The sequence below is a fragment of the Dromiciops gliroides genome, chromosome 5 (assembly GCF_019393635.1).
Source record: "Dromiciops gliroides isolate mDroGli1 chromosome 5, mDroGli1.pri, whole genome shotgun sequence".
NCBI classification, from domain to species: Eukaryota; Metazoa; Chordata; class Mammalia; order Microbiotheria; family Microbiotheriidae; genus Dromiciops; species Dromiciops gliroides.
Genome location: NC_057865.1, coordinates 15670246 through 15805000, shown reverse-complemented (window position 1 = coordinate 15805000; position 134755 = coordinate 15670246). Strand labels below are relative to the sequence as shown.

General features: G+C 44.2%; 3 protein-coding genes across 3 annotated transcripts; all 3 read left to right on the top strand.

Annotated features, from left to right (window-relative positions):
• The first annotated feature begins 41058 nt into the window (after positions 1–41058).
• NPVF (neuropeptide VF precursor) lies at positions 41059–44623 on the top strand. The gene is made up of 3 exons (XM_043965189.1): positions 41059–41219; positions 42972–43375; positions 44175–44623. The coding sequence occupies exons 1-3, from the start codon at positions 41082–41084 to the stop codon at positions 44278–44280; spliced, it is 648 nt and encodes a 215-aa protein (XP_043821124.1). The 5' UTR covers positions 41059–41081; the 3' UTR covers positions 44281–44623.
• A 16391-nt stretch (positions 44624–61014) lies between these two features.
• On the top strand, positions 61015–100724 carry C5H7orf31 (chromosome 5 C7orf31 homolog). The gene is made up of 9 exons (XM_043969205.1): positions 61015–61148; positions 66486–66662; positions 70463–70534; positions 75551–75580; positions 78413–78597; positions 85236–85324; positions 95672–95846; positions 96613–96704; positions 99852–100724. Exons 1-9 carry the CDS (start codon positions 61015–61017, stop codon positions 100692–100694), a joined length of 1797 nt encoding a protein of 598 aa, XP_043825140.1. The 3' UTR covers positions 100695–100724.
• A 9542-nt stretch (positions 100725–110266) lies between these two features.
• LOC122728446 (cytochrome c) lies at positions 110267–112492 on the top strand. The gene is made up of 3 exons (XM_043967087.1): positions 110267–110423; positions 111236–111412; positions 111499–112492. Exons 2-3 carry the CDS (start codon positions 111244–111246, stop codon positions 111645–111647), a joined length of 318 nt encoding a protein of 105 aa, XP_043823022.1. The 5' UTR covers positions 110267–110423; positions 111236–111243; the 3' UTR covers positions 111648–112492.
• The last annotated feature ends 22263 nt before the right edge of the window (positions 112493–134755 follow it).

Here is a 134755-nt window from a genome sequence, read left to right as displayed (position 1 = left end):
GGGGGGGGCAGCTGGGTGGTACAGTGAATAAAGCGCCTGCCCTGGCTTCAGGAGAACCTGAGTTCAAATCGAGCCTCTGACACTTGATACTTACTAGCTGTGTGACCCTGGGTAAGTCACTTAACCCTCATTGCCCTAGAGAGAGAGAGAGAGAAAGAGAGAGAGAGAGATTGATTAAGGGTTCAAATTTGGATTTTTCTGTCTCTAAGCTCAAGGCTTTATCTACCCTACCACCTCAAAAGAAGCACCCCCAAGAGACAATACTCTGGTAGAATAGAAACAAGAGATACTGTCTCTCTAGCTCCTTTTACGATGACTGGTGCAGAGTAGTTACTAAGTAAGCATGGATTGACTTGAATTTAGTTCAGTAATGTACAGTATTACATGATAATAGTGCTATATAAGGTTGGAGGGCAGGGGACATTCAACTGAGGGGATCCAAGAAGGCTTCCTGAAGAAGTTTGCATTTAAGTTGGGCTGTTATCCATCAACTGACCAACAATAATCAAGTATCTGCTCTATAAGAGTCACTAGGTGAAGAGTCCAAGAGTTTGGGTTCTGATATGTTAGGACGTAAGCTTTTTGTCAGTGAGGATTATTTCACTCTTTGGACTTGCATCCCCAGTGCTTGGTATAATGTCTGGCACATAGTAGGCACTTTATAAATAGCTGTTGATTGAGTCTCTTGCTTCTCTTGCTCTGTGCCTAAGCTTCTGAACCTGAAATATAGGACCTATGACCTTCCCTGTTCCTGTCAAAAAGAGATGGTGAGGATCCGGGGCACCATCATCACTGAGTGCATGTTCTGAGACTGTCAGATACAATCCATATCAAAAGCATTCTAATCTGTAAAATGAAGGGGACATATTCTGTGATTTCCTGGGTTCCTTCCATCGTCTGATTCCCTGGTGTCCACTGACTTATCCCAGGCTATAGTTTAATCATCTGGCAGACAGAGCATCCTCAGTATGTAATTCTCTGCAGAAATACTAATAAGGGCATATCTGCAACAGGGTCAATCCAGCTCAGGCATGAATTATGGGACGTGGTCTCAGTGGCAGTCATTGGACCTTCTGTCCTGATACTGTGAAGGGGCAGGGGTGGGGAAGAAGAGCTGCTCACCCAGGCATGGGTGTGCCAACAGCCAGAGGTATTACATACATCTTTATCAGTATCAACCAACTAATAAGTGTTGATTAAGAAGACTATTTTCACTTCAGGCAAAAACAGTTGGTGTCAGGGGTGATGGGTCTCAGAAGAAGAATGCTCCAATAGCAGGACCCTGGGAGGGGCTCCCTGTAGATGGCTATGCTAAAGGAGTGAGAGATACAGGGGCTGTGTTCCTAAGGAGGAAGCCCACCTTGTCAGGAAGAAAGATGCCAGGGCCTTTATTGCTTCGTGCTAGTTCTGCCTCTGAGGATGAGTACCTACTATATGCCCAGTGCTGGGCTAGGTACTGTGTGATATCTCTTAGGAGAATATATGGTGGATACAGTCATGGACTTAGAGGCAAGAAGACCTGAGTTGGAATCCTTCCTCGGATACTTGCTAGGTGTTGGACCTTGACCTACTTGCTTAGTCTCTCAGCCCCAGTTTCCCCATCTGTTAAATGGGAGTAACAGTTGCACCTACCTCACAGGGCTGTTGTGGGGATCAAATGAGATAACTTGTATTATATAGTGCTTTGCAAATTCTGCTCATCATCATTATTATATAAAAGAAATATGAAATATGATCTGTGTGCTCAGAGAGCATACAATTAAGTAGCAGAGAAAAGACTAGCAAATGAGACACTATTGGAGAACAAGCCATTGAAAAACACAGCCAACTCATCAGCCATTGGGCGCCCATCCTGGCTGTAGGCATTTGTGTGAGAGAGGGATCACTGTCATCCAGAGAACTGGGGAGAGGAGAAACTTAACTCAAGATCAAGGGATGACCTTCCTTCTCACCTCTGCCTTTTGGAAATTGAACCACTTAAAAGTGATGCCAACCAGCTAGCAGAGGCTTTTCCTAATTTTTCCAGTTGTTGTGTATGTCCCTGAGTTACTTTTCATTTATTTTGTTGACATCATGCTCTTTCTCCCAGCAAAATGTAAATTCCTTGAGGAGAGGGATTATTTGGTTTTAGTCTCTCTGTCCCTAGTGCCTGGCTCATACATAATCTGTCAATCAATCAATCAATTGATAAATATTTATTAAACACTTACCATATGTCAGACACTGTGCTAAGCACTGGGAATCCAAAAAGAGAAAAGAATAGTCCCTGCCCTCAAGGAGCTTATAATCTAAAGGAAGTTGGGGAAGTAGGGGGACACAACATGCAAACAAATATACACAAAGCAAATCATATACAGGAAAAAGAGGAAATAATTAACAGAAAGAAGATACTGGAATTAAAAGGGTCAAGGAAAGTTTCCTGAAAAAGGTAAGACTTTAGCTAGGACTTAACAGAAGCTGGGAGTTCGGTAGTTAAAGTGAAGTAAGGAGAGCATTCCAGGCATCAGAGAAAACTCCCAGAGCTGAGAGATGGAGGACTTGATTCATGGAACAGCCAGGAGGCCGGTGTCACTGGATCAAAGAGTATGTGTTGGGGAGTAAGGGGTGAGAAGGCAGGAAAGGTAGGAGGGGGTTGGGGGATGAAGGGCTTCGAATGCCAAACAGGAGGTTGTGGACTTGATCCTGAAGGCAATTAAAAGCTACTGGGGGAGGTGCTTGGTAACTTGGTGACTCACTGATGGTCAAGTGTTTATGGAATAGAATAAAATGGAATGTGGAGAGTTGGGAGAACAGTTTAGGCAGAAGAACTAATGCGAGCCAAAAAACCAGGAATATCATATTTCCAATCACCAGCAACTTCCAGGGAATGGATGATGGGATGCTCCTCTTTGTAGGGAAGTTGACCACAAAAGACTGGGAGCTCTATGTGCCCCATAATGTTACGTTGACCTCCAATTCAAAAGTCAGCTCTTGACCTGAAATTAGCAAAAGTGGTGAGACAAGAACTTGTGACAAATCCTCTCTCTGTTGGTGGGTTCCTTTTTGATTCAGTGAAGCCACCTCTGATGTCCCGCTCATGTCCTGCTCCCCACTTGACAGTTTTGGTCTGTATAACTTGGCACAAGGAGATAGACTAGTCTAGGTGACCTTAGGTCTTCTTTGGGCCTCACTTTGCTCAAATGTAGAATGATGGGATTGGATCAGATGATTCATAAGATTCCTTCCAGTTTGAGATCTGGGTTTCACATAGTTGATGTTTGATAAAGAGTTTTGAATGAATGAATTTCAGGAGTAGTTGATGTCAACATGATCATAGTCAGATGACACTAAGAAGGGAGAGATAGTATGACACAATCAAGATCCAGAAAGATATTGATGAGCTAGAGCACTGGGCTGAATTGAATAAGACAAAATTTGATAGGGAGAAATGTTTACATTTGTTACACTTGGGTTCAAAAAGTCAACTTTACATCTTTCCCACACTGAAGTAGGAAAGATATGTCTAGACAACACTTTGGAAATTATCTGGACCAGGTGTGATGAGTATACCTTGCTGCTGAAGTTGGTAGGTTCAGGAGCTCTGAGCTGCAGTCAAGCTAAAGACAATTCTATGTCCATACTAAATCCAGTATCAGTATGGTGAGCACCTGGGAGCACATGACTTCCAGATGATCTAAGAAGGGGAGAACTGGCCCGGGTAGAACAAACCAAGCAGGTTAAATTTTCTGTGCTGACCATTGCTGAAACTAGCCCATGAGTGACCACTGCACTTCTAGGCTAGATAAGGTAGAGAGACCTAGTCTTAGAAGGAAGGGAGAAGGGAAGGTAAGGGAACAGAAGGGTATCTGAAGGTTTAAGTGGACTGCAAGCTCAATGTGACTCAGAAGTGTGCTGTGGCTACCAAAAAAAAAAAAAAACACCAAAAAACAAAACAAAGGCTAAAGCAATGAAAAGAAACCTGACTTATAGTGATAAAGAGATTACCCCTCTGTGATTTGCACTCATCAGGGTACATCTGAAATATTGTGTTCAGATCTAAGCACCTTAGTTTTAAAAGGACATTGATAAACTGACCAGTGTCCAAAGAAAGTCAACCAAGATGGCACAGAGCCTTGAGTCCATGTCATCAAAAAGATGAGTTGAAGAAACTCGGGGTTATTAGCCTGGAGAAAAGAAGATTGATTGGGGAAGGAGGTCATGAGTGTTATATTCAAACAGAAGGATTGTCATATGGAAGATGGATTATACTTGTTTTGTTTGACCCTTGGTGTTAAAGAACCAGGAGCAATGAGTAGAAGTTACAAAGAGACAAATTCACATTTAACATGAGGAAAAAGATCCTATTATGACCTGCCTACAAGGGGCATGGACTGCCTTGGGAGGTAATGGGCTGCCCCTCAATGGAAGTCTTTAAGGAGCAGCTGCAAGGAGCTTGTGGGTGTTGTGGAGAATGATTTTAAGTCTATCACGAGTGAACAATGCGGGAAAGGGACTGAAGAGAAGCCAGGCTCTCAGGGGAGAAAATCAAAGAGGGAACTGATGGCTCAGAGCTAAGCTGAGCAGCCGCAGATAGTCCTCAATGGAGTCAGGCATCTCGGAGGTGGGGGTCAGTCTGTCAGATAGTCCTGCATGACACCAATTAGCTGAGACACAGAGGAGAGATCCCAGCATTGGGACGAAGGCCCTCCTCGGCCAGATGAAGGAGCCTGTCAGCTTTCAGAGATAACTCCAACTTTCCTATTTCCCTATTCACTGAGCTATTTGCCTTTTCCCCTTTTCAGCAACCAGTTGTGAATCGCTAGCCCGCAAGATACAGAATGACCCCCAGATCAGAGAATGTTTCTCTGAAACCTAATATTCAGCTGGGAGAGAGGCTGCTGACCAAACTGGACAGGGGCCAACATTAAATCATCCTTTGTCACCCGGTCTCCCATTTCCCAGCACAAGAATCATCTCAGAAGGCATTTCATCTTTTCCATTTGAGGGCTCCTGAGCATCAGCCGAGTTGTGAAAGAGAACAAGGGAGGGAAGTCACATCCGGAAATAATCACCTCCCTGTTGCTCAAATGGATTAGAAATAAGATGACTGCCACAAGCACGCAATGAGTCTGTGGGGGTTTTGTAACAGTTGCGTCCATTCCAAGGGAAGGAAACGGGGCAGCTGGGTGGCGCAGTGGATAAAGCACCAGCCCTGGATTCAGGAGGACCTGAGTTCAAACCCGGCCTCAGACACTTGACACTTACTAGCTGTGTGACTCTGGGCAAGTCACTTAGCCCCCATAGCTCTGCAAAAAGCAAAAAACAAACAAACAAAAAAATACAAACCAAGGGAAGGAAACACTTTCCTCCCTGCGGGTGGGGCGACTTCCCGGTGCTCAGGCACTAGCTAGGGGACACTGTCTGGGCATAGGAGCCCTAGCTCCAAGGGATTTCAAAGGTCATCTAGTCCAACCCCTGAATTTTACAGAGGCCCAGAAAAGTCATGACTCAACCAAAGTCTCAGGGATTGTAATAATAATCCTAGATCTCAGGCTGGAAGGAATCTTAGGAATCATCTGATCCAACCCCCTCATTTTACATCTGAGCAAAGTGAAGCCCAGAGAAGTTCAATGACTTACCTAAGGTCACCCAGATTGGTCTTCCTCCTTGTGCCAAGTTATACAGGTGATTAGAATAAAACTGTCAACTTGGGTGCCACCTCCCATCAGCAAGACATCAGAGGTGGCTTCACTGCAACCCACTGACGGAGACAGAATTTGTCACAAGTTATTGTTCACCCCCTCTGCTAATTTCATTTTTTCTAAAGAGTTTCACTGTGACTTACACAGCCCCAACCTAATCAGTGCCCAAGAGGAGTTCTCCACCCTCCCCATCACCTACTTAGATTTGGCAATGGGTTTCTTTATCTCAGAGGTCCAATCATCATTTCGAGGGAAGATGAGTGCTGTTAAAAGATGTTCATTTTAATTGGGTACTTAGAAAAGACTATTTTCAGAAATAGACAGCCTCACCAGAGCCAAATGGTTAGGGTTCACTTACGGGTGAATTCTGCCTGGAAGGCCACTGGCATGGGCATCTGAGTCAGTTACTCAGCTGACTCAGTTCAACAAGCATTTATTAAGTACCTGTGTGAACCATCCTGTGCTAGATGCTAGAGATACAAAGCCAAAAAGAAAAAGCATTTCCCATAGGAAAGCAAGGGCTCATTGAAAGATGCTAAATTTGGAGTCAGAAGGGCTGAATTTAAATACCTGTTCTGCTATCCAGTGCCTTGTGACCTTGGACAATGTCCCTTAACTTCCTTCAGGGACTTAGTCACTTGTGAAAAGGGGGTTGGACTAGAATCTCTTCCAAAGCCTTTCCCTGCTCCAGGCTTCTAGATTTAGGTCTGGAAGGGCTCTTAGAAGCCCTCTAGTCTAATTCTCTCATTTTAGAGATGGGAAAACAAAGGTCCAGAAAAGTTAAGTAATTCCTCCAAAGTCACAGGGATCATGAAAAGATTCAGAGCTCCAGAGCTAAAAGGCAGCTCTGAGGTCATTTAGCCCAACCTCCTCATTCTACAGGTATGAAGATCCACGCAGAGAGAGAGGAAAGGACTTGCCCAAGGTCACATATTCGAAACAGTGGAGAAAGGAGGGTTGTATGTGGGACCGGGAATGTCTCTTTCATCAGCTCTCTGTGCTCCAAGATGGCGTCCTGCACAGATGTTCCAAGCAGAGGCTGAGTTTCTTCTGAGCAAAGCCTGCCACCCTGTGGTGAACGTGAGGCACTGCCTTCATCCTCAAGCATCTCTAAACTGTGTCATATTCCAGGCAGTCCGGACCAGGCAATTTAGGGCTCTGGCACCACCGTGTGGAAGCTGGGGGAAGAACGGGTATTGATCAGCTATGGCCTCTGCCGTAGAGATAACCTCTTCTTGTGTTTCTGAACTCTTTGACTCCCCTCCCTCCGGCTTTTCCCTCACTAGGCTTACTCCTTCACTCTTCCTCTTCTCCTAGTCTCCTTTTTTCTGTCTTTGTCTGTCTCTGATTCTGTCTCTGTCCCTCGGTCTCTCTTTGTCTCTGTCTAAATAGACCTGGAAAACTAAGCTTAGTCTAGGCTAAGGTGTGCGGATGGGGTACATATAATGAGAACCCTAAATATAATGAGTTCTATTTTTGACATGATACATTTAAGAGGCCTATGGAATATGCTGGAGAACCAATATAGTGTAATACATAAGAAAGAAGGTCTCAGAGTCGGCAAAGCCTGGGTTCAAGTTCAGGCCTCTGAGGTATGCTGTCATTACCTATCATCCTTGGCAACCTCAGTGCCCCCAAGCAACTCTAAAACCGTACATTACAGAGAAAGAACCAATCTGCCTAATTCCCTAAACCAAAGAAATCACAAGTCCAGTCACTATCCCTGTTCCTATGACTTAGAGAAGTAAAATATTATGCTTTATACTTGTTTAATAAAAAAAAAACAAAACAAAACATGTGGGAGCAGCTAGGTGGCGCAGTGGATAAAGCATTGGCCTTGGATTCAGGAGGACCTGAGTTCAAATCCAGCCTCAGACACTTGACACTTAACTAGCTGTTTGACCCTGGGGGCAAGTCACTTAACCCTCATTGCCCTGCAAAAAAAAGAAAGAAAGAAAGAAAGAAAGAAAGAGGGGCGGCTAGGTGGCGCAGTGGATAAAGCACCGGCCCTGGATTCAGGAGTTCCTGAGTTCAAATCCGGCCTCAGACACTTGACACTTACTAGCTGTGTGACCCTGGGCAAGTCACTTAACCCCATTGCCCCGAAAAAAAAAAAAAAAAGAAAGAAAGGAAGGAAGGAAGGAAGGAAGGAAGGAAGGAAGGAAGGAAGGAAGAAAGGTGAGCTGAAATAGTTTTGCTCTAAATGTTGTCTCAAAGTAGGCAAAGAACCCAACTAACCCAGGTCCCCCTGGCCCTGATCCCAGGATGGGGGTTTCCAAGATGGGTGCAAATCACTTGTAGACAAGGTCAGTAACCTAGTATAAAGGATCAGAGAAGCAGAGGGAATCTATTTTCTCCCCACTACATATAGAAGTGGCCATGAGATACAGTGAATAGAGTGCTGGACCTGGAGTTAGGGAGACCCAAAATAAAATATTACCTCACACATTTACTAGTTGCATGACCCTAGGCAAGCTAATTATCTACTTCAGCCTCAATTTCCTCATTTGTTTATTTATTCATTTGTTTTGTGGGGTGATGAGGGTTAAGTGACTTGCCCAAGGCCACACAGCTAGAGGTCGAATTTGAACTCAGGTCCTCCTGAATCCAGGGCTGGGTGCATTATCCACTGTGCCACCTAGCTGCCCCCTCAATTTCCTCATTTGTAAAGTAGGAATAATAACAACACCTACCTCACAGAAGGGTGAGGATCAAATGAGATAATACCTGCAAAGTATTAAAGTATTAACCATAAAACTGTAAGGAATAATTACTAATAATTGATACCTCGGGGGACCCGGAGATCTCCCCTTCTTTCTTTGTCCTCTCTTCCCTCCACTCAAAGGCAAAGTCTCCTTGAGAGGCTTCATCCAATCTCTCCATCTGGGTCAGGGCCAACCCAACCTCACAAGGTGGAGACAGATCTGTTTATCTAGATAGCAGAAGGCTTCTCTGTCCAGGGTGGATGGGTCACCTGGGACCCTCCATTGAAGAGGAGGACATTCCTTGAATTGATAGCCCAAGGCTGGAGATAATCTCTCTGTACAGGGGTCAATTCTTGGCCCCATTGACCATCTACTGTTTCAAGGATATATAAGGCGGCAGCTAGGTGGCAGCTAGGTGGCGCAGTGGATAGAGCACCGGCCCAGGATTCAGGAGGACCTGAGTTCAAATCCAGCCTCAGACACGTAACAATTACTAGCTGTGTGACCTGGGCACGTCACTTAACCCCAATTGCCTCACCAAAAAAAAAAAAAAAGGATATATAAGCTCTGGGCCCCAACACCATGAGGTCTTTGGTCTGAGAGAGGCGGCCATAGACCTCATTTTATGAATAACCTACCATGCATATTAATACAATGATTGTGACTCATTCCTACGTCTCTCATATTTTTAATTGTCACAAAGTGATATCTAAATACCAGCTATCTTCATCATCATCATCTTGAATTCAAATGTCATGCTAGCCTTCTTAAAGGGTCACTTGTATTTTACCGCTGCCCTACTCAGAATGGACGACGGCTTCTCGTGGTCTACACACCGTAGCCTAAGGTTCCTCAGAGCAGCCCCATTAAGTACATAGTCTATTAGTATCCCTGTTTTACAGATGACAAAACTGAGGCACAGAGGCATAAAGTGACTTGCAAAAAAATCCCACAACTAGTAATTGTCAGAGCAGGAATTCAAACCCAGATAACTCCAAAGCAACCCTCTCTCTCTCTCTCTCTCTCTCTCTCTCTCTCTCTCTCTCTCTCTCTCTCTCTCTCTCTCTCTCTCTCTCTCTCTCTCTCCCCCTCTCTCTCTCTCTCTCTCTTGTGAGGCAATGGGGGTTAAGTGACTTGCCCAAGGTCACACAGCTGGTGACTGTCAAGTGTCTGAGGCCAGATTTGAACTCAGGTCCTCCTGAATCCAGGGCTGGTGCTTTATCCACTGCTCCACCTAACTGCCCTGCAACTCTCTTTTTATTTTGCCTTCCCACCTGCCTGACCCACTCTGGCAATAGGAGTCCAATGGCAGCAGTCTATTAGATGAGCAATGGGCCCAGGCCAGTTCAGCAGTAGCCAAGGCTAGTGAAGAACCAGTGTGGTAGCCAAGCAGTCTGACTGAGCTGTCCAAGCGAAGACACTGTGCCTATGAGATGTAAGCCTAGCTGAGCCCAGAGCAGTTTGTCTCTCAGCAGCACCATTCCCCATGGCTAACTTCATGAGGACCATCTGAGGACAAAAAAGGGCAGTAAGTTACAGAGTTAGAAGTTATCTTGGACGTGTGTTTCCTGTCTGCGCCTCACTCCCATTGTTTTCTCTGTGTATTTGGGTTTGGCTTTTTTTGCAGGGCAATGGGGGTTAAGTGACTTGCCCAGGGTCACACAGCTAGTAAGTGTCAAGTGTCTGAGGCCAGATTTGAACTCAGGTGCTCCTGAATCCAGGGCCAGTGCTTTATCCACTGTGCCACCTAGCCGCCCCTTCTCTGTGTATTTGTGGTGAAAAATGGTACCCACCTCCAAAGAGAACTGATGGAGTCTGAACGCATATTGAAGCATGATTTTTTCACTTGTTTTGTCTTGCTTTTGTTTGCAACATGGCTAATAAGGAAATATATTTTGCATGATGTCACATCTATAATTGATATCACATTTCTTGCCTGTTCAGTGGGTGGGAGAGGAACAAGAGAGAGGGAGAGAATTCAGGGCTGAAAAAAAATTAATGAATAAATAATAAATTTATTTTTTAAAAGACGTACAAGAGCCAAGAACAGGCTGCCTCAGTCAATCTGATCATCTTTGTGGGAATTATCCACTCTCCATCCAATTTTGAAAATTTAGGCTGGTGTCCCTAGGAGCATGTACAAACTCCAATCTCTCACTTAAAACCCTTCACGACTTGCCCTGGCCAGCCTTTGCCCACCTGTGATACATGACTCCCCTATGTGACACTATGCAGTGCAGCCAGATTTGGCCTTCTTGCTGTTCCTAACACACAGACTCTTAATATACAGACTATGTATTTTTGCATTGACTATCTATCCCTTATGCTTGTAATTCAGTCCCTCCTCACCTAGATTGTCAGCAGAATATTGATATTAAATGACCTTGTTTCAGGAAAAAGGCTATATACACTCTTTAATTGAATTGGGCAGCATCTATTGGGGAAATGTTGAAGAATTTGTGTGACCCAAATGTAATGGACTTTCCCAGTGCTCTAAGAAACTGTAGCTATGAAGAAGACAAGAAGGATGGGAAGATTTTTAGGAACAGATGCTGAGTGAAGCAAGCAGCACCAGGGAGCAAAGAAAGAGGGGAATTATAACAATCCAAATGGAAGTAAGCACCACACAAAACCTTCACTTGAAGGCTATGGAGTTGTGACCAAATTTTAACTGTGAAATCTGGGATGGAGCAAGGGTCCAAAGAAGAATTATAAGAAGGCTCCTGCCCCCACGGCTTGGCAGAGGTGGAAGACCATGGGGCAGGGATACTACATAGACTGTCAGACTTTTGTCATATGTTACATCATTTTTTCTTCCCCCTTGTTACTTCTTTATTATAAGGGGTGGTTCTCTGGGTCGGGATGGGAGAAGTGGGAAATGTAAATAATGGGTTTTTTTAAAGGTAACAAAAAATATTTTTTAAAACAAAAGAATTGGGCAATTTCCCAAGATCCGGCCTATTCTCTTCCTCCGTTTCAGTTCTGGTCCCAGACTACCATCCTTTTGGAATAATTCCATCATTCACAGTCTAGCTGGACTAATTTTTATCTCCCTTTATCTTCCTGGACAATTGGAGGCATACAAAGATGACACCCAACCCGCCTATCCAGGATCTGAATGGATTCCTAAATCAAAAGAAAACACCTTGGGCGGCTAGGTGGCACAGTGGATAAAGCACCGGCCCTAGATTCAGGAGTACCTGAGTTCAAATCTGGCCTCAGACACTTGACACTTACTAGCTGTGTGACCCTGGGCAAGTCACTTAACCCCCATTGCCCTGCAAAAACAAAAAACAAAAACAAAAAAACCCCACCTTATAGAGTCACCCAGGGCTTAACCCCAAGCCCATTCGCATTCACCAAACCTAAGTGTCCCAGAGTGCCCAGTTCAGGCCTTCTCCATGAGTGGAAGATCTGTTTAAAGGATTTCAGTTCTTGGTTCTTTGTTTGACACACAACGAACATTTTATTTTAAATACAACTATAATTTACAGAGCTGTTAATCTCCCTGGAGATGGGGGCAGGGTGGAAGGGAGGGGTTCATCAACTAGAAGAGCAGACTACAAGTGGCGTATGCTCCTGACAGGGTCCCTGAGATGGAATTACGGCCCCATAAGTCAAAGCCTGTCTGGGCTTTGTGCTCCCCAGTGCATGTAGCAGAGGCACGGATTCCGGACCTGCATGGGGTCACCATTTTCCCTAGTTCTGCCCTTTCCTCCCTCTGTCTGCTCCCCCAAAAGTCTGTGCTCCAGTTCAGCCTCAGACACTACGGAGATGTTTGGGTCCCAGTTGAATTTTCTCTTTTGTTTTTTAAATTGTGGGGAGGGGAGAGTCAAGCCTCCCGCCTTGGGCTTTCTCCTGCCCCCTGCAGTCTGGCTTAGCTGTTTATCAAACCGGTCTAGGCTACGAATCACGCAGCTGCCGTTCCCATAGCCAAATAGGTCAGTTTTGCTGGTCCCAGGGGGATGAACCACTTGGCTCCCTAATCCTCCTGGGCATCAAACAGTCTTTGCAAAGTGCTCGGTAAATCATCTGTGCTCGAGAGGCTGGGCTCCTTGTAACATTTCAGCAATATCATCTATGACTAGTGCAGTGCTCTCCTATTTGGTATCCCTGCCTCTGCTCCCTCCTCTCTCAAACGTCCTCCCCATAGCTACCAAAGTGATATTCCTAAACCAACCATCTGACCATTTTCCCTTCCTACAAAAAACAACCAAAAAATCAAAAATCTTCAGTGCTTCCCTATGACCTCTGAGCTAAAATACACATTTCCCGTCCTGCTGTCTGGACCCTTCCAGAACCCCCCCCCCCAGACTTTTATGATCTTATTTCCAAATATTTCCCCTCCAGTCAAAATACAAGCTGGTCCCCAAACAGCACAGTTCTCTTATTTTGCGCCTTTGATGGGGTCCTCCTCCATTTCGGGTAAAAGACAAAATTCCTATTAGAATGTAAGCCAAAAAAAAAAAGAAAAAGAAAAAAAAGAATGTAAGCCCCTTGGAGCAGTGGATAGAGCACTGGCCCTGGATTCAAGAGGACCTGAGTTCACATCTGACCTCCGACACTTGGCAGTTACTAGCTGTGTGAACCTGGGCACTTAACCCTCATTGCCCTGCAAAAATAAAAATAAAAAATAAGCCCCTTGAGGACAGGCACTAGGTTTATTTTTCTTTTTGCATTTGTATCTCTTGCATTTCAAAAAGTGCTTGGCACGGTGATAAAGATTTAATAATACTTTTTCACACATTTATTCAAGCCTCACAAAAAAAACAAAAACAAAACAAAGTACAGGGCTCTGGTGTCACTTCCTACCTGGTATCGCTTAGGGATGGTCAGTGTTGCTGCAGGGTGAGGGGAGCAATGTGTAATAATGCAAAGAAAGTAGCTAACATGTCCATCCCCTGAAAAAAAGTGATTTCTAAGAAAGATCCTATTTACACTGAAATATTTATAGCAGCCCATTCTGTGGTAGTAGAAAGTGGAAACTTGATGAAGTCTGACTTGGTTCAAAACTCTGGTTCAAATCTCTCTTCAGACACTTACTAACCAGGTGACACTCAGCAAGCAATTTAATGTCTCTGTGCCTCAGTTTCCTTATCTGTAAATTGAGAGAACTCGACTTGATCGTCTCCAAGGTCCCTTCCAGCCCTAAATCTAGGACACTCATGATCCTATCTATGACCTTATGGTATGGCGAGTGTATGTGTAGATGCCCATTGATTGGGGAATGGCTAAATAAATTGTGTGCCAAGCACGTCAAGTCCCAACCACCAACTTGTTCCCATCTCCTTCAGACCCTGATGGGGACAACTCAGGAATTTGGTAATAGTTAAATAACTATTAAACATTAAAGAATGATCATTAAAGAATGGCATTAATGAAGGAGGAGTGATCATCTACTTATCTGAGCCCCAGGGGGTCTGCCCAGCAGCTGAGATCCTCCAAGAGTGTCTTCTTCCTATTAGAATGTAAGCTCCTGGAGGGCAGGAACTAGCTGACTTCTCTAGCATTCATTTTCATTCATTCATTCATTCATTCAATCAATTGAAGTATATAAGTGTGAGCCAATAGCACTGAGCTGTAAAAAGCAACGAGTATGTTGTAGTGAAGACTTTATAAATACTGAAACAAAATAAAATAAGCTGAGCCAGGAAACATTATATAGAATGACTAAGACAATGTAAGTGCTGAAAACAGCAGATGATAATGGCCCTGCTTGACCGCACCAGAGAGCTAGGAGAAAAAACAAAAAAATAGCCCCCTGTTCCTTTGCAGGAGTGGGGCTCCTTGGGTGTAGAAAGCTGCAGACCACATCAGACTTTTTGGATACATTATTTAGTTTTGCTGAACTTTATTTTCTTCCTCTTTTAAAAAAAATTATTTGGGGCAGCTAGGTGGCACAGTGGATAAAGCGCTGTCCCTGGATTCAGGAGGACCTGAGTTCAAATCTGGCCTCAGACACTTGACACTTACTAGCTGTGTGACCCTGGGCAAGTCACTTAACCCCCATTGCCCCGCAAAAAAAAAAAATTATTTGTTGTAAAGGGTGGCACTTAACAGGAGGAGAGGGAGATGATGGGAAATATAGGTGATATAAAGGCAAAAAATATCAATAAAACTTGATTTTTAAAAAGCAACATCCATATTATACTCCTCTCACCAGTAGAATGTGAGTTCCCTAAAACAGGAACTGCTTCTTTTTTGTGTTTGTAATCCTAGTATCTAACACAGTCCCTACCTGACACATAGTAGGTCCTTAATAAATGCTTATCAGATTGAAAGTGACCTGGAGGAAGAACATCTAGGAGATGGGGCATCTTCTGATATTTCCCCTTAAGTATAGTATTCTAGCTGACATGTCAGGGGATGCTGCAACATTCTCCAAGTGTGGTCCAGGGTTCCAGGGGTCCCTAAGACCCTTTCAGGTATCCTTAAGGTCAAAATCTTTTCATTTATAATATGGTAAATGTCAATAGATATAACCCACATCAACAAAAGCTCATGCAGGAGAGGGGTCTTCCATTTTTAAAAAGTAAAGGGGGGCAGCTAGGTGGTACAGTGGATAAAGCACCAGCCTTGGATTCAGGAGGACCTGAATTCAAAGCCGGCCTCAGACACTTGACACTTACTAGCTGTGTGACCTTGGGCAAGTCACTTAACTCTCACTGCCCCGAAAAAAAATAAATAAATAAACAAAAGTAAAGGGGTCCTGAGATCAAGAAGCTTGAGAACATCTGAGTGGTGGAAAGAACATTGGACAAAGAGGCCAAAGACTTGGGGTGAGTCTGAAATCTGTGGCTGCACTGAAGGCTTCTGGGCTCTCAGAGCCTCTGTTAATAGGTCACAAGCCCCAGCAGGTCCTCTTGAGCCAGAGGGACTTGAGCATGACTGTCATGAAGGGACCTGCCAAGCCAGTTGGGAGGGTCATCTCTCTATTGGCTGCAGAGTGATAATTGGGGGTCACAGCAAGTCACAAAGACTGTCTACCAAGTGTTAGGAGACTCATGACCTGCAACAGTCCCCAAGAGAAATCTTAGATCTTCAAAATCTTTAAAACTGACTGGCCTTAGGGATTTTCCCAATCCTGCTGCTGATCTCTATCAACAACAGCAGTTTACATACAGCATCTCATTTGATCCTTAATGCGATCCTGGGAGGGAGGTGCTCTGTGTGGCCATTCTACAGATGAGAAAAAGAAGGCAGAGAGAGGTTAAGTCCCTTGCCCAGGGTAACCAGTGGGTCTCCAAGGCAGGATTTGAATTCAGGTCTCAACTCTTAGCACTTTTTGTCCTTTGATGAATGAATTTAGCCACTGCCTCCAGAGGCCATTCCTGCCCATGCCTCTGCCTCATTGCCTCCCCCTTTGTCTTGGCATGGTGAGACCTCCCCTCTCTCCTAGTCTGGATAGTTGCATATCAGGATGCTCTCCGGGTCCAATGTTCTCCTTCTCCAGATGAGGAAACAGGCTGAGAGGTAAAATGACTTAAGTCACGCTTGACCATATTTAGCTGGTGGCAAGAATTAGACCCGGATCCCCTGACTCCCAAGTCAGGGTTTTGGTGTGGAGGAGGGCAGGCTGCAGTGGGTTGCCACTGCCCCACACTGTGCTACTGTTGATGACAGTACACTACGTTGTAGGAGTGAGCCATTTTTCCTGACCCTCCTAGAATGATCATTCACACATCACCCAGCTCAGTCACACGAGGCTCATTGGTCTCTGTACAGAACCATCCATGCCTCTCAATGTCAAGCAAAGCCCAAGTGTGTGCTTGTGTGAGAAAACGCCAAAATTCTGTGTGAGACAAGAGTATTTTAGGTGCAGAGCTCACTGCCATGGGCTCGTGGGGCTACAGAGACTGATGCCATCCACATGGGCATTGGCTTATCTCCTCTTTTGCCAAAAGACAAACATTGAAGATGTCACTTATACATGTCACCACAGAGACCCATCCATGGAACAAGGGTGGATTCAACCTTTTCTACTTCATTCCTATAAGTCAATGGACCTAGATCACCATTATCTTCAAGGACTCCAGAGATTCCTTCTGCCAAGCCAGGTCTCCTTCCATGGATGATGCTAATGGACCACCAGCAGCTAATAAGATCCCTCCACTGCTTGTTCAGATGACTGAAGAAGAGCATCTGGGTGTGGTGGGAAGGGTAAAAGTCCTAGATCCTGGATTCAGAGGACATGGGTTCAATTCTCCACTGTGCCACTTGCTGGTTGGGTGACTGGGCAAATCAAGGCATCTTCTCTGTGCCTCAGTTTCCTTACCTACTACACTCCAGATGCCTTCTAAACCCTATAATTCTTGTAAGAAGAGCGCTGAATTTAAAGTTGGAAGGTATGTGTGGACAGTTCAGGTCTGCTGTCCTCTATTTGGGTGACACTAAGCAAATGACTTCACCTTGTCCTTATCTAGAACATGAATCGCTGGCTTCAGTGACACTTGGGGTCCCTTCTGGATCTCCACCCTTTCAGTCCACTCCTGCAGTCCTCGGAGGAAAGGCTAGGACATTATTAAGGAGATTTTCAAGGACCCCAATTCAAAAGAACAACATGAGTTCAGTCCTTTGCTAGTTGGGTTAGAATGTGGAAGGGGCCCCATGGAGAATCTTCTTCTTTCAGCCACATTAATCTGCATTTATTTTCCTCTTTGGGTTCAAATCAGTGATTTCACTGATAGAGGAACCTCTCCCAGTGAGGAAATTTATCCCACCAGTACAGACTGCAACCTGCCCTGCCACTTACAGACTTCAAGTCATTTGGAGTGTTAAGAGTTTACACCATTGGGGCAGCTAGGTGGCACACTGGAAAGAGCACCGGCCATGGGATTCAGGAGGACCTGAGTTCAAATACGGCCTCAGACACTTGACACTTACTAGCTGTGTGACCCTGGGAAGTCACTTAACTTCTACATATCCCAAGGAACTCCCTAAGGCCATAGGCTCAGACAAGGTGCTCTCAGAGTAGATCTCAAGTGTTCCAGTAGCTCTTGGTCTCATCAGCTGGGTGCTCCACCTGGGCACATGGACAGAAGCCCATCCACGTGTACCCAACCTGTGGGCCTCGGGTCCATGTCCTCCCACACGCTCAGGGCAGGAGGCCCACTCAAAACACTCAGACTTGCTCAACTTCTCTTGACATCAGAAGGATTCCAGTCAAGTCCATGAACTCTCTTGACTCATTAAACACAGCATTTTCCACACTGAAGAAATCACAGGACTGAGTCAATAACAACAGAAATAATAACGCCCACCATAGAGAACCCCTGTTTCAACATTGCTTGAAGGTTCATTAGGCATTACCCTGTCAGCTACTGTGTGACATTGTTCATGGGAGACACTCCAAACGTCATTTAGACCTCACACCCCTGTGACTTCGGGACGCTGCTAATTGGAATACAACACACATGCCCTTTAGCCAAGACCAGCCAGAGAAATATTCAGCCCAGACAATTCTCCCAACTTCCTTCATAGCAAGCATGACAGCCGGCTCTGGGCAGCCAACCGAGTGAATTTGAAAACCAAATCTGAAAGCATGTGCACCCCTGCTTGATTAATCTGCTCGGCCCATCGTCCATCTGCTGTTGTCACCAGGAGACCAAGGAAGGGAACACGTCTTGGGCCCTGTTCACTTAGGCAGGCCAGCTGGAAACTCTTCTCCCAGGCCCTGGGGGAGCACAGTTGGGAATCTAAAAGGAGGAGAACAAAGGCTCCTGGGCCCTCCTGCTCTGAGCCCCCTTGGGCCAATGGGGATCTCTTTGGGAGGTTCAAATTCTTCTCAGCAAAATTCTATTTCAGCTCCCAGCCCTCTGCAAAAGTTGGGGCAATTCCCCAGTTCATTCATTTTCATTTACCTCTCACTAATAGCACCTAAGAAAAATGTGGTCCCTTGTGACAACTGGGTCATTGCTTATTTTGAGCTTGATGCCAAACACTGCCGTATATAAGAAACCGAGGTTAGATCGATGGTCAATGTCCCTCAGGTAGTGATCATCAGAGGTGGGATTTGAAAGTAGGGCTTCTCCCTCCAGAGCCAATCTCCTTTCCCCTGTACCAAGCTCTTGCTTAATACTTCATAAAATTCAAAAATATTTCTAAGCAATTGTTTCCTCATTGACGTAGAGGTGGGGCAGCAAAGGCTCCCTGTGTCTGAGTGGGGCCTGGACCTTCAAGGAAAATGAAAATTCAGAGGCAGAAATGAGGAGGGAGGGCATGCCCGGCAGGGTGGGGCGTGTCATAGCTTATGTCAGGGTGTGGAGGCAAGAGATGGAATTCTGAGTTCTGGGAACTGCCTAGCAGCCCAGTCTAGCTGAAATCGAGGACTGGGGGAAGAGAATCACATGTGAAAAGGCTGGAGTGACAGCTGTGAGCTAGGAAAATGAAGGGGCAGGGTTGAATGACCGTAGCAAAAGGATCTCTGAAGATGCATAACTTTATCACTGTGGGAAATCCCTAGATAAGGAAACTCTTCACTGATGCAGATCATCCTCTGACCCATAACTTAGAAAAACGTCTGGGGTACCAAGATGGAAAGTGACCCTCAAAGGGTCACAAGGACAACATGGGTCAGAGGCAGGGCTTCGTGAACCTGAGTCCAACCTTCGCTACCCCCAAAGTACAATCCTGAGGGCTGAGCATACCCAATGTATGGTTGAGGAAACTGAGGGTAAGAGATTGACACTCATAGCCACAGAGCTCTGCACGTCAGAGAAGAGATTGGAATTTGGATTCCAAGCTTAGCTTTCTATCATCATGGTGGCTGTTATATCCAGGTGATCCATTTTCTTTTCTCTCCAGTGGAATGCGTCTCTGATTTTTATAATAGAATTAAAGAGGAAAGTGCCATTAATTTGACAAAAATCAACTTCATAACAAACTGGGGTTGGGAGGGGGGGTGTCTACATCTATTCCACTGTTAGTTTCTTCTTTGGTCCAAATCTATTATTTCATTGTTTCAAGGAGCTCCCTGAGGAGGAAATTCTTCTTCCAAGGCAGGCTGGCCCCTACTCCGATTCTTATAGTCTTAGAGAATTGTCCGGGTCCTTGGGAGGTTAAAGGTCTTTCTGAGGATCATTCAACCAGTGGGTGTCAGAGGTAACATTTGAACCGAGGCTGCCCTTGGCCAGTGAATGAACGCAAACTCCCTCAATGTTGCTGATTCCTGATCATGCTTTGCACCTCACCCCCTCTTCTCACCTCTGAGAACAGTAAGCAAGTCAATACCCCCATTGCCTCTGGAAAAAGAGGTCAATAGACTGGCCAAACATTTCATTCTCTTCTCTGGCCACAGTTCTTCTGTATATATATGTTGTCTCCCCTGTTAGAATATAAACTTTCAGAGGGCAGGGGCATCTCCTTTTTGTCTTTATGTACCCAGTGTCTGTCACATAGTAGGCACTTTTTTCTTATTCATTCATTCATTCTTTTTTTTTTTTTTTGCAGGGCAATGAGGGTTAAGTGATTTGCCCAGGGTCACACAGCTAGTAAGTGTCAAGTGTCTGAAACCAGATTTGAACTCAGGTCCTCCTGAATCCAGGGCTGGTGCTTTATCCACTGTGCCACCTAGCTGCCCTCATTCATTCATTCTTAGCTCCAAGGCAAGTGTTAAACCACTATACTATTCTACCTCCCTTCATGAAGCATTTGTCATTGTTCAGTCATTTCAGTCATGTCTGACTCTTCTTGACCCTATCTGTGGTTTTCTTGGCAAGATACTGAAGTGGTTGGCCATTTTCTCCTCCAGTTCATTTATAAATGAGGAAACTGAGGCCAACAGGGTTAAGAGGCTTGCCCAGGGTCATGCAGCTAATAAGTGTCTGAGGATGGATTTGAACTCAGATTAAACTGAGGTCTCCCTGACCAGCCACTCTATCCACTGTACCACGTAGCTGCCCAAATGAAGCATACCTGCAGTAACCACATTCTAATTTTGCTGCCAGGGTGGGGAGAGCTGAATGGCCCTCTTAATAAAGAGGTGGACAATGGTAAGATACAGTTGAAGGTCCTTGACTAATATCCAACTGAGCAGAAATGCTGCTGTTGGATTTTCAGTCCTGAATGAGATCTCAAATGTAGTGGAGCCACTTTCTCTATTGCTCGGCACATGCAGAATCACCATAGCTGCCCCTGGGCATGCAGGCTGGCTCTTGATGCCATGGATTTCATGGGGCAGAAGCCCTTGCTTGTCAGCATGGTGGTTTATGATGCCTCTGCTGATCCAAAGCCAACTGAGCACTTTTAATAATTTACAATAAAGGCATTTAATTTTTAATGGCTTAGAGGGAAGTCCTGTATTGGTGCGTAGCACAGGGCACACCAGCCAGTGAGAAAAAGGCAGCAGTGAGTGTGCCTCTGCGTGTATGCCCCTGCATGAATGTACGCGTCAATCTATGTATTGCAAGTTTTATTTTATTACCCAAATTGAATGCATAATTGAAGAACTTGTCAAATCTGGAATGATTGTTCATGTCTTATTCACCAAGGAGATAATCTTACTTGGAATTCATTAGCAGCACAGGTTTTTAAGCCCCCTCCCCTTGTGTTTCGATCTCCCCTATGATTTTCCAATATTCCAGCCCAATATAAGGCTGCCTGCCAACCTATGGGGTCATGGATCCTTTTTGATAATCAAGAGAATTATGATGTTTATTCCTGGGATCATGAATACAGATTCAGAGCGGGGGAGAGCTTGGAAATTTACAAGATTGTAGACTTAAAACAACATCAAAAAACAAAGGTCATCTACTCTAAGCCCTCTTATTTTACAGATGAAGGAACTGAGGCCAAGAGAGATAAAGTGACTGGGTTACAGGCGTGGGGCAGCCCAGGCCAGGTTTTCTGGCTCTGAACCCAGCTCTTTGCATTATATGCCTTGGGCCTTCAAAGTGGTTCTAAATAGCTAAAATCCTGAAACCCACACACAGCCCTAGGGTGGGTTGCACAACTGGGCCTAGAAATATCAGAGAGCATCCATGTGGAAAAAAAAAAATGGGAAGGAGCCAGGATAAATATTTTTCAAGCCTTGGTGGAGAACAAAGCGTATCTGGCCTTCAGAGGCACATAAAACCAAAAATGTTTGCAATCTCAAACTAATCCCTTTTTCAGATAAACCATATGTAAAAATACAAATACCTCAGAGAGGTACTTTCTGGGGAATCCGCTAACAACTTCCACCCCCACAAATTTGCTCCACTCGACCCAAAGAATTAGTGGGAAGACTGCCTCCTTTAAGGTTGTGAGTGAGGCCACGAATTCTCTCTCCACAGAACTCCCACTGAGTTCAGATGAGAGGAGCTTGGGAGAGGGCCTGGGCCTTTGCTTGGTCAGCAAAGGGTCTTCAACAACACTTGGATGACCGGTTTATCTGAATACTCTAGAGGGGGTTCCCGGTTACCCAAATTGGACCCAATAGCCTTTGAGGTCCCTGCTGACGCTCTGATCTGTGACTCTGGCTGGAGGCCAATTAATGCCCATAGGATGGACTCCAGAGAAGCCTGGAGTTTAAGGAAATCAATCAGTCATTCAACAAGCATTTATCAAGCGATTAATTTCTCTCCCTCCCCCTCTCTTTCTATCTCCTTTTCCTTCCTCTCTCTTTCTCTTTCATTGTCTCTTTATTTCTGCCTCTCTCTCTTTCTCTCTCTCTCTCTCCCTGTCTTTCTGTCTCTGTCTTTCCTCTTTCTGTCACTCTCTCATGTCTCTGTGTCTGTCTCTCTGTCCCTCTTTGTCTCTCTATCTCTGTCTTTCTGTCTCTCCACTCTGTCTCTCTTTTCTCTGTCATTCATCTCTCTGTCTTTGTGTGTGTCTCTCTCTGTCCCTCTGTCTCGGTCTCTCTATCTGTGTCTATCTCTGTCTCCCCTCTCCAAATGATACCCATGGAAAATGAAGAGCAGACAACCTTGGACCCAGTGAGTAGAGGATGAAACATCTCTCTCTCCTCTCAGCAGAGAAGTGAGGGGAGGGGCTGCAGAAACAAAACACAGGCTTTGGAGAACACAATTTGCATTTTGGTTGTGTTTGCTTAACTCTTCTCTGTTCTCAGAGGGGACTGACTTCTGGGCATTGGAAGAGGATTGTATCTAGAAGTGTCTGTGATAGATAAACCAAAGGCATCCGTGAGTCTTATTTTCAGGAGAAGCTGAGACTGAGAGTGGCCGCCTGTCATCTGGGCTAATGGGGAGGCTGAGTTCTGCCTCCAACGAGAGAACTGATGGATTCAGTACAGACCGAAGCATGTTTTTTAACTTTCTTTATTTTTCTTGCTTTTTTCCTTTGCAACATAGCTAATGTGGAAATGTTTTCCATGACTTCATATATGTAATGGGTATCATATTTCTTGCCTTCTCAATGGGTGGAGGGTTTGGAGGGAGGGAGAGAATTTGGAACTTTAAACAAACGAATGAATGACTGGATGGATAAATAAATAAACGCATATGTATTTCTATTTAGCGCGCGCGCACGTGTGTGTGTGTGTGTGTGTGTGTGTGTGTGTGTGTGTGTGTGTGTGTACAAAGACGGAGACAAAGGAAAGTTCTGAGCTGCAATTGGGCTAAAACCCATCAAGTGGCCTCACCGTTTGGCACCAATATGGTAAGCCCCCCAGAGCAGGGCACCAGACTCCCAAAGGAGGGGCAAAGAAGCCCAGCTTAGAAATGGAACAGACTTAAGCTTCAATGTGAGTCAGTGGTAGATCCAGCAGGTGGGGGCAGGGGAGGGGGAAGAAAGGAAGATGCAGGGCTGAGCATCTAATCCTTCACTCAGTGTTCTTCACTGAGAGTCACACATGCACAGTTGCGAGAAAACCATGGTTGCTTAGCAAAGATGGCATTGTGGACATGTCTGTCCTGCCTCGGTTTCTTCCCTAGAGCTCTTTCAGGGAAGTCCAAATGACCACTTGTGAACAGTATGGCAGAAGACCTCCTGGCCAAGCATCGGTCCCTTCCAGCCCTGAGATGCTGCAGCTGGCTTCCCCTTACACCACCAGACATGGCTCATAAGAGTGGACTCGAACTCTTCTGACAGAGCCCATTTTCTCCTGGCCTCTTCCATCAGATACGATCTCCTCCTCCACATTCTAACAACTCTTGACAGACTCTTAGATTAATGAGCTCAGGCCCTTCCACAAGTTATAACTTAATCAAATATTATTTTGAGTTGCCTCAAATGGATACCTGGCTCCTTATACCAGCAGCCTGGCCTGGAAGGGAGGAGGCCCTGAGTTCAAATCTTGTCTCTGACACATTCATTAGCTGTTGGATGCTAAGCAATTAGTGTCCCACTGAGATGATAAATTATAGACAAGCTGCTGATCAGGGAATCATAGATTTAAATCTGGAAGTGACCAGAGGAACATCCAGTCAAACCTCCTCATTTTCCAGTTGAGGAACTTGGGCCTAAAGAGATGAAGTGATGCCTAATGTCACGTGGGTGCCAAATAGCAAAACTGGCATTTGAACCCAGGGCTTCTGACTCCAGATCTTGCCCTCTTTCCACTGACCCACACTGCCTTTTATAGTTAAGTGGACAAGAGTTGCAAAAGGGTGAGCAGGGATGGGTGGGCTGCAATCTATACTGTTGGAAGGAATGGTTATTTGGAGTTGTTAGAGGTGGGATGGGAGCCCAGGACCTCCGTCTTTAAGGCCAACTCCATATCTGCTATGCCCTGATGCCTCTCTTAGCAAAAATTCATTAAAGTGGGAAGTTATTTGATGGCACAGTTATTCCCCCTCCTGGCTGAACCCCATCTGGCCCTGCTCTACTATATCACTAAAAAATTAATAAAAGGAAAGATTTGACAAAATTTGAAGAAAAGTTTTGGAATCGGTGGGAAATGACTGACTTGGTCATTGCGGGCTCCTGAGTGAAGAGCTGAGAGGAAAACCCTGATTATCTCTCTAGCATTGGTTAAGTAAGGCGTGCCTGTGCATAATAGGTGTGGCAAGTGTGTTTGGTCCAAGGAGAATATCTCAGTGCTGATGGGACCTTCAGATCTTACATTACCCATTAATTTCTCCATTCACTTTCAAGTCCATCTTGTGGGAAAGCTTCTCCCAAAAGACACTTTCCCACAAAACATACAGGAACAGTCTGTGTCATCCCAGCCACCTTGTTTGTTGCTGAAGTTGTCTTAAAGATACAAAGAATAAGTTCACATTTCAACACTTTTATTCAATTTCAAAACAAAACACACACACAAAAATCATATCCATTGTATCTTCCTAGGCAATAGTGTTTGGGGTCAAATTTGAATTCAGGTCTTCCTGACTCCAGGCCCTGTATTCTATGCATTGATCCTCCTAAGCTGCTTCCTAGGCAAATAGAGATTAAATGACTTGCCCAGGGTCACCCAGCTGGTAAATGTCTGAGGTCCAATTTGAATTCAGGTCTTCCTGACTCTAGGCCCTGTGCTATATCCACTGCACCACCTAGCTGCCTTTTCCTTTAATTGCGTCCCAAAATCACAGAATCTTCACTTTAGGAGGTCATCCAGTCTTCCATGCGAAACTTTTTCTGATCTCCCCAATTACTAGTGTCCTCCCTCCCAAGTCACTTTGCCTTTATTTGCGGTATACACTTATATGTATCTGTTATCACCCCCTTTGGAAGTTCATTCCTGTAGGTAGGGATTGTGCCATTCATTGCATGTGTAACCCCAGTGTCTGAATAGGGGAGGATTTCCATCAATGCTTGTTGATTGATTGATTGAACAGTAGATAATTATAACAGTCAAAACGCCTTGGAAAAGAGATGAGAGGGGCAGCTAGGTGTCGCAGTGGATAGAGCACCAGCCTGGAGTCAGGAGGACCTGAGTTCAAATCCGGCCTCAGACACTTAACACTTACTAGCTGTATGACCCTGGGCCAGTCACTTAACCCCAATTGCCTCACTAAAAAAAAAAAGAAAAAAAGAAAAGAGATGAGAAAACCCACTTCCTTCTTTGCCAAGTTGGGGGATGTGGGACACTGAATATATTATCAAGCTCCATTCATGAATTCATTCATTTTGCTAACCTGTTTTTCTTCCCCTTTGTTATTTGTTAACATTAATTAAATTAAAATGAATAAATAATTATTCTACATTCCTAGGGATGGTTTAGTGGGGGAAAGGAGAGGGGGTAGATCTGGAAATTAACATGAAATAAAAACAAAAGATATAAGATTAAACATTTAAAAAAGAAATTCTCCTCTACGATATCCCCAACAAGTGGCCATTAATCCTTACTTGAAGATTTCTAGTGAGGCAAAAGTCACTCCCTCAGCGAGGCAGCCAGTTCTATTTTGGACAGTTGTCTGTGTGAGGAAGTTTTTCCTTATACTGAGCCAAAAATCTGCCTCCCTGCAGCCACCATTGGTGCTCCTGATTCTCCCCTCTGGTGTCAGTACCAACCCCTCTTACCCCATGACATCTCTCCAAATATTTGAGGATAGCTCCTTTCAAGTCTTCTCTCCTCCAGGTTAAATTCACTTTTCTTCAACCAGTCCCCATGGGGCCTGATCCTGAGGCCCTTTACCAACCTGAACACTTTCCACTAGTTGTTCTTGAGTTTAATGTCCCTCCTAAAATCTGGCACCCAGAACCAGCCACCATCTTTCATTTGTGGTCTGACCAGATCAGAATCCATCATTAATATCGCTGCTCTGGTCCTCGATGTGCTGCCTCTTTAATGCTAAGATCCCATTATCTGGGACACTACATACTATTGACTTGCATCAATGATAACTACCTACCAAAAATTCAAGAGCTTCAGACACATGAACTATTGTTGTCTCACCATGTCTCCATCATCTTGTACCTGTGAAGATGATATTTTAAAATCCTAAATGTAAGACATTACATTAATTCCAATCACATTTCTTCTTCTTGGATTGGACCTCATGTTCTCCCTGCTGGGTCTTGTTACTGTATACCCTGGGTCTCTAGCTTCCTTGGTCTCCAAACCATCAGGCAACTTGAGTTCACTCCCTATGCCCACCAGCCCTGCTGACTGTTTACTTCTTATTTACTGACCATATTCAATAAGAAATAGCCTCCGTCAGACTCAGGGGGGACTCTGCAAAAGCTTTCAGTGCCTGTAATAAATGCCAGAAAGCTTCTATTTTGCAACCTATAAAATGTTGGAAGCCAACACTCAGATTCTTTGGTGAGTGACCATGGTCCACAAATGTCACATTTCATCAGAATCCTATCAACAACTGATATTCCTGGGCATTTCTGAATAAAGGCAGAAAGTGAGGTGAGGGGCTGATGGGATGGAGGGGTCGTCATCCCACATTGCTGACTAGTCAACCTTGTAGCAACAAATTTGTTTTGAGGTTTACAAGGGTGGCAATTAGCCTTGCCCTTCAGTTCTGGAAGCTCCGACGTCTTTCCAAGTTGGGCTATTTTTAGTATTTGAGTAGAAATGAAAAACAGACCAGGAGTTGTTTTTGGACTTTCAAATGTCTTCATTATGGCCAGGATAGCAGAAATTTTTGACTGAGACCCTTCTTCCATGAAAGGAAGTAAAATATAAGTTTTTTGAGAGCAATCAAGCAAGGCAGCTTTTATTACCCTTCTCCCATATGACAGACAAACAATGTGCAAGGAGGGCAGTGAAACTACAAAGGCAAAAAGCAAGAGGCATTATCCTCAGAAGATTTGCATTCTATCAAGAGAGAAAACATGTGCAAAGATAATAATAATGATAGCTAGCATTTAAGTAGCATTTTTAAATCTACCAAACTCTTTATAATATTTTCTCATTTTATCTTCATAATAGCTCTTGGAAATGAGTGCTACTATCATCTCCATTTTACAGATGAGGAAACAGAGACAGGCAGAGGTTGTGACTTACCCAGGGTCACACAGCTAGGAAGTATCTAAGCCTGGATTTAAACCCAGGACTTCCTGACTGTAAAGCCTATGCTTTAGCCACTATACCACCTCAAGTACTTGAAAAATATATCTGAAGGGGGCAACTAGGTGGCGCAGTGGATAGAGCACCAGCCCTGGAGTCAGGAGGACCTGAGTTCAAATCCAGCCTCAGACACTTGACACTTACTGGCTGTGTGACCTTGGGCAAGTCACTTAACCCCCATTGCCCCGCAAAAAAAAACAAAAAACAATAAAATGGCGGCTGGAGGCATTTGTACTTGATTTCAAAAGCCACAGGGAGCCACAGAGGTTTGCTTGAGCAGGGCAATGACGGGGTCAGACTTGTATTTTGGGATTAGCCCTTTGGCAACTGTGTGGAGGATGGATTGGAGAGAGGAGAAACGAGGGGAGAAAACCCATCAGAAAGCTATTGCAACTGATTGTGCTGGAAGCCATGAGGGCCTGGCCGGTGATGCCATCCACAGGAAGGCAGAGAAGGGAACAGATTCAGGATAAAGGGAAGAGGTTGCAGGCAGAAGACTTGGCAATGGACTGGATCCCATGGGGTAAAAGAGAACAAGGATCTGATGATAACTTTAGGGTTAAAAATCTGCATGATCCAACGGATGTTGGCGCCTGTGACAGAAATAGGGAAGCTAAAGAAGAGGTCAAGGACTGGTTATGGTTTTGTCTTTGAACTCCCAGTCCCTAGCCCAGGGCCTGGCATACAGTAAGTGCTTAATAATAGCGCGTTGGGTCAGGTTGGTTTTCCATTCTTGTAAAGAGAGGTAGCTGGAGAGGAGAGCTGTTTCCTCTATGCCTGTTCCATGTTATGTCCCTGTGTAGCTCCTCCTTCCTCTAGAAAAGAATCTTTCTCTGCCTGGTCCCAGGCTAGCTGGCCAATGGGCTTTTCTAAGCTTCTTTCAGAGTCCCAAGCAAGCGAGGGTACTTGACCAGGAGCTGTGGACATTTACCCACAATGCCCAGCTTTAGTCTAGCTCAAAGTGAGACCTCACTATGAGAGACAGAGAGAGAGGAAAACAGAACCAGAAAAACAACATACAAATGACTGCAACAAGGCAAATAGAGGAACAACAAACAGTGGAAACTGAAAGCAATCATAGTGACAAGACCTCCCCCTGCTTCTTCAGAGTCGAGGGCCTCTGGTTGGAGACACTACAGAGAATGTCAGACTTTTACAATGTGTTGGTTAGGTTTGCTATTTTGATTTGTTCTTCTTTCGATTTCATTCTTGGTTAAAAGAGATCACTCTTAGGGAGAGGGAGAGGAGAGGGTTACATTGGGAAATTTAGGTGATGTGAAGAACAAAAGATATCAATAAAAATTTATTTAAAAAAAACTTTATAAATTTTTAAATCTGATGTGTTTGCAATGAGCCCGAAATGGGTCCTAGAATGCAGGAGGGTGGAATGAATGGGGGCATGAATTCTTTATTGTTATGGAAATGGGAGGCTTCTTATTGGTCACATGAGTGATGCTGTATGTAATCTTCATGTCCCGTGTTATCAATAATGAATATGCTGTTATCAAATTATGGGATAATGAAGGCTTTTAAAACACTTTCTGTCACTGAGAGCAAATATCTTATTGTAGACTAATATGCTTTGAGGACGGAAATCATAAAAGTTATTATTACTAATTACATTTTAATGTAAATATTGTCAAAATTTGACATAAACCAATGAAGTGAATTACCCAAAGAAAATATACAGTACTTACATCTGGAACAAGACACAAAAGAAGTTTATTTTTTACTATCTCCAAAAAAAAAGAAAGGGGACCCAAAAGTGGCACAGAGTGGGTAAATCTTCCCCGTGTACAGAAGAAGAAACTTTTCTTTACCAAAAGCCAATGAGCCCCTCTCCTGCAGATGCTGGACTTCACCCAGTACCTCAAAGAGTCTTTGGGGAGAAATGAGGCAAAGCCGTCATCTCCAGCACTCATTACTGAGATGAAATGGTCAAGAGAAGGGGACTAAGTGAAGGAAGTTAAGGATTGTTTGGGGATTTAGGCATCTGGTCTTGCAAATCTGAGGGCAGGGTTTCATATCTGGTGCTAAGCTTACTGGTAGGAACAAAAGTAACAGCAAATGCCAAAAAGAGTTCTTGCCTCCTTGGGGGCAGGGGCGGGAGTAGGGGGAACATGAAGGAAGGCAACTCTTACAGACCCTCTGGTTTTTTCATTGCTGCACAGACGAGCGCGCGAGTTTGTGTGTGTGTGTGTGTGTGTGTGTGTGTGTGTGTGTGTGTACATGCACGCCATTAGAGCCCTGCTTGAGCCACCTGAGCCACTGTGCAAAGGTGTAGACACAGACACAACAGCAAGGGAAGGATGTACCATTTGCTCCTAAAGGTGATCCAAGACAGAAATTAGTCCTTGCTCCTTCAGGGAGAGATATGCTCAAGTTGATGCACTGATGTGATGGTCTTGATAAATTTCTTTCCAATTCTAGGCTTAATTTTTTTCACCAACAGGGTAGCAGAATCCTTTTCTTTACGGTAGGAAATAAATCACTGGTTCCTGGATAAATGGGTGTGTGTGTATGTGTGTGTGTACAGGAGACAGGATACCTACACAGTTCTCCAGTCTCCTCCCCTTCACCCAGGTTTATACAATACTCAGTGACAAAGAGCTGTGTTCTGCTTCGACAGAAAAAAAAAAAAACTTCCCATGAGCATGTTTTTCGATGTCCAGGGGCAAAGGAGAAATCTGGGCGAGAATACCCACTGCTGATTCAAAAGGCAGTGTGGTATGGAGGGAAGAAAACATGACATAGGGGTGTCAAAGGACCCAGTTCTACTATCTGTTGTCTGTTTAACCTTGAGAAAGTCCCTTAGCAGCATCTCTATGGATGATTAGGAAAAGAAGGGACTTTCCCTTTCCTCCTGTCCAAACTTAAAAGGCTACATTAGGTAGATGCTAGGATCTCTTGCAGCCTTAAATCTTCCAGCATCACAGATTTTCAAGATGGCAAGAATATCAGGGACCAACCCACACCTGCCATAGTGAGTTGGGTCTGGCTGGGTCTGATCAAATCGTGCAGGTTCAAGATTGAAACAAAATGAGACCAGGGTCACCTAGGTGGCACGGTGGATAGAGCACTGGCCCTGGATTCAAGAGGACCTGAGTTCAATTCCGGCCTCAGACACTTGACACTTACTAGCTGTGTGACCTTGGGCAAGTCACTTAACCCTCATTGCCTCAAAAAAAGAAAAGAAAAGAAAAGAAAAGAAAAGAAAAGAAAAGAAAAGAAAAGAAAAGAAAAGAAAAGAAACAAAATGAGGAGCTCATAGACCACTTCCCACTTAGCAAAACAGCAGGGAAAGGAATATCCAGAAAGGATCCAGCATTGATTAAGGTGGGCCTCGCTTCTCTGCCTCTGTATTGGCCATCCTGGTCTGCCCTCCAAAAGCCTGAGGGATGTGTGGCTGGATTTTGGTCCCAGGGTCACCAGTAAGCTAAGTCAGTGACCTGAGCCTTAGTCCTTTGAGCCAGTTAAGATCAAGGGACAGTTTAAGTACATTTAAGGAAAACCTGGCCTAGCTAGCCCAAGCACACTGAAAAAAGAACCTTCTCTATGATATCCCTGACAACTTACACTCCAGACTTTGCTCAAAGGTCTCCAGTGATCAGGGAGCTACAAACTTCCCAGGCAGACTATTACATGGTGGGATAATTGTAGCCATTTGAAAGTTTGATTTTTTTCTTATTCCAAACGGAAATGTATATCTTTGCAATTCCCCCCATTGCTTCCATTCCTTCTGGGGTAGAGCAGAACAAATCTGATCTTTCCTCCCCAGGACAGGATTTGAAGGTAGCTGCTGTCCTGCCCATTCCCCCTTCTCCTACCAAAGTCTCTCTTCTCTAGGCTCCATGCTCCTAATCCCTTCAAGCTATCTCCACGTGCCATATATTGTCTTAAATACTGGTCTTAACAGTCACAATTCTGAATGCTCTCTTCCAGACTCTTTTCAGCCCAATCAACATCTTTCCTAAAGTGAGCTGCCTGGAACCAAACCCAATACTGCAGGTTGCAACCAGCCCCCCACTTCTGAACCTTGTTAGGATATAGAATGGGGACTTCCCACACCTAGGTAAAGAGCAAATCCCATAGTGTATCTCCTCCCCTTACACTCCCTGCCCCCTAAAATGTACCCACTTACTTCTGGATGGTTACATGAATTACTTAACTAACTGGCTTATCGATTTGATCTTAGTAGGAGCTAGTCCTGAAACTTTCAAACCCAATCCTGACATTCAACCTTTAGATCCAGAGGATGATCAATACTGTGTGCATCAGACAATATGGTACAGGGGGAAAAGATCTGGCTTCCAAGGCCCTGGGTTCAAAATCTCACTTTGCTACTGACTGGCTGTGTGACTTTGGACAAGTCAGTACATTTCTGTGGGCCTCAGTTTCCCCATCTATAAACAGGGGGATTGGACAATCGTAGATGACCTCTGAGACCCCTTCTCACACTAGAGCCATGATTCTTCCCATTCTCTCTTCACCTCTAAGGACTCTTCCCTGGACCCCAGGAAGTGCTTTGTTGCCCTGAGCTCGTGTCCGTGATGGCCCTTTGGACTCAACTAGCACATCAGCCTATGCTGGCTGTGCCCTGGACTTCCCTGGACTCCTCTCTCACATTTGGGGTGGTGGGTAAGGCATTCTCCTCTCCAACATGTCAGTAACCTACTCCAGAGAGGTTTGACAGAAACAGAACCCTTCCTCATTGAAGATAGAAGGGAGGGGATCTGGCATTTCTGAGTTAGGAGAGGTCTTGAACTTTCCATTTCTTTAAAAAAAAAATCATATAAAGATTCGGCCCCACAGCACCCATCACCTAGGAGCCAAGACCCTCAAAACAAAAACCAAGACACACAAACAGCCCAGACTTTCAAAAAAGATGAAATCATCCTATCCCAGTTGGAATAACACTCTGGCTGCTTGCTTGCTTATTATAAAAACATAAAAAGCAAGACTGGCCAAGAAATCCCAGCCCAAGACTTGGTTTCCATTACCCATATTTGTGCAAAATCTATGCATTGTTTGAATGAAACATCTGGTATTTGTCCCTCATGTACAGAATTCTGAATTTTCTCAACACTTTGGCAAGAGACACTACAACCCTCTGCCAGGCTCATAAAACTCACACATTCTTCCCGCATGTAGAAAAAAGTCAATAAAAATGGAATATATAAAAAAAGGAAAACCTTGAACCAAAGAGTGGTCCTTTAGGATGCTGGCTTCCTAACCTGCCTTGCTCAATTTCTTTTTTTAACTAATATATTGTCCTGAAAAACTTAGAATTGCAGGTTTATCAGAGACAGAGCCTTGAAATATGTTCCTAAGATATAAGGCCTTACCACTTAATCCAACCTAGAAAAAAATCCTGGGAAATAATTTTGATATGTATAAATATTTAACCCTTATCCTGGAGTTATAGAAACTGACTCCTCAAGTTACTTCAGCAGCTTTTCCTACCCAGCAGGGCCAGCTCCTTCCCATGTGGCACTTGGGCACCTTTCCAACACTGTGGCATAGTCCACCTTGGTAAGAAGCAGAGAAGTAAATACAGGATGATTACCAAAATATGACAAACTCATTATAACAAACCATTCATAACGGCACTGCGTTCCTGAAAATATTGATTTGGGCCAATTTGCATAAGATTGTGTTTTATTTTTCTTTTTACTTAGCAAAAGGAGGTTATTACTCTTTCTTTGTGGTACTTTGTGCTGAAATAAATGAGAAAATAATCATTCTTGCCACTCACCTATCTCAGAGGATTAGTCTGAAATTAACAAGTAAATAGCTTCAAAACACTTTATATGTAAAAAGAACCAGAGATGCCCAATGATAATTCTTATCCAGGGCAGATCAGTCCTCAGAGAGATTCACAGGAGAGACACATGTTCACATCTCCCTCATCCTTTAAGAGACTTCATTCGACCCTATCTCCCCAAGTTATTAGCCTATATCTCTTCTTTTCCCAACATAACTCCGGGGCAGGGGTGGGGTGGGGTGGTGCTGGGAAAGAAAACAAAACTATCTGCCTCCATAAATCTGTCAGTTGATTTTGTTTAACTGGGTTCTATTCCTTGTTACAAAAGGAGGCTCACAGGAGGAGGCAGGGGCAGGGATATATCCCAAAATGACTGACAGAAAAGCAAAAGACACCAATAAAACTTTATGAATCAATGAATGGATGAACGAGTCAATGCTGGCTAAATTTGGACCTACTTCCTCTCACTCAATTTTAGAGCCCTTGGAATCCAGCCACCAAATCTCATCACTCCATCAACATCAACGATTTACCCAAAGTTACCAATGCTCTTTTCATTTCAATGCTTAGTACAGTGCCTGGCACATAGTAGGTGTTTAATAAGTCTTTATTGATTGATTAATTGCTAAGCCTAATGACCTTTTCTCAGTCCTCATGTTTTGTGTCCTCTCAAGTATTTGACACCACTGACCACTCCCTCCTCCCCCATACTTCTCCTCCCTAAGTTTTCCAATGCTTCCCTCCTTGATTCTCTTCCCACCTGTCTAACCATTCAGTCATTTTTACTGGACCATCTTCCATATCCCACCCCTTAGCCATGGGTGTCCCCCAAGACTCTTTCCTAAGCTCCTCTCTCTCTCTCTCTGTCTCTCTGTGTCTCTGTCTCTCTCTGTGTCTCTGTGTCTCTGTCTCTGTCTCTGTCTCTCTCTCTCTCTCTCTCTCTCCCCCCCCCCTTTCTTTCTTTCTCTTTCCCTCCCCACTCTCTCCCTCAAGCTATGCCCTTTCTCTGACTGATCTCACTGGGTTTGAGGATCTTAGAGCTGAAAGGAGCCTTAGAGACCCATCTAGCCCAATCCCCTAACTTTACAGACAAAGAAACTGAGGCCCAGAGAAGTTCAGTAATTGCCCAAGGTCACACAGCTCCTTGGTGGCTAGATTCCCTCTGGCTACATCTCCAATGCTCTTATCTCTGTACTAGGAGATGTGAGCATGTGTCTCTCCCTCGGTGAATCTCACTGAGGACTGATCTGCCCTGGATAAGAATTATCATTGGGCATCTCTAGCCTTGCAGATCTTTGTATCCAGCCTGGGTCTCTCTCCAGAACTCTAGGTCTGCAACCCCACCCGCCTATTCAACATTTCTCACTGGATGCCCCATACACACCTCAATCAAACTCACAATGTAGCTTTATCTCAGCTCACACAGCCACCACCTTCATTCAGGCCCCCTCACCTCTCATCTGTAGTTGTGAGATAGCTCTCCTAGTTGATCCCCTGACTCCAGTCTCTCTCCTCTCCAATCTATCCTCCATACAACCAACAAATTACTATTACTAAAGTGCAAGAAAGACCGTGTCACTCCCCTGCTCAAGAATCTGTAAGATAATCATCAACTCTTCTTTTTTTTGCATTTATAACCCTTCATAATATGGCTCACCTCACTATCATTTCATCCAACCACCCACATATAAAAACAAAGTGGATGAAAAGCACATATTGACTGCAATATGACATTCCCTTCCCATGTGTATACCAAGATGTGCTTCTTGGACAAGAGCCCCAGATGAGCAATAAGCTGGACTCCAAATTGGGCAGGAGGAATATATGGGGTTAGATCACATTTTAGAAGCTTAGCAAAGGCTGGAATGTTTCCCAAATTGCTCACCGCTACAAAAGCCCATTTCTTCAACATCATGTTTCCCTGTGATTCCAAGTGGTTGTGAATCTTACAATACCATTGTCTCAGAAGAATTAAAGCAACAAATGTCCCAAATGGGAGTAGAAAAATACATGATAGGGGCAGCTAGATGGCGCAGTGGATAGAGCACCGGCCCTGGAGTCAGGAGTACCTGAGTTCAAATCTGGCCTCAGACACTTAACACTTACTAGCTGTGTGACCCTGGGCAAGTCACTTAACCCCAATTGCCTCACTAAAAAAAAAAAAAAAAAAGAAAAGAAAAATACATGGTGGGGCGGAGTTGTCTGCAGTGTTCTTGACAAGGTACGTGCAAGTGTTAGCCGAGAAGACATTAGAGAGGGTATTTATGATGCCCAAAGTAGGTGGGCCAGTCATGTAGCAAGAACAAGGGGTGATAAGTGGCAGTCTGAGTGATACATTGGTATGGGATAGGTTTCTAAAGAACAAGACCTTCAGTGTGTTGAATATCTTTTTTCCCATCTCTCTTCATTAAGTGATCCAACTCTTGTGACGAGTGTGTTCTTTCCCTGAACTTTGACAGAAGCTGATTTCTTAGACTGATGCATACCACCATGCCTTGCCCAGTGTTGAGAACAGAGGAGGTGCTCAATAAAGACTGGCTTATGGACTGACTGACCATTGGGTTCTCAAATTCACACATTCTAATGAGGTCAGTCTAAGACCAACCATTTCCAAATGATAGTTAAGTTCTGGGGTTTTTTGCTTCCTGTTTTCATCCCTTTTTCACAGCTTCATGGTGATAAAGTCTGTAATCACCATGTATTCCTCCAGGCACAGTTGCCATGAACCATTATCTCCAATAATGTTATGTTGAGCTCACAGATTTTAATGTTTTCTTAATAACTTCAGAACTCTTCTTGTCCTTTTCTCAGGCATCTTTCATAGAATTATAGAACTGCAAAGCTAGAAGGAACTTTTAAGTTCATCTTGGAATGTACCTAGTCCAGTACCCACCCAAATCCTGAATGCTGACAAGTGGCCCTGCAGGCTCCAGTTGAGTATCCGTAGTAGTGACAGGGAACTCATTACTACCTAAGGCAGCCTGGTTCATTTATGAGCATCTCTATTAAAAAGTTTCTTCTTATGTTGAACCACAATCTACCTCTCTGTATACTCTCATATTACTATGAGTTCTGCTCTGTGAGGACAAACAGAATAAAGCTAAACCCTAGTCCATGTGATAACTCTTTAAATATTGAAGGATGCTGCCATGCTTCCTCTAGTTTTCTCCAGACTAAATTAGCCCAATTCCTTCAGTCCATCCTTATGTGACAAGGTTACACCTCGACATTTGGGTCAGGGAATATTTCATTTGTCTTTGTGATTCCATTTACCAGCATATTGCCTGGTGCACACAGTAGGCATGTAATAAATGCTTGTTGATTTGTTCGTCCATTCATAAAAAGAGAATCCTTTTCATTTTAAAATTATACTAAGACAGAAACAGCATGGTTTAGTGGAAAGCACATTGGACTTAGTTTCTGGGTCTGTCACTGAACAGTCATAGGAGCATGATAAATCATTGGCCCTCAGTTGTCTTATCTGTAAAATGGGGGTAACAATGTGTTGTTGTTGTGTCATTGTTCAGTTGTGTCTGACTGTCCATGGCCCCATTTGGGGTTTTCTTAGCAAAGATCCTGGAATAGTTTGGCATTTCCTTCTCCAGATCATTTTACAGGTGAGGAAACTGAGGCAAACAGGGATAAGTGACTTGCCCAGGGTCACATAGCTAGTAAGTGTCTGAGGCTGGATTTGAACTCAGAAAGAGGAGTCTTCCTGACTCCAGGGACAGCACCATGGCACCACCTAGCTGCCCTACATTGTGCTCTACCTGCCTCCTACAGGTATAGTGAGGAAGGTGCTCTGTATCTATAAGCCAAGATAGAAATGTGAGCCAAGGCTAAGGGAGCTTCGGGACCGTTTCTGTCCTAGAAGGGAACATGGCACCCCCTCTGCTCACTCACCCACCCCAACTTAGAAGTACAAAACTGATGAAGACAGTGGAGCTGCAAGTCAGGATGGTTCTTGTGCATCCTAAGAGACATCAGACTAGCTGGGAATGGGAAACAAGATCTTAAATCACAGCAGGGCTGAAAGTGGGTAGACTGTACAGCTTTGTGTGGAATGACAGAAAACATTCGATACCAAAGCATGTTTAGACAGACACACGCCAGCCCCCTCCCTTTCTTCCCCCCTCCCAAGGGTGGTGAGCCCAGGGCACATGACATCCCTCACTTCACACATCTCAAAGAGCTTGGCTTCGTTGGCCACCCACAAGGAAGTTCCGTCAGCAATTTACCAAGAAATTGTTTGGAAGACAAATGTGTTCAATCCCCAGGAGGCTTAAAACCCAAATTCGCCTGGCCCAGCCCCAAGGGCCTATTGTCATTTTTGTTTGTAAGGTCGGACCATTCATTCATTTCACTCTCCTCAGCCTCAGTTTCCTCATCTGTAAAATAAGGGGCTTGGACCAGATTGCCTTTAAGTGATTTAACTATGAAGAATGCAAAAGGCATGAGGCCATAAAATTTTCTTTGCTTTGTGGGAATAAGTTGGTGAAAATGTGGAGAAACTTCACTTTTCTGTATAGGGGCATGATTTTTTTCAGGGTAAGATAAAAAATGGAATTAAAAATTGGTTGTCTGGATGCAGGATGTAAGAAATGAAAAACTACTCATTGGAAAAGAGCCTTGGAGGTGGTGTTTTGCGCTAGAAAAATAAATATTTTTAATAACCAATAAACAACTCTCTTGAGATCTTCTCAGTATCTTTTAGTGCATTCTGAAATTAAGTGAGTTAAAATGTGCCTGATAGGGGCAGCTAGATGGCGCAGTGGATAGAGCACTGGCCCTGGAGTCAGGAGTACCTGAGTTCAAATCTGGCCTCAGACACTTAACACTTACTAGCTGTGTGACCCTGGGCAAGTCACTTAACCCCAATTGCCTCACTAAAAAAAAAAAAAGTGCCTGATAGAAGCCTCTTGTTTTTGTCATCACTAGTCAGTTTGACTCTTTAAAAAAAAAAAAAAACACTAAGCCCCCACAACAGACTGACTGGTCCATTGAGTCCATCCCTACGAGCTTTGCCCTCCCACCATGAGCCTGAGTTTTCCATAGCTCAAAATATAGTTGACACAAGGTGCTATACAGTAAGACAATTTCAGACATGGCCATTGTCAGAATTTGTTTGCCTTGACTATCTCTATGTTACAAGAGCATGGTTTTTCTTTTTAATCGGTATGGTGCAGGGAGTGGGACAAAAGACTGGGGATAAGATAGCCAAAGGCAACAACAAAAAGAGTCAAGAATGAGAAGAGGGTATAATAAGACCCTGAAATATTTGTCTAAAATGCATAGAAGAGGGGCAGCTAGGTGGTGCAGTGGATAAAGCACCGGCCCTGGATTCAGGAGGACCTGTGTTCAAATCCAGCCTCAGACACTTGACACTAGCTGTGTGACCCTGGGCAAGTCACTTAACCCTCATTGCCCTGCCAAAAAAAAAAAAAAAAAAAAAAGAAAGAAAGAAAGGGAAAAAAGAGAAAAATGTATAGGAGAGAACAGAAAGAAAGACAGGAGAAATCAGACGAGCAAGACAGCTCTGAATGGTACATGGTAAATGTATTATATATTAATATATCATCACATGATGTATTATGTCATATATTTGTTGTATGATTTATATGTAATTATATTTTTATAATATTTTATAATATCACCCATCTTGCAGGGTTGTTGAGAGGATAAAATCAGATGTCACATAAAAAGTGTGGTGCAAACCTCAAAGTTCTTATTTAAATGTTAGTTACGGGACAGCTAGGTGGCGCAGTGGATAAAGCACCGGCCCTGGATTCAGGAGTACCTGAGTTTAAATCTGGCCACAGATTGATACTTACTAGCTGTGTGACCCTGGGCAAGTCACTTAACCCCCATTGCCCCGCAAAAAAAAAACAAAAACAAACAAACAAAAAATAAATGTTAGTTACTAGTTATTGTTATTTTGAAAGAAAAGCAAGTTGTGCCTAATAGATATTCACAGTTTCAGATACAATCTTTTTCTTTTCTACTCTCTATATAAACGCTCATTTTATTTGGTGTTTGCTAAGTTCAGAATTTAAAACAAGCTCATTAGAAAAAGAATACATGTCACAAAGTAAATGCCTTTCAGGAAGGTTGACAAGCCTCTCCTTGTGTTAGTTAAGGGGCTCTAATGAGACAAAGTGCTTGGGCATTTCATTGATAAATTAGAATCCCAGTCAGCTGCTCCCAATTGTGAATTTTATTCCAAATTTAATAGGGATAAATCTAAAATCCTAGTCTTAGGTTCATATAGAAAATAGGGAAAGACCCGATCATGTGTGTGTGTGTGGGGGGAATCTGGGGCTTCTAGTGTACTGCAAGCTCAATTAAGGTCCAAAGTTTGACATGGCAGACAAAAACAAGACAAAAACAAAACAAAAACAAACAAAAGAAACTGACTCCTTTAGTGGAAGGCACCATGGTGGGGCTGCCTTTGTTCAGACTACATATAGCATATTCTGGGCAGCACATTTTGAGAGGGATGGTGGTAACTGGGGAATAAGGTGATGGAACTGAGACTACTTTGCCTGGAGAAGAGAAGGTAGAGGGAAGACATGATAGCTATCTTTAGGTATTTGAGGAGCTGTTTCCTCTGCTTAAACCACAGAGGAAAGAACTAGGAGTATTAGGTTGGAAGTTGCAGAAGGACCAGTTCCAGCTAGATGGAAGGAAAAAATGTCCTAACAATGAGAATTTTCCCAAAGTGACATGGGCAGCCTTGAGAGGTGGTAAGCTCCTCCCTGACTCAGTTCAATCATTTTTCAGTTGTGTCCTACTTTCCACAACCCCTTTTGGGGTTTTCTTGACAAAGATACCGGAGTGATTTGCCATTTCCTTCTCCAGCTCATTTTACAGGTGAGGAAACTGAGGCAAACAGAGTGAAGTGACTTGCCCAGAGTCAAAGTATCTGAGGCCAGATTTGAATTCAGGAAGACGAGTCTTCCTAAGCTCAGTCCTCTATCCACTGACTAGAGATCTTCAAAGAGGGTCTCTTGTTCAGTGTATCAAGGTAGAGACTCTTGTCCAAGTGATGTAGGTTGAACTAGATGCCTCTATGGGACCTTCCAACTCTTAAATTCTGCGAACTGCAGCTCTCAATAAAAATTAAGTATTTGTTTGGAGCAAATTCAGTTCTTGGGTACTGTCAGTAGTCTTATGGTCATGTAAGATTACCGGAATAATAGGAGCTGTGGGAGTTACAAAACCAGCACGCATATGTACTTCCCAAAGCTCTGCTATGCTCTTCCAGAAAGTGGGATCAACAGCTTCATTCACTCGAAATCTTGCTGACTTCCATAGTTTTGCCCAGTGGGCAAAGACTCTAAGATCCTAAAGGGATTGAAGCCTACCCTAAGATGGCTGCTCTCTCCAGGATACATCTTTAACTCTCCTGTGAATATTCCTAAGGCACACACAAAAATATTGTGATGACCAAGTAGACATTAACTTTGGATATTTTTGGTAATAAACAAACTGAATAAGACAGAAAGCTAATTAATGACATGTTGGCCTCTGTTGCATGTGGTTCACATTTTGAATTTCACCTGACATTTTAAAAACACAATGCCTATCTCTGGTATTGACCAAAATCAAAAGTCTTTCTCGAATATTCCTTTTCTTTTCTAAGAAATGGTATGTAGCTTGACGCAGAGACCCCCAAACCGAATTCCATTTGCAAGAATGGGGAGCTTCCGAACATAGTGCCCTTAAAATTCGAATTCCCTGGACCCTCAGTCTTACCTAATTAGAAATGTTTTCATAATAAGAGGAATTGTTTTCAAAGCTAATTAATTTGCGAGTGGAACCTGCCACCGCCTTCCGGGAACAAATCACCGACATTCTTCGAATGCATATTCCAGTCTCTGGCCTTAATTAATATTAGAAATTCGGCCATGTGGAATGGATGCCCCAATTCAAGGCATCTTTCTTTGTCGTTTGCCAGTATAAAAAGACCTCCGCGTCCCTCATGTCGTCCCGAGCAGCGCATAGAAACTTCATTTGAGTTTTTATGGACAATGGAAATCATCTCATTAAAGCCATTTGTCGTATTTATTCTGGCCACTTCAATCCTGTTAGCTTCGAGGTCTGTCTGTGCCGATGAATCTGTGATGTCCAATCTTCACGACTGGGAACATTATGATGAATATTTAAAGGTAACTCTTTAAATTTACACGGACGTGCCTGGCATTAACTCGAGCGTTGAAACCGAGGAGTTCCGGTAATTGGCTAATAACGGGAACAACTTTTTAGTAAAGTTGTTCCCCGAAAGGTACAACTTAATAATATACTTTGCTTTCCTCGTCAGGTCCTCGGTGACATCCGTGGGTTGGTGGCTCCCACTGGCACAGCGGTAGCCAGGCTGGCATCCGTAATCGCAGATTAAATAGATAGCCTGTAATGGGATACTTAGCAAGCAGAAGGCACATTACGGAGCGGCAATTAGCGTAGGAAAACATGTTTGTAATAAACTGCCAGAGACCCGAAAAGAGCTGGATGCATTTTAAAGAGGAGTGATTTAAGTATTCTTAACGATGAATGCAAATGTAATGAGGCAGTTACGGTTTTCTGCTTAGTAGGAACCAGTTGGTAAATATGCACAGAAATTTAATAACTTAACAAACGTCAGTGGAGGGGCAAAATTTTTAGGGTGAAACAAAAATGTAATTAAACATTTGCTATTTGGATTAATTCAATATAACTGAGCTTGTAATGGACTTGGGGACAGAAAATGATTTCGGGAGTGCTTCCCCTTTCTAACTATGCTGGACTATGCCCCAAGAATCAACCATCATCTCCCACACAATCACAGCATTCACCCACCATTTTGATGTCTCACAAATGGTGGAGGTAAGGAGATAGAGAATAAGGGGGATAAAGTCTGAGGAAGACAAAAAGAGAGGCATCTCCCTAGAAATACAAAAGGTCTGTTCTCCAAATTTGATTGTTCCAGCTACTATTGATACAAAAAGCAGAATAAGAGCATTCATATCAGTGCCACTTAGTACCTGTGTGAGCTTGAGCAGTTTCTACCTGAGACTCATCTGAGTCCTTCTTCCAGTTGTTAGATAATTAATAATAATAATAAACAGCTAACATTTATTTAATGCCTACTATGTGCCAGGCACTGTGTTATACTGACTATTTCATTTGATCCCTACAGCAACCCTGGGAGATAGGTGTTATTATTATTATCCCCATTTAGAGTTGAGGAAACTGAGGCAGAGATCAGGTAATTTGTCCAAAGTTACCCAGAAAGTGTATGATGTCAGATTTGAACTCAAAGTCTAACTGACTCCAGGCCCAGTGTTCTATCTACTGAGTCATCTAGTACCTCTTCTTCACAAAAGTGTCTGGTATAAGAAAGGGTTCAATTCAGAGGAATGATGGGGAAAGGAAGAAGGAAGTGATAGAGCTATAAATGACAGTGATGTTAAAATAAAAGTTTTATTTATTTTATTTGTTTATTTTGTTTTGTTTTGTTGGTGAGGCAATTGGGGTTAAGTGACTTGCCCAGGGTCACACAGCTGGTAAGTGTCATGTCTGAGGCCGGATTTGAACTCAGGTCCTCCTGAATCAAAGGCCAGTGCTTTATCCACTGCACCACCTAGCTGCCCCAATAAATCTTAATAGAAAGTTACTTTGTCTAAATTTTCTATTTCTTTATCTTTGGGCCTATTATATACCCCAATAGACCATAACCTCTTCAAGGGTGGAGGGAACTTTTTTATTTCAGTCTTTGTAAACTCCAGTATCGGCTGACACAAAATGGGTGCTTAATGTTTGTTGAATTGAATTCTTTATATGCTTGAGATTTCTTGAGGTTAAAATCAGAATTCAAGTTAATTTGGTCACTCAGATCTTTCAGGTAAGAGGAAGCGAAATGATTTATCTCATTTTTATCACAGCCCATAGGACACCCCAATGAGAAGAAGCAAAGGAGCCTTAACCCTGAAGAGCTCTGGCAATGGGACTCCAACATGATCCACAAGGGGCAAAACCCAATGACATACAAGATCACCCAGCCAATGCCCCATCTACCCCTGAGATTTGGAAGGTCCTTCGAAGAAGAAAGGAGTGTTGAGCCTGTGGCTAACTTGCCTCTCAAGTTTGGAAGGAATTTCAATGGTGGTATCTCAAGGCGAATCCCCAACTTGCCACAAAGATTTGGAAGAGCAGCTGTCCAGAGTGTCATGGGCTCCTCCATCCATTTGCCACAAAGGGTGCTGGGGTCACCATCTGTAAAACAGCCAACTTACCCCATGGCCAGCCAGCCTCGGGAATTCCAGGCTGCTGATGAAGGGGAGCTCAGGTAAGTGGCAGACAATAAGACAGGATTAACAGGAAAATGTAACTTAACCTCTCTGGACTTCAGAATACTCACCTTTAAAATGAGGGTGTGAAAGTCAATCACCCCTGAGGTCCCCTTTCATCCTATATCAATGATCCTACCATCAATTGGGCAATTATTATTATTATCCTTATTTTACAAATGAGGAAACTGAGACCAAAAAAATTAAATCACTTACCTACAATCAATAATGGTAATAGCACATTCATAGAGCCTTTTATTTTGAACAAGTACTTTACATGTTATCTTATTTGATCCTCACAACAGCTCTAGGAGTTAGGTGCCATCATTTCCCCCATTTTGTAGTTGAGGAAACTGACAAAGACATGTATAAAAGTTAAGTGACTTGTCCAGGGTCACACCACTAGTAAAGTGTTGAAGGATGGATTTGAACTCGGGTCCTTCTGGCTCCTGGCCCAGATCTCTATTTACTGCACCATCCACCTTTCTCAGAAGCAAGTGTTTCAAATGCATAAAATAAAATACAGAGGACTGCAAAAGAACCCAATTCTATTGAAATACAGTTATTGCGATACTTCTTTAAACACAAAAACAGGTTCATAGATCCCAGGATAAGAGCTCATGGCATGTATGATCTCTAAGGACCCTTTCAGCTCCCAGTCTCTGTTCTCTGATCTAGCTCTCCCTCATATTTCCACAGAAGTCCTGCTAGAAAGGATTCCCACAGCCCTGGCCAAGCCCCTCTTGAGATGTCCCTGGTCCCAGTGAGTTTCATTATTTCCCATTTCTTCCATTTCAGGACCCTGGATTTCCATGATTATCTCACTAAGAAAGGTGATGAAAATAAAGTGAGTCAGGAGGAGTGGGAGGACCGGAGAGAAGCCCCTGACCCCAAGGTCATGTGACAGAATGGGTTTGGGCCATGAGCAGCCAGGGGAGGTTAAGAAGCATCAGTGGCTGTCATATTGTTTGCTTGGCCATTGATGAAGACATTATTGACTCTGACTTCTGCCACTTCCAACCCATGCTTTCAGAGAACACTTGCAATGCCCCCTGAAATACTCTTCATCTAAGAAGAAATGGCATTAACAGGACTATATGATAGACCACTGATGTTCCCCCCCCAAAAAAAAAAAGTTGGATACAACTTTTCTTCTTCTGGTGAAAATAGCCAAAATGTTTGCCAATTTTTAGAGAAAAAAATGGTAAAGGTTTGATTAGTGATCTGGTCCATGTGTTGGTAAAAATTAAGTGACTCTCCCAGAAGGACATAATTCAAAAATTCAATCCAACATTGACACTGACCTTGATGCATGTCATGGATAATAAAGCATTTCAAAAAATGGATTTCTTTGCCTCTCTTTTTTAAAAAGGGCTGACAATTTATAAGAATCATTCAAATGGTACCTATTCCTTTAAAGTTTGCGAAGTATTTTATACATGTTAGTTCATTGGGCAGCACAACAACCCTGGGGAGGAGCAGCTATTGTTGTCCCTGATTTAGGGATAAGGAAACTTCAGAAAAGCTCCCTGTTTTGCTCGGGGTCTTAAAGATAGATGGAGAGTAGGAGGAGGGAAAGAAAAAAACAACTAACCTTTCAGGTTTCTTAGAGGCAGGTGAACAGGGACCTCCCTGTCTCTGTGTCTCTGTCTCTCTGTCTCTCTCTGTCTTTGTCTGTGTGTGTCTCTCTGTGTGTCTCTTTGTCTCTGTCTCTGTCTCTCTGTCTCTGTCTCTCTCTGTCTTTGTCTCTGTCTCTTTCTGTCTCTCTGTCTCTGTCTGTCTCTGTCTCTGTCTGTCTCTGTCTCTGTCTGTCTCTGTCTCTCTGTCTCTCTCTGTCTCTCTCTCTCGGTTTCTCTATGTATGTGTCTCTCTCCCTCTCTTTTACCTCTGTTTTCTCAAGAATAGATTTCTAGCTGGGAGGGACCTTTGGTTCACCTAGTTCAATCCTTTCAAAGAGGAAAGTGAAGTTCAGAGAGAGGCTAACACAGAGCCAGGATTTGGATTCAGGTCCCCTGATCCCAGGAGTTAGAACTGGAAGGGATTTGAGGGGTCACCAAGTTCAGTCTTCTCGTGTTATAAATGAGGAAACTGAACTGATTTGACCCAGAGGCAGGTTTCAAAGCCCAGCCTTCTAGCTCTTTCTTCCCACCCCAGTCCTGTACCACACTGACAAATTGGTCTCCTGTCGGGATAATTACATCTCTACTAATTTCATTAATTTTCTCCCCATTTTTTATTACCAGTTTTTAATTCTTAGCAAAGCAACTGCGTGTCCTTCTTAATATAGTATCTGATAAATATGCTCTAGCATGTGTACATAAAGTGAAGCAGCATGGGACAGCAGATAGCAAGCTGGGCTTAGAGTCGGGGAAATTAGGTTTCAAGTCCCTGCCTCTGACACAGGCTGGGCAAATCATTTAACCTCTTAGTGGCTGGGAGGACTTTGTTGGTCCATAAGTCAGTCAGTGAGCAATGGCTCTGGCTTAGCAGATGGAGGAAACTCCCCCTGATGACATCATAGCTCCCTCAATGCACCATCTATACACAACCATAGAGTCTAGGCAACCTCCATTCCCTTCACCTCTGGCTGCATCTTCCTCACCTCAAAGAAGCCTCATCAACATGCCTTTGACATTAGAGGAGAACCTCCCACCACAAAGGTCAGGAATCTCAAGCTGCAAAGGACCCTCAAGTTCTTCTAGACCAATCCCCTCATTCTACAAATGAGGAAACTGAGGTCCAGTGAGGTCAAGGGACTTGACCAAGGTCATAAAATAATCAAGTGGCATAGCTGGGATTTGAACCCAGGACCTCTGAATCCAAATAGGGCATTGCATCATGCTGTTCTGAGAATGGAGATTTTTATCTTACAGAAGACTGCTTAGTCTAGAATTATTTAAAATCAATGAAATTAATTAATTGAATGAAATTAAAATATAATTTGTAGGTCTTCACAAAATCACAGCCTACACTAGATTAAAAGGACCTCAATGGCTCTTCATTCACTATTTATTTATTAAGCATCTTCTGTGCCGGATAGATGGCCCAGTGAATAGAGTGCTGGGCCTGGAGTCAGGAAGACTCCTCTTCCTGAGTTCAAATCCAGTCTGAGATACTTAGTAGCTATGTGACACTGGGCAAGTCACTTCACCCTGTTTGCCTCAGTTTTCTCATCTGTAAAATGAGCTGGAGAATGAAATAGCAAACCAGTCCAGTATCGCTGCCAAGAAAACCCCCAATAGGGCCATGGACAGTCAGACATGACTGAAATGACTATACAACAAAAACATGTGAAGATGAAATCTTCTTTTGGGGGGGGGTGAGGCAATTGGGGTTAAGTGACTTGCCCAAGGTCATGCAGCTAGTAAGTGTCAAATGTCTGAGGCCATATTTGAACTCAGGTCCTCCTGAATCCAGGGCCAGTGCTCTATCCAGTGCACCACCTAGCTGCCCCGAAGATGAAGTCTTCTAATTGGCCACCCAGCCCAAAGAACCAATGACTCAGGATACACTGAGCTGGCACTGAGTTTGAACACAAAGGAACTGTCCTGCCAATCTGCCATCTCATTGACCTCTTGGGAACAAATCAAACAAAAGTTCCTATGAGCTGCAGGGGGAAGGAAAGCTGCTGGCCTATCTCCTCCCCCGCATTGTGGGCTCGTGAGCACATGTTCCCTTCTAAGAGTGGCTCTCCCAGGCTCCCCTGTGAATCTGAGAGCTTCCGCAGGGACACCAGAGACCCCAACAGAATCCAGCACCAGCAGGAGAATTCAACAGAGCTGTAGGAGCCAAAAACATGCAGAGTCAGTCATTTAGTAGCAACTTCAGGGACCATTTCCCCTCCTAACAGAGAATGGTGCCAGCCATGGACCGTAGAAAGCGCACAGCAGAGAGCTACTTTATGAGGATTCCACACAAGGAGAAGACTTACAAAAGGCCGGGAGTTGAGAAGTAACCCATGGCCACGTGTGCTTTCTACACATATGCCTTACTACCATTGCTCTTTAAGTTAGTCTTCTCTCCTAGGGATCTCGTATTTGCAAGGGGAGAATGTGCCCCCAAATGAACAGGACGTTTTTTTTGTAACTCCTGTTCTTACTGTATCTTCTCAGTGAATTCCTTTTGTAAAACCTCATAGAATTCAACTGGTATATTGATGATGAGAGTATACCAGTGGGGGTTCAATAGTACTAAACTCACCATCTGACTCTCAAGGATAACCCCAAAAAGCTTAAGGAGAGCAGCAATCAGCCACTCTCTGGGGATCCAACCTAGTCCAGTTAGAGGACAGAGAGGATGCTATACTTCTCATTATCTCTTTTTGTTCTCTCAAGGATAAATCTCCAGATTTTTTTTCAACTGTATTTGTTAAAACAATAGGCTAATGGAAAATGTTAAAAGGAGTCATTGGGAATCCCTGAGTAGCAGATTCAGGAACATCTCTCAATCAAATGGGAGGGGGAGTTGCCAGGTGCCCACCGTACTTCTCATGACCAACAGAGATGTATGAAAAAGCCACATGGGCTCAGAACACACTCTGATCATGGACTCAAAAACTATACAAGGAAAAGGTAATTTGTGGTGTATTACTCCTTTTTCTCCCTGTGGTAGGAGAAGAGCTATGACAAAAACAAAAAAATAACAAACTTTTAAAAATAGGGTTTTTTAGACAAATTTCTTCTGGGGTAGAAGAAACAGAAAGGACCAAGAGAACCAACAACAATACAATTATTAGTTGGTGAAGTGGGCAGGGAACATTCAGGTCCAGACCAAGACCTGTTACTCACTGGTTTACTTATAGTCTGTAAACAGACATCATTCATGAATTGAGAGAAAACAGCAAAGGGGCTAGGTACATGAGAAAGGAAAAGTCCACAGGCTTGGATTCTAGCCAGTCCCATCCCAGTGCTTCCGTCCCAATGTCCACTATTTATATGTGTTATTAAATACACCCCCTATCCCCACCGTGCTAGGGGGTGAGGACAAGGAAGAGAGGAGGATCATCTGAGCTACCTGGAATCTTCCCAAAGATGAGTGCCACCTGGTAAGTGAGTACCTGCCTCTTCTCATTATAGCCAACATTTAAAATTTATTAAGTGACCAGGTCTGGAGCCTTTTCAATGTAGAGCAGAGGTATTATACAGAAAGCCCGGTTTCAGAAGAACAAAGAAAAAGACAGAAACAGAGAACCAAATCACCTCACACAAGGCTTTCTTAGTACCCAAGCTCTCTTAACCTTTCCCAATTCACCTCGAGCTTAAACCCACTCTTAACCCTCCTATCTCAACACCCAGCATGGTATTACCCATTGAGATCCAAGAGTTGGCAAAGGGTCTCCCATTTCTAACTCTTTGGGGATTTCTTCTTTTTCAAGACTTTCAGCTTTCTCTGGTGCTTGTTGTGAAAATTTCTAAGTTGCAGTGTTATGTGAAAAAAAAACACCACAACACAGAGTCTCAAAGCCAAAAGAAAATCGGTTTATTGAGAGAGGGATCCTGTCTCACAATAAAGCTGGTCTCAAGTCTAAGACCCAAAGACCCTGAGCTTCAGGATCCAGTGATATTTATACACAATGAATCCTCCCCCAATTTAACACAATCCAAGTAGTACATATACAACAACTGTAGAATAGAAAGAAAGAAACCACCAGTCAGATATCAACATAGTCACTTGCCGTTATTTATACCCTACTTAAAATAGCCCTGTTACTAAATAACAGGGCCATAACATAGGGAGCCATCTATTGGAATGTGTCTTTGGGATCTCAGATGATTCCTCTCTTACACCTCTATTCCTCTGAGTTGTTTTCTACTGTCAAGAATTCCCACCATATTGCTTTGTGTGACTTTCCAACTTCTCCTTAGTTCTGATTTTTTTTTTTAGCTCAGAAGTTTGGCCTTTAAAGCTGATTGGTAGCTATGCCTAACCACAATTGGAAATCAGATAGATGGGTCCTAGGTACGTGGTAGAATAGGCAAGTTGACAATATAGAATTTGTATTTGCTCCTACCAATATCTATCTTCCTTATTTCATTATCATTTACTTAAGCTACTAAAGAATATCTAAATATTTTAAATCACAGTTTGTAGTCTATAAACTGATTAGTACTACTGATAAATCACTTGTATCAAAGGGATGGGGAAATCTCACTGACATGCTTTAACCATTCTCTCATGTGATTCTGTAAAAGGCTAAAATTCTAGCTAAACTATCTGAAATATCTAATGAGTGGTCACCAATAAATTGTAAGCTTTAGCAAGAGTTAGGCTTTTAAGCATTTATTAAGGAGAATAAGAATTTGGTAAAGAGAGAGAAAGGCCTAGATTCATCTATCTATTAAAGGGAGAGCGCATTCCTAGCTCCACTCTCCACCAGAGTCCACAGGAAAGAGCGAGTCAGAGCGCCAGGATCCCTCTTCTTCCTCCCACCAGCAAACGTCACTTCCTGACGCCAAAGAAAAGACCATGGGGGCATGGTCTTGCCCTCAGAGACCTTCACCTCATGGCGGAGCTTTTCTACAGTAAGTCCCCAGCAGGTGGCATCATTCCAATCGTTACAATTCTAAATCCTTTGGGTAATCTTATAAACATCAGAACCATCTCTAGGGATTTCTGCACCTGGGACAAGGAGCATGGAGCATGGCCTCAGCTGAAGTGGGGGAGGGAGGCAGAGATCCCAGAACACCCATATGAAGCTACCCCTGGCTGGGTTGCTCCAGGGTGGGCCTGGGAAAGCCACTAAGTGGCAAACAAAAGAAAGGGTAGTCTAATGGTTAGAGTTTAGAGAGGGAAAGCTTTCTTCCTCTGTATGCAAATCTGGTTTTATTTGAAATGACTTCCTGCATATGTCCCTCATAAAGCTCAAAACTGTTGCATTTCAACATGTTAGGATCCAGCTTGGTAGTTATGAGTTAAACCAGGACCCCTAAAATAGTCAATATAACATAACAAATCTTAATTATAGCTTGATAAATAGCACATATTTTTTCAGTTCTCTTTTCACAGTGCTTGACACATAGTAAGTGCTTTATGAATGCTAATTGGCTAAATAACTGAATTTAACTAAAAATAGTGTGGCCAATAAATATGAGAATGTTGCAAATCTACTCTTCACCACCAGAGGGCAGAGGAAAGATCTGCGCATCACTAGCAGCCTGAGGAGTCGGGCATTCTCGATTTTTACCATATTAAGGATAAATAAATAATGGGTTAAAATAACTGTCTTGCATCCGCAGCATAAGCTGGGCCTGCTTAGTGCTCCTGGGTTTTAAACTATGGCAAACTATGGATTTAGCAATAGAAAGGAGGCAGGGGTAGGATAGCCCTGGGGGAGGGTGGCCAAGGGCATCCATCCAGCAGCCTTGAGGATGTAGTGACCTGGCTGAGATCTAGAGGAAGCAAAGCCTTTAAAAATCATCTGGTATCTCAGAATCACAGAATTTCTGAGTTGGAAAAGACCCAACTTGGCTGCCCTGTTCCCATTCACTAATCTTTGGTCAGCCTTTGCTCAGAGAATTCTGGTGAGAAGGAGCTCCCCGCCTCTGAAGGCAGCGCCTTGCACGGCTGGGCAGCTCTAAGTGGGAGGAAGTTCTTCCTGCCATCCTCTTTGCAGCTTTTCCCTGTTGCTCCTCGTGCTGTTCTAAGACTGGACAGCAAATGGAGTCTTCCACACAACAGTGCTTCAGGCACTTGAACACAGCTCTCACATGAACTTAAGGCTGTTTGTTGTCCTGCCTGTGTTACTCTGGATCCTCTCCAGCTAATGAATGCCCTCCTTAAAACATGACACCCAGAAGCGAACCCCATGGCCCAGGGGACTCTGACAAGGCCTGGGGGACTCTGGCCTCCCTAGTCTGGCTCAAAATCACAAGACTAGTAAGTGTCAAAGGACAGGTTCAAAGCCAGGTCTTCCTGACTCCAAGATCAGGGCTCTAGACTCTAAAGCAGGTATCAGCATAATTATTTTTGGTTTTAATTATTTGGAGCAGAAATTTTTAAAAAACCAATACAGAAGACTCACAAAGTCACTAAGCCTCATACTCTGAAGGTTTGGCTTTGTACTCTAGCATTTGCACCTAGCACAGTGCCTGGCACAGAGTAGCCACTTAATAAATGCTCAATGGGTAGTTAATTGTTTGAGAACCTGAAATCTTCAAATCTCTGAGTCCTTCATTGAATGTTCCCCCCAAAGAGGAGATTACATTGTGGCAAACACAGCTGGCTTTGATTTTCTCCCGACTTAACTTCTGGGTCTAATTCATTTTGATCCTCTCCCCGTGCCCAATTAAAGCATTTCCATCCCAGGAATTTAATTTGATGAGAAACCCTCACCTCTTCCCTTTTTCACTTTCCTTGATTGAAGCACATAATTCTAAATTAAACTGCTTGAATTTCAGCCTGGGCAGGTGACATTTTAACGACTGCCTCTTCAACCCCCTTCCTTTGTCAGTCAGGGGCTGGTTCCTACATTATGCACCCAGGAGGGATTGGAAAAGGGCTTTAACTTGCTCTGGTGTGTGGCAGGCACCGTGCCAGGAGTTATTTATCACTGAGGACGAGACTTCTGGGAGATGGATGACCCTTTCACTTGCCAATCAAAGCTTCTGGGGCTTTTCCCTTGGTGGATTATAGATGACCTTGCCCAGGACAGTAAATCACTCCTGAAGTCTTGTTTCCTACCAAAGCAAAATCAGGCACTGAAGTTTTCCTACCCTGTGGACACTATTCATAGGATCTGATGACTTGGAGCATTTGAGGAAACTGAGTCCCAGAGGGATGAAAAGATTTTCCAATAAGTATCCGGGGAGTATGTAGCAAAGAGAGTTTTTGAACCCAATTGCTCTGACATCCAGATCCAGAATTCCTTCCACTGTATCATTTTGCCAACACTTAGATTTATACCTCTCCAATGCATTTATCTTGAAATATTATAACAGAAGTCTCTCTTTTTAAGAAACATGCCTGAGGTCACACAGAGAGTCAGAGCAAACTGTATGTATATAATAACTATCTACCTGGTGGCCATCAGTTTTCCCTCATTTTCCCCCCATGATCAGCCTGTGATCTTCATTTTCTAGCATATGTCTGTAACACCAGTGGGCATAAATGTCAGTTAGTGTTGGCTGTTTTCTACTTGAACCTTTCTTCTCTCTCCCTGCAGTTGGATAGAGAGGAGATGGCTCACTCCTAGTCCTAACCCGTCTGTTCCCTGGGAGGTAGCTTAGGATGGGATCTGTTGTCCTTCGTCACCACCCTCTTCTCACTCTTCTCCTTCTAGCTGGTGGTTTAATCAGTCATATTCTATTGCAACAATGAGCTTTTTAGTCTATGGGAAAGATAATGGCCCTGGAGTCTATATGGTCCCTTTCTCTGACGTTCGATGCACCTTACATCAAACAAGAAGTTATGGGTACATTTTATGTAGCTCAGAGTCCTCAGGAAAAGTATTAACATTCTGACAGATGTTGAGGTCTTTGCCTTCATGTAAATTTTTGCATATATCCACTTAACCCCAGCCTAGCTATATTTCAGACAAAATCAGAATATAGGAAACTTAGGTAAAAGGAATGAGCAGACCATATCGCCATGTGTATTTCTGGACAGGCATGGGAAGGAAAGACAGAAGAAGTAGCAGATCCTTTTGTGAAACTTCCTTCGCTGCTAGGAGACCTGAATCTGACTGGTAGCTTCAGCTGAAGATCTGTTTCAAGGCCCCTACAGAAATCTCTTGGTTTCTTCCTCAATCTCCCTCCTCCATCACTCTCTGGCTGAGCTGCCTCTTCAATTCTTTGGAAACCATAGGGAACCATCCAAGCTCATCAGAAAAATCTTAGTTTAAAAATATGGGGGGCAGCTAGGTGGCACAGTGGATAAAGCACCAGCCCTGGATTCAGGAGGACCTGAGTTCAAACTCAGCCTCAGACACTTAACACTTACTATTTGTGTGACCCTGGGCAAGTCATTTAACCCCAATTGCCTCACTTAAAAAAAAAATATGGGCTGCTCTTTCAGGGAGGAACATGGGTATTTTGCAGATTCTAGATAGTAGTTCAGCCCCTCTCATTATCCTGTTCAATTTTTGACCCAGATCATTGTACATTTGTGAGGTGTCATATGCACATATATGTGTATATTAACGCTTCCCAGTTGCCCCTTCTTTGCAAGCATACAAGGAGATGTTCTCCCTCCTCTGTTCCATCTCCTACAACCCCTTTTGTTGTTCAATAGTTTTTCAGTCATGTCCAACTCCCTGTGACCCCATTTGGGGTTTTCTTGGAGTAGGTCCTGTAGTAGTTTTCCAATTCTTTCTTCAACTCATTTTACAGATGAGGAAACTGAGGCAAACAGGGTTAAGTGACTTGCCCAGGGTCACACAGCTAGTTAGTATCTGAGTTTGGATTTCAACTCAGGTCTTCCTCATTCCAGTTCCAGAGCTCTATCCACTGAACCACCTAGCTGCCATTATTATATTAACTATTACAATAATAACAGTTAGCATTTATATAAAGCTTTAAGGTTTACACAGTGTTCTATATATGTTCTCTAAGCTGAAGTCTCTTCCTGCTCTCAATCTACCATCCTGTGTTCCTAACCTGGGCCTCAGTTTCTTAATCTCCAAAATAATAACAACAATAACATTTGCATAGTATTTTAAGGTTTGCAAAGCCCTTTACAATTTTTATTTTATTCGATGCTCACAACCACCCTAGGAGATGTGTGCTTTTATATTATATACCAATATATAATTATACTATAATGTACACTAATAATATATTATGCTAACATCCTAGCATATGATGCTAGCTATTAGTGGTTAATATTAATAATAAATTAATGTAACATAATTAGTATAATATTAATTAGTGCTAATATTGATATACAAACATTGCCATAAGATACTAATATCTTTTATTATCCTCATTTTATAGAAGAGGAAGCTGAGGCTGGGGAGGCTAAGGGACTTAACCAGGATGACCTAATCAGAAAGGGTCTGAGGTAGGATTTGAACTCAGGTCTTTCTTACTTTGGGTCCAGCATGCTATCCTAGCTGATTTTTCATCTCTTTTCCAACTCTAATTCCATGATCCCTTTATGAAGTACAAATCTGTCATCTGCGAATTGAAACAAATTCAAACAAATTGAATTCAATAACTTCTAAGTTACCCAACCCCATGCCCCTTAATCTATTCTGCACCCTGTTTACATAATGTATGTGTCACCAGTGTCCTGGCTCCCCTCTGACCTTGAAAGATGCCAAAATGAATCAAAGGCCACCATGGGTTTCTGGGGCTTGTTTATTCCAGTTTTCTCTGGTCAATGAATAACACTGGTCTCATCTATGTGGGTCCAGAGCGGAGCTTCTTAAACTTTTTCCACTCCCAACCCCTTTTTGCCAGAGAAATTTTTAACATGACCCCAGATTATTATAAGTAGATCAAATAGGTAGACATAACCTTTTACTGTTGCCAAGTTTTTTTGTGATCCCCACATTTAGTTACATGACCCCATATGGGATTGGGACCCACAGTTTAAGAAGCTGGACTCTAGAGCATATCATTGCTCTCATGCTCTGGGAGCCTGGGAGACGAAATCCATTTCTTCTGGGCTTTGCCATTGATAGCCATCAATGGGCACAGGAAGTTCCCCGTGACAGCCCCAGCCCTTGACACTTGATGGCTGGTATTGGTGGGAGGGAAGGCAAGAAAAACAAACAAAAAAACCACCTGCCTCTCCTACAGGAAAACTTTTTATTTTCTTGCTTGCAGATCCTGATGGTAGTAGGTGGTTAGCCCAGCACTGATCTCTGAAATAATTCTTTATCCTTTGGGCTGACTCCCACAGGTTTGAGGTTAAGTAATTATCTTTATTCTAAAACTGATGCCTGATAGTCATTGCTCCCGATGTGGTCAGTCATGGGCCTCCCCACCCCCAGAGAGATGCTTAATTAAGAAAATAATTTCTCAGAAAGTACAATTTCTTCCTGGAGAGCAAAATTAATTCTATACCTAGACAGTTCCTTTCATTTTTCTGGGCAAAGGCTAACTGGGATGAGTCAGGCACCAAGAAAAAGACATTTATTTCATTCCAGGGAAAGTCTATATGACCCCAAATCACCACTGTGACTTTAGTATAAGTGCCTAGGGTGGTAATCCCCTTGTAATTTACTGCTTCTAATGTGTAGTAGGATGGGAAACCAAATATACCCAAGCTTGCTAGAATTGTACCTAAAATATGATTTAATAGGCTCTGAGGGATTTTCCCATGAGTAAAGAGTATTGTGTGCATCTTGTGTATCTCTGTGTGTATGTGTGTAGAGATAGAGAGAAAGAGAGCAAAGAGGAGAGAGAGAGAGAGAGAGAGAGAGAGAGAGAGAGAGAGAGAGAGAGAGAGAGAGAGAGAGAGAGAGAGAAACTGACTGAGAGCCACTTTGAGCGGTTCAAGAGCCTGGCTTGTTACTTCTGGATTCTCAGCTGTGTTTGGAGTGAGACTGCCAGCCAGCATCTACTCCGGTCTAGAGATTATGCAGTCTAACTGTCTCAGCCTGGCTTCCTGCAGTGGGCCTCCTACCAATGAACACTACAATGACTGAGCTCTTCAGATTCAGAGACCTGAAGACTCTCAGGGCCCAGGTGGAGTTTAGGGAACATTTAGTTAAACCCCTTCATTGCAGACAAGAGAAAATCTTCCCAGAGAGGGAAGAGAAAAAGGTGAGACCTAAAGAAATGGGGGGGGGCAGCTAGGTGGCACAGTGGATAAAGCACCGGCACTGGATTTGGGAGGACCTGAGTTCAAATCCGGCCTCAGACACTTGACACTTGCTAGCTGTGTGACCCTGGGCAAGTCACTTAACTCCCATTGCCCCACCAAAAAAAAAAAAAAAAGAAAGAAATTAGGGGACAGTCAGGGGGCACAAACGATAGAGTGTTGGGTGTGGAGTTAAGAAGTGCAAATCCAGCCTCAGACACTTGCTAGCTGTGTGACCCTGGACAAGTCACATCACCCTATTTGCCTCAGTTTCTTCATGTGTAAAATAAGCTGGGAAAGGAAATGGCAAACCACTCTAGTATCTTAGCCAAGAAAACCCCAAATGGGGTCACGAAGAGTCAGATACAGCTGAGCAGCAAAAACAACCAAGAAATTAGGCTATGGGAGAGTAATTGCTAATAAGAACTGAAAAAAATAGTCTGGGCTTCCTAGTTTTGGAGAAAGGAGAAATTCCTTTCCCAAGGCCCCCAGATTTTAGTTCTTACTGTCCATTCCTTTCTCATACCCCAAATTCTTTAGGTCTCACCTGTGTTCCCCTATGGCCTTGGCAACTATTAGTCTTCCTTCTCCCTATATCCCACTGGATCTGACTAAGTCAGGGGTTCTCAATCTCTTCTAGGTCCTGGACCCCTTTGGTGGGGTGGGGAAGCTGATGCCCCCCTTCTCTGAATAAGACTTCTCCATAATCGAAGGAAACGCTAAATGTCAGAGGTTCGAGAAAATAAGACGTCATCTTCCCCCCAATCTATGCCTGGGAGGGGTCCCTCGACCCCAGGTTAAGCACCCCTGGCCGCTAGCTGCTGGCTGAGCTGCCTCCCAATACTGAATACCCTGAATGGCCACAGCTGTCACCGTCACGCTCACTGCCAAGAGCCGCCCGGCAGGAAGCCGAGCCCATCACTAAGCAGAAAGATTTCCTCATTTTGATCGAAAGGTTTAATTCGGCAATTGCCGGCGCCCAGGGAAGAATGCTGTTTTAATTGTCCTCGTGCCGGGCGGCCCATCCGCCTGCGCTCGGCCCTCGAGATCTTCATTTCGGTGATTCTTCTGAATCCTAGCAATTGCTTTAAAGTTCCTTAAGAGGCTGCCAATCACTTCTGCCGAGGGGCCGGGCCAGGCCGGCCTGCCCGGGCCCGCCTTAATTCGCAAAAGCGATGCGGAGCGGCGCCGAGCTTCGGCCTTGAATACGCTGTTCCTGCTTTCCTTCCCTAACCCAACGAGCCACTGATTAAGGACCTACTATGCGCACGAGGCGAAAATGAAAATTCCGACGAGACTTCGCTTTACGTTTGAGCAATCTCCAGCACAGTCGACAGCGGGTGAGCGCAAACATTAACCGGCAAGCAGTTATTAACTGAGCCTTCCGGGGAAACTGAGGCCAGAAGTAACGCCGGTTGGTGACAAATGCCACAGCCGCTATGGTGATGACAGGCAAGATGTCCCACCTGAAGCCGCGCTCTAACCCAAACGTTGCGGAGGGTGGCACCAGCCGTACCCTCCCCCCACCCCACCTTGGGGATGCTCCCGGGCCGAGCTGGGTGGCTCCACCTCAACCATGCTCACAGCCCACCCCAAGCTCTAACGAAGACTGTTTCCCCAGGGTCAAGAAGGCAGACCCCCCCCCACCCCGAACAAACGCAGCCCTTCTCTTCTGCTCCCTTCAGTCCGCTTCAGCTAAGGGCCAAGCCTGGCCCACGGTCCTTCTCTTCTCCCCGCCCTTCCCCCCACCCCCACCCCGCGCTGCCCCTGTCGCAGGCCCGGTTGCACACGTGCTTTACAACAAAACCTCGTGTAGGGTCCTTTGGTCCCTACTCAATGAGCTCAGCACAAGTGAGCTCTAAGGAGCGCCCCCTCCACATCTATTCTCCCCTGAAGTCACTTTGAGGATCTACAACTGAATCTCCATTAAGAACTGCCCGCCCAGGGGCCAGGTAGGTGGCGCAGTGGATAAAGCACTGGCCCAGGATTCAGGAGAACCTGAGTTCAAATCCGGCCTCAGACCCTTAACACTTACTAGCTGTGTGACCCTTGGGCAAGTCACTTAACTCCCCAATTGCCTCACCCCCCCCCCCAAAAAAAAGAACTGCCCGCCCCGTCTACACTTTCCCCTCACACCCAATCCGACCACGCCCCCCACACACACACACTTTCCCTTATGCACACTATCCTCTCCCTGGAAAGCTGGTGACTAAAATAGTGAGCTGCCCGCCCCGTCTACGCTTTCCCCTCAGACCCAGCAGCCCCGCCCCCCTCTACACACATTTTCCTCTCCTTGGAAAGCGTGAGACTTAGTGGGCTGCCCCCGCCTAGGGTAGCTGAAGTCGCTCTAAGGCTTTGCCAGATCTGGGCTTTCAGGTTCCCTCTCTCCCCTGCCAGACGGCCGCACACATCGCCTCCTGCCCTCCCCTCTTTGCCTCTTTCCCATAAGTGTTTTAGGACTGAGCATGAGCTGGGCTTCCCCCTGGCCTAGTCCCATAGGCTCGCTCCGGGGCAAGCGCCCGCCCCATCTAGGCAGCACTGCAGTCTAACCTTGCCCACTCCATGTCTAAACTACCCCCCCACCCCTATAAGTTCATTGAGCCTCTCGTTCCCCTCCACTGAGCGCGTCAAACAGTTGTCACAGTAACGGTCACAGTCACAGTCACAGGCGGGCCTCTGTCCAAAGCTTATTTATCTGAGGTACCCTCTGCCCGTCTCACACGCATGCATACACACACCCACACCCCACCACGCACGCTGCTTGCAAGCTCTCCGGAGTCACAGACTGCAGCAGCTCCGGGATCGAATCCTGCGCGTTCGCGCGTGGGCCTGCTCTGCGGGGTGGGGGGAGGGAAAAGGAAGACCTCTTCGACCAGTCCTGATGTGCGAGGTGCGTGGGAAAGCCGTCTGCCAAACTCGTGGGTCGGGGGAAGGGTTGGGTGGGAAGCTCACCTTGGGGACGTGAGGGGGGCGGGCCGTAATTGTCAGCCCCATCTCCTGGAGCTCGCTTCACCCATCCCACTGCAAAGGGAGGTGATAGAGACAAGCGAGGTGTGCAGGTCACTTCAAGTGATAAGTCCAACCTGAGTCCCTGGGAAGCCTACTTAAGCTTTGCTTAGGGTTTCCTTCTCAAACTCATGGGCGGAGGGCAGTTAGGTGGCTCAGTGGATAAAGCACTGGCCCTGGATTTTGGAGAACCTGAGTTCAAATCCAACCTCAAACATTTAGCATTTACTAGCTGAGTGACCCTGGACAAATCACTTAACCCTCATTGCCCCAAACAAACAAACAAAAAATCATTAAAATCATGAGGCTATGTTCACTATGTGTGACCTTGGGCACTTCACTTGCTCTGCAATTTTCTCCTTTCTAAAATGATGGGGTTGGACTAATTGGCCTCTAAGGTCCTTTCTTTGTCCGTCCCACATGGATGGATAATGTGTGACGTTATAGTTATTTGTCTACATTCATCAAAGACAGAAAGCTAATAAACACCTGGATCTTCTTGAGTTCAAATCTGGCCTCTGATACTTACTAGCTGTGTGACCCTGGGCAAATCACTTAACCCTGTTTGCCTCAGTTTACTCATCTGTCAAGTGAGCTGGAGAAGGAAATGACAAACCATTCCAGTATCTCTGCTAAGAAAACCCCAAATGGGTTCATGAAGAGTAGGACTTGACTGACATGACAGCAACAAAATTGACTGAAATACAACCACAAAATATACATATATATATATATATACACCAAATTACACATGCACACATATATACACATAAGTATATATGTGTGTACACACCTATATTTGCATGTACATGCATACATACATACTCTGAACTAGAGATTCATGGGATCCTAGATTATAGAGCTGGGATCCTTATTCCCCAAATCCCGACTGCAAAGATATTCTAAGAAAGAATATCTGAGTTCAAATTTTTTGACTGACCCAGCTGTGTGACCCCAGTGGATTCTTCACCTGTAAAATGAAGTTCACATCACCCATAGAACCTACCCTAGGTTATTATGAGGCCCAAAGGAGAATAGGGGAGCAATGGAAGTCTCCTAACCCAACCTTTTCATTTTCCCATAACATAAAAGTTCAAAGGATCCTTTAGCAAAATGCTTGAGATCACAACTTGAGTTTTTTCTGTGGGAAATACGGACCACACATCAAAAGCTAAAAGGAACTTCAAACACCATTTAGTCCAATCTTTTCATCTTACAGGGAAGGAAACTGAGACCTGGGGAGTGTTAGACGAAGGAGGTAGGATTTGAACTGAGGTCTTTTCAAACATAAAGCTTCTTTCCATTGACTTCCAAAAGTTTTCTTTTTGTTTTTCTTTTCTTCCTTCCTTTCTTCCTTCCTTCCTTCCTTTCTTCCTTCTTTCCTTTTTTTTTGTTTGGTGTGTGTGTTGGGGGGGTGTGTGTGGAGATTAAAGAACGATTTCTTCTGACCACAGAAATAATATCTCCTCACTTAAAAACATGTTCAACTTTGGGGACTCTTTTCTGTTAAAAATCAACATCATAGACCATCATTGATTTAGAGATGAGAGGGATCTTAGAGGCCATTGAGTTGAGTCTACTGCCCTCATTAAGAAAACAGCCTATAGAGATGAATGACTTTGCCCAGGCTCACACAGCTGGTGTGAGTTGGGGATTCCAATGCCAGATCTTCTTCCAAGTGTAGGACTCTATGTCCTGTGCCTCCTCCCCTCTATTCCTTTAGCAAAGACAATAGGCATGTGGTGTCCTCAGAACTCTACAGGAAACAGGCCTGTGTGTATGAGCAGCATGGTGCAGTCATGGTTCCATTGGACTATGTTGCTTGAACCCTGAAGCTCATGTCAACTTGCTCTTCCTTTCTCTTTTAGACATTTTTAACTGAGGAGCCATGGAAGTGTGTCATGACTTGCCCTACTATTATAGACAACTGGAAGGCACTGACATTTTGTCCAACACTATAGCTTCCAATGAAATCCAGACACCACTGCAAATCCCAGCACGGATAACTGCATCAGAGGACAGGTAAGGAAAAGAGAGTCTCAATCCCTTCGGGGAGAGTCTATGTACATATTTGCCAGCTGAAACCCTGATTCTTTTTTCTTCCTTCCTTCCTTCCTTCCTTCCTTCCTTCCTTCCTTCCTTCCTTCCTTCCTTCCTTCCTTCCTTCCTTCCTTCCTTCCTTCCTTTCTTTCTTTCTTTCTTTTTGTGAGGCAATGAGGGTTAAGTGACTTGCCCAGGGTCACACAGCTAGTAAGTGTCAAGTGTCTGAGGCCAGATTTAAACTCAGGTCCTTCTCAATCCAGGACTGCTGCTTTATCCACTGCGCCACCTACCTGCCCCCAGGGCATCTCAGTGGAAGAAGTCCGGAGATAATGTGTGTCTAAGACCTGGGTTCAAGTTCAGACTCTGCTATTTGCATGCAACATCTTGGCTAAGAAATTAAAACTGTCACTAAAAATGAGGAGAAAATTCATTAGGAAGGATGCAACTATTCAAGCAAGAGATCAGTATGGGTCAACCAACCAATATGCACATTTATTAAATGCTTGCTCTGTGGCAGACGTTACATTAGGGTCTGGGGGTGGGAAGGAGTAGCAGGAGAAGGGGGAAATGCCTTTAATAAAACAAACCCTGCCCTCAAGGATCACTTATTCTCTAGTTGGAGACAATATGTGCTATTGTACATATATGAAAAATAAATACACATAAAATAAATTCCAGGTAATTTAGGGGGGAAAGACACCAACAAGTGGGATAACAAGTATGGGGCAGTAGAAAGAGCCCAAATTTGGAACCTGAGTTTCAAATACTGATTCTCCTGTGTATTCCCTTGGTGACCCTGAATAATTCATTTCCCCTGCATGGGTCTCAGTGTCGCCCTCTGTAAAATGAGGAGAGTGTGAAGAAGCCCCCTCCAGCCTTTATATTTTATGATTTTGTGTGCATCATAGCCAAAGTCATGGCTATATTCTAGGCGAGACCACAACTTAAATACTAATGATGATGGTGGTGGTGGTGATGGTGATGGTGACATCTTCATTCTGCAACTAGGTATCTCAGCATTCAGAATGCATCTTATAGCATCCATAGCTATCAGGAACTATTAGAAGGATGTCTCTTAAAATAATGGGGAAACACTATATATACATCTGTCAGAGGAGAAAGAAACAATGACCCCAAAAACATTTGTATGTGTCCAGTGAAGAGACTGAAGACATCCTATATCTATCACCTTAATAATGCTGTGAGAATAGTGTTTTATTGGGTTATTGTGAAAATGTGACACTGATGCCAGAAAATGCATCCATCGATGAATTCCAGGTGTAGATAGTGCATTCAGTGCCTCCCTTTATAAACTGATGTGTTAAGCAACTTTTTGAGGGAAAGGGGAGAGAAAGGAGGTTGTTTTATAGATGTCGGAAATAAGTATAATATTTCACCAGGAGGAGCATTCTGCTAAAGAATTCTGAGACTTTGTTGTTAACAGTTGCAGCCTCAACCCCCAAGCATGCCAGCCAGTGAACTTCGCAGCTCATCACTACCGACACTAACTCCATCCGATTAGCATCTCTCTTTTGTCATTATCATTTTGCCCCAGTTGTGATTTACTTGTAAGTCTCTGGGTTGTCAAGCAAAACCCACAAATAGGATCCTGTATTTAGAATTGGAAGGGACCCGTGAGGACATCTAGTCCAACCTTGAGTTTTACAGATAAAGAAACCAACAGCCCTGGGGGTGGGGATGGGGGTAGGGGTGGGGTGGAGGTGGGGGGGTTGATCAGGTTCACATGACAGAGCCAGGATTCATGATCTTAGATATAATGGGAAGGGAGCTCAGATACCATCTACTCCAACCCCGCCCCCATTTTACAGATGAGGAAACTAAGGCACTGAAAAGGAATTCCTCACTAGGATTTCCCCATGCTTATGATAGCATAATATAATCTTATTTCTTTCTTTTTTTTTTTTTTAGCGAGGCAATTGGGGTTAAGTGACTTGCCCAGGGTCACACAGCTAGTAAGTGTTAAGTGTCTGAGGCCGGATTTGAACTCAGGTACTCCTGACTCCAGGGTCGGTGCTCTATCCACTGCGCCATCTAGCTGCCTCTATGGTTTTTATTTCTTTCTTTTCTTTTTTTTTTAGCATAATATAATCTTGTATAAAATGTGATTTAATATTTAGAGGGCTCTATTAAACATGTGTGTATAGGTATGTTTGTATGTATACATACATGTATGAGGGAGGGGAAAAGACAGCAGCAATAGAAAGCCAGCCTGGAATCCAGGAAGAGAGCTAAGTTCAAATCCCACTTCTGACATATCCTCCTGGCTGTGTGATCAACTGTATGTAAGTCACTTAACTTGTTTAGATGCCAAGCAAGACTCAAAGGCTAGAAGTTGCAGAAAAGATGGCCAAGCTGAACCTGTGGAGGGCATTTCCTCGTGTGGGACTTCCCCATGCTAAAGAAGTAACAAGTATAAGAGATGATACATAGATAGATAGATGGATGGATGGATGGATGGATGGATGGATGGATGGATGGATGGATGGATGGATGGATAGGCAGGCAGACAGACAGATAACAGATTGGTAGGGTAGATGGATGTAAGCGATAGGTAGATAGATAAATAGAAGACAAGAGGGGCAGACAGAAGACAGATCAGTAGATAGATGTAAATGATAGATAGATAGATGATAAATAGATAGGGCAGCTAGGTGATTTTATGGGCTTGGGGTCAGCATGGTGACCCTCTAGGTGCCCAACATCTCAAGTGTCTGTGGTTTAATCCACATTCCCAGGGACCAATCCCTTGGTCGGGTTCCCTTAACCACGTGGAGCTCCCACTTGTAATTGGGCACATGGGCCACTAGGTGCCACTGTTGCTCGTCTAGTGGTGAGAAATCTGAGAGCTCTGGGTCCCTTTTAGAAAAATGTTGCTTCTTTATAATTTGACAAAATAAAGAGAAATTGAACTCCATCTAAGCAATTAGTGGAGACACTATTTGCAGCCAAAAAGCAGCATGGTGTCTGGTCAAGCACCAGATAAGAAATCTCTAGGGCTTCTTAACATGGGGTCTGCAGATGGGGGTGGGGGGAGGGGGCAGGGAGGGCAGGGGGACATCCTGGAACCCGGATGGAAACAAGTCACATCTTTATGGTCACTATTCTCGAACTGAATCCAGAATTTCCTTCCATTTAAAAATATTTTAAATTATTAATTTTCTTATTAATTAAAGTTTAAAACCTGCTGTTCTGAGAAAGGGTACACAAGCTTCACCGGGCGGCTGGAGGGATTCATGACAAGAAAGCTTAAGGACCCTGTGGGGGCTCCAATCCAGCCCCCATCATTTTATACCCATGGAAACCAAAGCCCAGAGAGGGGGATCTACTCACCCAAAGTCATACAGGGGGCAAAGTGGAAGCTCATCAAGTACAGGGGCTGTTTTTCCATTTGTAGATGGACCCCAGTTCTTGGCACAGTGCCTGGCATTTAGTAGGTGCTTAATAAATGCTCACTGGATTAGGTTAGTAAATGGCAGAGCTGGTTGTCAAACCCAGGTGTTCTGACTTCAATCCTGTGCGCCTCATCTTTATTTCTTTTTCTTCATGGAATCCCTATATTGTGATATGGTAGAAAGAAGGTAGCACTTCCGAGTCAGAGGTTGTTGCTGTTGTGCAGTCGGTTCACTCCCATCCAACTCTTCGTGACCCCGTTTGGGGTTTTCTTTGCAAAAATACTAGAGTGGTTTGTCATTGCCCTCTCCAGCTCTTTTTTTTTCTTTTTTTTTTTTTTGGTGAGGCAATTGGGGTTAAGTGACCTTGCCCAGGGTCACACAGCTAGTAAGTGTTAAGTGTCTGAGGTCGGATTTGAACTCAGGTCCTCCTGACTCCAGGGCCGGTGCTCTATCCACTTTGCCACCTAGCTGCCCTCTCCAGCTCATTTTACAGATGAGGAAACTGAGGTTAAAGAGGGTGAAGTGACTTGCCCAGGGTCACACAGCTAGTGTCTGAGGGCAGATTTAAACTCACAAAGATGAGTCTTCCTGACTCCAGACTCAGTGCTTTATCCACTGCACGTAAGGATCAAGTCCCACTTTTGCCACTTGAGACTGCCATGATCTTGGGCAAGTCATTTAACCTTAATTTCCTTGATCCTCGATCTGTAAAATGATAATGGATACAGGAAACCTGGGAGGTGCCCAGCACCCCTCAAAAATTCTAAATCTCTGATGGCCTCAGAGGCTCTGTAGCACAGCCTGTGGCTGGAAAACGGCCCACTCTACAACGTCCCTGATGAAGGAAACAACAGGAGCAAAGTCACGGGGCTCGGCCTGCAGCCAGGAGAAGCTGGATTTGAATATGGCTGTGGGCTTTCCAATGGTCTATACCGGCGAAAGAAGTCTCTCCCAAGTGCTCACTGAGGGATACACAGGGCAATGGGGCCTTCTGGGGAAGGGGACCTCTCTGGCTGGAGCCAAGAATGCTTCATAAGACATGAGAAGCTAAATCAGAGGCCACCTTTGAGGGCAGGTAATCACTGCTCTCTCCCAAAGCAGGAGACTTTCTTAGGCCATTAGGAGTTTGTTCCCCTTCCCACTGGGCCAACAGTGGAGGCATAAATGGGGCTCTACTCTCCATTGCTCTGAAAATTCTGTTCGAGGCCCTTGTCAGGCTGGGGGCCGCCCCATCTCCTAAACTGTGCTCCGAGAAATGCTGAGCCGCAGCCTTAATTCCAATGAGTTGTCGAGACAAACTGTCATTATTGCGCACCTCTGGGTTTGGGGCTGGGTGTGCATGAATATGCATGTGTACATGTGTGCATGTGTATCTATGTATTGTGTGTTTGTGTGTATGTGTGTGTGTTGGGGAGAGGAAGAGGAAAGGCATAAGCCATGAAGCCACAAGCCCCCACTGAAGGGATCACTCTTACTCTCCCCTCACCCATATGGGGAAGGAAAGCCAACTTGAGCCTATGGCCCACCCCTCTCTATTCCCCCACCTCTTTTGCCACCTCTTGGTTCACTTACGCTTCTCACCAAAAGGTACTCAACTTGCTACCGATGCTCAATCCCCTATTACATTCCAGTGCGTATCTCCCCCAGGGTAGCGTCTGCCCATCACCATGCCCTGTAATCCAGCAATCTGCCTAATTCCTCATTCTCTAGACACCCTCCGGGGTTGCAGTCACCCCCTCCCTTCTACCACCTCTGTCCATGACAGCCCGGCCACCTGTGCCCCTCTCTGTTGCCGACAAAAGCCCTAACAGTGACCCAGACTTTTCACCAGTGAGAAGTTTGAACAATAGTGACATTGGTGAAATGAGTCTCATCTTTTGAAAGATGTTTTCCTTATTTGCAGATATCAGGAATTCAGGCGATCAGATCAAGTGCCTAGACTCCCATGGGGAACAGAACGGGAATATGGCGCTATGGTGCCAATTTCACTGCCAGAGGAACACAGACCAAAATCGGAGCCTCCTCGCTTCTTTGGCAAAGGCCATAAGCATTATGGCTTTGGTGGGGAGCCCTGGCCAAGGTAAAACGTGGGGTTTTATTGTATGAGTGGGAGGGGCTTCCCTTTGGGCATTGTTCCCTCCCTCCTCTGCCACCTCCCCAAACCTAGCTCACCGACTGAAATCACACACAGAATACCAGAGATGGCCAGAACAAAGAGGGGAAAGGACTACTCAGGTGGTAGCATTTCGATATAACAGATTTGATATTTACATAATGATGTGGGTGGGACCTAATCTCTTCAGAGCTCCATCCACCATAAGCCTATGTGAAGCCTAGGAAGGTTTGAACTCAGGCTTCTGACACTTCCCAGCTGTGTGACCCTGGACAAGTCACTTCACCCTGTTTGCCTCAGTTTCTTCATCTGTTAAATGAGCTGGAGAAGGAAACAGAAAACCATCCCAAGATCTTTGCCAAGAAAACTGCAAAGAGTTTCGTGGAGAAGTTGGATGTGACTGAAACAACTGAACAACAAATACGGAATGCTCATTTCTGTAGTATTGGGCATAGCTCCCAAAAAGATCTTATCTTGTCTGAAATGGTGTCTCCCAGTGACTAAAAAAAAGTCCCTGATTCTGGGCACCAGAAAGTGATGTCTCCTCTGAAGAAGATATAAGTCTTCATGTAATCAATATATAAAAACACAGACTTCCCTCAATCTGTAGACCTCCACCCAAGTTTATTAGACATTTTGGTGCTGAATAGAATAAACCCTTTATGATAAAAATATAAATGGTTAAACTGGGGGGCAAGGTGGTTTCATCTGTCCTAAAGCTGTGGTCTATTCCCAAGGGGTCTATGCTCCATGTCCGAAGGTCAGGTAAGCCTAGAGCAAGATATGGACCTAAGCAGACCATTAGGTGTTGACACTTTCAGTCCAGCCACCAGCAGGGTTTGTTTTTTTTTGGGGGGGGTTGGAGCTCACTGAGGTGTGCGCTTCCTCCAGTGGTGCCCATTGCAGCTCATTCATCCCTTCTCATGCCCTGTGATTCCTGTACATATCTCTCCTTCAAGCTTCTTCAGAGAATCCTTCCAACACCCTGGGGGCGGGTCTTCTCTCTCTCTTTTATTTTGGGGTTCCAGTGAAACAGTAGGTCTATCTCTGTTCCCCTTTACCCTATCCCTGTCACCAGCCTTCCTCTTTTCCAGGTCTTACACATTTCTTAAGGATGGAAATGATGGTAACTTAAAAAAAATCAATCTCTGCATCCTAATTTTTTATTAAAAACATCATCCCTAATATGTTTTGCATGATTTCCCATGCATAATTGATGTCCCATTGCTTGCCTTCTCAGCAGGGGCAGGAGGGGCTGGAGGGAAGGAGAAAATTTTGAACTCACATTTTTGTAAAGAACGTAATACATAATAATGCCTGTTCATAATATAATGGAAAGTGAGAGGCAGGAGGCCTGGTTTAGAGTCCAAGGCCCGGCACCTACTGGCTACATAACCAGGGCTATCCAAAAGGGTACACTGGGAAGTTTAATGTATATTATTTTTCTCCATCACTTTCTTTCTTTTGGGTTTTTTTTTTTTGGTTTTTTTGCAGGGCAATGAGGGTTAAGTGACTTGCCCAGGGTCACACAGCTAGTAAGTGTCAAGTGTCTGAGGCTAGATTTGAACTCAGGTCCTCCTGACTCCAGGGCCGGTGCTTTATCCACTGTGCCACCTAGCTGCCCCCGTCTCCATCACTTTCTAAAGTCTAGACATCAACAGAACAAGATAATCCCTGATTTATAGCATTTGCTGATCTATTCCCACTGAACATTTAACAACTAGATCCCTGGAGCCAGTCTGAGCTGGCTTTGGCACACCCTTGTTTATACCTCGTCTAGAGTTGAGTCTCAGTTTCCCCATCTGGAAGATGGGAGAGAGTAATACCTACATCACAGTGGCCTTCCCTTCTGGGGAGTATGCCTACAAGTGCCCCACCCCCCCATCCAGAGACTGGGAGGGGCCTGGCTCCCAGAGAATATGTCAGTGGAAGGAGGGACCCAGTGTCAGGCATGATCGGCAGGAGGGTTGGCTGCTGCTGTTAGCCCTGCACCATCAAGCTCTCACAGGTTCATTGAAAGAATGAAAATGCCCATTGAAATATCCTTCGGGGGCAGTTAGGTGGCACAGTGGATAAAGCACCGGCCCTGGATTCAGGAGGACCTGAGTTCAAATTTGACCTCAGACACTTGACACTAGCTGTGTGACCCTGGGCAAGTCACTTAACCCCCATTGCCCCACAAAAAAAAAAAAGGAAAGAAATGTCCTTCCACTGTGAGGGGTTGGACTGAGATCCTCTCTGCAAAAGAGGATGAGAAGTACGACTCCTCCTTTCATCCCCCACAAAGAAGCACAAACTATTGAGCCCTGGGGATGAGTGGGTCAGAATCGGGCCGAGGCTTCACGGATGGTATTCTTGCTGTTCTCTATCCTCCAAAGGAAAAGTCTTCTTTAATTCTTAGCTTTGGGAGCTAAAAGTCTCTGGGCTTTGGGCTTTGGGCAAGCACAGAGTAGTCTTCATTGTTCCAATAATGGGAATTTGTTAGATGCCTCCTGTGTGCCCCGCCCTGGGCCAGGCACTGAAGATAAAAAGAACAAAATCATCTCTTCCCTGAAGAAACTTACATCTTCATGGGATGAGCCATGGACAGTCGATGGGATGTGGTAGCTGGGTCTCCATTTATATAACGCAGGGATGGGAACCATTGCAATGAATTCTCCCTTGGCTCTTGTTACTCCCAAGACTTTAGAGAATCCAAAGCCTTCCTCCATCCTTATGATCAGGTTGGGGAAATCATGGCAGGGTAGGGCACCATCTCTGAGAGAGCCTCTGCACACCAAGGGAGTTGCTAGCTAAAGAATATCTCATTATCCAACCCTGCGGGATGTCAAACATAGCCCCCTTGAGAAAATTGGCTCTTGGGGGCTCCTGCCATATTTTATTCCTAATGAGCAAAAACCTTCAAAAAGAAAAAGGATGTAAGAACAATTCAGTGAAGGAGGCATAGTACATAGTACACGGAAAGAGGGTTGGGTTTGGAGGCAGAAGACCTGTGTTCAAGTGATAGCTCTACCACCTACTTCCTATGTCACTGAACCTTCTCTGGGCCTCAGTTTTTTCATCTGTCAAAATTCAGGGTTGGACAAGACAAGACTTCCAAGATCCCTTCCATCTCTAGACCCACAACCTATGATTTTGTGAGCTTAGGTGATAAGTTTCCAGAGAAATACATACACATACAGATATGTTTGTATGCATATATGTGTGTATAATTGTTTCTGAAAAATTTACTTGCACATTTGAAAATGAAAGGGATACAGACACATTAAAAAAAAAATCATTTACCCAGGACAGCTAGGTGGTGCAGTGGATAAAGTACCAGTTCCAGAATCAGGAGGACCCGAGTTCAAATCCGGCCTCAGACACTTGACACTTACTAGCTGTATGAGTTTTTATCCTGCAAATACAGAATCCAAGAGAAAATGTAAAACCCAGACTAGACAAAGTGATAGAAAATTGTACTTTCCGGATACCATCCATCACCTGCTCTGTAATGAACTATCACCCCTGCCAATTTCCATAAGCCATGACTTCATGGCATATATAGAATAGCCTCAATAGAACATCACCTCGTTGAGGGCAAAAGCTCTTACCTTTGGATCTTCAGTCCTACCACAGATCAGGGGCTCAATGTTGGTTGAATAAGAATGAACCTTTTCCCAAGTTTGAATGAGAGTCAGATAACTTTCTTCTTCTCTAGGGACTCAGAAAAGGGTTCCGTGGGGATTGGGCTCTCACATTAAACGCATCATTTTATTCCTTTTCAGAGGTGTTCCTATCCGCCATTTCTACCATTTGACTCAGAACAAAAAGAGCAATCTTTATGACAGCGACTCCTTGTAAGTTTCAGTCAATTACAAGATCACATGACACTGGGGTATGTTGGGGGGAGGGAGTGATCGCTGTGTAACACAAATGCTTCATATCTTTCTAGGAGGTAAAAAAAAAAAAGATGACTAAAAAAAGGGAATTTGTGAAAGTGCCAATGAGTGGAAAGGTTAATAATGGCAGGATCCTGTAGGGTCATCAGAAAACAGCTTGGGGTGGGATGGGAGCAGCTTGGATTGGAGACAAAGTCATGGCGCTGCTTAGAGGGCTTTTGTCCTGGTCATCTCTGGCACAGGAACAAGGGGGCCAAAGTGAGGTCAGGGGAGGTGGGTTCTGGGCCTCATTCTACCTTCTCTTCTTGGGAGACCCAAGGAAATGACTTCACTGACTCCCAGTTCTAACCCGAGATGATTCTCCACTGCTCTGTACCTTTAGTAGAATCACATTAAATCCATCTCCGACAGAAGATGATTGTGGCTCAAACAAGCAACGATCCCAATGGAGCATGGATCCTGCTGGTAGAAAGTCGTCCCTTATTTCTGACCGGAGAGCCTCTAATTTATTCTGTGTATGTCTTGTATGAGTCTAGTTATTTCAGAGCTGATTCTTGAATTAGACCTTAAGCTCCCTGCGAGCAATGGAGGTGTTCTCCCCTGTATCCCTGGCATGTGACGCAATAGATAAGGATCTGTTCAGAGAGCTTCCTGTAGGGCTCAAGAGGCTGGGCTGGGCCCAGGATGTCACGGATTTCCAAGTACCAGCACAGCATGAGCCTTCTGGGCACTGACTAGAAGAGGAGGGAGTGTGGTTATCTCAAGGATCAAATGCACATAGTCAGCACTTAATGAGTGCTGCTTCTTTCCTTATCCAGCGGGGGGGGGGGGGGGGGGGGGGGGGGGGGGGGGGGGGGGGGGGACTATTCAGAGTATGTGTCTCAAGCCATATGCATTTTCCAAATACAAATAAGCCTTTTTATTGTTAATTAGAAAAGATCACCAGAGGCACAGGAATTCTGATTGAACACAGAAATGTGAATAAAATTATTATGGGTTTTTGGGGGAGGTCAACTAACTTGTGATTTCATGGACTTAGGGAATTTCTGTACTAGTAAACAAATAGTATTATCATTTTTTATTATTCACTTTTCATATGCAGAGTGTCCCAAAAATCTTAGTGTGAGTTTAAGCTTTCATAACTTAAATGCATGTGTGTGTGTATATATATATATACATATATACATACATACATATCTTGGTGTGTGTTTAAGCTTTCATAGTTTAAATGCTTGTATGAGTGTGTGTGTATATATATATATATATATATATATATATATATACAGACATCTCACCTACCTTCTTCCAAAATGAATATGTACATCTCTTAAGTTTATAATTGCTCAGAGTTGGCCCAAGGCCCTTCCAACTCAAATATTCTAACGTTCTAGGGTAAAGTGTCCGTTTTTTAAATTTTATTCTAAACATCTTTCATAACTCCATTGTCAATATCAAGATTGGCCACTGGAGGGCACGAGAAGCACGTGCAATAGGCACCTGGTCCTGCTCCCTTTTTCAGAGACGCTGGGATGCCTGAGTCCGGCCCTTGCAAAGCAGATGTATAATCTCACAGCAGGACAGGAAAATTGATGAGCTGGTTTAGGTTCAGGAAATGGGCTGTCGGAGCCTCCGTGGGCTGCAGTCCATCATCCAGGGAGTTTGCTGTGTGCTTTGGGTATTTAGCTAACTGAAGGCATCCAATTTATTTTCAACTGGATTTACCAGCCTTGCCCCAAGTGTTTTAAAGAGATTTTCTTGGATAGTAACATAGCTAGAGGGAGTTTTCCTACCGGGAGCTCCCTACATCTGAGTCTCAGATGAAGTAGAAAACCAACAGCCCCAAGATAAACTTGCCATTTGAATGTCCAATAGGATGCAAATGTAGTTCCTTTATAAATGGAAAGAGACTTTTGTATTTTAGTGAGAGAGTGCTAGAAGACCTGAAATCTTTGACACTTAGTTGTGTGGCCGTGGGCAAGTCACTTAATCCTCATTGCCCACCAAAAAAAAAAATGCCATCTGAATGTCAGTTTGTATTATTTACATCTAAATTCTGGCATATCTCTTCTGCTTTTAGAGAGCATATATTGAACCTCAAGAGGCAGTGTGGTATACTAGATAGTGAGCAAGCCTCAATGAGGTCAGGAAGAGCTGGGTTCAAGTCTTGTCATTAATGTTTACTGCCAATATCACACTGGACAAGTCACTTAACTTCATACTACTCCAAGCTACTCTAAAATGATAAGTTGTAGAACAGTTTTTGATTATACTTTGGGGAAGGATTTTCCCCATCAGTCACTTCCTATCATCACAAAATCAATAGATAAACTAGATTAAAATCTTAATGAGTCATTGCACTGGCTACCATAAGATCATGGATTTAGAAATTGAAAGGATGGGGCAACTAGATGTCGCAGTGGATAGAACACCGACTCTGGAGTCAGGAGTACCTGAGTTCAAATCTGGCCACAGACACTTAACACTTACTAGCTGTGTGACCCTGGGCAAGTCACTTAACCCCAATTGCCTCACTAAGAAAACAGCAACAACAACAAACAGAAACGGAAGCGACTTTGAAGGTCATCAAGTCTGATTCTCCTCATTTTACACCTGAGGAAACTGAGGCTCAAAGAGAGAATATCGAAAATAGTCAGGTAGCATTTACTGAGCTATGTGACAGACATTGTGCTGAGCACTAGGGATATAAAGAAAGGCAAAATAATAACAATACACTCTGCCCTCAGGGAGCTCACAGTGTAATGGGAGCAGGGGTGTCCTGGAGTCAGCTAGAACCAGAGAGCAGATTGTTAAAATTTCAGGCTGAGCATTTACACCTCAAAAATCAACAAATGCTACAAATCAGGGATTAATTTATTGTTCTGTTGATTGTCTAGACTCAAGAAAGTTGTGGAGACAGTGGATAAAGCACCGGCCCTGGATTCAGGAGTACCTGAGTTCAAATCCGGCCTCGGACACTTGACACTTACTAGCTGTGTGACCCTGGGCAAGTCACTTAACCCCCATTGCCCCACACACAAAAAAAAAGTTGTGGAGATTAAATTTAACAGTATGTCATGCATACTTCCCCCCATCCTAAGAGCTGGTTGTTAAATATTTATACCAAAAAAAATATTTATACCAGGACATCCCCTTAGTGGGGAAATCAAAATGCAAAGAACTATGTCCAACAAGCTATATAGAGAATAAATTAAGAGTAGTCTCAGAGAGAAGACCCTGAGATATAAGGAGGACTGAGAAAGGCTTCTTGCAGAAGGTAAGCTTTAGCTGAGACTTGAATCAGAAGGTGAAGATGAGGAGAGAGGGGGGGGGGGAGAGAGAGGGAGAGAGAGAGAATGAGAGAGAGGGAGAGAGAGAGAATGAGAGAGAGAGAGAAAGAGAGAGAGAGAGAGAGAGAGAGGGAGATAGAGAGAGAGAGTGAGAGAGAGAGAGAGAGAGAGAGAGAGAGAGAGAGAGAGAGAGAGAGAGATCCAATCCTGGGGGACAGCCAGTGGAAAGAGTTAGGAGATAGGGAAACAGCAGGGGGCTGGTGTCCCTGTACATGTGACTGGCCCAAGCTCCTTAAGGTATTGGGGGATAAAGATATGATTCAAATCCAAATTATCTAACTCTGAGTTCAATGAACACTTTCTGTGCTATGACCTTTAAAGTCAAATTTAGGGGGAGGGTTTTATTTGGGGGTTTCAAAAAAAAGAAACCGTGTGTGTGTTTAAGAAAAAAGACCTCAAATCATTTTTTTTTTTAGTGAGGCAATTGGGGTTAAGTGACTTGCCCAGGATCACACAGCTAGTAAGTGTTAAGTGTCTGAGGCCGTCTTTGAACTCAGGTACTCCTGACTCCAGGGCCGGTGCTTTATCCACTGCTCCACCTAGCCGCCCCTCAAATCATTTTAAAATCTGGAAACAATGAACCTTAATCTCTGTTTCCATGTCTCCCGGTCTTACAGATATTTACACAGGCTTATCCTTGCTATTGAACTAAAATCTGGATGAGTTAGGCTGCAGTTGCGGGGTGGGGTGGGGGGGCTGAGTCTTAGGCTTGGAGTGAAGAAGTGATCCCTGGATTTACTAATTGGGTGACCTTAGGCAAGTCACTTTCCTTCTCCAGAAATCAGATGAGTTTCTTCATGTGTAAAATGGAAGTAATAAGAGTGCCTACCTCCCAGGGTTGTCTTGCCAATCAAATTTACAAACCCTTAATAAATCACTTTATAAATGAGAGCTACATCTGTCCCTACCAGGGCCCAGATCCCAGGTCTACAACCACAAGGGATTTCCTAGAATGTAAACAAAACTCCAGAACCTTTGGCTGGGTCAACTTTGGGCTGAGCTGGCAGGGCCTGGGGAAGGGGGAGAGAAGAATTTGGGGGAGGGGGGGAGGGAGGAGCCTCCCTGATCAACGTGTACTACTTGTGTTCATTGCCTCATCTAGAGATGAGGGACCCCGAGGCCAGCAGAGAAAGACCGTGATGACGCAGTTGCATTCTGGGCTCGTGTCTAATGAGGCCAAGGCTCAGACAGGTTCTTCTGAGGTCATGAAGTTGTACCAGGCCCAAGATATCACAGGATTTCCAAGTGCCCGGCACAGTATGAGCCTAGCTGATAGTAACATGCCAGAGATGGCCAGAAGCCAGAGTGTGACTCTCTCAGAGACCAAAGGTAGCGAACCCAAGGGCAGCCAAACTCTCCCTAAAGAGCCAATGGATGGTTCTTAGAGAGCAGACCAGTTAGAATGGAAGCCAGGGGAAGCCGAGAGAGCAGGCACAGCTTAGCCTCAGAGCCACCGACTGGTGAATCTGCTTCTGGTGCCATTGGTTGTTGGGGCTGTTGGTGGTTTGGTTTTGTTGTCTGTTTTTTTAAGACTCATTTGTTTCTTAAGTAGCCTTACAGAGTAAAGGGGAAGTTAAATCCACTTCCTTAGCATCATTTTGTTGTTTCCTTTTTTTCCTCCTCCCAGGCTTCCCAAACCCCTCAACACCACAGCAGAGTGAGTATAACCAGGAGCGTTGGGTGACTGACCAGTCAGCCCCTGCCCCTACTCAGGAGGAGAGAAGGGAGGGGAGAGGGGCAGTTATGTGCATGGGGGGGGGAGGGGGATCTTTTTTAAGAAAGCCTTTATTTAACACTCTAAGCGACTTTCCTCCCATTAAGCCAATGGCAAATGAAAATTGAATTTTCCCTTTTTTGTAAAGTGCTTTTTGACACAGTCAATGCATATTTTAAAGAGTCCTAAAATATGAGGGTCTTCAGGGTTAAAAAAAATCCTTTTGAGCAGCCAATTGCAATATTTTCCATCCTCTCCTTATCTGCAATTAACAGAGTGAAGAGCAGCAAAGTGGAAAAATTGGGCTGTTTTTCTCCGGAAGACAGACCTCTTTAGCATTCTCCACATAGTCCTGACAAGTTCCACAAACATTTCTCTGCTAGGAGCTGCTCCGATGTCTCTTTAATAGAGTGGCAATGTCTCTGAGAAGCCAAGGCTAGGGGGAGCAAGTGGGTGTCTTGGGAGGCTCAGGAGGTTTCCCCTAATTCACAATGGACCAATCTTAAGTGCCTACTATGTGCTAGGCACTGTGCTAAATGCTTGAAAGACAGTCCCTGCCCTTGAGTTTACAATCCAATGAGAGACACAACATGCAAACAGTTATGCACAGGATAAATAGGAAATAGTTAACAGAGGGAAGGTCCTAGAATGAAGAGGAGGTGGGGAAGGCTTCCTGTACAAGGTGAGATTTTAGTTGGGACTTCAAGGAAATAAGGGAGGTCGGTAGCCAGAGCAGAAAAGGGAGGATGTTCCAGGCATGGGGGATAGGCAGAGAAAGTGCTGCAAGTATCTTCATAAGATACGGCTGGAGTTTCTTGTTCGTGGAATAGCCAGGAGGCTGGTGTCCCTGGATCGAAGACTGTCAGGGAGTGAGGTGTAAGAAGACCAGAAAGGGAAGAGGGGGCTAGGGTGTGAGAAGCTTTGGATGTCAGAGTGTTTTGTATTTGATCCTAGAGGTGATAGGGAGCCAAGGGAGCTTGTTGAGTAGGGGTGGTGGTGACATAATTGGACCTGCAGTGTAGGAAAATCACTTTGGTAGATGAACAGAGAACGATCTGGAGTGGGGAGAGACAGGAAGACCCCACCCCCAGCAGGGCACTGCAGTGGTCTAGGTCAGAGGTAAGGAGGATCTGCACCAGGGTGGGGGTCATGTCAGAGGAGAGAATATTGTTGGGGGGGGGTCACTATTAGAGAGATTGCTGAGGTGAAATGATGAATCTTGGCAACAGATTGGACATGGAACATGAGAGACAGTTAGGAGTCCAGGATGACTTCTAGGTTATGAGCCCGAGACATTGGGAGGATGGTGGTACCTTCTATAGCAATACAGAAGGCAAGAGCGGGAGAGGGTTTAGGGGAAAGATAACTTCTTTTTGGGACTTGTTGAGTTCAAGATGTCTATTGGACATCCAGCTTGAGATCTCTGAAAAGCAGCTGGAGATGTGAGATTGGAAGCTGGCAAAAAGCTTAGGGCAGGCAAGGTAGATTTGAGTAGTCAGCAAGAGATGGACATTAAATCCATGGGAAATGAGATCGCCAAGGAAGAAGAGGGCTCAGGATAGAGCTCTGAGGGACACCCATGGTTAAAGGGCGTGCCCTGGAGCAGGATCCAGCAAAGGAGACAGAGAAGGAGCAGTCAGAGAGGGAGGAGGAGAGCCAGGAGAAGGGAGAGGGGAGTGTCCCCAAAAACCTAGAGAGAAGCAAGGTTAAAGGAGGAGAGAGTGACCAATAGTGTCCAAGGCTGCAGACAGGTTGAGGAGAAAGAAAACTGAGAAAAGGTCACTGGATTTGACAACTATGAAGGGCATAAGAGACAAAGACCATAGTTAGCAGGCATGAAAGGATCAAGGGAGGGATTCTTCAGGATGGGGGAGACACAAACTTGTTTGTAGGCAGCAGGAAATGAGCCAGTTCAGAGGGAGAGATGGAAGATGGGGGAAATTTGGGGGATGTGGGAGGAGGGAATCTGTTGGAGGAGACAGGAGGGATGGGATGGCTTAAGCAGGTGGAGATGTTGGCTTTGGTTATGGGAGACAGAGGTGAAGGAGGAGAGAAGGGCAGAAGGCACCTGAGGAAGCTCACAGGAAATGTGACCTCCATGTTTTTCCTGTAGCCAACCTTCCCTGTAGCTAGAAGCAGAACTGGGGGGATGTTAAGGCTGATGGAGCAAAAGCCTTTCTTCCTTTTATTTGTTTCCACTTCCACTAATGGTTTTCATTTCTCAAAAGAAAAAAAAATGTGGTCACCTCCCCTTGGGCTACAGTGTCATTTTCTTCCCATGTACCATTGCCTGAGTTGGAGCAGCCAAAAATGTGCAGAATTCTTAAGTAAAACGAGGTGGTTTTTGCTTTGAGATTTGTTTTAATCTCCCCCCAGCTGTTGATGCTTTCTCCCTTGAGGTAACTCTGGGTTCTGTATAGGTACTAGATTTACTTACCTGTGTACGTGTTGCATCACTACACACGCACACATACACACACACACACACACAATGTAAGCACCTTGAGGACAGGCATTGCTCCTGCTCCCTTTTTTGTCTTCGTCCTCACTGCCTGGCTGCAGACCTTTGCCTCTACTTGACAGAATGGGTTCTTCTAGTGAGCACAGCCCAGATCAGGTAGAAATTATTTTTCTTTAATTGATGCTGATGTTATCAGAACATATGCCTATGAAGACCAGACCACTCAGGAACCAGCAGGCTTAATGCTCTCAGTGTATTCATTTCCATTCTGTTTTGGTCCCCCCCCTCCTCTTTTTGCTGAAACCAATCCTAAGGCCACTGGACATGGGGTTTCCTGTTGGACACCCCTATCAGACCCACATCTCTCGGTGTGCCATGTTCCCGAGCTTCACCTCCCCAAAGGATATGAACACCGGCCTTGCTGCGAGTGACCAGCAGCCTTTTCCTGCTACCATGCCCACAGGGTCATATGAAACCACCGTTTTGAGGAAAACAAAAGGTAAAAAAAAAATAGTCATGCAATTTCAGAAAGTTGGTCATGGTCTTATCGCTTTATTGTTTGGGATTTGTTGTTGTTGAATCAACATTGAAAGAAAGAAGGAATTGACATGTATGGATTGGCATGGGCTGAGCTGGAACCTGTCCTGCACGTCCAATAATTTGGATCAGAAGGCCAAGCCTCTACTCCCACGGCTCTTCATGGTCTGGTCTTGAACCTGGGCTGCCAAGGGGCATGCCGGCAGGATGCAGGTCCAACACCAGGCTAGAAAAGCAGCTAGTATGAGACTGGCTTTGAGGCGCTGGGGTCCATCTTCAAAGGACTCCAGATGTAAAACCCTTTATTTTACACATGAATAAACTGAGGCTCCAGGATGTTAAAGGACTTTGCCATAGGACTGCACCTGGCAGCGACCTGAGAGGCGATCAAGTTCAACCTCATTTTACAAATGAGGCCGTTAAGTGGTGCACTAGATATAACATGAGACCTGGAGTCAGGAAGACCTGAGTTCAAATCCAGCCTCATTCACTAACTAGTTGTGTGACCCTAGACACTTAATTTCTGTCTGCCTCAGTTCACTCATCTGTGAAATGGAGATGATAATAGCACCTCCCTCTCAGGGTTGTTGTGAGGATAAAAATGATATATTATTTGTAACGTGCTTTGAAAAGCCTTCAAGTATTTCATAAGTGCTATTATTGTTTATTATTACTATAAAACTGAGTCCCAGAGAAGGGAATCGACCTGTGAGAGGTCACACTTAGCACCACACATCTGAAGTGGAAAGGAGCCTCAGAGGGTACCTGGTTCACACCCTCCAATTTACAGATGAGGAAAATTAAGACCAGAGAAGTGATTTGCATCAGGTCAAACAGCAGTAAATGTCTGAGGCAAGATTTGAACCCATGTCTTCCCAACTCTAGACCCTACTCCTTATCTACGCTGCCAGGCTGCCTCTCCAGAGCTTGTCTGAATACCAGGCCAGCTAAACTCAGAGCCTCATCACCAGCTCTTTATTCACTCACTTCACCAGGCTGCCTCTCTTCTGTACTATCGGGCTCCTCTCAGTGTTCTAGGGGTGCTTTCAGACTCTCCTAGACTCAGTTGTTCCCTGTAGCCCTCCCTTTGGGCACTATCCATGGTGCTACCTGACCGTCTCCAGGCTCCACCGCTAACCATTCTGCCTGCTATTCAGGTGTACCCTCTCAAAAGTCACTATTGACTTCCTAATTGCCAAATTAAGAGCAACATGGTTTTTTCTCAGTCTTCATTCTCCTTGACTTCTCTGTTGAGTACTTCCTCTTTAAACTTACCCTGCCATAGAAATAAGCCCCCTTGAATTGGAATCAAATTATCTGGTCTTGACTATCTTGCCTTGGTCACTTATCACCCAACCTCTTTGAGGTACAGTATCACCATGTATAAACTTAAGGGTTTCGGACTAGATGCTCTATAAGACTGGCTATAAGCCTTTGCTCTTATGATAACACTGACTAGTCTCCACTGTAAATCAGCCTCCTTTGTCTTATATCTCCCCTCGAACCTTGGGTATTCCCCAAGGCTTAGTCCCTCATTTTTTTCACTTTCTCGGAGAGTCTGTTAATGTTCATTGCTCTAGTTATCATCTCTATGTGGATCACTTTCAGAAAGTTATCTCAGATTGACATTACCAGCCTTGACCTCTCTTCTGACCTCTAGGAAGTATTTCTCTCATCAGCCCTTCTACCAACAAATGTTTATTGAGTGCTTGCTATGTGCTCGCTACTGTTGGGCTCAAGAGGTAGGAGAACCAACTTCAAAATAATGAGACTAATTCTTTTCTATGACTTGAATAACAGAAGAGGAAATGTGATACCAGGAGCCCCACTCTTGGAATTGGCCTCCAATCTTGCTATTACTGCTGTATCCAGTACAAGAGTGGTGTTTGTGCTGGCTGAAACATGAATAGCCTTTATCTAGGACAAAGAATTAATAACCAATGGAGTTTTCTTTTGAAACATCTTAACATCTGCAATTGAGACATTTGACCTGTTCCAAGAAACTTTTGGAGAATAAATCCTGTTGAGAGATAGAGCTCATGATAGGCACAAAAGGCTTTAAAGAAGGTAGGAAAGATTTCCATTAGGCAATGACAAAGCAGTTGGTTTTGTCTCTAGAAGTAAGGAAAATGTGGGGAAGGTCAAGGATCTGGTTCATTCTAATAAAGGGTTATAAGAGTGATGCATGAAGAAAGAGAGACATGGATTCCATTTGGAAAGAAAGCTTGAGTGTAAGAGAAAGTGTCTAAACAGATGCCCACTCACCCCATTCTCTTTGAGTGATCAATAGAAAAAATGAATGCTTGTTTTTTTTTCTTTTAAGAATAACAGATAAAGTTTCTCAGGAAAAAAGATAACTCTAAAATTCCATTAGGCCAAGAACTGTATCTTTTTTTGTAAAGTTTATCATTATTGTTTTATATTTTCAATTAAGAAGCATTTTATTAACATGTCCCCCCAATACCAGTCCTCCCATTGAGCAAATTAAAAACCCTGAAAAATAAGCTCCTTGATATATAACCACATGGTCTACCAAACCTAACCGTCCCATTAGCCTTCTCTGAAAATGTTCAATATCTTTCATCATTTTAAGTCTCATCGTCTCTGTGTCAGGAGGTGAGCAGGATGTTTCAACTTCAATTCTTTTGGACTTGTGGACAGTGGTCACTGTCTAAATTGTTCTACTAGTTCTGCTTATTTCACTCTGTATCAGTTCAGGGAGGGCTTCCCTCTGAATCTGTCCATTTCATCATTTTTATGACATAATCATATAGCATTACATCCAAATGCCACAACTGGTACAGTCATTCTCCAATAGGGAAAACATCCCCTCACCTTACTATTTTTGGCCACTGTGAAAAGAGCTACTTCCTATACATGTTTTTGTACATGTAGACAGAAATGGTGTCTCCTTAGAGAAGCAACATGGTCATGAATAGACACGTAGTAATGGCTGGACCCAGAATCAGGAGATACTGACCTTAGTGGTCAGCCCAGAGACCAATGGACAGGTAGAAGAACCCTTCTTATTTGTCCTTACCTCCCCACCCTGAACCCCTCCTTCCCAGGATCTGCCCTTCCCAACATCCCCATGTCCTAGTACCTCAGGAGTTCCCATCAACTCTGACAAAAAACCACAAGGAACATATGACCTTTCCATCTGCCCTGGAGGTAAATTTTCTTATATATGTTATCTCTTCCAATTAGAATGTGAGCTTATTGAGAGCAGAGACTGTCTCACTATTTTTTTAGATTTGCATCCTCAATGCTCAGCAAATAGTTAGCACTTAATGAATGCTGATTCATCACATTAACATGACACCTTTTTCTTTGACCATGGAAAAATTAGTTATTATTGGATTCTCACTTTCCTCATCTGTGAAATGGGAATAATAAAACTTGTAATACCTGCTTCACAGAATTGTTAATGGGGATTAAGTGAGCTAATAGTTAAAAGGTGCTTTGAAACCTTAAGGTGCTAAATAAATGTCAGTATTTATTGTAATTCTTTGTATCCTGGTTGCACAGTCTACAAGCATTTATTAGACACCTACTATGTGCCAAGCACTGTGCTAGGAGCTGAGTATACAAAAAAAAAACAAACAAAAGACAGTCCCTGCCCTCAAGGAGCTCACAATCTAATGGACACTCATTCAATGAAGCATCAGAATGGATGAATGAGTGAACCTGTGTTGGAGTGTTGAAAGGAATGTTGATTGTTCATGGGTTTTCCCAGAAGGATTTGTAATTCAAATGTCTATCTACAGTAGAAAACTCTTGTATATTCATTGCTTCCTATGGTGACTGATACATAGTAGGGGCTTAAAAAACCTCAGTAATCAACTCTTAATTGTTACAAAATCTCATTTTTTTTGTACCAATCTGAGGTACTAAAAAGTTTAGTTTAGTTTAATATTTTATATATGTGTGTGTATATATATTTAATATGATATTTTAGTTTAATTTAGTACCAAAAATCTGAAGACTTTATATGGTTGTGAATCATGAAATAATCCCATAATCTCAAAGGCATCAAATTTGCAGGAGCAGTAGAAAGACATATAGTAGAAATGCGTAGGCTGAAACAGCTCTGGTGAAGACTTCCTCAAAAGAAATGGTCTAAAAGGCATCATCATGGATGGATGGATGGATGGATGGATGGATGGATGGATGGATGGATGGATGGATGGATGGATGGATGAATACATAGATGGGTGGATGGATGGATGGATGGATGGATAGAAGGATGGATGAATACATAGATGGGTGGATGGATGGATGGATGGATGGATGGATGGATGGATGGATGGATGGATGACCCATAGATGGATGAATACATAGATGGGTGGATGGATGGATGACCCAAGTCATATATCAAAATCCACAAAATAGTTAGAGTCCAAAGAAGGAAGGCTTCCAATTTGGGGAATAGATCTTATGGGGAGGATTCATGCACAGTATAGAAAAGAATTAACAGGATTAGAAGGCCTGGATGGCCTCCTATCTGGTTGGATATTAGTTCCTTGAGGTCAAGAACTCTTTCATTTGTATATTTTTATACCCAGTATCCAGTACAGGGCCTGGCACATAAAAGGAGGCCCATGATAAATGTGTGTTGTTGATGGAGAGGTTGGTTGATATACAGATTCTGTGAGGACTTCTCTTCCATCTCTTCTGCACCCTGCCCCCAGAGCCTGATAGGATGCTGAGCACACACCCAATAAATGCCCAACAAACCAACAGGATTTGACAGAGACATGAGGGAAAGGACAGTAGGGCTCTCACTGAAGAGTAAATAGAGGAGCAGAATGAGAGCAGCATTTACATCAAATAAATCTAATGGGATTCTTCAGGATGGAATGTGTCATAGCCTTCAGAAGACAGAGCCAGGGAGTAACTGGACGGTCAATGGAGAGACTGTGTGGTCTAGAGTACAAAGCAACAGAGAACAAACCCAGAAGTGAGCTAGAACAGCAAGAGCCTGTGAGGGGCAGCACAGAACCTCTAGTACATCCATTGCTTGAAGTCTTGCTTACTTTATGCTGATTGTTCCTCCCCCTGCCATGCTGCTCATTTGACCCTGCTGTTTGTCCCCATGCAGCCAGGACCTACTGAGGGCATGAAAATGGGGGGAGGAGCAGGTGGAAGCTACTGGCAGCAATCAAGGTAGAAAGTTCAAACTAGGGTAATGGAAGCAAGAATTTGAAAGGACATGACTGAGGGGCAGCTAGGTGGTGAAGTAGATAAAACACCGGCCCTAGATTCAGGAGGACCTGAGTTCAAATTCAGCCTCAGACACTTGACACTTACTAGCTGTGTGACCCTGGGCAAGTCACTTAACCCTCACTACCCCCCCACCCCCCCACCCCCGCCAAAACAAACAAACCAAAAAAAGAAAGGACATGACTGAGGTGAAAGATTACAAAAGAAGAATCAATAGGAGCTGGTGACTAATTATTATGGAGTGTGATCAATGATGTTAAGATCTCTCTTGTATAATTCTTCTGTGTATATGTATTCTTGTCTGTCACCTCTTCTTAATCTCTTCTACTTCTCTTAAGTTCCTACCATTTGGGGTTTTTATCATGCCCATTTTTGCACAAAACATTCCCTTGATATTTCTGATTTTCTTGAAGAGAGATCTCATCTTTTTCATCCTATTGTTTTCTTCTTTTTGTTTACATTGCTCATTCAAGAAAGCCTTCATATCTTTCCTCGCTATTCTGTGGAATTCTGCATTCAGTTGAGTATATCTCTCTTTTTCTCCTTCACTTTTTGCTTTCCTTCTTTCCTCAGCTATTCATAAAGCCTCACCAGGCAGCCATTTTTCTTTCTTGCTCTTCTCCTTTGGAATGTTTTTGTTGCTGCATCCTGTGAACCTCTGTCCATAGTCCTTGGTTCTCTATCTAGCAGATCTATCATTAAGTCCCGCCAAGCCCCACAAACTCTCACACATTTAGGAGTCCCAGATGTTGATTATAGTCCTAAGGTATCTGTTAAGTGCTTTGCAAACCTGAAAACATTATAGAAATGTTAGCCATTCAGCACAGGGACTGTCTGCAGAGAGGGCATGAAGATGGTGGAGGTGGTCATAACTGACCATGTTTTAAAGGTTTACAAAGCACTTTGCATTCATTATCCCCCCTGGTCCTCACAGTAACCCTATTAGATTTATCATTTTGACAGTTAGGTGGTTCAAAAACTAGAGCACTGGACATGGGCTTGGGAAGACCCGAGTTCAATCCTAGCTCAGATATGTCCTAGCTATGTGACCCCAGGCAAGTCATTCACCTCTCATGAGATAAGGGTCAGTTGTTATTGCTCCTATTGTCACTGGGTCCTCTCTCTGTATACAGTTATCACACTGCAGAGCTGACATTTTTATAATACTTCAAGGTTTGTGAAGCACTTTTACCAATAGTCTTAGCTTCCCCATGTGTGAAATGGGGATAATCACAGTTCTCACCTCACAGGGTTTTTGTGATCATGTCTGTAAAACAGTTTGCAAACAGGTACCATTTCTCCTATTCTACCTGATTGTTTCTGACTTAAAAATACAACAGCCTCTGAGTGTTGTTGTTTTTTTCCTGGAATTTTCAGGTAATCCTTATCGACATGAGATCCTGGATTTTCCCCCTGACTCCCGAAAGAAAGCTTTGCATTGGCCTGGGCAGCGCATGTATTACAACGTAAGTGGCTCTTACACTTCTAAAAAAAACCAGGCACATGTAGGTAAAGTAGAAAGTGCTGCATCTCTGGGGTCAGAGGACCTGGGTTCAAATCCCGCTCTGATGCTTACTACCTATGTGATTTTGGGTAAGTCCTGTTACCTCAAGTCAATTCAATTCTCCTGATGAGAGTGTTGGACTAGGTGACCTCTGGGGTCTCTTTCAGTGAAGTAGTATTTGCTGATTTGGAGTTGGAAAGAACCTGGTCTGGAGGCTTCGGTTGGGTCCTAGCAGGGTAGGCTGACAGAGGCAGAAGAGAGAGGGTGATGATGAGGAATCTGGGGGTTATCCAAGGAAGAAATGCTGTGTGACCCTGGGCAAGTCATTCACCCCTCATGATATCAAGGTCAGTTATTACAATCCTTATTTTCACTGAGTCCTCTCCTGTAGGAAGGCAGTCACCCTATTGCAGGGCTCACATTTCTATGGTGCTTTAAGCATGTAGGGTGGGGAGACTCAGAATATTAGCAAAGAGAGAGAGTAAAGGCCTAGGAGACCTGGACTTGAAAGAAAACCAAACTATTAAAGGCGTCCTTCTGGCAATGGGCTCCAAGCACAGACAGAAGAGCGACTCTGACTCACTCTCAGTATCTCCAGGAGCGGATTGAGGAGAGAATGAGCTTTCACCCTCCAGGTTTTTCTTCCTTTGGGGCTTCATATTTTCAGGAAGTCGCCATGCTGCTCTGTACCATCCCAGCAAGGCCTCGTGCGATGAGTAAATATACTATTTCACATGAGAATACATTACCCGGCATGCCTTGAACTCCTCAGACCAAAGTCATTGCTATCTTGGATAAAGATTTATTATTCCTAACTTAGACTTTTGGGCTGGAAGGGGCCTCAGACACCATCTAGTACAATTCCCTCTTTTTACAAGGGAGGAAACTGAGGCCCCAGAAGATGATTAAGTAACTTGCACAAAGTCACGCAAGCCAATAAGTGACAAAGCCAGGATTTGAACCAAGGGCTTGTGGCTTCACCACCCTTCTCCCAGTCCCAGAGCTGCTGTCTCCTCAGCGCTTATTCACCCCAAGGGCTAAGCTCTCCCCCATACACTACACTCAGTCTTCATCTTTTTGTCTTGTATTTGGGCACATGATTCCATCACTATAACTCTCTCCACCAGTGCATATAGGCAGCTAGCTGCTTTATAATATACAGTATGGCCTTGGATAACTCATGTCATCTTTATGAGCCCCAGTTTCCTCACCTGTAAAATGAAGGGCTGGACTACATGACCTTCAAGTTCCCTTCTTAGAGAGTTCCCATGGGGCGCTGAGGAGTTACGTGACCTACTCATAGTCCATAACCAGTAAAAACAGGGGCAGCTACGTGGCACAGTGGATAAAGCACCAGCCCTAGATTCAGGAGGACTTGAGTTCAAATCCAGTCTCAGACACTTGACACTTGCTATCTGTGTGACCCTAGGCAAGTCACTTAACCCTCATTGACCCCCCCCCCAAAAAAAATAACCATTCCATAACCATACATAAGCAGGATGTATCAAAAGTGGGACCTAAACTCAGGGTCTTCCTGACTTCCAGGCTGTTTGTTGTTCAATCTTTTTCAGTCATGTCCACCTCGTCATGACCCCATTTGGGGTTTTCTTGGCAGAGATACCAGAGTGTGATTTGACATTTCCTTGTGCAGATCATTTTACAGATGAGGAAACTGAGGCAAACAGGGTGAAGTGACTTACCCAGGTTCACACAGCTAGGAAGTGTCCAGGCTGGCTCTCTAGACACAATTCTCTTCTACTTTTCTTCATCTTGGTAAGAATGAAAAATTCCTGAGCCTCAGCACTAGATTTGAACCAAGGATCATGATATCATACATTTAGAATTGCAAGGGACTTCAGAGTCCACCTAATCTCATTTCATAGATAAAGAAGGTGAGGCCAGAAAGTTGCATGAGTTGCCCAAGGCCACACAGCTACTAGGCAGAAAAACCAGAATTTTAAGCCATTTCCTCTGATTTTGAGATCCAGCCCATTTTCCACTGGGCCACACTCTTTTCTTCTGGGGAGTAGTTTTAGTTACTCAACTGGAAAGAACACTGATGTTATTTCAGTGAACGTAGGCATAGCCTTGAAAACCCAAACAAGCTTCCACAGAGGATTTTTAAGGGCCACTTCCTAGGAGGAACACTTAATTTTACATTTTTTCTCTCACAATTTTCTTCTCTAAAAGGCTCTCCTTATAATCATTGCCCTGTGGCAATTAGGAAAGCTCAATCAAACCCAGAAAACAGAGACCTGCATTCTGACCTTTGTCCCTCATGACCTCGCTGGCTCAGCACCGGCTCCTCTCCCAGTTAAATATAGCCAGCTGCCATTTCCTGATTGCTCGCACTTGACAACCAGAGCCGTCATGTTTGAAGAGGCAGAACTGTAACTAGCAATCTAGGGGCAGCCAGGGCTTCACAGCCAAGGGCAAGCAGCATGAAACTATCTTCAATTCAACTTTGTAATTCACAAGGTGCAAATGAATCCAGAAGTGATAGAGAAATGTTTAGCTAAATGGGAAGGGGAAATAGTTACTGTCGGGTCTTAAGGAGTAGAAGCTCAGAGTTGGAACGGGAGCCCAATCCACAATGTTGGGAGTCGCATTTTCTCTCCACCCCACTGGAGATGACTGGGGAGAGGAGAGCTGCTATATAGTCTGGGAGGGGGCAGTAGCATGGCCTTTGATAAGAGGAAGGGTCTGCTTCTAGATGTGAGGCAGGGCAGAGAAAAGAGGAAGACAGGACAGATTGGGTTTATGGATGGAGGAAGAGAGTGAGTACCCCATGAACCTCAGGGCACCGTGTAAATATGGTCATGGATATATTGTGATCAAATATTGTTTATTTTATCATCTTAATTACTGGCATCATTAGAGAGCATAAATATTCATATCCTTTAACTTCAATGTTATTATCGTGAGTAAATGAAAGAACAGTTATTAAACTGGGATGCCCTAAACCAAACTTACACTGTGATAAGTGCTAGGGATACAGAAATAAAAAGCAAGCCAGTCTAAGCTCCCTTGCCTCCTTCAGATCTCCAAGCAAGACCAAAGCCTCAGTCATTCGAGAAGGAGTGAGAATTTATGCTATAAGAAATTCTAGGACCCATCCCACGGTCATTGTCTTATGTCTAACCCGAATCTCCTAATGTTACGGTTTCATTTCCTTTAGTTCCAGCTTTGTTAAAAGGAGTAGGTGAATGAATGAGTGAAAGAGTAAATGAAAAAGCAGCGATTAAGTACACACCATGCACTGTGTGTTAAGCACTGAGCATATAAATACAAGCAAGCAGCACAATTCCTGACCTCAAAGAGCTTACATTCTAATAGAGTGGGAAAGGAGGCTTGGGGTACTGGGCCTGGTATAAGATACATCCCAGGGTCTCTTGTAACTGTAGTCCCCTGCTTTTCTCATCTCAATCAATCAATCATGCCCACATGCCTATTCAGAAATGTTCAATAACTCCCTGGTACTTAGAGGATGGCGCCTCCAGAAACCCAAAGAGGCAGTGAGGAGGAGTGGATAAAGTGCTTCATATGGAATCATAAAGACCTGGCCATGTGACCTTGGGCAAGGCATTGGACCTCTTAGCCCCCAGTTTCCTCATCTGTAAAATGTCCATTCTAGGGCTAAATCTGGGATCCTGTGAAGCCCAAACCTCTCTTTGGCTTTTGGCAGGGTTCATCATCTGGGCCTTATCTTTCCAATTCCCTAGCCCTCCTCTCCCCCTCTACTCTTTTTTTTTTTTAGTGAGGCAATTGGGGTTCAGTGACTTGCCTAGGGTCACACAGCTAGTAAGTGTTAAGTGTCTGAGGCCAGATTTGAACTCCCATCCTCCTGACTCCAGGGCTGGTGCTCTAGTCACTGTGCCACCTAGCTGCCCCGCCCTCTCTACTCTTGCCAAGCTGATCTGCTCACTGTCATTTAGTTTAGGTGTGGTCTTGATTTAATCAATCTTTAGTAGGTTCTCAGTCAATCTCTCAGTCTTACCCAAATCAATTAATTCCAAACCAGTCTTCAGGAGGGGCATCTGCCAAATCCCATTATTTCCTCACACAGCCCTGGGAAAAATTGTTTAAGAGGCAAAACTTAACTTTCACAGCCCCCCATACTCCCCTTCTGCCTCCTACACCTTATCTGGATACAGGCTACCACGCCTAGAACACTTAACATCTGCACCCCATGCCTCCTCAGTGGTACTGCAGACCCCTCTTTCCAGCTTCCTTTAAGCATTGTCTTCTTCCATTAGGGTGTAAGTTTATTGAGGGCAGAGACAGTCTTGCTCACATAGCATCACATAGCAGATACAATAAATGCTTTGTGTCTCTATCCCAATTCTAATTCTACAAAATTGAACAAACATTAATTAAACATCTACTATATGAGACTTTCCCCCATGATGCCCTGACTCTTCACTACCTCCTTTCAAACCTCAGCCAACATCCCTTTCAGGACATTGCTCTCAGCTAGCTGTCCTGTGGGAGAGAATCTGACAAAAAGTAATCCATCCTGAGGTGTCCAAAACCAACAAGGCTGCAGGGGTTACCTTTACATGGGGTATTTGCAGGTTAATAAGAAAAGAGACTAGCCACTTGGACATGGGGACAAGCCTGCAGAGCTGCCACCTGATGCCCTGGGCAGAAGCCAGATGCTGGGAGGGTGTGGAAGCTAAACTTTGCCAGTAGCTGCACAAGTTTTCCCAGGGTTGGATGTTGGGCTGCTCCATGGGTAACCACCCTCTTAAAATGAGCCTCTGGTGTGCTTCATAGTTATTCTTCCTGGTTTTAATTGGTTGTGCTGAGTATCACAATATGGGAATAACTCCCAAGCCTATGCCCAGAGGACCTTAGAGCCCAGGCTCACCTCTATGCCACCAAGAGACCTTCATATTCTGCATGCGTACAGAACATTTCTATTTTATTGGTCTATTACTATAAATAAGTTGCATTGGTATTTTATAGTTTGTATTTATCTTTCAAGTAGATAGTTTTTATGTTTATATTTCAGGTAGATAAATAGATCTTATATTTATCTTTCAGATAGATTTTATATTTTGTATTTATCTTTCAGATAAATGGAAAGATAACAGACGAATGGATGGATGGATAGACAGACATAGAAAGACTGATAAACAGAGGGGGTAGTACTTTTCTAGATAGACAACTGAATAGATGGATAGATAGACAGAGGCAAGAACAAAGATGAAAACCATTCCCTGCTTTCATATGAGCTATTTTTTTTCTTGCATCTGGGCTGATGGCCTCTCTAATTATCCTCAACTAGAGAATTCAGGTGTAGCCTTCCCAGATGCCAGCTCACCCACCTCTAGATAGACAGGAAGCTTTGCACTGATTGGCATTCAAAGCTGGGCATCCGACTGATAGCAGGCAGAATCATGGTGCAGTTGAGTCTTTAGAGTGGTCCTGGAAGGCATTTCAGACGCCGAGTAGATCATTTCAAACATGGCAGTTGACACAGTTCATCAAGTCAATACTGGCCCATCCACTGAGTCAAGTATACACATACATGTTGTAATTGTTGTGTAGCCCTAGAGAATGTAAACTCCTTGAAAGAAGGAATGAATGAAAAGGCATTTATTGAGTACTTATTCTGTGCAAAAAGCAAGGATACAAATACGAGAGCAAAAACAGTCCCTACCCTCAAGGAGCTTACATTCTAATGGAAGAGGGGGTGGCTAGGTGGCGCAGTGGATAGAGCACCGGCCCTGGATTCAGGAGTTCCTGAGTTCAAATCCGGCCTCAGACACTTGACACTTACTGGCTGTGTGACCTTGGGCAAGTCACTTAACCCCCATTGCCCCGCAAAAAACAAACAAAGAAACAAACAAAACCAAAAAAACATTCTAATGGAAGAAAGAACACACATGAGGCACAGTGGCCAGAGATGGGACTTCAGTCAGAAAGTGATGGAGGGATGGTGAGCAGGGCCATAGTCCTGGAATGGTGACATGCCCCACACAGGAACAATGGTAGGGATGACTTGGTCGTGGCTGATCATTCTATAATGAATAGAAGGGAGGAGGAACGGCGGTTTGACAAGGAGGTTGTGGAGGAGGTGGCCAGAAGAGGAGAGGAGTGAAAGATAAAGTGAGGGATGGTGGGGGACTCTCCTGAAGCAGTTACCGATCATGGCAGAAATTCTGCCAGGACAGAATCTCTAGTGTAGGTGGCAAGAAGGCAAGTCAGAAAGTGTTTGTGGAGGCAGCATCCCTAGTGCTTAGCTCAGTGCCTGGCACAGGAACTTACCAACCAAATGATTAATTGATAGGGCTGGGCCAATCAAAGTGGACCAGGGGAGGGTGGAAAGAATATGCCTGAGGGGAAATCTTGCACTATACAATTTTTGTGTGTGTGAGGCAACTGGGGTTAAGTGACTTGCCCAGGGTCACACAGCTAGTATTAAGTGTCTGAGGCTGGATTTGAACTCAGGTCCTCCTGACTCCAGGGCCGGTGCTCTATCAACTGCACCACCTAGCTGCCCCTATACAATTTTAATATTTTAATGTTTCAGTTACCTCCACTGCAGACTAGACAAACATTGTTCTTCCCAGTCTCTGTGATGAGAAAGAGAAGCAACTAGGTTTTTGACTCTATAACTTAAAGCTACACAGCAAGCCCAGAGACTGGGGACTGGCTGATTTGGTAATATTCAGAGAAGCTTTTCACATAAGTTAATGGTTATTATAGAAACACGTCTCAGGAGAAAAAGGGCCCCTTCTCTTGATGCAAAGTGCCTTACCTGTAAGATTCTGGGGCCCTGGCATTTCCAACCTCATGATGAAGATAAGCCAACTGACTCTGGTGGGCATGAGTTTTAAAACCCAAGAGAATTCCTCCCAGACAGAGAAGCAGCTCTTTGGTCTCTTCTGATAGCCATTAAATGGGCTTTACTTGTTTCCGTTGTTTGCACAGAGCAACTGCTAGATGCTTGCTTGATTTCTAAGAGTCACTTCAAAATGTTAATTTTTCAGCATAATTGATTCATTGAAGAGTAGGGGAAAGGAGAGTCTTAGAAAATATCCATCAAGACTACAGAGCAGGGGGCACCTAGGTGGCTCAGTGGATAAAGCACTGACCCTGGATTCAGGAGGACCTGAGTTCAAATCTGGCCTCAGACACTTGACACCAGCTGTGTGGCCCTGGGCAAGTCACTTAACCATCATTGCCCTGCAAAAAAAAGAAAAAGAAAAAGGAAAGAAAAAGAAAGATTACAGAGCAGGTTATTTATTTATTTTTTTAATGATGGGTCTCTTGCTTGCTTTACATTTGCCCTTTATATTAAAGGTATGGAGCACAAACTGTGCCTGACACTTTTTGAGAAGTGTGTGTGACTGTCAGCCCCTCCCCAGCCTGATAGGGAGGGGGGGTTTAAGGGGAAGAGAAAGTGACAAATCCACCAAATATTTTCAAAGCTTTTTGGAAGCGGTCTTTTTCATTTGTTTGTTTAAGAACTTAGCTTTTCTTTCCCCAAATGCAAATATAAAGGACGTTATTATTCTCCAAGAAAACAAGCAGGAAATATTCCCACTGCTTGGGTCAGACTGTATTGTACAGCCAAATGTTATTATCAGATACAGGCGGAGAATAGTCCCAACACTGCATTTGTCTCTCTATTGATAACTCTTGTGTTGAAGACTCTTCTAACACAAAAGGCCCAGGTCCATTTTCAGGGCCTTCAGACTACCATGGTGGGAGGTATGGCTCACTCCCTTTAATATCATATTCACCGCCACCTCAGAGGCACCTCTGACCACTTGGCTGCAAAATAATTATGTGAATTAGTTCAAAATTTTTCCAATTTAAACATGATTGTGCTTCCAATAATGGAGACATATTTCATGTTTCACTTGAGAGATAACAATGTCCACCTCCGACTCCAGGTGCAGTCTGACCCAAGCATAGTATAGAAGAATAGAGGGTTTTGTCCATCTGGAGAATAGGGCGAGCACTAATAGATGAGTGTTTAGCAAAGAACCACTTTGGAGTGGTACAGATGTTCCTGAATGGGCCAATAATATCAAAACCCTACAACTGACAACTACAAGAGCTGAACACACTGGTTTTCATTCTCATGATCTTCCTTTCCAATTTCCTAGTATTATGTGTTATCTCCCTTAATAGATACTGAGTACATTGGTGTGACTTGGGCTTTTATGTAGATACTAATATATTTTATTTTGTTCGTGTTTGTAAGACTTTGGGGGGGGTTGGGGCCTAGATTTTTTTCTTTGTTTTAAAATTTTTTTTATTTATTTTTAAAAATTTTTACTAGTATTATTATTTTTTTCTTTCCAAAAAGTTGGGACAATTTCCTTTTGTCCTGCTCAGTTTTCATATATGATTTCTTAAAAATATACCTCTGAAAAACCAGGTTTTTTTAAAAAGCCCATTGTGTTTTAAATGGAGTTGCTTGACTCACCTTTAAACCCAGATCATTCTGGCTTTCATTAATAATAGCCCCCAAACCAAGTCTCTCTGACTCATTCTTTAGGTTGTAATGGCTTGGAATGAGTGCACATAACAATTGTTTTCTGTTCTGGCCAGAAACTCCCAAAGTGATAGTTTTGTGATGATAAATGGGGCCATCTTTTGTCTCAGTTCTTACCTAGCCCTTTGTTACTGAATGGGCTTTGCCTCAGACAAACTGAGACCTGGAAAAGGCCAAGGTCACCCACTGCATCCTGGGCCACCGCCAGTCATCCTGATTTTTGTCCTGCCACTGGAGCAGAGAGTGCATCTCTGCCTTACTTAAATCCAAGTCACCAGCAAATCAAGACATCAGTCATGATGTCACTGGTCCTCTTTGAGAATGAAGGATGAACAACAATTTCTTTCAATATATAAGTACCTGTGGTATTACTATTATTTCTTTTACTTTATTGCAAAGTAAATAGCTATGTTTCAGCTCAAAAGGGGTCATTACTGTCAGTGGCTAGTTTATATAAATAGAAACGGAGGCACAAGAGCTAGGAGTGGTGAGAGGGGAACGTTTCTGTTTTCTGCTCAACAGGGATATTCCCGTGACCCTGAGATAATTTGAGTGTCAGTATGTAGTGTTGGCCTACACCCATCAGTCTGTGACCAAAGCAACCCAGAGAGTCAGGGGGTTCATGTGCCCTCTCAAGGCATGACTCTGCCTGGGTAGGAGGGGGTTTTGAGGGGTGATCAGGTCACTACTCCAGATGTCACCACCTGGATTACATAGTGGGAATGGCCACATCTCCCCCAAAACTATAAAACCATGCTTGGCTTATTTTGTACCTAAGAAGTCCATGTTTCATACCCAAGATTGTTGTGCAGTGAAAAATATACTAAGCCTGAAGTCACAGAACCTAAATTCAAATCCTGCATCTGACAATTAATTTGTGTGGCCTTGGAGAAGTTACCTGGTTTTTCTTGGTCTTAGTTTACTTATCTGTAAAATGAAGAGTTTTAGACTAGATTTTTTTTTTTTTGGAAGAGGCAATTAGGATTCAGTGACTTGCTCAAGGTCACACAGCTAGTAAGTTGCTGAGGCAGGACCTGAATTCAGGTCCTCCCAAATAGGGCCAGTGCTCTATCCATTGTGCTACATAGCTGCCTACATCTTCTAATCCTACTTATTTATCCGTTATACTTGTATTCAAAAAAGCAACTCCACAAGCATATTATGGGTTAAGAAAGAGCACCCCGTCTGAGCAAGGCCAGACATTGGGACTCTGGACTGTGGGTATTACAGATATCATTCCATCTCTTCAATAGTATGTCAGTCTTTGGTCACTAAGTAAAGATCTGTTAGATTATCCACAATTAGATTGATTTTGGTAGACAATCTAAAGTCCATGATTCTTAGTCCTTTCAGTCCACTTTCCCCACCCCTCTGTCATAATCACTGCAGTAACAAAAGAGACCACCTAAGATCAAGAGTCATCTTGTATATCTTCTTGTTTCCATGGTTGGCAAAGTCAGAGAATTCATCCTTTAGTGGTCAGCCTGCAGGTGAGTAAGTGCCTATAGCCTGAGCTAGGCTGGTCCTCAGAACACACTCAGTCTCTTGCCAAGCCCCTATTTGAAGGCTGTTACAGCAGGAGAGAAGCTCCCAGAGGTTATCTTCTGCTGGCATTGACCTTTGAGAGGAGGCCCTGTGGTCACCTCCCTAACAAAAGGGTGCATTTGTGGAGGTGCAGAGATTACGGGTGACAGTGAGACAGAAAGAGGACTGATAACAGCATGGGATAAATTGTGGGGGTCCCCACTCTATTGGATGTTATTAATAATTCTAACCATGGTATTTATATCCTAGATTCCCAAAGTTATTCACAAGAATACACAGATATTCTACCCCAAACCTCCAAAACTCTTGGCGCCAAACACCACCTTAACGACTTTGGATCCTTTACTCTCTCTAAAAGAAGCCAACATACAAAGAAATCTAGAGCGATCCCACTGGATAACAACCTATGCACATGATTTCACAGGTATGGATTATCTTTAGTGTGAGCAATGAGGAAAAATGACATGTTTGGCAGGAGGCAGTCCTAGGAGGCATCATCCCCCATTTCTCCATCAAAGCACTGAATGGCTATTGAGGAGGGGGTAATAGTTTGGGGTGGGTTGGGAGAAGGTAGAGGATGGGTTTTTATTGGGGTAATGATTTGGAGGTACATTATTTGGGGGGGGAGCAGGGGTTAGAATTGATTTTCATGTTGTCTTGCCCACAGTAGGAAACACAGATGGCACATTTGTGAAGCAGCCTCAGATAGATAGATAGAAAGCCAACCTCAAAGTCAGAAAACCCTGGGTTCGAGTCCCACCTATGCCACATACTTTAAGTCCCTGGACTAGTTGTTTACCCTCTTTTTTGGGGGGGGAGAGGCAATTGGGGTTAAGTGACCTGCCCAGGGTCACACAGCTAGTAAGTGTCAAGTGTCTGAGGCCAGATTTGAACTCAGGTACTCCTGACTCCAGGGCTGGTGCTCTACCCACTGTGCCACCTAGCTGCCCCTTGCTTACCCTCTTGTTGCCCTAGGTGGATCTTTTAAAGCTATACATTGCAGAGCAGTTCCTAATCTGCATTGGGAAGAAGGAATCTTCATTGAGCTCCCTATGAATCAATAAAAATCACAGGTCTAATCCCATTCTGTGTGGGACACTTAAATTGGGAAAGTAACCCTCAGTGAGGAATTTGATGCTAGTCACCCTATTTTCTAACCAAATAACGAAATCTATAACATTTCCATTAAGGTGTGGGTACCATGGACCCCCTTGAACTGGATGATTTTCATGAAAAGGAGGTAGCCACCTTAACTGGACAGATAGGATTTGACCCACCACCAGTAAGTAATTACAGTCAACTCTCAGTTATTCTGGGGGAAGGACTGATCCAGCTGGCAGATTCTTTCGATGTTTTGATTCTTCCTCAGGCTTTGCCTAGGTCTAGCCCATTCACTGTTGTTAGTAGTCAAAACATGTTGGCTTTCACCTTTTACCTTGACCCCATCACCACATTATTAAACAATGTTGACAACACTGGAGGGAGAAGGGGCAACTCAGTTCCTTTTCTCATTGTTACTGTGGGCCAATGCTACTATGCCATAGCTCTGTTGAAACTATTAACAGAGATATTGATTTATATGGGGCATAGGGCATTTAATTTGAATGAAAAGGTTCCTAAGTCCTTTGAATTGGTGTCTTGTTGCATTATCTTACTCTTGGATAAAATGGACTGTGGCTTCCTCCCATTAGCCTTAATAATTGAGAGTTGGCTGTATTACAGCATGGAGCAGACCTCAATAAATATTTGTTGTTTGATTGACATGAAAAATACTAAGAAAAGTCATCAAAGCCTTCAAAGACATCCATTACAAGTTGTCAAATTGAATTCTTGGTGTGAAGGAAACAATGTAGCCATCTGTGGCTTGTGTTTTTCACCAGTGATTTAAATAACAACTAGGGATCCTAAACCAGGCTCCCTGTATACCTGCAGAAGATTCTAAAGAAAGTTAATGTTTTTGTGGAACCAGTTTCTATACTATGAATCCTTGAAAAAATGGAAGCAATAATGGTCTAAATTCTCATCCATTACAACACTAAGACTGGGAAATTGACAAAGAGACTCACGATTCATAAAACGTGAGCTTATGCTGACTTTATTCCCACCCCAGCCTTCCTCAATATAATGTAGAGGCATATGGTCCTTGACTGCTAGCACCAAGCCCAGCAACTGGCCAGCCAATAGCAACTATTTATAAATGCTGATTGACCGATTGATCTTTCTAATGCCTTCAACAAAGCTTCGGCAACCCAGGTGATTGTATCCAGTGAGATCTGAAGGCCAAATTGATTATTTCACCTTCTTGTATCACAGACTGAGGACTCGGACCACAGCTTCCTCTACCTCTTCCCAACCCTCCCCCCCCAAAAAAAATAGAGTATTGTGACTACCCAGGAAGTTGTCTTATTTTATTCAAGAAAGAAATGTGCAGTTATACAAATTTTACATAATGAACCATGTTTAAGATAATTACAGAGATGAGTTAACATTAAATAAGTACTTCTTTACTGAGAGGGCAAAATCTCTAAAGCATTGTTTCTCCTAATCTCAGTATTGCATTTATTGGGGGGGAGCATGAGAGACAGGAAAGCCTGGGGAGCCTGGAGACTGCTGGGTTTCCTATGGAACACCCAGACCCTTGGGACAGGTTTGCTCTGATTATAGTATTTTTCAAGGTGCATTTGAAAGAAGACCAAACTAATTCCTCTTCATTTAAAGGGATATTGTTGAGGCAAAGGCTGCTGTTGTTCAGTGGGAAGGAGGCTAAGTTGAGAATCAGGAGACCTGGGTTTGAGTCTTCCTCAGGCTTTGCCTAGGTCTAGCCCATTCACTGTTGTTAGTAGTCAAAAGATGTTGGCTTTCACCTTTTACCACATTATTAAACAATGTTGACAACACTGGTTGGCCCCAAATAACCCACGTGACCTCTTGGGCTCTCAGAGGAGTAAGGGTTTGTCCCCCCTGACCCTAGGTCTCTAGTGTCCCCTCTGAACTTAAAATCCACCAATGATAACGATCATTCATATGTAATAAAGCGGCCTTCCTCACAACCACCCTATGTAGGCAGACTACAGAAGAGGAAACTGAGTCTGACAAGAAAAACCATTAGCATAGAGGCAGTGCTGGGATTCGAACCCAGGTCTCCCAACTCTTAGATCCAGTGCTTTTGGTGTGTTTGGAGGTAAAATTGGACTCAGTGAGCTAAAGAAAATTCAAATATCTGGATTTTTTTCTCTCTCTACACATGGTCTATCCAGACCTCACAATTGAAACAGCAACTACCCCCTCGATCACCGAGTATTTAGTAAGCACTCTACAATGTGCCATGGAACTGGGGATGTGAAATCAGCCCTACTATTGAGTGACACATTCAACTGGGGAGACACCAGATAGACATATAATTACATAAAGAACAAATATGGGGGCAGCTAGGTGGCACAGTGGATACAGCACCGGCCCTGGAGTCAGGAGTACCTGAGTTCAAATCCGGCCTCAGACACTTAACACTTACTAGCTGTGTGACCCTGGGCAAGTCACTTAACCCCAATTGCCTCACTAAAAAAAAAAAAAAAAAAAAAAAAGAACAAATATGACCAGAAGACACACAAGGTCGTTGAATATGAGGCTAAGGAAGGGAGAGCAATAGCATAGCAATTGGGGGACTCAGAAAAGACTCTATAGAGTATGACCCTTGAGGTTCATCATGAAGGAAGGGGGAGGGAATTCCCTGAGAAAGAGGTAAGGAGAGACTACCAGGCATAGGAGATGGTCAATGCAAAGGCCTGGAGATAGGAGATGCAGTATCCTTCATGAGGAGTAGAGGGATGTTTTGGATGTACCACAGGGTACAAGAAGTGGAGTAATAGATAATGAGGCTGGAAGGACAGGTTGGCACCAAGTTGGAAAAAGCTCCCATTTCAACAAAGCCAAGAATGTCCATACTTGAGGGTGGGGCTCTTTCCATTTTTGTTTTTGTATCTTCAGAACCCCAACACTGTGCCAGGTGAAGGGGCCAAATGCTTAAGGAATCCTTCTAGACTTGTTGATGGATTGACCTTCTCTTGTCATCCTAATAGAATGAAAGCCAGTCAAGGGCATGGGACTGGTTCCCTTTGGTCTGGACAACCCCACCCACCACCTAGCACAAAGCCTAGAAGATTGTAGGTTCTAAGGAAATACTTGGTGATTGATAAAAAATAATCCCTTATAGCTGAAGAGACCATCAAAATCCCATAACTGCAAAGGGGGTACATTTTGGTATTTAAATGTCCTTGGATGTGTTATTTTTAAGTAGTACAACTTTAGAAGTTTTATTAAGTCCTTGAAACTCAAAGCCCCAAATAGTTGATAATAACTGAGCAATAGCAATGCAGTGCCAACCACCTGTGATGCCAATCTCTTCCCTTCTTTGTCTTCTCCTTACCAACAGCAAGAGCAATCCCACCCAGAATTTATTCCTCCCAGACCTTTGGAGGGCCGCATTGCACGTATTTTGCAGGGCCGAAGACCCCTCGATTCCATAATTATCGAACGGAGGTCACCTTTGTGTCCCGAATGCACCCCTAGCAGCCTGTGCACGGTCCATTCTGTGGTGCCCAGTCACTCTGAGATGATGCTCGTTAAGGGGAGCACTCCAGAAGGACCTGTGGCCCGCAAGAACCAAATTTCTGAAATTGAAGAGATGATCCGAAATGGAGTAATTCCACCATCTCCCTATGCTTTCCCACCTCACTGCAAGACCAAAGAAGATGCGTACAATTTCTACAAGATTTATGAACCAAACCCATACCCCAAAATCACAGATACTTACAAGAATGACACCTTGTACTGGAGGCAGCTATCGATCGTGCCTACCTCCCAGCCCTGTGTCGAGCCCGAGGATTTTCTCTACTATGACAACATGAAACCGAGCCGGCTGGACCAGTACATCGTGTGGCAGAATGCCATCAGCCTCAGCAAGCCCAGTATTCTGCCAGAGCTGGCGGATCAAAAACCGCCCTTTTCCCCCAGCCACCCTTTCATCAACGAGCCACAGATTCCTGAGTCGGGGAGCCAGGATGACCAAGATCCCTTCCTGAAATGGATTCCCAATGCTGGGGTGCCTCGGCCACAGACCTGCCTCGTGGAACTCCAAGACTCTTTCTCCAAGACAGATGCACAAAGACGTTTCCATGAATCAGTCGTAGAAGACCATAAAGACCTTCGGGATAATGAACACTTAGGAATGAGACACAATTTCTATAACTATAATGCCTATTATTTCTTTAATTGATATATTTCTTCATCCCATGGAAACCTAGCATCTGGCAAGAGAATTAAAAAAATATAGCAATCCTCTCCTTGTGGTCTAGGCTTTGCCTTCTCTGTTATGTCTCAGTGTCTTTGTTAATACCAATAACAACCCACATATTTGTCACACTTTAAGCTATGCAGACAGGCTTTTTTCATTTGAACTTCTTGAAAATCCTAGGAGGAGAGTATATGTCAGAGTTATTATTATCATTTTACAGATGAAGAAACTGAGGCTCCGAGGCGAATGGATTGAATGAAAGGCATTTTATTATTCATCTTTTCTATTTGTATTTCTGGTGCCTAGCATTTCACTTTGTACATGGTAAGGGTTCAAGAAACACCTTTCCATTCATTCAGTGCTCACTGCAGGTCAAGTGCAGTTGACTTTGTTCTAAATAAGCTTCCTTCCCTCCCTCCCTCCCTCCTTCCTTTTTTTTTTCTTTCTTCCTTCTTTCCTTCCTCTTTTCTTTCTTTTTTCTTTCCTTCCTTTCTTCTTACTTCTTCCCTCCTTCCCTTCCTTCCTCTTTTCTTTCTTTTTTCTTCCTTCCTTCTTACTTCTCCCTCCCTCGCTTCCTTCCTTCCTTCCTTCCTTCCTTCCTTCCTTCCTTCCTTCCTTCCTTTCTTTTCTCCCTGTCTAAACCAGCTAGAAGTACAATAGCTTCACTCAAGCCTAACCTCCTTGCTGATTGTCATGGAAAACCTTTGACCTGCTCTATCTTTGAATCTCTGAGCTGGGCTAGTTCAGGCCTTCTACATAGGGGTTTGCCATATTGGTAGTGGACTTGGTACCAACACCCAATCAGCTTTAGTCCAACTGCAGCTCAGAACTCCCAAGCTAGAGCAATCCGCCAGTTTGAGCCTTTGCAACAGAAGGCACTTTTATTGAGGAGAATTGCAAAAAGTCTGTCACACAGTTTCTAATCAGCTCTAGTTCATTACCATTCTTACATACTTCCAAAACCATTTTGCAGATTTCTGATAAATTAATGCATTTGTTGGTGGCAAAAAAAAATGGCTTCCCAAACCCAAAAACAATTTTTCAAAGGAAAAGAAAATCAAGTCTCTTTCTCAGAGGAAAAGACTGGCCCCTTATATTGCCCTCTGAGCCTGTAGGTTCTGCCCATAGGGCTTGGGGACTTGATGTTGACCCTTCATATGAGAAACCAAATCAATTTGGCTCGGTACTTGTGAAGACTGTAGTCTGCTTGTTGCAGGAAGGTGGGGGTACCCACTCTCTTCCACTCCCATGGAAGGGCCCCTTTATTCTGGGCTCAGTCACTACAACAAAATAGGTACTTTCTCCAGAGTGACTCACCCTCTCCCTTTCCTGTCAGGAGATGCCTCTAGACACACACACACACACACACACACACACAGAGTCTATCATTGAATAATGATAACACCTACAAATCCTATCATCTTTCTGTGCTAAGTGCTTTACAATTATTGTCTCATTTGATCCTTACAACAACCATGGGAGGTAGGTGCTATTATTATCATCTCCATTTTACAGTTGAGGAAACTGAGGCAAACAGAGGTTAAGTGACTTGCCCAGGTCAAGTGTCAAAGGCTATATTTGAACTCAGGTCTCCCTAGACCCTGCACCACCTAGCTGCCTCTTATAAAATAAGAGAAAATGCTGGTGACTCACTTAAAAAGTAAAAGGAGGGGCAGCTAGGTGGTGCAGTGGATAAAGCACCGGCCCTGGAGTCAGGAGGACCTGAGTTCAAATCCGGCCTCAGACACTTAACACTTACTAGTAGTGTGACCCTGGGAAAGTCACTTAACCCCAATTGCCTCACCAAAAAAAAAAAAAAAAAAGTAAAAGGAAATATAGGTTCCTAGCACAGAAGGAAAGTGTAGTCCTTATGGAGATACCAGGACATGTAGAGCTCTCCTGACAAGGGTTAGAAACCTGGGAGTCAATCGGATGTAATTCCCTCCCTTTCAGGTGAAAAATAAAACTGTCCCACATGAAAATTTCCATGATTCCTCAGTTTACTCATCTGTAAAATAGTGATAATAAGAAGACCCACCTCCCAGGCTTGTTTTGAGAATCAAATGAGATCCCATTCGTAAATCATTTAGGACAGTGCCCAGCACACGGTGCTATAAAAATGTTGTTTTTCTTACTGTCATCTTCATTATTCCCACAATGCCATCCAATTAGTTATGACACACCAAGCCACTTGAAAAGCACACCAACATTTATCCACAGGTCCCTGTATCATAAACAACCCCTTCAGAGATACATACAGGCAGATTTCTTTCCAGTAAAGACTACTCAGAAAAACTCTTACAGCTATTGTGGCAGGGGCAGCTAGGTGGTGCAGTGGATAAAGTAACAGTCCTGGATTCAGGAGGACCTGAGTTCAAATTTGACCTCAGACACTTGACACTTACTAGCTGTGTGACCCTAGGCAAGTCACTTAACCCTCACTGCCCTGAAAAAATAAAATAAAATACTATTTCAACCTATTATGAGATGTTCAAGTGAAGAGTCCTTTCTTGATTGATTGATTATAACAGATCCTTTATAAAATCAATCCTTTACAATTGCTTTTAGCAGTCATTCTTCAAGTAAACCATCTCACTCTATAAAGCAGTACAGGCAAGAAGGTGTGTGTGTGTGTGTGTGTGTGTGTGTGTGTGTGAGCTACTTCACAACGCTTTTGTTCTTCCATCAAAAATCAATTACCTTTATACTCCAACATAATAAGACTGATGTCATCTAAATTGTTTTCAGCTTTAATAGTATACCAGTCAAACTACCAAGGGGATGCTTCATAGAGCTTATAAGAGTGAAATTGATTTGGAGGAACCAAAATTCTGAATCTCAAGGGTAATCATGAAAAACAAAAGAAGAAAAGGAGGTGGAAGAAGAGGGAGAAGAAGAAGGGAATTGCATTTCTGCCCCTCAAACTGTATTATAAACTAATATAACCATCAAAACTATTTGGAACTGGTTGAAAAGTAGAAAATGACAGGAAGGGGAAATAATATAATAGGAAAAATCAGTAGATTTGGGCTCAGAAGACCTAGGATCCAATCCTAACCCTGATCTGGATGACTTTGGGTAAGGTGCTTCAATTTCTGGGGCAACTTTCCTCTTCTGTAAACTTAGGAAAGGGTACTAGGTGGTGCTGCCAGCTTGAGAGTTATTACCCTAATCCTATAATTTGTCAATTGAGGAGGAGGAGGAGGAGAAGGAAGGGAAGAGTAGAGGGCGGAGGGAAGGGGGAGGACTGACCTTTATATTGGGCTTTAAGGTTTGCAAAGTGCTTTACAGAGTATTCATGTGCCTCTGCTACCTCCCATCACCTCCTACATCCATCCGTTCAGTTTCCACCTGGGTCACATCTATTAAGTCTGACCCTTCCTTCCCAATCCTACTGAAGCCACCCTAAAGTTCTATCTCTTCTTGCCTATGTAGAATTCCCTTATTTTTCCAGAGAAGCTGCGTGAAAACCCGGCCTAACAAATCAGAGTTCCCTTATGATAACAGAGATTGAACCTGGCTGATATGCAAGTAGTCAGAGATTCTTAAGAACAATGAAAGTACAAACCAAGTAGGCTTCTCCTGAGCCATTTGGGGTTACGTGGACTTTCCTTATCTGCAAAATTCCCTGCACCTTTCTATCACATTGTTTGCTTTCATCCTGTTGCAAGCCGGGAAGCAGGGAGTTAATCAATCTGGACCTGATGGACATCAATAAAGACATAAAATTTAATTGTCCAAGGACTGCACAACACCCCTTTTTGCAGCAATCAACTTTTATTAAACTTATTAAACATAGATGGAAGGTGTACTAGGGATACAAATATAATCAATGAAAATGATCCCTACTTGAAAGGAGTAAGGAGGATTTCACTTTAGAGAGGGTAGAAATCAGATTTAATTTCTCCTAGAGAAAAGAAGGGGAGTGGATTTTGCTATGCAGAGAAAGAGGTAGGAGACTGGAGTTGGAGTCACTTAAAAGTGGTGAGAGAGGAAGGTACTCCCTCCATGCCCCCCCTCAGTAGTAGTGATGTGGGATGGGTTTAGGGTCAAGTTGATTGTGAGTTGTCCCAAAAGAATTACAACACTCAGTGACTCGGTTTCCCAAGTTTTATTGCAATACTATGAGTGAACAAAGGGAGAGAACCAGAAAAGTGGAAAGGTATCTCTAGAATAAGGAAAGAAAAGAGAGTTATATTTATAGTGTGGATAAATTGATTATCAGCCTCATTATAATAATCTCCACCTTTGGGAGGTACAGGGGAGGGCTTATCCTCATTTGGAGTTCCTGGGGGCTTAAACCAACCCCCGAGGTGGGGACCTTTTCCTGTGGAGGTGTGTACTGGGGGTTTACATGGCATAACATGAATCTGGTATAGGGGACAAATTTGGTCTTTTCTGTGCATGTCACTTTTTGATGCCCATGCCTAGTTTCAAAATATTTTCATTTATCAGTTTGAGTTTCTATACCCTTGTCTGTGTATCATTGTTATAGTTAAGGTCTCTATGACCTGCCTCTTTATGTTCTTGTTATGAGTGCTCACGAATATGGGTAAGGAGAACTTGGGCCCTGATTTGTATTAATGAGGACTCAACTCTTAAGTTATCCATTAACTGGGGTCTGAATCCCTTTTAGGGCTCAGATCTTGGGTCTTGGGTTTTTCTGTTAACCTCTTTTTTTCTTCCTACATGAGTAGGGTGGGGTCTGTGGGATCCAAAGTGTAGGGGATTATGCGTTCCCAAGCAGACAGATCAGGTTTGAGGGGGAAGAATTGAGATTGGGAAACCAAGCATAATCCCTCTTTTTCAACTGCTTAAATTCTCCTTTCCCAAATCTCTGTGGAACCTCTATTAAAAGGTTTCCCATGCAATAAAGCATGTAATTGGGTTGCTGATCAGAATCAAAAATGGGTGCTTGTCTTTATAACTGTGCTTCACTCTGTTTCCATTTGGGGGGGGGGTCAGTTAACTGTTTTTGACACCTAAATTATTATAATGGTCTCCTAATATACTGAGCAGTCTCCCTCTCTCTCTTTCCTTCCTTTCTTCTCTAGCCCTCCCCCTTTTCCTTTCTCTCCCTTTCCCTTTCACTCTTCCTCTCCCTCCTCCTATGCTTTCTCTCCCTCTCCTCCCTTCCTCCCCTCCCTCTTCCTTCTCTTCCCTTCTTTGTCTCTGTCTCTCCCTTTCTTTCTGTCTCTGTCTGTCTCTGTCTGTCTGTCTCTCTCTCTCTCTCTCACACACACGCACACACATACATACACACCATTCAATAAACTCCAGTGCTTCACCATCATATGTCTGGCTTTCACAGTGCTTCCCAACCTGGTCCCTTCCTACCTTTCCAGTCTTCCTACACTTCACTCCCCTCGATATACTCTACAACCCAGTGACACTGGCCTTCCTGCTGCTCCTATCCCAGTCTGGAAGGCTCTTCCGGCACACTTCCCCCTCTGGCTTTCTCTGGTTCAAGATTTATCTCAAATCCCACCTTTTACAAGAAAAGTCTTTCCAGGTCGTCAGCACTATCCCTCAGAGGAGACTTGGCTTTCCATTTATCCTATATATGTGTCCTTTGTACCTAATTATTTGCATGATGTCTCCCTCATTTAAATGTGAATTCCTAGAAGTCTAGGCACTAGATTGACCTTTCTTTGTATCCCAGTACTTAGCACAGTCCTTGGCACAAGTAGATGATTTAAAAATACTGGATTTAATGGACTGTTCTTCCTCTAACCTTTAAAGCCAAATCACTCTGGTTTTCACTGAATGGCCAAGAATGGCCTCAACCTAAGCCTTGGTGGCTTAGAATGAGTATAGATAGTGATTGTTTTCTATCCAGGCCAGAAAAGCTTTGGTATGATAGATATCTTTAGTATCAACTCTTAGCTAGCCCTTAGTCAGTGAATGGGCATGGCCTCAGACCAGCTGGGACCTTAAAGTCTTATTTCCTACTACTGCCTGTTAATAAGAATGTATGGACCACCTGGATTTGTTGGAGCTGTCTTATTATCCAAAAGAATTTCATGAAACCCTGGGTTAATAGGAACAAAATGCCCTCCAACTGAACTTCAAACTAAAACCAGATAGCTAGCAGATAATCTGGTCCCTATCTGCTGACTTCTTTCCCCAAGATAGTAGTAAGACCCTATCTCCTGAAAACATCTGGGCATCTCCGTCCTTGCCAAAGCCCATTTGGGGGCAATCATTTAATGTTCTCATAGCGTTTTAGTTAAATTGAACTACCAAACTGATTACTATTTCCTACATTCTTGTTATAACTGAAATTGTTAAACTGATTTGCATTGTGTCCATTCTTGTTATTGTATTTGCTTTTAGGTTGATTTGTATCATGCTAATGAAACCGATAACACCCTGTATATACCCTCAGAAAGAGGGGGTCTTGGAGCTCCTTCTTTGGAAGGAAGGGGTCTCAGCATGATTCATATGATTCATGCCTGCTTGTTCTTGGGACAAATAAACTGGTACTATATTTTTCTCTAGCAGTTCTCTGATCTGGTTTTGTTTTTTGTTTTGTTTGTTTGTTTGTTTTTTCTAGGAGGACAGGTACAGAAACAAAATTTGACATGCCCTTCACATGGTCGACCTGGAATCATTCTCCCTCCCCTGTTCTCACCCTTATCTGTCCTCTCTATTCCCATGCCTCTGCCTCTTCCTATTTCTAGCTGTGTGACCCTGGGCAAGTCGCTTAACTGTTGTTTGCCTCAGTCTCCTCATCTTCAAAATGGGGATAACAATAGCACCTACCTTTCAGGGTTGTTGTGAGGAGCAAATAAGATAATAATCGTAAAGCACCTAGTACAGTGCCTGGCACAGAGTAGGTTCTATATAAATGTTAGTGATGATAATAAGTATTATTATTACAAGATCCTCCATGACTGAAATTTCACGTCATCGTCATCCCCACCTCTCGACTCTGTCCTTCTTCAAGGACATAGCATATTCCTCCTTCCTCCCTGACTCCCCTCCTTTTCAAGGCCCTCCCATTTGCACATAACTAGATCTTCCTTTGATTGGTGATTCCTGTGTCTGTCTCCCCTGACACCCTGTTAGAGGGTTTGCTCCTTGCAAACAGCCCTATGTCATAGCTGTCTCTGTCACTCCAGTGCCCAGCACTGGACAGTGCCTTACCCATAGTTGGCACCCACTGAATGTTTACTGGATGGAATCACTATATATAAAGACTAACGTATTTGTCACATATGTCGAGGTGTGTCCTTTCCATGGTTTGCAGTTTACATTTTCATGCTGTCTCTGGTATGGAAGAATATTTAGACTAGAGGCTTCCAAGACAAATCTGTGTTCTGGAGAGTGGAAGGGTTAGGTCTCTTGGAAAGAAAAACAAAAAGCTAGCATTAAAAAACTAACATAAAAAGCCTTACTCTGCAGTACTGCTATTTTGTCCTACCTTTTACTTGATGTGCAGGCAATGTGAATTAGATTTTGAAAAAAATAGCCAGACAAGTATCTCTCCAAGAGCATTTTGCCTTAAAGGGAAAATTCTTTTATTGACTCAATAAATGCTTCTCAGCCTCATGAGCATATGAATGAACAAAGTACCAAGAAACACTCAAGATGTCTTGCTTAAAGCATGCTGCAGTATCATATAACAATTAAATGGTATTCTCCTATGACAAAACTGGTGTGTTTAATCGTTACTGCTGTCTAATTAACAACATTTAAATGGTCATAAAAACTCGAGAAGCAAAGCATGGAATGGGAATGGAAGTCATCTAATCTGATTCATGAAATGCTCTCTGATCCATCCTGGCTTGTTGGCGCCATCTTTAAATCATGCAACAAAAAGAAACCAATGGTAACTATCATGGAATCTGGTCTTGGAACACAGTGGCTGGAATGAGAGGCAGAGGAAATGGATTCAAATCCTGGCTGAGCCATGCATTTACTGTGTGGGCTGTTGGGTAAATCCCTTCGTTGCTCAGGGCCTGTTTCTTCATCTGTGGAATGGACTCAACCTCTGATGTCACCTCAAGCTCCAAACGTCAGCCAGGTGGATAAAATGCAGGCCACATCCATCCATCCACGTGCACAGGGAAGATGATGTTGTAGCTGAAAGACAGTTGGACTTGGAATTGGGAAGACCACAGCTGGATGATTCCGATACTAAGTCAGGAAGGGGCTGCAATCTGCAGTGTGGGGGAGAGCACCCAATGAATAAGGTCACAACTTCATCTTAGCATAGAGGCAAGAGTTGATGAAGACGTGAATGGGAGTGGTAAGTATGAGAGTGGAGGGGCAGGGACAGATACGAAAGATGTAGTAGGGAGAGAAGTGACAAGACTTGGTAACTGATTAGAGGAGGCAATTAGAAAGAAGGGAATTTGGGAGAAGGGAGCAAGATAATGAGTTCCATTCTGGACATTAATCTGAGATGTGTGTGTGTGGAATATGCCGGACATATTGTTGTTCAGACCTTTTCAATCTCGTCTGATTCTTTATAATCCCATTTGAGGTTTTCTTGGCAGGGATAACGAAGTGGTTTTGCCATTTCCTTCTCTAGCTCGTTTTACAGCTGAGGAAACTGAGGCAAAGAGGGTGAAGTGACTTGTCCAGGGTCCCACAGCTAGGAAGTGGCCAGATTTGAATTCACGAAGAGGAGTGTCATCCTTACTCCAGGCCTGATGCTCCCGCCACTGCACCAAAGACATTTAGGCTGGATGTATAGTTCTAGAGTCTATTTGACCTCACAAGAGTAGATAAGAACACCAGAGAGTGAGCTGAGGAAGGCTCAGAACAGAGCCGTGGAGGACACTGGTAGGAGGGGAGATGGAGGGCGATCCTGCAAAGGAGACTGAGGAGGACCAGTCAGGTAGGCAAGCAGAGAACCAGGAGTGAGAAGCATCAGAGCCAACAAGAAAAAGGCATGCAGAAAGTATGGGCAGTCAGCAGCGCCCTGGGGGGATGCTGGGAACCTCAGGCAGAGCAGTTTCTGTAGAGCCACATTGGAAGAGGGTGAAAAAGGACCTCGGAAGCCTTCTAGTTCATCTCCACTTTACAGATGGGGAAACTGAGGCAAGGGGTGAGGTTAAGTGACCGACGTAAGGTAACTGTGCACGAAAGTGACAGGGTGCGGATTTGAAACCAGAGCGTCCGGATTTCCGGTTCAACGCCCCTGGGTTTAGAATCCGAGGATTTGAGTGCTAAAACGTGAATTTGAGTGCTAATCCGGACACTCACTCAAAACACAGTGTGGATTCCGCCACCTCCACCCACCGTGCGGCCCGCCCAGTTAGCAAAGGCGCATGCGTACTCTGCGAAACCGGGCATACCGCCGAACTCTGAGAGTGGAGAATGCGCGTGTGCAAGGACCGCCCCTCACTGCCCTCCCCCCCCCCCCCAGGACTTAGGTACTATCTCAAGATGTCCGGTCGGACGTCATGACGTCACTACCGGGTAAGGAAAGCCGCGGGAGTGGGGGGAGAGGGCATCCCAGGCGCGCAGCCTACCCTGCTGGCGGGGTCGTCCGCCGGCAGCGGGTCACGCGCCGGGCCCGACGCACTCGGGGATTGGTCGGTCCGCCGTGACGTCATGGCGAGGGCGGGGGCAGCGGGTTAGGTTGCACCGATGCCGGTTACATAGTGGCGGGTACGGCGTGTCCTTGGGCAGAGGAAACGCGAGTCGGGCCGGCGGCGCAGAGTAAGCGAGCGAGCGCGCGTGACTGCGGTTGAGCTGGTGAGTGGGGCCGCGGAGTCGTGAGACCGTGGGGCCGTGGCGTCGCGGATCCGGAGCGCGGAGCAGGGCGCACGCCCGGGGAGCCCGGGGGGCGGCAGGGAGCGGCAGGGAGCAGGCCCGGGCCTGGCCCGAGCCCCTCCGACCCCGGGGCCGCGCGGGACGGGGGAGCGGGCGCGGGACCAACGTGGACGTGACCTTGGGAGGGATGCGGGGTTTGCCCCTCCCCAGGATGGGCCCGGCTCGCCGCGGGCAGCGGGGCGGGAGTGGGGCAAGGGCAACCCCCTCGTGTCTGCGGGTCCCCCCAATCCTCCTCCTGCAGCCCCCTCCTGTGGCTCCTCCCGCGGGGTCGGGGCCCCCAACGCGGGCAGGAGCTGATCTCCCCGCCCTGGCCAGCCCTGCCGGGCGCCCCTCCCATCCTCGGCAGGAAGGGAAACTGAGGCTCGGATCCCTCGGGGTGCGCTCAAGGTCACAGCCGGTGACCAGAAGCGACCCCTGGGGCCCCGATCCGAAACGGGGCCTTGGTTCGTCTGTTTTGCCCGATCCCCTAATGCACGTTTCACATGTGGAGAAACTGAGGCTCGGGCATGCAGTGACACGGCCAAGGTCACCCCGCCGGGAACCCCGGCCCCGAGTCGGCCTTTCCCTAGGAAGCCCCTTCCCAAACACCTCAAAACGTAGGAGGGCTGCGGGTCAGATCCGCGGGGGTAGGAGGGGTTTGCAGCTCTGACCCCCAGTGACCTTAGGCCGGCCCCCCGTCCGGGGATGACCCCTCCGGTGGCCCGTCCCTGAGCATCCTCTGGCTTTGTTTCCAGACCTGACCATGGGGGACGTCGAGAAGGGCAAGAAGATCTTCGTGCAGAAGTGTGCCCAGTGCCACACCGTGGAGAGCGGGGGCAAGCACAAGACCGGCCCCAACCTGAGCGGGCTCTTCGGCCGCAAGACCGGCCAGGCCCCGGGCTTCTCCTACACCGACGCCAACAAGAACAAAGGTGAGGACCGGGGGCGCCGGGCCGAGGTGGGTGGGATTTCTCGGGAGGGCATCGGACTAACGGCTCCGCTCCCTCTGCCCCCGTAGGCATCACCTGGACCGAAGACACGCTGATGGAGTACCTGGAGAACCCCAAGAAGTACATCCCCGGCACGAAGATGATCTTCGCCGGCATGAAGAAGAAGACCGAGAGAGCCGACTTGATAGCCTACCTTAAGCAGGCCACCAAGGAGTAACCCTGGTCTGCTGCCTTATTTATTCTAGTCGGAGGTCTCTCCTTTTTTTACTTGTACCATAACGACCCTATTTAAATTGGTTTCATTAACCTGAGAATTTTGATCATGAATGGCTGTTAAAAAAACCTTGTTCAGCAGTCCTAATAAAGGAATTATGTAGATTAGGTAGGCTTGTGTTTAAATGAGAATGATTGTTTTCTGTCACAAACAACCAACCTATCGTGCTTTTCTTTGATTGATTAGGCAACTTTTTTTATTAAGGGCAATGGGCTCCACCTTTGTCTTGCAAAGTTTTAATTGAATCTGTCTTTTTACTAAACAGTGGGGGAAGCCTACTTAATTGTTTCATAGGACTTTTATCTGTAATATGTCTGGGGAGGGGGAATTATCCTTTGGAAAAAGTGCCCCAGCCTGTCCAAAGGCAAGGTCTACTGAATCAAAACAAGCCCACGCATTTCCAACTTAAATTCCTTAATTTTCCATGGTGACAAAGATTGGATTTAAATTCTGCCTTCAGATTGCTGAAAGGCTTCAGAGTACTTTGTTGTATAACAGTCTTGAGTAAAGAGCATCCCATCACCCAGTGAGTGACCTTTGGGACTGTGAAGAGGCACAGATGAGTTCAGCTAGAGCTAGGACATAACGTGTTTGAAGCTCAGCCAAACCTTAGGATTCACTTTTTAAGACCTATGGAATTTAAAGTTTGCAGACATGTTCTACAGTATGTGAATAGTGGTGTTGATATTCACTGGAACGTTCAGCTGTAAAGATGTACCAATAGGACATCTGCTAAATGATTTGATCATGAGACTGGATTCGGACATTAAACACTTGTGAATACTTTGCCTGAGTGTCCTCAGTTGGTTCATTCTCTTAATTTTAACACTTGATCAGCTCAGAAGTGACTTTGTTAATCCACAAAGGCAAGTAGCCTATTGTGCTTGGGCAGATTGATCTTTTGAGCAGCAAGAAATAGGAACCCAGTTTAGTTTCCATTAACTGAAATCAGAGAAACACTGAATTTTTCAGAAAAATCGGCTCATAACTTTCGTTTTTTTTTCTTTTGTGGGGCAATGAGGGTTAAGTAACTTGCCCGGGGTCACAGAGCCTAGGTTCAAGTGTCTGAGGCCGGATTTGAACTCAGGTCCTTCTGAATCCAGGGCCAGGGCTTTATTCACTTGGCCACGAGAGGACACTAATCCTGAGAGAAGCTTTGCTCCCCTTGGGTTACATTAGGCCAAAAGTTCCTTCACTTGCTGGAAAGTAGAAAGAAGGAAAGTTTCTGCCCTTGACTCTAGCTACTGTTGGGATAGAAATAAAATCTTGACTCAAGAATTTGGTTCTGACCAGTTTGTAAGGGCTGCTGGTTGAAGTGCTGTCATTGGGTGGGTGGGCAGGTGGATCCTTGAAATGCAAGCATTGGAATGCTAATTATCTAGCCTGGGTCATAGAGCAAGCCGGCAGCTGGACTTTGGGGCAGGAATCTTGCCTCCAGTCTCCCTAGATCGATGTCACCCTGGAGGAGACTTTTGGCCTTGGTTTGCTCATCTGTAAAAGTAATCTGGTTCAGAAGGTGTAAACCCAAGAAAGAGGAGGAGCCCGGGTTAGGAAGAACTTTCCATCCCAGAGAAGTTTTTGTACTTGACAGGGTAGTAGGAAGCCACTTAAGCCCATAGAGTGAGATCAGATGGGGGCTTTAGAACAAAATCACCATGGCACCTGAATGGAGGCTAAAATTAAAGGAGGGCAAGGCTTGAGGCAGGGAGGCGCTTGACATAATCTGGTAGAGGAATTTCATCCCTTTAACCGGACACACCCTCGTGAAATAGCATGGGTGTGTACACAACAATCAGAATGCATCCTCTGAACAGAGCACTGGTTCACCTAGCATTGTAAAGGGTATGAACCTTGCTTGTTAAACGCGCCATAGGTAATAAAGAGATCTTATGCCCATGTGCTAGTTTGTGAATCACAAAGTCCCAATCCCGAAGAATTGCGCCCCCGTCCCCATTTTCCAAAAAGAAGTTAGGGAAAAAGGTCCCAATCCCCAGCCAGCCATTTTCCTCTTCCTCTTTGGGATAGGTCCCTGGAAATCAAGCAAAGGTGTTTGCAGGTTGCCCGTTGAACAGATGACTGCAGCAAAGGGAATTGATGTTTGCAAGAAAGATATTGTGATGGTGGCCTGACAAACTGCCTAACTTTCCTCTGGGCTATTTCTTTTTATAGACCAGGTCACTTGTCTGGAAGTCAAAGCGGCCTCAGCTCTCCTGGGCCGGAGAGACCCTGACGATGCTTTGGCAGAGGGCTGACTTTCACTTCTTGTTTTAACCTCCTTTCACATCTGTCTGGCTCTGGGTTTTCTCCCTAATTTTCCGCTGGAAAGTCCGTCCGCTCAAGCCAACATTTAAGCGCTGTGCGAGGATGATTGCACAAAAACTACCAGCCTTCTCTGGCCTTCAAGCAGCTTGGGCTCCACAGCTTGTACACGGTACTTAGATCCAAGGCAATTTTAGGAGGAAGGGGGAATGCCAACAACGAGATACCATGGAAGGCAGGGCCCCAGCCAAGTATTCCAGGAAGCCAGAGGAGGAGCAGGGGTGGCACCCTGAGCACCGGGAACACCACGGAGGCCCGTTTGGTTGGAAATCTGGAAAAGTGAAGTGGAGTTTGATTGGGCAGGGCTCTAGTCACCAAGTTTTGAGACTCTACTCTATCCTTGAGGCATTGGGGGTCACTGAAGATTTTTGAATGAGGGAATAACTAGACTGACCTGCTTTCAGATTTTGCTGGGAGCAGGAAGATAGGAGATGAAAGGGGAGCAGGGGAGCCTATAAGAGGCCTGGGGGAGTCTGAACTGGGCGCTGGCCTTGTGATTGGGGGGGCGGCAAATGATGGGGGCGTGGGGGAGGGGAAGCACACTGAGTGACTAGAAGGACGTCTGATGGGGGTTCGAGAGGGAAGGTTTAGGAGGAAGATGAGTTCTGTTTTGGACATGCTCAGTTTGAGATGCCTACAGGACATCCGGGTGAACATGCCCAGCAGGCAGGGCTGGATTTCAAGAGAAAAATTAGGGCTAGTGATAGATTTGGGCAGTCAGGTGCCCAGAGCTATAATCATTGACCCCCTGGGAGCTGATGAGGTCACCAAGGGAACAAGTAGAGGGAAGAAAATACCAGGAAAGAGGTGAGGAAACGAGGTAGGGATGAGTCCATCGCTACAAAGTCAGGCGCCCTGCTTCTTTGGAGTGGATGATAGAGTGGGTTTTTACCCCTGTGATAATAATCAGTAAACGTTGATTAAGTACCTACTATGTGCCAGGCTTTGTGCTAAGTTACCCTGGGGATACAAAAAGGCAAAAGACAGATCCTGTCCTCAAGATGCCTGCTGTCCAATGGAGGAGACAACATGCCAACAAATAGTCACAAAGCAAGTTGGATACAGGATTAATTGGAGATATTTAACAGAGGGAAGGCACCAGGTGACAAAGATTTCTAAATAAGATGGCTGCCACCAAAGTAATCCTATTCTGTGGATGCCTAGAGGCAGTCTTTGTAGGCCAGCAGCTAGCACCGTGATTGATACACATAAATAAATGCTTGCAGGATTCTACTGGATTACTTTAGTGGTGACCATTTTATTAAGAACTCTTGGTTGATGTTCTAGCCAAAATGGCATATCAGAATAAAGAAATGCCTTCCCAGGCTTCATGACTTAGCATGTTTCTGTCGGTGACAGCTAAAGCACTTTAGGTTGACCCTCTTGCTTAGCTCTTCCTCCACTCATACCTGTGCACCCACATCAAAGTTCTCTGTCCCCCAAGTTGGCGCTGAGCCCACCCCAAGAAGGCATAGTACAGAGTCAAGGTGAAATGTAGATATCCTCATGAAGTTTATGCATCAGCCTCATGGGAGAGTGTAACTGTAGTTGTAAGTTAAGTGACTGAATCCTGTTTTGTGTTTCTGTCAGGTCTTGTGAGTGTAGTGCATTTAGTATTTCTTTTGTTTGTAGGTTATAAATACCTGTCCCATCCCTAATTCATGTATGCATTGTTGTTTGTATTGGAATTTAATGTTTACAGGAGAATGTTTCCAAGCCCCTTCCCATCATAAAGGGAGTCTGACACACAGGCGCAGACTTGCTCAGTCCTTGTGGAGGACCCTTGTGATGACCGAACTTTGAGGAGATGCTGGACATGAGCCAAAAACTTCATCCTTAAGCCGTTTATGTTCTCCTGGGATGTGACAAGCCAAAGAGTGTGAGAAAAAGGAACCCAACCATACCCTTCTCATTAGAGGCCAGGCTTCCCCAGGACTGAATGGGGTCAGGACTCATTGTGTGTGTCCCAAGCCAAGGGACCCCTTAGTGCTGAAGAGAGAAAGATAAGTGTCCCAGCTAAGAGGAGGTGATGAACGCCCCCCCCCTTCACCATGTGGTTAGCAGACCCCCAGTTCATCATAGGGTGTCTCTAGGGTACTTTACTTGAGTCATCTCAGTTCTCAGAGAAGCCCGCCAGCATCCTCTACAAGGAAAGCTTGCATCTCCCAAACAAATTGAGAGGTCACACTCCCATTACACCTGCCTCCTTGATTGGAGTGGGGAGGGACTTGAGGCAGGCGGACCCACCAGTAGGCTATGGCAATAGTCCAAGCTTGAGGTAATGAAGGTCTGGAACCAGGGGGGTCCCAGTATCTCGGGAGAGAAGGGGATGTATGTTACAATGAGAAAACCAACAGGATTTAGCTAAAGATTAAATATGAAGGGGGGGAGAGAGTGAGGAGTTGAGCCTGACACTTAGATTTCAAGGTCGAGAGACTGGAGAAAATGGTGGTGCTCTTGATAGTAATAGGGACGTTTGGAAGAGGGGAAGGTGGGGGGAGGGGGGGGAAGATAGAGTGCTTAAGAACTGACAACACCCTCTACATTGTAGCTGCCTTGGACAAAAACCCCATTGTGACACCTGGTTATGCCTCTGGGCCCAAGTCAAGGAGACTACAGAGTTCAAGGCACATTACAGGACATTAAGTAGGCCTGTTTGTTTGGAGGACTGTGAACTCATAAATGTTGGGCTAAGGAGATTGGAATTGTTCCCATAAGTAGTGGGGAGCCATGGAAAGTCTTAGAGAAGGAGAATAAGATGATGAAAGTACTATTTCCAAAAGATTAATTGAGCCTTTGTGTGGAAGATGGAATTGAATAAGGATCTAGGGACTTGTGCAAAATGTACAATCTTACCAATAAATCCTCCCAGGGGGGAAAAATTGTTCTAATCACAACACTCACTACAATTTGGAAGGAGGAGGTGTGGGACTAAATCAGGAGGGATGAATTGAGAAATGGTCAAAGGATATGAACAGGCAGTTTTCAAATGAAGAAATCAAGGCTATCTATTGTCATATGAAAAATTGTTCTAAATCACTATTGATTAGAAAAATGCAAATTAAAACAACTGAGGTACCACCTCAAGCCTATCAGACTAATTTGACAAAAGAAAAATAATAAATGTTGGAGATGTGGGAAAATTGGAACATTAATGCATTGTTGGTGGAGTTGTGAACTGATCCAACCATTCTGGAGAACAATTTGATTTTGTTTTTGTGTGTGTGTATGTGTGTGTGTTTATGGTTTGTTTTTGTTTTTGGTGGGCAATGAGGGTTAAGTGACTTGCCCAGGGTCAGACAGCTAGTATGTGTCAAGTGTCTGAGGCCAGATTTGAACTTAGGTCCTCCTGAATCCAGGGCCGGTGCTTTATCCACTGTACTACCTAGCTGCCCCCATGGAGAGCAATTTGGAACTTCACCCAAAGGGCTACATGGCTGTGCATACCCTTCGACCCTTAATACCACTACCAGGTCTGTATCCCAAAGAACTCATAAAAAAGGGAAAAGCACCCACATGCACAAAAATTTTTATAGCAGTTCTCTTTGTGGTTGCAAAGGATTAGAAATTGAGGGGATGCCCATCAATTGGGGAATGACTGAACAAGTTGTGGTATATGAATGTAATGGAACACTATTGTACTATAAGAAATGATGAGTAGGAGATTTCAGAAAAACCTGTAAAGACTTAAGTGGACTGATGCTAAGTGAAGTGAGCAGAACCAGGAGAACGCTGTACATAGTAACAGCAACATTGTGTGATGATCAGCTGTGATAGACTTAGCTCTTCTCAGCAATACAGTTATTCAAGACAATTCCAAAGGACTCATGATGGGAAATGCCCTCCACAAACAGAAAAAAGAACTGTGGAATCTGAATGCAGATTGAACCATAGTGTTTCTCCTTTTTTGTTTTGTTTTCTTTCTTGTGGTTTTCCCCTTTTGTTCTGATTCTTCTTTCACAACACGACTAATGTGGAAATATGTTTAACTTGATTGTACATATATAGCCTATATCAGATTGCTTTCTGTTTTGGGGAGGGAGGAGAGTAAGGAAGGGAGGGAAGGAGAAAAAATTGGAACTCAAAATCTTATAAAAACAAATGTTAAAAACTATCCCGATGTAACTGGAAAAAATACTATTAAGGAGAAAATAGAATAGAATAGAATAGAATAGAATAGAATAGAATAGAATAGAATAGAATAGAATAGAATAGAATAGAATAGAATAGAATAGAATAGAATAGAATAGAATAGAATCGATAGATCCATCAGGAGGGATGGTATGTGCAGGTACCCTCCTACATACACCCTGCCCAGAAGTTTCCTGCATTTCCTTTCTCATCATTTCATTGAGAACAGGTAGGGGGCGCCATAGTGCACAGACCACTACCACTACAGTCAGGAAGGCATGAGTTCAAATCCTATATCAGACACTAGTGAATCTGGCTAAGTCACTCAACTGCTGCCTGCCTCAGTTTCCTCATTTGTAAAATGGGAATGATAATAATAACACCTACCTCCCAAGGTTGTTGTGAAAATCAAATGAGATAATATTTATAAAGCCTAAAAAACCAGTCGAGGTCCAAATGGGATTCTCTTTGCTGGGCTTCCCTCTCCAATGCCTACCTTTCCTTAGCACTACCCTCTGTTCTTTCAAACTTCCCTATTGTGAGGGAAAAATCCATCCTCTTTTCAATAATTCTCAGGAACTCAGCATCGAGGTGACAAAGGCTTTATTTTCTTCTCATGAGAAGGAGGCACCCTAGTGTGCAGCTAGTGGGTGCCCAGAAAGGGGGCTCGCAGGCCCTGTTTTATACCCTAGTACCTAACGGGAATGGACCCTCCCCTTTTTCATCACTGGTGGGGTTACAATCTACGCACAAAAACTAGCTAATCAGAACGCAGTATTCCCACCCCTCTTCCTTGTATGGGCATGACTCAGGAGTGCACCTTATACTTCCTTATATGGACACAACTCTGGAGCGGACCTTATTAAGATCAGGGCTCCTTGAACCATGCGACCTTGCTAATCTGAGGGGGAGGAGGGGATCTGAGACCTTTGTCCTAAAAACAGGTCAGGGGGAGTATGACTGATTGTTATATCCACATTGAGAGGAGACAACTACCCATTTCTCACACCTCTCAATATCAATGTCAATATCACTCATATTGGGATGCCCCCACACACACACACACACACTGGGACAACAGTAATTCCTAGGAAGCTTTCCTAAATCAGCAGGTGAATGAAGAGAAGAGAGGTAACGTGATTTGCCTTGGGCACATCAGAAGTGTTGAAAGCAGGGTTAGATTCAGTCCCAAAGATCTGAGGAATGTCAGCAGGAGCTGTTTAGTTTTTGTCTTTCTATTCCCAGAAGCACTCAGTACTGTGCTGGGTATATGGTAGGTGCTTAATAAATGTTTGTTGATTGATTACTGTCCAAATTCCCTTAGAGTTGAAGTTGCTGCTCCCCAGAAGACAAAGTTTTTGATAATACATGCAAAACAAGTCAGCCCAGGGGCACCTGGCTAGTAATGAAATTTGACCAGATGGTGGGACTGAAGGAACTCTGCCTCTAGAATCAGAAATCTGGGTTCAAATACTGCCTCAGATGGTCACTCTCTGCAGTCACTTGTACACCACCTTGGCCTCAGTTTCCTACTTTGTGAAATGGGGTGAGGGTACACTAGCTGGTCTCTGACATCCTTCCCAGTAGGCCCCAAGAATCCTATGACTGGGCCAGACCTGAGCTCTTTCCACCCCAGTGTGTTGTCTCTGCCACAGGGGATGATTTGAGGAGCACAGGGAGGTCCCTGCAGCCTCTGCCCAGAAACCGCAATGCCTGAAGTTCCACCATTGGAGTGTCATCCCTTCAGTTCCTTCTCCGAGGTCATCTTGTAAAAAGCAAATACTAGGCACATAAGAACAGAGTGAGACTATTTTTCCGCAAAAGAGGGCAATTCTGATCACCTACTGATCAGGCTGAACAGCTCAGCGCGCGGTCTGGACCCAGCCAGGGACACTGCTTCCAGCGCATGTCAGAGTCTTCTGCACCAGCAGCTTCTGAGGCTCCCATCACGGACTGGTGAGGGGGTTCGGAGGTAGGCTGGGGTGAAGTGGAGGCAGTATCTACTGGGGTTGGGGCAAAGCGCCCTGGGTCTGAACCAGTGGGCTGAATCGAGTGGTGGTGGCCCAGTGGGGGAGGGTCAAAAGCACGCCAAGCTTCCGACCATAGAGAATCAGAGCTCAATCAGACTTCTGTTTCCGGGTCAAAGAGAAAGCAGCTGTGATTACTCACAAGCCAGGCAGGCTGAGAAGAAGCCCAATCACCCCCTGGGCCACACTGTAGCACGAACGGTGTGTCCTGGAAGCAGCGCTACACTGTAAGGAGTAAAAAGCCAAGAAATAGTAAGCCAGGATGAGTAGGCAGAGAAAGCAGAAAACCATCGAAAACTTCTTTGGGGGAAAGGTAGACCCCAATACATCCTCAGAAGAAGATAATAATAGGGTCAAAGCTCCAACATCCAAAGCTTCCAAGAAAAATATGAACTGGTCTCAGGCCATGGGAGCTCTCAAAAGGGACTTTGAAGAGAAAGTAAGAGAAATAGAATGAAGATATAGAGAAAGAGAGGAAGGAATGGAAAGAGAAATGAGAGCAATGCAGGAGAGTCATGAGAAAAAAGTCAACAGTTTGAAAATCCAAATGGAAAAGGAGATTGAAAAACTGTCTGCTGAAAATAATTGCCTAAGAATTAGGATTGAACAAATGGAAGCTAGTGACCTTATGAGAAACCAAGACACAGTAAAGCAAATCCAATTGAATGAAAAAATAGAGGGCAGTGTGAAATAGCTCCTTGGAAAAACAGCTGACCTAGAAAAGAAATCTAGGAGAGATAATTTGAAAATCATTGGACTACCTGAAAACCATGATCAAAACAAGAGCTTAGACACCATCCTCCAAGAGATTGTGAGGGAAAATTGCCCTGATATTCTAGAACCAGAAGCTAAAACAGAAATTGAAAGAATCTACTGATCACCTCCTGAAAGAAATCCCAAAAGGAAAACCTCCAGGAATATTATAGCCAAATTCCAGAACTCCCAGGTCAAGGAGAAAATATTGTAAGCAGCTAGAAAAAAGGAATTTAAATACGGTGGAGCTCTAATAAGGATAAAGCAAGATCTAGCAGCTTCTACATCAAAGGACCGGAGGGCATGGAATAAGATATTCCAGAGGGCAAAGGAACAGCCAAAAATCATGTACCCAGCAAAACTAAGCATCATCTTTCAGAGGCAAACATGGAATTTCAAGGAGAAAGAAGACTTTCAGGCATTTGTTATGAAAAGACCTGAACTGAATAGAAAATTTGACTTTCAAATACAAGACCCTGGAGAAGCATAAAAAGATAAACAGGAAAAAGATTTCATGAGGGATATTAAAAGATCAAACTATTTATATTCCTACATGGGAAGATAATACTTCAAACTCATAAGAACTATATCAGTAAGGACACAGGTCTGAACTGAATACGAAGGGATGTTATGTTTTGTTCTGTGTGGGGTGTCATGTCTGGGGCCAGATTTGGGCTTGGGGCCTCCTGGGCCCAGGGCTGGTGCATTGTCCACTGTGCCACCTAACTAACCCATAATGACATCCTTAAAATAGGGTTGAGGTGTAGGAGAAATAGACTGGGGAAGGGGGAAGGGGAGAGATGGTCTGGGGAGAGGTTGTTCACATGAAGGAAACAAGAAAAAAGCTTATGGAGGGGAGGGGAAGAGGGGGAAGAAATTGGGGAGTAAGTGAACCTTAATATCATCAGAATTGACTCAAAGAAGGACTAACATACATACTCAAGTGGGTATAGTAATATATTTTTGCCCTGAGGGAGGGGAGGGAGATAAGGGAGCAGGAGAGGGGAAGGAGGGAAGGGCAGATTGGGGGAGAGAGAAGTAAAAAGCAAAATACTTTCAAGGAAGGTAAAGATGTTCTGCATCACAGCACAAGTATGACATATTGAATTGCTTGATTTCATAGGGAGGGTTGAGGAGAGAGGGAGGAAGAAAATTTGGAACACAGAATTAGCTCAAAGACCTTAAACTCATCAGAGTTGGCTCATGGAGGGAATAACATTCACACCCAGTTGGGAGGAGTAATCTATTTAACCCTACAGGAAAGTATGAGAGGAAGAGTGAAAAAAAAAAGGGAGTGCAGAGTAGGGGAGGGGACAGTCAAAAGTAAAACACTTTTGAGGAGGAATAGTTTAAAAGAAGATAGAAAATAGAGTAAATATCATGGGAAGGGAATAGGATGAAGGGAAATAGTTATGATGATTGAATATAATGGCAAAACATATAGTACCTACTTTGCTGGGCTAATATGAAGAAAATTCTTTGTTAAGTTTAAGGTTATTTAGGTTATGATGAACAGGATACTATCAAAAAAAACCTGGAAAGACCTACATGAACTGAAGCAGAGTGAAATGTACTGTATACAAAATAACAGCAATAGTGTAAGATGATCTGCTGGGAAGCATGTGGTTATTTTCAGCAAGGCAATGGTCCAATATAACCCCGAAGGATTTATGAAAATGGCAACCCATCTACAGAGAAAGAAGTGATAGTATCTGAAAATAGATGGAAACACATTTTTTTTCTTTTTTTTTTGGTGAGGCAATTGGAGTTTGGTGGCTTGCCCAGGGTCACGTGGCTGGTGGGTGTTGGGTATCTGGGGCCAGATTTGGGCTCAGGTGCTCCTGGTTCCAGGGCCGGTGCTCTGTCCACTGCGCCACCTAGCTGCCCCTGGAAACACATTTAAAAAAATTTTTTTTTTCTCTTTGACAATTCCTCAGTCTGAAGTTTGGGGAGTTTTTTGACTGTTTTCTCTCACAACCTAGCTAATGTGGGAATGTTTTCCATGACTACTCATGTATAACTTATTTTGAAATGCTTGAGTTCTAGTGGGTGGGGGGGTGGTAATGGAGGAGGAAGAGAAGTTGGAACACAATTTTTTAAAAAAATTGATGTTAAAATTTGTTTTTACATATATTTTGGAAAATAAAATTCTATTCAATTAAAAAAAACAAAAGGAGGGGGGAGAGGGGGAAAATTAAAAAAAAAAAGCAAATACTCTGTGAGAGCTAACACTTTAACAAATTCACAATTAGGGAAACAAGGCAGTGTGGTAGAATGGATAGAGTCCTGGGCTTGGATTCAGGGGTCTACCTCTTGTCCCCTCCACCTCACACACTTAATCCTTTTCTTGTCTTGAGACTCTGGGTTCAGATCCTCCTTCTTACATGTCTTAGCTCTGGGACCATGTCCCTCATCCTCTCTGAGCACCTATCCAGTTGCATATTGCCCAAAGAGGGCGGGGTATTACAATGAAATCCTGTGAGAAGAGTGTGGTCTGAATCCTCATAGGCTTATAGCAGATTCAGTGAGATGATTGGGAAGTCCTTTGCAAACCTCTAAACACTGTGCTAATTATTATTTTTTGTACCAAATTTGTTTTCTTCTTGACACTTCCTCATTCATCTGGATTCAGTCATTAGTGCTGCTTCCTTCTGAAGGAGCAGCCTTCTGGAAGACGCTTCTTGTGTTTCTGCTTCTCCTCCTCAGGAAAGGGGTGCAGGAGATCTTTCTTGAGAGGCATGTTGGCATGGGGAGATCTTCACCGCCGGAAAAACACACTGTGCTAATTATTAATTAAATCCATTTCATATAGCATCTATAGCTTATACAAAATTATAAATAGAAAATTCACCTTTTCCATAAATTCAGAAATATAAAATTTATAATATACATTTTCTTACCAGCTGTGTGACCCTGGGCAAGTCACTTCACCCTGCTTGCCTCAGTTTCCTCATCTGGAAAATGAGCTGAAGAAGGAAGTGACAAACCACTCCAGCATCTCTGCGAAGAAAGCCCCAAATGGGATCATGGGATCGCAAAGAGTCAGACACAACTGAAAAATGGCAAAGAAATTATTTCCTAAATCCAGATTTGAGCTTAATCTATGAATCAACAAGTGATTGGAAGGATGAGAGGGTCACCTCCAAATCCCTGTATATAGACTTTTTTAATAGAGTTTGCATGTTGTCTCCTGCTTTAGACTGTGAGCTCCTTGAGGGCAAGGACTGTTTTTGCCTTTCTTTGTGTCCCCATCCCTTAGCACAATGCCTGGCACATAGTAGGTGCTTATTGACTGACTGATGGGATGAAGGGGCAATGAATAGAGAAGATAATAAGGGGACTGAAAAGAGAAAGCGAGTCTCTCTGACAACGAACTTTGTCTTCATCGCTATTTTACCTAGCTCTGATCCAGATATGGACATCCCTCCTTGAGCCATGACTCCTTTAAGGACAGGGACAAAAAGATCTCTGAACTATGAATCCCAATATATGTCTTCAGTCACTCTCTCTGCCAGCCGGTTGTAGCTTTAGCAACAAGTGAACGGCAGAGGGCGCTCAGTCACCACCATGTTTCATCATGCCACCCCAGCGACCCGTGATGGAGCTGATGTTCTTTCTACGTACACAGCTTCATGAGGCTCAAAGTTAGGAGGGACCTTAATGTGTGTCTCATTCGGGGTCCCCAGACTTTACCTGTGCGGTGCCTGGCACATGATAGGTGCTTAAAAATACAACTATGGTAGAGTGGTTCTGTAGTCCTAGATTCAAATACAGTGTCTGAAGAATACTGTAATCTCTCTGGGACTGTTTCCTCATCTGTAAAATGAGGGATTGGTCTAAATAGTCTTCGAGGCTCCTTCCAACTCTATAGTCCTATGATTGAACAATTTCTGTGTAATGAGGTCCTACCCTTTTAATATCAAATGATTTCTCAATCCTCTGATGATTACTTGTGATTATTATTGGTATCTATCCATTGAAAGGGCACCATAGTGTAGTGGATAGAGCACTGGACTTGGAATCAGCAAGACTGTCTCCACTACTTTCTACCTTTATAATAGCCTTGGACAAATCTCTTTTCTGGCACTCAGTTTCCTCCTTTGTAAAAGAAGGGAGTTAAACTAGAAAAAATAGGGGTGAGAGAGACAGAGCCAACTCTTCCAAACAGATCTAGAAAGTGCACCAGCCCAAATCCTGATGGGGAAATCCAGTAAAAGCAAGAGATTGGGAGACCCTGGGGACAGACAGGGCCAGGTCAGGAGCACACACCAGATTAGGGAGAACCTACGCACTGGGGTGAAAGAAGGTCCCAGATGCACACTGCATTCCACCAGACCCATACCAAGTACTGTGAGGGGGCAGGTGCCCATCAGTAGTTTTGTCACCCACCACTCAGTTCTGGTTTGGATTGAGAGGGGACTTGTTAAGAGGAGTGGCATTCCTGGAGAGGGAGACCCTGGACTCTGTATGGGGAAAGAAGGAAGTTCAGAAGCCATCAGAGGTGTGGCTCAGACTCCAGGCTCAGAGCAAGGTCTCACCCCAGCATCTAGCTCAGCCTAAAGAAGAATAACTGGGGCAGGAATCCCAGACCAAAGAGGAACCTACAATTATGCCACTATGAACTGACAGTCTCCCACCTGGCTGAAGGGGGCAGAGTCCAATAGCAATCCAATGATACTCAGACCCAAACCCGGGTCAAGAATTTGCAGAGTTCAGATGGGGTGGAGGTGGGGGGCAGCAAACAGACTTTGCCCTGGATCAAACCCCTTTAGAATCACTGAAAACTTGCAAGTCTCCTGCCTATCCCTGAGATCCAGGAATAACACAACACTTAATACTCCAAGGCAGCAACAACAAAACCAGCCAAGACCTTCCTTCCAGAAGTGAAGCTTAGCCTAGCCCCCAAATCACACAATAAAAGATATGATGCTGGAAGATGAGTCCCTCAGGTCAGAAGGTGACCAGCACATTACTGGCAAAGAATGGCTCTAGAAGGCATGAAGTGGCTGGGCCAAAGCCAAAAGGAAGCTCATCTGTGGATGCATCTGGTAAAGAAAGGAAAGTCTGATGCTCCAAAGATCAATATTGCACAGGAGCCTAGAATGTAAGATCTATGAATCAAGGTGAGCTGGATGTGGACGAACAAGAATGAAGCATCAACATCTTGGGTGTCAGTGAATGTAAATGAACAAGAATGGGTGGATTTACATCAGCTGATCATTACATTTACCCCTATGGGCAAGAATCCCTAAGAAGAAATGGATTATCTCTCATAGTCAATAAAAGGTGAGAAAAGCAGTACTGGGGTAGAATCTCAAAAGTGACTGAATGCTATCTGTTTGAGTCCAAGGCAAACCATTCATCATCACAGTGATACAAATCTAGGCTCCAACCCCTGATACCAAAGATACCAATGTTGCTCAGTTCTATGAAGACCTACATCTTCTATCAATCACAAAAAAAGTCACATTCATCACAGAGGATTGAAATGCTGAAGTAAGAAACCAAAAGATAATTGGAATAACAGACAAGTTTGGCCTTGGAGTGAAAAATGAAGCAGGGCAGACCATAGAATTGTGTCAAGATAACTCTTTGGTCATAGCAAACACTCTTTTTCAACAACCCAAAAGGTGACTCTACACATGGACATCACCAGATGATCAATATAGAAATCAGATAGATTATCTACTTTGTAGCCTAAGGTGTAGAAGCTCTACACAGTTGCTAAAAACAAGACCTGGAGCTGACTGGCTCAGATCATGAGCTTCTTAATGCAAATTTCAGACTTAAATTGAAGAAATTAGGAAAAACTATCAGACTGTACAGGTGAAGAAAGGAAAATCTGACCTAAATAATATCCATTATGAATATGAAGTGGAAATCACGAATAGACTTATGGAATTAGATTCGGCAGATAGAGTAGCCAAAGAACTATGCACAGAGGTTCACAATTGTACAGGAGACAGCAACAGAAAACATCCCAAGGATAAAAAAAAGAACAAGAAAGCAAAATGAGTGCTTGATGAGGCTTTACAGATGGTTGAGGAAAGAATGAAAGCAAAAGGAAAAGGAGAAAGGGAAAGACATACCCAACTGAATGCAGAATTACAAAGAATAGCAAGGAGGGAGAAGGTTTTCTTATATGAGCAATGTAAAGAAATAGAAGAAAACAACAGAATGGGAAAGATGAGATCTCTTTAATTTGAGATATTAAAGGAACATTTTGTACATTTTGTACAAAAATGGGCTTAATTAAAGACAGAAATGGTAGGAACTCAACAGAAGTAGAAGAGATTAAGAAGAGGTGGCAAGAAAACACAAGAGAACTATACAAGAAAGATCTTAACATTACTGATCACCATGATGGTGTGGTTACTGACCTAGAGCCAGACATCCTGGAGAATGAAATAAAATTGCTTTAGGAAGCATTGCTAACAATGAGGTTAATGGAGGTGATGGAATTCCAGCTGAGAGATTTAAAATCCTAGAAGATGATTGTGTTAAAAGTGCTGCACTCATTATGGCAGCAAATTTGGAAAACTCTACAATGGCCATGGGATTGGAAAAGATCCATTTATATCCCAATCTTAAAGCAGGGCAATGCCAAGGTACGTTCCAATTACCAACAGTTGGGCTCATTCCCCTGTCAGCAAGGTTATGCTTAAGATTCTGCAAGCAAGGCATCAGCAATATGGAAACTGAGAATTACCAGAAGAGCAGGCTGGTTTTGGAAGAGGCGGAGGAACTAGAAACCAAATTGCCAACATTCACTGAATTATGGAGAAAGCCAGGGATTTCCAGAAAAATATCTTCTACTTTATTGAGTACACTAAATCCTTTGACCGTATGGATCACAACAAAATTTTCCAAAGTCTCAAAGAGCTGGTAGTACTAGATCATCTTCCTTGCATCCTGAGGAACCTGGATGCAGGCCAAGAAGCAAGAATTAGAACTTAACAGGGAACAACTGATTGGTTTGAGATTGGGAAAGGAGTACAAGGGCTATATATTGTCACCTTGTTTATTTAACTTATATACAGAGTACATCTTGTGAAATGCCATGCTAGATGAATCAAAAGCCAGAATAAAGGTTGTCAGAAGAAATATTAACAATATCAGATATGTAGATGATATGATTTTGATGGCAGAAAGTGAAGAGGAATTAAGAAGCCTCTTGATTAGGGTGAAAGAGGAGAGTGTAAAAGCTGTCTTGAAGCTTAAAATAATAATAATAATAAACCTAAGATCTTAGCAACTGGTCTCATCACTTCCTGGCAAATAGAAGAAGAAACAGAAGCAATGCCAGATTTTATATTCTTGGGCTCAAATATCACTACACACAGTAACTGCAGCCATGAAATTAAGAAAGCTCTAGTGAATCTGGACAGCATACTAAAAAGCAGAAATATCACCTTGTTAACAAAGGTCTGTATAGTCAAAGCTGTGATTTTTTTTCCAGTAGCAATGTATGGCTGTGAGAGTTGAACTATAAGGAAAGCAGAGCACCACAAAATCCATGTTTTTGAATAGTGGAACTGGAAATGACTTGTGAGAGTCCTTCAGACAGCTAGGAGATCAAATCATCTATACTTAAATTAATTCAGAATATTCATTGGGAGGTCAAATACTGAATCTGGAGCTTAAATACTTTGACCACATACTGAGAAGACAGGACTCATTGGAAAAGACCCTGATATTGAGAAAGATAGAAAGCAGAAGGAAAGGGGTTAATAGCAGAGGATGAGATGGAGAGATGGTGTCATGGAAGCAACCAACATGAGTTTCCACAGACTTTGGGAGATGGTGGAAGATAGAAGCACCTTGAGTGCTATGGTCCACAGGGGTCACAAAGAGTTGGATATGACTGTATGGCTGAAGAACAACTACAGCATCACATCCAAAGTCAGAAATAGGTTGGAAGAATGAGCAAACAAACAAAGAAGAACCACACCATAATGAGCTACTATGGTGGCAAAGATGCTTAAGACACAAATCCAGAATAAAAGAATGACTCCAAAAAACCTATAAGCAATGCCTCAAGGGAAAACATAGCTTAGGCACAAACTCAACTAGAGTTCCTGAGAGAGAGAGAGAGAGAGAGAGAGAGAGGCACAGGGAGGGAGGGAAATAAGGAGGGAGAGAGAGACATGAGGCAATAAGTAATATTAAAACAAACTAAAAAGGCTAAAAAATCAAAGAAAATGTAACATACCTCATAGCAAAAACAACTGACCTAGAAAACAGATCAAAGAGAAAAAATTTAAGAATCACTGGACCATCTGAGCACCATGACCAAAACAGATTTCAAGAAATCTTAAAATCTTAAAAGAAAACTGCCCAGATCTCTTAGAAGCAGAGGGAAAAGTAGAAATAGGAAAAATTCATTGATTGTCTCCTCAAATTAACCCCCAAATGAAAACTTACAGGAACATCACAGCTAAAATCCCATGTTTTCAGGCTGAAGAAAAATTAACACAAGCAGCCAGAAGAAAGAATTCAAGTACCAAGGATCCACAGTCAGAAATACTTCTCAGAAAGAAAGAAAGAGGGAGAAATGAGGGAAGAAAGAGAAAGATGGGATTAAATGTGGTGCCCAGTTTTCAACAAAGAATAACCCTCACCTTGTTTATATCAATGTTTCCCCCAAAACCACCTGAAGTGATTTACTCTAGGGCCAACCAGCTGTGTGATCCTGGGCAAGTCACTTTGTCTTGTTTGCTTCAGTTTCATCATCTGTCGAATGAACTGGAGAAGGAAATGGCAAACCACTCTAGTATCTCTGATAAGAAAACATCAAATGGGGTCATGATGAGTTGGACAGGACTGAAAAACAACAAAATTCTGCAATGTTAATCCCCAAATTGTAATCTACACACTGTGATCATTTCCTTGTTGAAGAATCTTATAAATGTTACTTCAAAATAAAACAAAATAAGGGGGCTCTGACATCCCTTCCAGCTAGGTCTGTGATCATATAATTAGAACAATGACAATGACCAAAGCCAATATGAATTCAGTAATGATGCGGAGGGGTCAACCCAGGAAAGTAAGTGATAGACTGTACTTAGACTCATGTTGGTATCTGTTTTCTAGCTTGCCTAAGTCAAGTCAACAAAGCATTTCTTAAGTGCTGTCAGTGTCAGGCACTGTGCTAAGCACCTAGGATACACAAACAAGCAGAAAGACAGCTCAGCCAAGGAGCTTACATTCTAATGTGTTGTTGTTCAGACACGTCTGGCTCTTGACCCCAGGCAAAGAGCCTGAAGTGGTTTGCCACTTCCTTCTCTTCTTACAACTTTTTACAGATGAGGAAACTGAGTCAAACAGGGTGAAGTGACTTACCCAGGGTCACACAGCTAGTAAGTAGAGGAATAGCAGAGGATGAGATGGAGTCTGGCTTTGAACTCAGGAAGATGAGTCTTCCTGACTTCAGGCCCCTTCAGGCCCATAACTCTATTCACGGCTCCATTTAACTGTGCTACATTCTAATAGTGAGAGGCAATGGAGTGGCAGACAGGAGAGGCATTTGGGCATGGGGTTAGTGGGGGCGTGAGAGGGGCACAGAGCAGCCAGTGGTCACGCCCTTTCCAGTAGCGATGGTAGCGTTAATTTAATTATCGCTCCTAAAGCAAAAAGCGGCAGGACGCCAAAGCAGGCCCTGGCTTCTGATGGATCTTTGGATGTGATGAAGAACCTTTTACTGGAGCTAGCGGCAAGACTGTAATTTCTGAAAGTGCTTAATGAAGCCACTGAAAGTCCATCCGGGAGCATTTCTCATTATGCTGTAAATGTGCCCAGGTGGCGGGCCCCAGCAAGAAGCAGAGGCCAGAGCTTGGAGAGGACTCGGGAATCATCCCGTCCAGCCCTTTCATCTGACGGTTGAGGACTGAGGGCCAGAAAAGGGAAGTGACTTGGCCTAGGTCACACAGAAGGTAAGTGTCAGAGGCAGGATTTGAACCCAGCTCCGCTAACTCCAGACAGGGAGAGGAGCAAGGTCATCTGCTTTGTAGGGAAAGGGGGAAGGAAGGTGACCCGGGACAGCCACCTGCTGAGCCAGTGATGGGGGCATGATTGTTGAGTAGCGCCTCCACCTTGTGGCCGTCGGTGGTATTACAAGCATTTTTGCTCTGCATCTTAATCCATCCTCGGGGGTGGGGGGTGGGGGGTGGGGGGGACATTCTCCGTCAGCCGTCCGGTTCATGGTTGTTCATCTAGTTGATCTGAGTTCTCTGGTCCTTCAGAATTGTTCACTTTCATAATGTGGATGTTAGAGTATAGTCGTTCTCGTTCTCCTCTCTCCTGTCTGCATCGCTTCATACAAGCGTTCCCATGTCCCTGTGATATTGTCTGTCCCCTCCTTTCCCAAAGCAAATAGTCTTCCATCGCACGTGTATATGCCGCTCATTCCCCTTGATGGGCATCTCCTGCGTTTCCGGGTTTTTGACACCACAAAAGAGCTGCTATCAATGGTTTGTACACATAGGACCTTTCCCCTTCCTCTGATCTAGCAGGGCTAGAGCTCCGTCCAAAGGCATAATTCTTCATTGTTTTCTAGAACAGCCACACCCGTTCTCAGTTCCACCACCATCGACCTGCTTGTTTTCCCAAGGACCCTGTAGCATTTGTCGTTGTCTTTGCCAGTCTGATGGGTGGAGAGGAGTCAGCTACTAGGGAGTCTAGTCAGACAATAAGCCGTTATTGAGTTCCTACTGTTTGTCAAGAGCTGCGATGAGTGCTACTTAGAGTATGAAGACGTATATGGGGAAGTAGTGGGAGAGAAGGCCGGACAGGCAGGTGGGGTCAGACTGCGGGGGGCCTTGAATGCCCAGCAGAGGAATTGATTGTTTCCTTGGTGGGGAATGGGGAGGCACTGAGGCATTTTAATCAGGGATGTGATATAATCAAAACAAAGCTTTAGGAACAGCAATGCCACAAGCAGAATACAAAATGAAGTGAAGGGAGAAATTGCGAGCAGAAATGAACAATTAGCAAAAAAAAAAAAAAAAAGGCAGCTAAAAATAAGGGCCTGCATTCCAGTGTGGGCTGTGAGAATAGGAAGGAAGAGATGGGGGAGACATCTCTAAGGAAGGATCCATGGGATTGGGGGCTAATTTGATGGGAGGCAAAGGAGAAGAGAAACCAAAGGTGACTTGGAGGTGAGACCATCCCCTGTGGCTCCAACTTCACAGGAAGAGTCCAAAACCATTCAGCCAGGAGGTAGGGGAGGGGAAGGAAGCTGTAGCTGCAGCAGAAGCTACCCTACCTTTCCAGCCTTTCAACAACAACCACAATAATAAATATCCGTCATTAATGTGGCACTTTGGGCTTTGCAAATATCATCTTGTTTGGTCCTCACAACATCCTTGGGAGAGTGGTCGTTTTTTATTCCTATTTTATAGATGAGGAAACTGAGGCAAACAGTGGTTAAGTGACTTGCCCAGGGTCACAGAGCTAGTGATTGTCTGAGGCTGGATTTGAACTCAGGTCTTCCTGATTCCAGGTTCAGTGCTCTATCCATTGTGCTACCCATCTGATTCTTACAGAGACCAAAGACGGTCTCCAGCCTGAGGGGGTGGGTTGGGCATGTGACCCTTCAGTAAGATCACAGGCTTGATTTACCCCTTCTGCTACAAGAACTAGCCTGCATCTTTTTCTGAGCAACAGCCAGTAAAACCACCTGGGGACTTCCCTGGAACAGGTTATTTGTGTTTGTGTGTATATAGGAGGCAGCTAGGTGGGTCAATGGATAGAGCTCTGAGCCTGGAATCAGGAAGACCCGAGTTCAAATCCTGTCTCGAATACTCATTAGCGGTGTGACCTTGGGCAAGTCATTTGACCTCTGTTTGCCTTAATCCACAGGAGAAGGAAATGGCAAACCCCTCCAGGATCTTTGCCAAGAAGACCCCATGGAGAGTAGTGGCAAGGTCAGCTCTCTAGAGAATACCCTGTGCTGGGTGTACACTTTCATGAGTGTAGGGAACCAGTGGTGAGGACCCTCCCTCTGCCAGTGAGGCCTCCAGAGGCCCAGTGTTTGAGTCTGGGGGCTCTCTGGGGCCATCTCATCCAACCCATCCCCAAAGGCATCTCAATAAGAATGTACCTGACAAGTGGTCACTACTTCTCTGCTTACGGATTTCCCAGGAGGGACAGTGGCCTCATTGTTAGGAAGCTTTTTGCTGGCCCCCAGCCCCAGCGGGTCTCTGTGTAGCTTCCCAGTGGTGCCCCCAGTCCTGCCCTCTGGGGCCCTTTCTACACTGTGGCCCCTCAGCTCTCCTGGGTCTTCAGGCTTCTCCAGTTTAAACGTTCCCAGTTCTTTCCATCACTTCCCCCAGCTCACTGGGGACCTTCACAAACTGTGGCTCCCAGCCCTGGACCAACATCAGACTCTAGATGTGGGTGATCAGGGCAGAGGATACCAGGGCAATCACCCCCCTGTTGGCTTCCCGTAACACTGCCCAAGATCCCATTAGCATTACTGGATGCGCATGGTATCTCTGGTCTGCCATTACTCTGCCCCTCAGGGAGCTGCCTGGGGCATTGAGAAGTGACCTGCCCAGGGTCATCCCAGCCAGAATGTGTTAAAGGCGGGACTCAAACCCAGGTCACTTTGACGCCGAAGCCAGCTCTATCCACTAGGCAACACTGCTTCTGCTTATGGGGATGGTTTACTGTGCCTCCCCCCAACGTTTACAATTGTCCTATTCACATGACTGGTGCCACTCTAACGGAGTGTAAGCGAATGAGGCATCTGAGACAGTGCCACTGGCATGATAATAACAGCCAATGCCTGTTATTTCCTTTGATCCTCATGACAACACTGTGAGGTACGTGTGGTTGTTAACCCCCACTTTGTGGATGAGAAAACTGAGGCAGAGATTGGTGAAGAGACTGGCCCCATGAGCGTCTGAGGCGAGATTCATGTCTACGTCTGGACTCCAGGTCCAGCCCTCTCTCCATGCTCCCGCCCGGAGCACACAGACCCCTGGGGGTGGAGTCGAAAAGGTCCAGGTTGGAATCTCATCTCAGACACTTACTAGGCTTGTGAATCTAGGAAAGCACTCATCCCGTATGGATCTCAGTTTCCCTGTCTGTGAAATGGAGCAATAATAGCACCTGTCTCACAGGAGTGCTGTATGACTAAAGAAGACAATACGTGTCAAACACTTTGGATAGATAGACAGACAGAATGGCAGACAAATAGATGATAGATATAGGATAGATGGATAGACAGACAAGACAGAGAGATGGATAATAGATGAGAGAGAGATACAGCATTTATTACGCCTTTACTAATGTGCCAGTGCCGAGCACTAGGGATATGATTATACGCAAACAAGAAAGTCCCTACCCTCAGGCAGCTTACATATAATAAGAAAAGCAGCACCCATAGAGGAGTGCCAGAAGAGAGGGAGAGAGGGCGTGGACCCATCATAAGACGTGGTGAAGAGACTACCAGGGCGTGGCTTAAAGCTGAAAACCCCAGCGAATGATGCCAAGGCTCACCTGCCAGAGCCAGGGTCTCCACCCTGGGGCTTTGCAAACCCTTAAAGGGCCATACAGGCATGAATTGTCGGGATTCTGCTTTCCTGGGCTGCCTGTCTAGCTTAGTTGGATGAGCTTTGACGGGTGGGTGGTGAACCCAGTCTGCCACCTCTGCTGGCGAGAGCCATCTTCCTTGTCTCTCCCTATGCTCCCCTTGCCCTCCATCCTTCCTTGCATTGCACACTCTTTCCCAGCATCCTCTGGGCAGCAGGAGCCCCCTTTCACTCCCTTGTTCCTTCTCCCAGCCAGTGGCTCCATCATCTTTCTCCGCAGCTTCAG

Bases quoted from the DNA above. Each gene is read 5' to 3' on its own strand.
- NPVF (XM_043965189.1), top strand. From the start codon at position 41,082: ATGGAAATCATCTCATTAAAGCCATTTGTCGTATTTATTCTGGCCACT. The intron at 41,220-42,971 runs GTAACTCTTTAA...TTTTTATCACAG, and splicing joins ATTATGATGAATATTTAAAG to CCCATAGGACACCCCAATGA. The intron at 43,376-44,174 runs GTAAGTGGCAGA...CTTCCATTTCAG, and splicing joins GCTGATGAAGGGGAGCTCAG to GACCCTGGATTTCCATGATT.
- C5H7orf31 (XM_043969205.1), top strand. From the start codon at position 61,015: ATGGAAGTGTGTCATGACTTGCCCTACTATTATAGACAACTGGAAGGC. The intron at 70,535-75,550 runs GTAAGTTTCAGT...TCCTCCTCCCAG, and splicing joins CTTTATGACAGCGACTCCTT to GCTTCCCAAACCCCTCAACA. The intron at 78,598-85,235 runs GTAAAAAAAAAA...TGGAATTTTCAG, and splicing joins CGTTTTGAGGAAAACAAAAG to GTAATCCTTATCGACATGAG.
- LOC122728446 (XM_043967087.1), top strand. From the start codon at position 111,244: ATGGGGGACGTCGAGAAGGGCAAGAAGATCTTCGTGCAGAAGTGTGCC. The intron at 111,413-111,498 runs GTGAGGACCGGG...CTGCCCCCGTAG, and splicing joins CGACGCCAACAAGAACAAAG to GCATCACCTGGACCGAAGAC.